This window comes from Elaeis guineensis, chromosome 6 (genome assembly GCF_000442705.2).
Source record: "Elaeis guineensis isolate ETL-2024a chromosome 6, EG11, whole genome shotgun sequence".
NCBI lineage: Eukaryota > Viridiplantae > Streptophyta > Magnoliopsida > Arecales > Arecaceae > Elaeis > Elaeis guineensis.
Window position 1 is genome coordinate 67,474,211 of NC_025998.2, and position 144,179 is coordinate 67,618,389.

General features: G+C 36.3%; 1 non-coding gene across 1 annotated transcript; it reads right to left on the reverse strand.

Annotated features, from left to right (window-relative positions):
* Positions 1–14,423: 14,423 nt before the first annotated feature.
* On the reverse strand, positions 14,424–14,529 carry LOC140858909 (small nucleolar RNA R71). Its single transcript, XR_012142313.1, has one exon. It is a non-coding gene; the product is annotated as a small nucleolar RNA R71 (small nucleolar RNA).
* Positions 14,530–144,179: the final 129,650 nt, after the last annotated feature.

Here is a 144,179-nt window from a genome sequence, read left to right on the forward strand (position 1 = left end):
TTTGATTGTAATCATCAAGGGGTTCCTAAGACTTTTGTGTTTCGATAGACTAGTTTAAATGTTAAATTTTATTTTTAATAGTTGAATATATATAAAAATTTTGAAATTGATATTTTACTGCATCATTAAAATCTAACAGTGGTATAAGAGCCACCCTTGATTGATTCAATCAAATTTTATGTTATTTTTGTGATGTGGATTAGATCCAGTTCAAACTATGTTAAAGTCAGAATTTTTGATTGATGTTTAGCTAATGTTTATGATATATTTTTGTTCATGATAAAGTGTTATCAATCCATGATCAAATTTTGAATATGAAATTTTATGGTTTTTAGACTTGTGCGACAAGTTTAGATTAGATTCCATAATCTATTTTTTGATGGAATTAAAATTCAATGCATGTGATGCACGGAGCCTTGGAATGCTATATATGGATGTACATTGCTAAGACTTAGGTTTTTTATATTTGATGCATTTATCTAAGATTCAAGGGCTGACTACCATGTTATTGGGCGCTCACCATTGTGGGTCAGCCATTTTGGTTGTTGTCCGAGGTATGTGGGGAGCCGAAAAATTTGATCATAGAAAGGATGCATCAGACATGGATTAGAATTTTTGCTGATGGATTTGTTTAACTATAGTTTATTATTCTAATGTGATTAGAGTTAATGATTATAGATTAAATCAAATTCATGGTTTCGATTTGATTAAAAATTATATTTGAATTTAGGTTAATCAAAATTGTTATTTACCTAATTAGATTAGGGTTTGAGTCATGGTTGACCAAATCTATGTTGACCTAATCAGATTATGGTTAATCTAAGAATTGATCAACTCAACTCAAATGAATGATAAATGATTGACTTAAAGTTAATATTTGGATCAAGAGTTGAATCCGAATCAAAAACCTTAAGATGGGTCCTATGCCCATATATTTAAACATTTTTATTGACATGTGTATGAATGATATCACCATAAAAATAACATGAGTAGTCTAAATTACTATGTTTTATAATTGTTATAAAATATATGTTGATTGGTTATGGACTATGAAACATCCATGTGATGGATGTATGTATGAATGCTTCCTTATTGGTTGATTATATAAATACATCTGTAAGAGTTGCAATAGAGGCTGGATATCTCTGATGCATTATATTATTAGTTGAACCTTTTCTTTCTATATTTCTAACTATTATTTGAGATTTTTACATATTGATATAAAATAATAAAAAAAAAATATTTGAGAATAGAAAAAAATTATTTCTTTCTATTTTTAAATAAAGATCAAACATTCATGGTAGTCTTCGTGGTGATGAAGACTAGACTACCATGCAATTGGAGAGTAGAGGTGCATTAAGATTGACCATGAGATGATTCAATCTATAATGCACCTTGGTTAGACCCATAGATTATCCTATGGCTTGAATGATTTTTTCAAAAGTCCATAACTATTTGTCTTCCTCTATATGTTCTTACTTGCTGGTAGTTAGAAATTAGAATTTACACAGCATATGATGTATATATATGTTTAGGATGTGCTTGAGACCTAAGTCCTTCATTCAAATTATATTAAGTCATAATGGTGAAGTGTTGAGAATACTACCCATGCCTTCCTTCATGCTAAGACTTTATTATGTCAAGAACCATAGTAGGCTTGTTGTGCTATCCACAAGGCTTGCTATCGGGGACTGATTTGATATTGTCTTGGTGCATAATGAAGCTATTGTACTTAGCTCATACTAGGTCAATAAAGTATGTCAAAAACTGTAGTGAGTTTATTGTGCTATCCATAAGACTTGCTATAGTGATTGGGATGATATTGACCTAATGATGCTTATGGCATATTCTGGTAATGCTGCTTTATTGTGCTATCCACAAGGATAGTATTATTCGGGTATGACATATAGGCTTGTAGGATGCAACTTAACTAAAATACTATAGTTTCTTATGCTATCCACAAGGCTATAAGTATTTTAGAGGTAAAAATTATGTTAAGAGTTGCATGAGATATAATTGATAAAGAGTTACCTATCCTTGAACTCATAGGAGCTTGTTGTGCTATCCACAAGACCTTTTATGAAGAATTGAGATCTCAACCCCACTAAGAAACTTTATGATAAGGTTCCTCGAATTTATACTTGAGGGCTATGAAATTTATTAGAAATAGTGGGGGACACAATTAGATAAAATCCTCATCTAACTTGTGCATGTCATCATGAGTAGTCTTCTTTTATATTCTAATATATAAATTTGTATCTTTACTATCATTGCATAGGATATTCTTTTAAATAGACCGAACTTCATGGAATGATTAAGGAAAAAAAGGTGAAGAATATTTTTACTAGGGTATCTAATTTATTATTATAGCAATAATAAATATTAGAATTAAATTGCAAGAGTTGTCTTGTAAATGTGAAGCAGGAGTAGGATGCAAAGTTGCATCTGTTAATAATTTATATAAGATACAAATTAATTATCATTAAGTATTTTCAGCTTTAAAATATTGGGTATATGATATCTTATATAGGTTCCTCTTATGCAAAGTATTGCTGAAACTATAAAGCTAAAGTATGGTTACTACTTGCCTTTTGGTACTCATGGATAGTCCATTCATACTGAGACTGTAGGAACCTATATAATCTTCTAGCAAAGTTTAGAAACTAGTAGATCATTATTATGTGCCTGAACATATCAGAGACATTATTTCAAATCTTTTGCCATTGAAGCATAGTTTTGAAATTAATGTTGAGAGTAAAAGTTACTCTCCTTTCGATAAATTTTAGGACTATGGTCTCATATTTCTGTCACTCAATGATGTTGTTCTTCATATTGATGAGAACAAGAAATAAATATGTGACGGTCACATATCTCAGGGCAAGCAAGGTATTAAGTCTTGAACATATGGATGTTCGAAGAGTAATAATATCTCGACCTAGAGATTGATACTTTCTATGTAATATTATGTGTTCTCTAAAATACTTCACAAATCTTATTATCTCATTTTGAAAAATATCTTAGAAATTACTGTATATGTTAGATATCGTCAAAATCTGTTACGAGCACTCTATATGAGATATAGAAAGGGCAAAAGCCAGGTTGCCCAACTTATGTGTAAAGTGTTAATATACTTAAGTTTTGTACTAAAATAGGTTAATATATATATATATTAGTTTATAGATTATCCTAAGAGTAGTATGTGATACTACTTCTATGACACAACTTGATAAAAGTGTTTTGACAGTAGATATGTCATCTTTTAGGTAAAAAAAATTTCTAAGAAGGAGACAGTGGGAGGATAATTAAACTTGAGAAGTTCAAGACCTATGATGAGCTATCCTATCATAATCTATGGAATGTCCACAAATTGATCCTCAATCAGATGTGCTTATTAATGAGGCACAACCATGATACACACCTCCTCATCGAAGGTCAATTCAAGTGTGTAATGTACCACTCAAATATGATTTGTCATTGAAATGATGATACACCATTCATCATTGAGAATGGTGTTTCTTAGACCTATTCAGAGATCGTCATGAGTAGAGACTCTGATAGTTGGCTTGAAACCATAATATCCAAAATTGACTCCCTACACATCAACCAAGTATGGACTATGGTTGAAGCATCTATGGGTATGACCCAATATGTTGCTAATAGGGATGTCAATCTGAATTTTTGTTATTGCCACATACCATCTAGAGAGTTTATCTCTAGTAGGAGGGCAAATGCATTTATAGATTCAAGTAGGTATTGAGTAGGTACTTATATTTTTAATAGGACAGTCAAAATGTTTGACTTTATCAAATATAGATGAACCATGTGTGTATACAAGAAGACTAGTAGGAGTCTCACTAACTTCTTGATTATGTATGTGGGTGACATACAGCATATTGGGAGGTAGTCCCAATATTACACTTAGTCAATAATATGCTTATCACAAATATTTTCATGGAAAAGACTTGGGTTAAGCATCCAATATTTCTTGGCATCTATAGGGATAGATGTAAGTAGATGTTAGGCTTGTACCAGTCTAGGTACATGCATTTTATGTTGAAGAGGTTCAACATGAATGGGTGTAAAGGAGTTTACTTATCCATACATTCAATGTACTAAGCCTGATATGAATTATGTTCTGTGCATAATCATTGATTTCAGGTAGATCCTTGATAGGATCTTTTGAAAATTGTGAAAAGCATTCTCAAAGTACTTGAGAAGTACTAAAGGAGCAATGAATTAGAAAAGTTTCAAATAGCATACTGTATTTATTTCAGTTAAATGTTGTTAGTAAAATTTGCTTAGAAAAGTTACCTGATGAAGTGTTCATCACTGTGTTGGGTGTGGTCCCACTAGGAACACATGCACATCCTATGCACTTTCACCTCATTCATGATATGATCATAAAATGAGTTAGTATTAAGAACATTATAATGGACTAGTTCATTAAGCCTTACACAGCAGCAATGTAGTCACCATCCTGATTGCATAGGCATTAGGTATAGGGGCGATTGGCTTTAGTGCAAGTGGGAGATTGAAAGAATAGTGCCCTATAAGCCAATCGTATAGGGATGAAAAATTTTTTTTTTTTATTTTTTTCCTACTCATTTGCATGATATTAGTTATTTTTTATTTATGAGATATTGTGTTTTATCATTTACTGCATCATATTTTTTTATGACTATGATAAATCTGATAGAATAGGGCAATGATTTTAGGGCTATGATGAGATCATGCTAGTGAGACCTAAAATCTTGATAACCTCAATTTAAAATATTTTTAGTTATTGGATCATCGAGTCAGAGATCGATGATACCGATAAGACTGGTACATCCTTTATATGCTCGATGAAGAGGGTGGTTGATCTCACAACCACTTGTGTGATGACACTAACACAAGGATATAGGTGCTCATTAGAGAATGAGTTTACAGAGCTAAACCATAGGAAGAACATCTGATGGAGCCTTACAGCATGTCAAGAGATGGTTCTTCAATGGGAGTGGTGCATGTGATCTTTTGATCTAAGATCACTATGGTACTTTATGTACATGGACTCTTACTTTGGTTTATTCTCTAACATACCACTTTGAGATACGTGTGAAATATTCTGAATATGGTAAAGTGTATATGGAGGTTGTAAGTGATCAAAAAAGAATCAGTCACTCCTTGTAGGAGGAGAGAACATCCTATGTGATCTCATAGGATGATGACTCTGAGAGTCTCTAGCCAGAGCAGAGATGAACAGTAAAAATAATTTTTACGGGTTCATCAATTGAGTCATCATCATCGGATCGAGATACATAAGGATAGGTATTTGAATTTGACATATTTTCATACCCATGGTATTTCTGGGATGTTGTGTTAAAAGATTTAATTACACGGTAACTCACCACAGAAAGATAATTTTGATATTTTTACTAAATTTTAAATCTTTTGGATAGTTATGATATATTACTAGATGTCAATATTGGCTTATGGACTTATCAAAATTAAAAAAGTTTAATTAAAAAATTAATTAGAAAGAGTCCTAGTTGATTGGGACTCTTGAGCTGACCTAATCCAATCGGATTAGGATTACATCGAGGGTCTTAGTCCACTGCTGGATAGATTTGGAATCCAATGGGTCACACACAATAGAGATTTGATCTTGGTCCAATCTATTTGAATTTACTGTAAATCCAATGGGTTAATTAAATTGCTAGCACATGAATTAACCCAAGTTCCCAATTGGGTTCAGTGCAAATGTGTTTGTGCAAACCTTTTGCTTTTTGCCTTGACCTAATGTGATTGGGTTTGAACCATCTAATTATTAGTTGATTTATCTGATTTATATGGAAGAGTTCCATATGAATCCACCACCTCTACGTCAAAACCACATGAGAAAATAAATGTGGCATCATTTATTTGGGCGTTATGAAGAGGAGTCTTTCTTCCTTACTCCTCATAATTTCCTTACAAGGTTCCATGCATTTTCCTTAATTCCTCATGATATATGATGGTGCTTGGGATATGAGGCATGGAAGAGGAGGAAGAGTCCTTCTCTTGGAAGGAATTTGAATGCCAAATAATAAGGGATGCCTTACATATATGCATTGGTATGAATGAGTCCTTAATGTCTTGGACTCTTAATTCTTCCTTTAAATTCATACGTTCTCTTTATCCCACACGCCATCTGATGAGCTTTGGGATATATGGATGTGGAAGAGGAAGTGGAGTCCTTCTCTTGGAAGGAACTCCATGCCAAAAAAATAAATTGGATGCCCCTTTTGTGCAATGAGTTTATGGAAGAGTCCTTAATGGTATGGATTCTTCATTTCGCGCATTCATTCCTTTTTCCACAGGCCATATGATGGCGTTATTTTTTTTTTTTAAGTAGAGGAAGAGTCATTCTACTAGTTAACCTCTTTAGTTTCCATGCCATCACATTGGATTCCATGAGAAAAAATTAAATGGTATGTGTAAAAATAAAGGGATGCCAAGAGTTGGCGTCCCATGGTGTCGCCCATCCTTTTCTATTTAAAGGGGGTGCTACACTTGGATTCTATGTGTTATTTTTGGCTGTAGATGGGTGTGATAATGAGAGAAAAAAATGAAAAAAAGTCTAAAAAAAGATATGGAAAAGGGAGAGAAAAATAGAAAGGAAGAGAAGAAGAAAAGGAAAGTATGAGATACTTATCCTAAAAATCAAACTGTTCATATGTTGAACATAAAATTTGATTTGTGTGTGGTGAGATCTTTTGAGGAAGGATTCCTAAGGAGGTCTTAGTAGAAGTCATGAAGGTATATAAGTGATGGTCCAATCAGTTCTTGCAAAGAACAATCGACAGCGCGCTTAGTAAGAAGGCTGCAGCACCATAACGAATTGGGAAGGGCGCTAATCAATCCTATGTAGATCATCGTTGGAGGGCTTCTGCTTTGGAGTCTCATGGAGGCCTCAAAATTATCAAATTATGATCTTCTCGTTAGTATATGACTTCTGGTTTCTTCCTGTTATGTATGTTTTTGATATTTGATTGTAATCATCAAGGGGTTCTTCGGGCTTTTGTGTTCCAATAGACTAGTTTAAATGTTAAACTTTATTTTCAATAGTTGGATGTATGTAAAAATTTTGAAATTCATATTCCGTTGCATCATCGAAACCCAACAAATTTATGCCAACTTATTGACATTATCCAATCCTCTTGGGCTCACAATTAAGAGTCCAATTAAACCTAAATGAATTTAGGTTAGGTTCAAGGCTATGGACTTGATCAAATTGAAGTCCCGAGAAGAATTAGATTTAACCATATGCTAGCATAGTTTAATTAAATCTAATAGAATTTCAATAAATCCTAACCCAATTAGAACTTCATAAGCTTAATTCATAAATTCGAAATTAAATCTCTTAATGTATGACCCTATAGATTTCATTCTATCTGGTAGTAAGATATATTATAATCTCTATCATAATATCATCAAAACTCTTTTCGATGGATTGGAACATTTTCAATTCTACCCTTCGAGGGTTATCGATCATCAAAATGACGTCCGATGAGTCTCACAATCCATCAGTGACACCTAGCGGTATGTAGTGGCAATCCAGTAGAATGAAAGTATGAATCCCTAGATATAGTTATCGTATGATTCAGTCCTTCTATCATGAGTCCTAACTTGATAGAGATCATAGAGAACTCATCAGACCCCATTGTCAGTCATATGCTAGATTGGCTCGACTCAAGTTTATTTGTGAATCCTGTAGAAACTCTTTTTTAGTATTCACACTTACTTTGGCCAAAGACTTTCTGAACTCAGTCTCATAAATTGCATAGGATTTCTTCTTTTTTATCAAAGTCGATAGATTCTATTTAGGTGTATCCTACTCTAAACAGTGAACCTGAACCTATTGTAGCCAACATTCACAGCAAGGATCCGAATGGCTAGAGACCAAGAAAATATGCATTCAAACCCAGAGCCTCGCTGCGAATAGCCAATGGCACCATAGGTCAAAGGACCACTCACACCACTGTAACATCAAGAAGACTACTAATGGGTGAGTAGATATCGATGTGGTTCTCGTATTAGTCATGTTTAGTGTAAGTTATTCTTTAACAATCACTCGCATCTCCATCCTATTGTCCCTACACTATAGACTCGAGACTCATCTGCACATAAAGGAGGTGAACCATGCACTAATCTCAAATGGATTGATCATTGTTCTCCGTGATGATCTTTTGGTCGAGAGTATTTAGAAATTAATCACTAATTAATGTATGTCTCAAATTCTTAACACTTTAAGAATATATAAAAATCATCTTTATTAATTTTTAAAATGAATCATAGACACATAAACATGATTAGAATAAAAAAAGCCCTTTATCAAAAATAAAAAAAATACAAGTATAAGTTTAAGCTCTGGAATTATATAATGTGTTAGCCAATAATTAGTTTCTAAGGCATAAATCTAACATACTTGTCATGTACTTAATGAAATTTCAAATTAATCTGTCGCAAAGACTCCATATGAGATATGGACTAGGCATAAGCCGATACTTTCTTACCTTAAAATTTGAGAGTGTTTATTTTATGTCAAGTATTTGCAGACCAATTAGCTTGGATCTCGATCCTATATATATTATTTTGTAAGATAACCTCAAAGAATCTATGGGATATAACTTTTACCTTGCTGAAGAACAAAAGTTGTTCAGCATTCCTTTTAGAAAAGGAGTACCTTGGTAAAGGAGTCTATGCCTCTAATGTGGAACTTGTGAAGTTCAATAAGTAGAAGAACCGATACAATCTAGTGAATCTATAAAATCATATTTGATTAGATCAAATTTGAAATCTGTTGTAGAAGCACTATTAAGGAGATCCGGTAGAGTACCACATCCATCGAAGAGATACTTCGATTTCTAATTTCAAGATATGATCCTATTGAACTTAATGAGAATAATAAAGATTTGATCACCTACATAGATGCCATGCAGAGGTTCGACTTCGATTAGTGGCTTAAAGCCATAAAGTCCAAAATTGAATCATGTTGGAAAACATAGGCGATTTAATGTATGTATTTCAAAATTTTTTGGAATAAATTATAGTGAAAGACAACTAGATTAATCTTATTAATCTAACATGCATATGATTTAATTATTAAATTAATCTACTCTAAGATTTATGGCATGATATGTTGCATATAAAATCAAAAATAATCACATGATAAAATTTACATGCATGGATATAAGCAATAGATCAAATCTACATCTATCTGAGTTCAAAACTCGATACCCGAGCATAGGTTAATGATTGCCGCTATTGAGAGATATGGTAAAGATGATCCTTGCTAGTTGGTCGCAGCCGCATATACATTCGACCTCTACGGAAAGTCCACTCGAAGCCCCAATTTGATCGGTCTTCTCGAGAGTGCTAGCTCGTGTGAAGACCATCTTCTGATTGATCTGGATCCTCTCTTCAAATCTCTAGACTTTTTTCAAAGATTGAAGATGGACTTTTAGAGGAGATGAAGAGATAGAAGAAGATGGAGAGGAGACTATCTTTTTTTTCTTTTTCTCTCTTCCCAAACGCATAGGAAGTAACCCTAGAAGACTAGGTTTTGTGCACACCCCAAGAGAGAGGACTCTCCTCTCTTTTTTTGATGCCAAGAACTCATGCCTAAGACCCCAAACATAAAGAGCACTCTCTCTTCTTTATTACACACATAAAATAAAAAATAAAACCCCTTTTATTGGTGTGTAATAAGATAGGGATGAAGATGTTGGGATGCATAGGGGCTTCATGTATGCATTTCAAAAATTTTTACAGCAAAAAATATTAGATTAAACTATTTAATCTATAAATACATGCATAAGATATGAACTTAAAATATCTACAAATAAATCTATTACATAAATTTATATGCATAAAAATCTGAATCTAAACTGACAAGCATGTGAACCAAAAATAGCATTTAGCAATAGATCTAATCTACTACTTCTAGGATCTCGAACCCAACACCTGAGCATGGGTTGTTAAACTCCATGATCAAGAATATAGATCTGAAAGTCCTCTTAGGTCACTCATAGCTGTATAAGCATCTGGCCTTTACAGATAGTCCACACGAAGCCCTCAGACCGATCAACCCTCCATAGGAGTGCTAGCTCGCACAGTCGGCTTCTGATGGCAGATTTGATTTGATCTCTTTCTTCGATCACCTTGAACTTTTTTGATGCTTAAGATAGATCAGAGGAGGATGCTAGATGGTAGAGAAAAATCTAATGAAGACTCTCTTCTCTTTGGTTTTTCCCTCACCTAGAAATCCTAGAACAGTTCTAGGTCTCTCACCCGAGAGGAGATCGGTCTCCTCCTTTGTTCATGCCAAGGAAGATAGAAGTCCATCCAAACCTAACACCCTAAAGAAGACTTTTGGCCCCTCTTTCTCTCTGATATCTCATAGTGAAAAACTCTCATCAGTTGGTGCACAAAATTGTAGTCTTTTTATTGTAGTCACACAAAACAGGTAAGATAGGATAAGAGCCCAGTTTGTTGCAATTTAAATTATTTTGAATTTTAATTTGATTCTAACTTTTTTTTACCTTTTTTTGACTTAAAGAGGGACTTACTAGAGAAATTTAGGTATAAAAAATAATCAGGAATACTTTCTTTTCTCGTACACAATCGGCGCCTTCAAAAGAAGCCAACATGTGAAAGGATATGGATAGGATTTTAGGTTGAAATTCAAACCATTTTGAATTCAATTCAAAACCAACCAAAACCTATCTCTAATGGGTGACAAAAGAAGGGTTAGCTTCTAATTTTCTCATACATAAACTAATTTTATGCAGTGAGAAAAAGCATGAGATCTTTTAGGTGGTCCAAGGGAGAGAGTCCCATTCATCTGAGACTCTAGGATTTAACCAATTGGATTTCTTTGAAATCTAATCTAATTAAATTCAAATAAAATATGATAAACCTAATCTAATTAAGCTCCTATAATTTTAATTAAATTTAATCAAATTAATAAATTAATTGAGCCATAGATCCATTCAAATCTAAATCATTTCTCTCTTACCGATTAGGTCATCTTATAACCTAATTAGACCTGACCTGATTGAATCCAATTCAATCAGACTAGATCCAAACTTTAATGCTCAATCAAATTGAGTTAATTAGTGATTTAATTACTAATTAATCTTCTATTAATGATAGAATTTATATCTAGTTGGACTATTCACCAGAGTCTTCGTCTAGTGGGATTCTTCAGTAGAGTCCCCATCGAGTGGGACTCTTCACCAGAGTCTCCATCCACTGGGACTCTTCAGATTAGCTATGTGATCCAAGAGAAACTTCTAATGTGTGTGACCCCATAGGTTTGACCTAATCCAGTAGCATAAGAATAGATTTCTGTACTAATCAGAGTAACCATCTAGCAATGGTACCTGACATCTGGATAGGTCGAATGTATGTAAAGCAATACTCAAGAACCTATTTAGATATAGTTATCGTATAATTTATCCCTTTGATCCTTGATACTAGGATGACTTAGAGTTTAAACTGTCAACTCTTAATAGTATATCCATAATGTGTCTCAACCTAATAAATCCTATGACTCCTCATAAGGATTGCCCTGGCCAAGATCTTATTAAATTAAAATACAAAGCATTCTCTCCAATCTCTTGGAGTGGTCAATTCTATCTTGACCCACACGCCGACTTCATAAGTACTTGACTTATCTAGAAATCTTACGATTCTGAATTAAAAATTCAGGTAGTCCGACACCAAAGCATAGTGAGTTATTTGCTAGTCATCATGGTGATCTTAGGTCGAAGGGACACTTATACCTATATCCCTTTGATAAACACTTAATTTAAGTCATTTAAAGCAGAAAATTATAGTTAATTTATTTTATTTATTAAGAATTTGATGCTTCTTTTTATGTTTTACAGAAAAGGTGATCGCCGATATAAAGAGTCCGATTCGTAGATCAAAAAGACTCAAGTTTGAAGAAAATTGGACTTAAAACAAAATTTAAATAAAAGAAGGATGCATATAGTATTATAGAAAATGAAGATACTATGCAAGAAATCCAAAGAGGATATAGAAGTCATTTTAAAGAAACAAAAGTTTCTTTTTGTAATCGACAAGGCATAGGCGTGCGGTCACGCAGGCGAGTAGGCACGCAGTCATGCAGGCGAGCAGGCACGTGGTCATGCAAGGCGCACAGTCATGCAGGCGCGCGGTCATGCAGGCGAGCGGGCGCGTGGGTGAGTGCGGAGGTGCGGATGAGCGGCAGTGTGGGTGCGAGGCAGCGGGCGTGAGGCAGTGCGGGTTCATGGGAACAGACGGGCGATGGATTGAAAATTAAAGGAAAAAAATATATACTGAAAAATACTTCAAGAGGAAAAATTTGTATTTTCTTTATCTGCTTATGATCTTTCCATCTCATCCATCCATCTTTTAGTTCTTAGTATTTTCTTTAGTCCCACATCAAAAAATCATGTAAAACTCCTCCCTCCTAACACCTATAAAAAGGTTTTTGTACTCCCATTGGAGGGGGAGCCCAAAAATTCTTCTAGAGCCTTGCATAGAGGAAGAAAAAGAGACTACTCCATGAGCAGCTAGGCTAGCAGTCTCGGTAGTGGAGAAAAAATTTTGTAACGACATAAAGTGGGTTTATTGTTCTAAACTTTCTTGTATTTCTTTATATGCAATAAAGATTATGCTTTTTATTTAAATCGTCATGAGTTCTTTATTTGCTCTCTTTCATATGCTTTTATTTATGCTTTCCTATTAGATTAATATTAGGAACAACTTTTATTTTTCGGAGACGCACCGTGATCTACGGGTATGGGGCGTGCCGAGGAAAGAAGAGTTGTTTACCTAGTACTTTTCAGAGATGCACCATGATCTACAGATACGGAGTGTGCCAAAAAAAAATAGGTATTTTTTTTAAGATTAATTGCATCTATTTAAATATAAGAAAAGAGATACAACTCTACTAGTACAAAATTAATTCAAAACTCCCGAGCTCTTTATTTTCTAATTACATCAATTTTAAGATAATTTATTTTCTAAATCAAAAACAACGCTTCTTTCTTTTATTTTGTAATCTCAACTTAGTCCAAGGTCCCTGAAGATACGATCTCGACTCATCCTACCTACATAGTGAGTAGAGTTATTTTTGGTGCTATCAACGACTACGCATCAAATTTTGGCACCGTTGCCAGGGATCTTGGCACGGTTGAATTAAAAAAAAAAATTACTGACATTTCATAACACTTAACTAAAATAGTGTAACCTCAAATATAAAAATTTCTAACTTGATTGGATACCTTATTTCTTTGCATTGCATCTTCATAATTAACTTTAAGGGTGCAACCCATTAACTAAGATAAGGTGAGGATTTGATCACCCTTCTTTGGCCCACAAATCACTCCCTTGCATTTGCATAACCTAGACCTTAATCTAAAATTAATTAGACATTGACCCCTAAGGATTTCGAGTTCATTAGGACAAGTGACCCTGAGAGTTGAACCAGGTTAGACTTGGTCAGCTAGCTGGTGTCTAGGCAAGTGGTTTGCGGGATGACTGGGCCCGAAGGAAGGTGATTTTTAATTGGTTCCGTTTACTAACCTGGCCAATTTAATTGGTGTCTAAGGAAAGCAACGGGGGGACTCCCACCAACCTTACACTTATCTGGCCAGTTGGTTGGTCAAGCTCCGACTTGGAGGGCTTGAAGGCTAACTACAATTAGGAGCTATCTAGAACTAGGATAACTTTAGGATAGAGAGTCCACTGCATGCTAACTTGATTGTAATTAAAATCTAACCACAACTAATTCTTCTATTAGTTTTAGGACTTCTTAGGATCTCTTCTTTAGAACTCTTTTCTCTCTTCTCCTCTCCTCTTAATAAAAAAAATAATAATAAAATAAAATAATTCTTAACAGACTAGGATGGTCCTACATAGACCTTTTAGTTGCATGTTAGGTTGACGATCACTAAAACCCGACTTGCAACCATTAGACGAAGAATTAGAAAAGACTCTTAGGACAATCCGAGTTAGAAACATGGCTGCACCTGGTGAGGCTAATCCTCTATGCTCATTGAGAGAATATTTCACTCCATCCTCGTATACCTACTATCCATGCATTTAAGCACCTCCAGTAGAAGCTACCCAATATGAAATTAAGTCTAGCATTATTCAAATATTGCCATCATTCTATGGACTTAGTAACGAGGACCCATACAAACACTTGGATGAATTTTTTGAAATTTGTTCCACAGTAAAAATCCAAAACTTCTCCGATGATGCCCTTAGGTTGAAACTGTTCTCTTTCTCACTTAAGGACAAAGCCAAGCATTGGTTAAACTTCTTAGACTCTATAATCATTTCAACTTGGGATCATCTTCAGAGAAAATTTCTCAAGAAATACTTTTCAATTGGAAAAATAAATCAAATTAGAAAAGCTATCACTAGTTTTTTTCAATTGGAGGGTGAACTTTTTCATGAGACATAGAAAAGGTTAAGGGACCTCATTCGTAAATGTCCACACCATGCTGTCCTTAAATGGCAACTTTGTCAGTGTTTTTATGATAGTTTATCAAAAAAACACCGACAAATGGTTGATACATCATGTGGTGGGACATTCATGCTAAAGAGTGAAGATAAAGCCTGGCAGCTCTTTGAAACACTTAGTGAGAATTCCCTACATCATATGTCTACCACCTCTAGAGAACAACCCATGCTCCAACAAAAAAGAAGTGGAATTTATCAAATTGGAAACGTCATGGATATCCATAGTAAGGTAGATGAACTATCCCAAAAATTAGACCGTCTTCTAAATACTGGACAATTTTCGATTCCACCTAACCCAATCCAAGAAGTTTGTGCATTGTGTGCAAATCCGAACCATTTTGTTAGTGAATGCCCAGCCGCACCTCAATTTTCTGAGTTTATGCACGAGCAGGTTCAGCAAGCTCAAGTCCAACAAGCTCGCAGACCAGGAAATGATCTTTAATCAAACACTTATAACCCTGGCTGGAGAAACCATCCAAATTTTTCCTGGAGACCACAATGAGTGGTTGACCCTACCGCACCTCTGTTGGGAATAGTGTCCCAAAGCCAATCGTCAGCCTGTTGACGGTTGTGCTAATTTTTGTATATGTACATGAATTATGAATTAATAAAAATTATTTTGATATTTTTCATCATAAAATATTTCATCTTCTAATGAACTCCTATGTTGTGGTGAAGTCCTTAGGACTATTTAGACTCGACAAAGGAGGATTTATCGTTTAGTCCTTAAATCTGTTCGCGATCAAATGATACGTTGTTACCAAGGACGACAACGTTTATCAAACATAGGTCGTTGTGTGCCATATAGGTTGGTTGTCCTCTTAACCAATGAGTGTAGAGACACTGATATAGCATACAGATGAGATGTAAGGGTACATCTGCACTGAACGTGACTGACTCCGGAGCTATTTCTGCTGTCAAGATTTGCTCCAATGGAATATGGGTATAAATGTCCCTCCGACCTGAGACCGCCACAGTGACTTGCAAGCAACTCACTGCACTTAGGCACTGGACTACCTGAATTTCTAATTCAGTGACGGAAGGCTGCTGGGTGTAGTCAAGTACTTGACTTGTCGGTGCGTGTGTCAAGATGGGATTGACCACTTCAGTTTAGGAGCCGTGTACAGTCGTGTTTCAATTTAGCAAAACCTTGGCCAAGGTAGTCCTTGTGAGGAGTCATGGGACTGTTTAAGTTGAGCACGATTCGGATGATCTAATCAGGGTTGACAGTTTAACCCTGAGTCGTTCTAAACACAGAGGTCAAAAGGATGAATTATACAGTAACCATATTTACGTAGGTTCTGAGTGTTGCGATTGCGACTATTCGACCTATCCAGTCGTTGGGTACCATTGCTAGATGGTCACTTTGATTAGTACAGGAATTGGTTCCTGTGCTACTGGCTTAGGTTTGAACCTGTGGGGTCACACACATTAGAGGTTCCTATCTGATTTGATGGCTAACGAAGAGTCTTAATACTCATGGACTATGAGTCCTACGTGTCTAAGACTCTGTGATCGAGAATCAGGATTCTTTGATCATGAGTCCCATACATTTTGGGTACCGGGGTCAAGAGTCCCATTGGTTTGAGACTCTTCGATCAGGGTTACATATCGATGAATTCTGATATCCGATTACCCATCGGATTTGAACTCAATATTTATGAGAGGTTTAATTAGTGATTTGATCACTAATTAACTCAATTTAATTGAGTAATTATTTTTTGGATCAAGTCCAATTGAATTGGATTCAGTTGGGTTTGACCCGATTAGGTTAAGAGTTGACCTAATCGTCGAGATGGTTTTGTCCCTGATTTGATCAGGGGTTGGGCTTAATCAATTCCTGATTTGATTAGGATTTTATTGAGCCTAATTAAGCCTAATTTAGTTGGGTTTAAATTAGTCTAATTGGGCCTAACTTATTTGGTTCAATTAGGTTGGTTTAAATAATGAAACCACCTTGACCCATTCTCCCTGTGCCATCTCACTTCCACTGCGCCCATTTGAATTCATGAAAAGGAAGTTCTCATAATTTTTTTCTCATGCAAAACCCTCCTCATACCCTACTTTAATGTGCCAAATGAGTGGATAAGGATGATTGGTTGGCCATTCAAATTCAAAACAAAGTTTGAATTTGAATGAGCAACCAATCTTAGACCTTATCCTCTTTTAACGCCCCATTTATTACACGAGAAAATATTTCTCATGAAATCACTCATGCACAAATTAAGCCACGCCTTCCTCTTCTCACGCCCTTAGTGGCTAGGAATAAATTGGTTTCCATTTGAATTCAAAATTTGATTTGAATTCAAATGTGCAATTACTCATCTTTATCCTCTCACGTGGATAAGACGTTTGACATTATTTTAAAAGGAGGAGAAGAGTGGGGCGTGTGCAAGAAAAATTTTGGAGAGAAAATCTGGGCATGAGGAATCCTTGTGTGCAAGGTGAAGGTCTATATCCTTCCGAGAGAAAAAGAAAGAAAAGAAAGAAAAAGTGTGCGCAGGATTTTAGTGAGTTCTTCAGGGTTTCAGCCTGGAGTTCGAGAAGTGAGAAGGTGAGCTATGAGTGTCATGAGCCCACCAAATTTCAGGAAGATCTTGAACATCCTCTCAAGTACGTCTGCTAATGATCCAGAGTATCTGAAGAATCGACAGACATCGATCGAAGGAGTTCGATCAGCATTGGCCGTCGAAAGGGCTCTACAACGAGCTAGCACTCGTAAGGAGTCGATCAGATCGGGAGCTTCGTGTGGACGATCCACAGAGGCCAGACATGCTATGTGACTGCATCGTGATGATTAGACTCTCCCGACGGTAATCAGATTGCGGCGATCTACTACCCGCACAAAGGTATTGTGTTCTGAACACATTACAGCAAAGTGTTTATTGTTCAAATTTGAATTTCAAATTTAAATGCATGCATGCTATATATCATATTTAGATCCTAGTGTAGGATAAATTTATATTAATTAATTAGATTAATTAATATTTTTCACTATAAAATAATAATTTTTAAAAAAATTAAAATTACCATTTTACCCCTGTACTAAATTTTCCCCACAAATGGTATCAGAGCAGGTTCTTAGATATAATATATATATTTGCATGCGTAGATTAAGTTGTAATCTAAAAGTTTAAAATTTAAAATTTGAAATTCAAAATTTGAAATTTGAATTTTGAAAGTTGTTCGAAATTCAAAATTCAAAAATTTGAAATTCAAAATTTGAAATTTGAATTTTAAAATTTGAAATTTGAAATTCAAAATTCAAAAATTTAAAATTCAAATTTTGAAATTTGAAATTTAAAATTTGGTTGAAATTTCAAATTTAAAATTCAAAATTTGAAATTCAAAATTTGAAATTCAAAAATTTGAAATTTGAAATTTGAAATTTGTTTGAAATTTGAAATTTAAATTTTGAAATTGATATATTTAGATATACTTGATCCAAGTAGCAAGTAATCGAATTGGGTTGGTTGCCATGGCTGTCCAATCATAGAAGAAAAGTAGGGTTTAAAGGCCCTCTCTTCCCATTCGATGGGGTCTCCTATGGCGGTAGGGGTGCCGATGCGATTATATCCCATGTAGATGAAGCAGTGAAAGGAATATTCATGATTTATTTTGATTGAGTTATTTTCTGTTATGTAATTAGCAATTGGATTGCTATTTATGAAATGAGTCAACATATTTGGTGAACAGAAAATAAAACCTTTCAAATTTGAAAATTATTTTCGAAATGTCAAACTCTGACCCATCAGCCCAAATACTTAATTAAAAGAATTAAGTGTTGTCTAGTAGGTCTAGAATTGTGAATTAAGACCTAAGACAATTGTATAAACTTGTGGGTCAATGGGTTAGATGGATTAGGTCCATAATTGGGTTAGACCTAAGGTTAGCTTAAAGAAATGGACTAAATTAGAGTAATTGGTTAAATCTAATCAAAAGTTGAATTAGATTAGGTCAAGGATACTCTAGACTCAACTCCAATAGTTGTAGTTGAATGGATCCATGTCTTTAACTAGATCAAGATGGACTTAATTCATGGCTACGCGGTGGAATCCAATTTACTAAGTTGATCAAATTAAAACTAATGAACCGATTGGTGTCTAAGATAAGTTTGGTAGTTTGACCAGTGGTTTTTAAGTGGGAGCTACTCGCAATGATTCGATCTCTAACGAGTTAATGGCATATCCCCACCACTGATCTCACTTACCTGGCCAACCTGGTGAATTAGGTTTTGATTAGATCACTTGGTGATTAGGGCTCACCCATGTCATTAGGTAAATCAGTATGACTAATTTAGGTACTCCTAATGCCGACTTTAATTAAATCCTTTTTAATCTGACTTGGTGAAGTCAGTGAGAGGATTGAAATTGGCTGGATATGATATTTTCTTCTCATCTATCCTTTAATAAAATCCTCAAAATTATTAGGTCTCTAAAATGATTAAGTTATAGTGATAACTAAGTCATAGCCTCCCATTAAGTGAGTGATAATCAGTCCATTAGTTTAATAATCATTGGAGGCCCAAAGGTCTAGTGCTTATTGACTAATAGAATTATCATTCATAATATGATAATTTGGTTTGAGTCTTTCTAATGGTGGTCAGGTTGGCCGGCCAAAGTCGGGTCTGATCATTTATTGGTTCGATTCACCAAATCAAGTCATGTTAATGGTTGGACCTAATCAGATCTTTTCAGTGGAGGCCAAAGCCTACTGATTATGTTCTAGGGCAAAATCAATTACTAGAAGTTGTTTAGAGAAACAACTGTTTATGAACCTACCCATAGATACACATGGGTTGACCAACCAAAGTTGGGCTTGTGTGTTGTCTGTGTGGATTCTAGTATCCACTAAGGAATTAAAGTAATTCCTCGAATTGGAGGTTGAGGCTACCAATTCGTAAAAATACTGGGAGAAACTTTAGACTAAAGTTCAAGTCTTTAGTATTAATAATTTATGTACTAATATAGGTTTGATTTTTCTTTATGCAGCTATAGCCACTACCCTGGCACTCCGGTCATTATTAGATAATGACAAGCTCATGGGACCTAATTTCGATAGCTGGTATCGAAAATTAAAAATCATTCTTGAGCATGAGCGGATCCTTTATGTAGTAACGGATCCGGCACCTGAGGAGCCAGCCCTGAGTACTAGAGGGATGGTCCGAGACACTTACCAGAAGTGGCTCAATGATCGCACCACCGTTCGGTGCATAATGCTAACGACAATAAATGATGAGTTCAGTCGTAGGTTCGAGAACGCCCAGCCACAGGAGATGCTTCAAATGTTGAACGACTCTTTTGGCACGCCTGACGATGTTGAAAGGCACAAAATTAGTTGTGCCATTTTCAATGCTCGGATGAGGGATGGAGCCTCAGTCACTGATCATGTACTGTACATGATCGAAATGATTGAGCGCCTAAGTAAACTGGGTTTTCTCCTGCACGAGCAGCTCGGTAAGGATGCGATCCTTAATTCTCTGCCCAAGTCCTTCCTTCCCTTCCTTACTCATTTTCGAATGACAAAGCCTGCAGTGAACTACCATGGCTTGTTGGGGTTGCTGCAGAACTTTGAGAAGGATCACCAGCTCCATAAGGAGTCGGTGAATGTTGTGGGAGGGTCTTCTTCTGGTCGTCGACCCTTTAAGAAAGGGAAGAAGAACAAGAAGAAGAAGAATAAGAAGGTGCAGCTGCATGCTGGGATGTCTGCACAGGGTCAGACCAAGAAGTGCAAGCTCAACCAGAGCCAAGCGGAGTGCTTCTTTTGCAAGAAGCAGGGGCACTGGAAGAAGAACTGTCCTCTATACATTGCCTCTCTGGACTTGAACAGGCTAAAGAAGAAGCAAGGTACTTATATGATAACACCTTGCAACTTTTCCATTTGTGATACTACTGCCTAGATATTGGATACTGGAAGTCCTTATCATATTTGCAATTCGATGCAGGATCTGCAAGTTAGTAAGCGATTTGATGAAGGCGAGAGGTTCCTGAATCTTGGAGATGGAAGCAAAGTTCCAGTTCTAGCATTAGGAATCATGAACCTTATAATCAATTCTCGAAATATAATTCTGAGTAAATGCCGTTATTGTCCAAGCTTTTTATTAAATATTATTTCTGTAGGCCTTTTGGCGATGTACGATTATCAATTTTTAATAAAAGGAAACGTTTGCAATATCATTTTGAATGGTATTACAATGTTTGTTGGACAACTTAATAATGGAATTTACTTTCTATCACAACCTGTTAATATGGTTCAAACCTCCGATAAACGTCCTAGAATAGATAATATGTTAGAAGTCACTTTTGGCACTGTAGGCTAGGTCATATCAATAAGAACAGGATAAACAGGTTGGCTCAAGAAGGAATTCTTGAAGTAGGTGATTGTGAATCACTTCCAACCTGTGAGTCCTATCTTCTTGGTAAAATGACCAAGTCATCTTTTATTGAAAAAGGTGAGCGAGCCAGTGAACTCTTGGGTCTGGTACATTCTGATGTATGTGGACCCATGAGCTCAAGTGCAAGAGGTAGATATTTCTACTTCATAACCTTCACAGATGACCTATCGAGGTATGGGTATGTCTATTTAATGAAGCATAAGTCGGAGTCGTTTGAAATGTTCAAACTATTCCGAAATGAGGTAGAAAAATAAACTAGAAAGTGTATTAAAACTCTTCGATTTGATCGAGGAGGTGAATATCTTTCCAATGAGTTTCTGACATATCTTGGGGAGAATGGGATTCTCTCTCAATGGACTCCTCCTGAAACACCACAGCATAATGGTGTATCTGAAAGGAGGAATCGGACCTTGTTGGACATGGTTCGATCCATGATGGGGTTTGCGGTCTGCCGATCTTCCTTTGGGGATATGCGCTCGAATCGGCTTGTTATCTTCTAAATAGGGTTCCGAGTAAGTCTGTAACCAAAACACCATATGAGATATGGATAGGACGTAAGCCAGTACTTTCGCACCTTAGGGTTTGGGGGTATCCGGCTTATGTTAAACGTTTAATTACGAACAAGCTTGGACCTAGGTCTGACAAGTGTAATTTTATAAGGTACCCAAAAGAGACCAAAGGATATTATTTCTACCTGGCTGATGAGTAAAAGGTGTTTGTCAGTCTTAAGGCAATCTTTTTAAAAAAAGAGTTCCTTGGTGAAGGGACTGTTGCCTCTAAGGTCGAACTTGACGAAGTTCGACAGGTGGAGAAACTGACACAAGTTGTTGAACCTGAACCGGATTTGATTAGATCAGATCCGGAGCCCATTGTTCAAGCACCCTTAAGGCGATCTGGTAGAGTACCACGTCAATCGGACAGATACTATGGTTTCTTGGTCCGGAACGACGATCCTATCGAACTTGATGAAAACGATGAGGATCCGATCACCTACATGGATGCAATGCAGAGACCCAACTCTGAGAAATGGCTAGAGGCCATGAAATCTGAAATGGAGTCCATGAAGGTCAACGATGTGTGGACATTGGTTGACCCACCTGAAGGAGTAAAACCCATAGGGTGTAAGTGGGTCTTCAAGAGGAAGAAGGGCGCAGACGGAAAGGTGGAAACCTATAAAGCCCATCTGGTTGCCAAGGGATATCATCAACATTATGGTATAGACTATGACGAGATATTTTCTCCTGTGGCAATGCTCAAATCCATTCGGATTATGCTTGCGATAGCTGCCTATCTGGACTATGAAATTTGGCAGATGGATGTGAAGACAGCTTTCCTAAATGGAGAGCTGGATGAAGAGGTGTATATGATACAACCTGAAGGATTCACATCCACTGATGAGTCTAAGGTGTGCAGACTACAGAGGTCCATTTATAGACTTAAGCAGGCATCCCGGAGTTGGAACATACATTTTGATAGGACGATCAAGACATATGGCTTCATTAAGAATGGAGAAGAGCCCTGCATTTATAAGTGGGCAATGGTCCAGTAGTGGTATTCTTGTATTGTATGTGGATGATATTCTCTTAATCGAGAATGATGTCCCTGCATTACAGGGAATAAAGATTTGGCTGTCATCACAGTTCTCCATGAAGGATTTGGGAGAAGCTTCCTACATCCTAGGGATGAGGATCTATAGGGATAGATCTAAAAGGTTGCTTGGTTTATCCTAGTCTACGTACATAGATACTATGCTGAAATGGTTTAGTATGGAGAATTTCAAGAAAGACTATCTACTGATAGGTCATGGAATTTCTCTCTCGAAGAGGGATTGTCCGACAACACCTCAAGAGAGAGAGCCTATGGGTAGGATTCCAAATGCTTCGGCAGTGGGATCTATCATGTACGCCATGACATGTACACGACTAGATGTGGCATACTCACTAGGGGTAGTGAGTAGATACCAATCTGATCCAGAGAAGAATCACTGGAAGGTTGTTAAAACCATCCTGAAGTATTTAAGAAATACTAAGGACCAGTGGCTTGTTTATGATGAATTGGACTTGAGACTTATAGGGTTTACAGACTCTAGTTTCTATTGGAGTATGATCCTGGCTCCTCCCACGGACCTTGGGTGCAGCGGAACCAGCAACGAACAAATCTGGAGACTTCTGGACCCGATCGAAGGCCCTTGACGAAATCAGCCTGGTTGCTGTCTTCTTCGTCAGCCTTTCGTTCCAGATGAAGAACTCCTCTAAGATCACTTCTAAAGAATTCAAGATCTGGTACTCAACTAGATCAGGCCTAGACCGAGATCTTCCAATTCATAGATCTCGAATCGGGGCATTTTAGATAGGGAAGAAGGTAGATAGAACCAGACCTTGTAGATCTATCCTACTGCCGCCTTTCCTATAGATCTATTGATGGAGATCTCACCTGCACCTCAAACGACCTCAGATCAACTCCAGATCTGAGAGGAACTTGTACCAACCTTGTAGCAAGAGATTTCAAGTTCTGAACCTGATGTTTGGGTGGCTGCAAGAGAGGGAGAGGCAATATGGTTGGCGGCACAAAGGGGGAGGGGCTCAAAACGCTAGCGCCTCCCCTGCTTTTCTTGCCTTCTATGGACCTGACGGTAAGAAACCCTAGGGTTTCTTGCTCCTGGGGTGTGGAGCATAGTTGAAGAGAGAGGGAGAAGAGAGAGAGAGACTTGAGAGAAAGAGTTTTCGTATTCCTTTTGGCTTAATCAAATCTATACAGTGCATGTATATATAAACACAGGGTCAAGTGACCCAAACCCAAAACTCCCTTGACCAACTCTATGGGAGATTAGGTTAACCCAAGACCATGTACACCCATGACTCGACCTAATCTCACCTATCCTGGACCCAGACCTGGTCCATAAAGAGTTGGTCCCTTGAGGCTCACATAACCTAGACCTCAAGAACCCGAAAGGCCCACAGCTTTTCAACCTAGGGCCCAACTAGCCCTAGAGCCTCCATGAAGCTCTCATGAATGATGGACCTTGGCCTTAGCCTTGGTCCCCTGGGCCTTGGGCACACCACCTGGATCACAACAATCTCCACCTTGGTGTCCCAAGGCCTCAACCAGCTCCACTCTGTCCATCAGCCGAATCAGCTCAACACATCTCTGAAAGCTGTCCCGTGGAAGTACCTTCGTAAGTGCTTCAGCTGGGTTCTCCTTGGTGTGTACCTTTACCAGCTCCACCTCGCCATCCTCCACAAGCTCCCTGATCCGATGATATCGAATGTCGATGTGCTTTGTCCTTGCATGATAGACTGAGTTCTGTGCTAATAGAAGTGCACTTTGGCTGTCACAGTGCACTCTAATGGCCTCCTGAGTAAGGCCCATCTCCGTCAACAAACCCTTCAGCCAAATTGCCTCCTTAGCTGCTTCTGTCAGCTCGATGTATTCCACCTCTGTAGTGGATAGGGCCGTGATAGGCTGCAGACTCGATCTCCAAGAAATAGGACCTCCATACAGGCTAAAGATGAAGCCTATCGTAGACCTCCGGGTATCCGTATCTCCATCGAAGTCTGCATCTACATAACCGCCAATCAGCCCTTGAGCCTCCCTGGACATGTCAGAGTATCCCACTGCACCTCCTCACTGTTCGTAGCAGATGCCAACTCCAACTGAACCCGCCAGATATCTGAATATCCACTTCAGAGCTCTCCAGTGCTCCCTGCCAAGCTACGCCATGAACCTGCTAATCTGACTCACTGCATGAGCGATGTCTGGCCTACAATAGACCATCGCATACATCAAGCTCCCAACTCCTGAAGCATAAGGAACCGTCTCCATCTCCTAAGCCTCCACCTCAGTCTGTGGTGCCATGGTCTTCAAGAGTCTGAAGTGACCAACAAGTGGCAGCTTTGCCGGCTTTGCTCCCTTCATCCCGAACCTCTCCAAGACCTTCTGTATGTAGCCCCCCTGAGATAGATGCAGCACCCTCCGAGCTCGGTCTCTGAAAATCTCCATGCCTAGGATCTTCCTTGCAGGGCCCAAATCCTTCATCTCAAACTCCCGAGATAAGGATGCCTTCAGATCCTGCACAACCTTCCTACTCTTGCATGCTATAAGCATGTCATCCACATACAAGAGTAAGAACACCCTAGAACCATCCTCAAGAGACTGAACATAAATATAGGGATCAAACTCGCACCTGGAAAGTCCAATACTGCGCACATAGGAGTCGAACCGCTTGTACCATTGCCTCGACAACTGCTTCAGTCCGTACAGTGACTTCTGCAACAAACAAACCTTTCCCTCTGATCCTGGATCCCTAAAATCGGGTGGCTGCTCCATGTAAATTCTCTCCTCCAAATGCCCATGGAGGAACACCATCTTGACATCCATCTGCTCCAGCTCTAAATCCTGAGCTGCTACAATGCTCAGCAACACTCTGATGGAAGTATGTCTGATGACGGGAGAGAAGACCTCGTTGAAGTCGATGCCTTCCTTCTGGGAGTATCCCTTGGCCACTAACCTCGCCTTGAATTTGATACCTCCCTGCTCTGAAGGCCCTTCCTTGCGATTGTAGATCCATTTGTAGCCAATGGGCCTCTTCCCCTGTGGCAAATGCACCAATCGCAACGTCTGGTTCTGGTGGAGAGACTGCATCTCCTCGGACATCGCCTGGACCCACCGCTCTCTATCCTAGCTCTCAATAGCCTCCTGATACGTATATGGGTCTCCATTCACTGTCCCCAAGGTATATGACAGCATCTCCTCGAAGCCATATCGGTCCGGTTGCCTGATGGTCCTCTTGGGCTTGTGTAGGACAACACCGATATCAGTCCTCGGTCCAGCTCGCTCCTGCTGGACCTCTCCACCTCGATCATCCATCTGAGTCCTCTCCACCTATGGAGACACCTTAGGTAGGTTCTCCACCTGAATGTCATGTCCTCCCGTAGTACCTGCAAGAGGCAAAATCAAAGAGGTAAGCTGTCCAGCAGCGCCCTACTGGACCTCCTCCCGCTCCTACTGCTCCTCCATGCCTGCTCGCTTCCATAGGACTGACTCCTCATCAAAAGTCACATCCCAACTAATGATGACCTTCTTTTCCAAGGGATCCCACAATCTGTATCCCTTAACTCCTAGCGCATAGCCTAGAAACACCATCTTGTGTGATCTGGCGTCTAGCTTGCTCCGCTCACCAGCTCCAATGTGCACATAGGCCGTGCACCCAAATACCTGTAGATGGCCCAACCCAATTGTCCTCCCAGACCACACCTCCTCTGGAAGCCTGCCATCCAACCTGGTGTGAGGTGATCGATTGACCAAGTAACCCGCTGCGTCAATTGTGTCAACCCAGAACGCCTTTGGAAGCCCTGTCTGCAGCCTCATGCATCGTGCCTTTTTCAGAAGTGTTCTGTTCATCCTCTCGGCCACCCCATTTTGCTGTGGAGTCCCCTTAACTGAGAAGTATCTCCTGATCCCACACTCCTCACAGTAATCCTGGAACTCTCTGCTGGTGTACTCCCCATCATTGTCTGACCTCAGACACTTCACGCTCCTCCCCTGTTCCTTCTCCACCTCAGCTCTCCAGATTTTGAACTTGGTGAAGACCTCAGACTTCTCTCTCATGAAGTAAATCCAGAGTTTCCTTGAGAAATCATCAATCAGGGTCATGAAGTATCTGGCCTCATTCCTAGCTGAAACTGGGGCTGGTCCCCACACATCCGTGTGTACTAACTCCAAAGGGTTTGCACTGCGGGTTGTACTAATGTTGAACTGAACTCTCCTCTACTTTTCCATCTGGCAAGGCTCACAGATCTCCCCTGTAGCACCATCCTCTAGATCAGAGATGAGTCCTCTCCTGCTCAACTCCCTCAGCCCCTTGTCACCCATGTGGCCTAGGCGGTAGTGCCATATACTGTAAGCCCCCTGTTGGTCCTGTGCTGCAGCTGCTGCATCAGACTCTCCGGTCACCACAGATCCCTCCATGCGATAGAGGTTATTGTCCAACCTCCTGCCTCTCATCACTACCGTAGCTCCATTGGAGATGTTCAGTACTCTAGCCCTACTGCTGAAGCTGTATCCACTGCACTCCAAGTAGCCTAGTGACACCAGATTCTTTTCCAGCTCTGGGACGTGCTTTACATTTGTCAATGTCCTCACAATCCCATCAAACATCCTCACCCTGACTGTCCCTATCCCAGCCACCTTGCAAGGATGATTGTCTCCTAGAGTCACTAATCCCTCATCTGTCTTGGTGTATGTCGCAAATCAAGATCTGTGTGGTGTGTAGTGATGTGAGCACGCAAAGTCTAGTGTCCACTCCTCTGTGTAATACCTATGACTATCTGATATCACAAGTAGATCATCCTCCACCTGCTACCCAGCAACTGCACTCACTGATTCTGAGCCACTTCTTTCTCCCTTCTTGCTCTTCCATAGTGGACATTCTCGCTTGAAGTGCCCGAACTCGTTGCACTTGAAGCATTTCATCTCTTTCTTTCCCTTCCTAGACTTGGACCACCCCCTGGACTTGCTTCTGCCTCTGCCTCTACCTGTCCTCTCCCCTACTGCCAAACCCTCTTAGGGAGCCCGATCTCTGGTCAACTTTTTCCTTTGCTCATTAGACCTCAGCACCGAGACCATGTCCTCATATTCCAGAGTGTCCTTGCCGTAGAGCAGTATAGTCACCAAAGAGTCATATGATCCTGGCAGCGAACACAAAAGCAACAGGGACTTGTCCTCCTCATCCAGCTTCACCCCGATATTCATCAACTCCGTGCACAACTGGTCGAACCTCTGAATGTGGCCAATCACATCAGATCCCTCCTGCATCCGAAGACTGTACAACCTCTTCTTCAGCATTAGCTTATTGCACATATTCTTCCCCATATACATGGTGTGCAACTTCGACCAAAGGCCCTTCGGGGTCTTTTCTTCCAGCACCGAATACAACGCCACATCTGCCAAACATCCTCTAATTACCGAGCATGCTTTCTTCTCCAATGATGCCCACTGTCTATCTATCATTCCCTCAGGCTTCTCATCCAAAGCCTGATCCAGATCTGCTTGCACCAGAAGATCCTCCACCCGGATTTTCCACATAGAAAAATTTTTCTTGCCATCAAACTTCTTAAAATCGACCTTCATATTGCTGCCCATGACTAGATCCAAGCCAAATAAGCAATATAAAATCAAGAAGTATAGAATATACCTTGATGGTACCTTGCTGAAAATTTTCAGCACTTGGGATCTTCAACTTCTCACGCTTGGAACCGCTTCCTCACCAATGTGGCTTTGATACCAATTATTGGAGCACAATCCCGGCTCCTCCCATAGACCTTGGGTGTAGCAGAACTAGCAACGAACAAATTTGGAGACTTTTGGACTCGATTGAAGGCCCTTGATGAAATCAGCCTGGTTGTTGTCTTCTTCGTCAGCCTTTCGTTCCAGATGAAGAATGCCTCTAAGATCACTTCTAAAAAATCCAAGATCTGGTACCTAACCAGATCAGGCCTAGACCGAGGTTTTTCAATTTGTAGATCTTGAATCAGGGTATTCTAGATAGGAAAGAAGATAGATAGAACCAAACCTTGCAGATCTGTCCTGCTGCAGCTTTTCCTATAGATCTATTGATGGAGATCTCACCCGTGCCTCAAACGACCTCAGATCAACTCCAGATCTGAGAAAAACTTGTACCAACCTCATAGCAAAAGATTCCAAGTCCTGGACCTGATGTTTGGGTGGCTGTAAGAGAGGGAGAGGCAATATGGTTGGCGGCACAAAGGGGGAGGGGCTCAAAACCCTAGCGCCTCCCCTGCTTTTCTTGCCTTCTATGGACCTGGCAGAAAGAAACCCTAGGGTTTCTTGCTCCTGGGGCATGGAGAATAGCTGAAGAGAGAGGGAGAAGAGAGAGAGAGACTTAGAAGAAAGGATTTTCATATTCCTTTTGGCTTAATCAAACCTATACAGTGCATGTATATATAAACACAGGGTCAAGTGACCCAAATCCAAAACTCCCTTGACCAACTCTATGGGAGATTAGGTTAACCCAAGCCCATGTACACCCATGACTTGACCTAATCTCACCTATCCTGGGCCCAGACCTGACCCATAAAGAGTTGGTCCCTTGAGACCCACATAACCTAGACCTCAGAACCCGAAAGGCCCACAGCCTTTCAACCTAGGGCCCAACTAGCCCTAGAGCCTCCATGAAGCCCTCATGAATGATGGACCTTGGCCTTAGCCTTGGTCCCCTGAGCCTTGGGCATACCACCTAGATCACAACAGTTTTCAGTCTGATCACGATGACAGCAAAAGTGTGTTGGGATTTATTTTTACCCTTTATGGTGGGGCTATCTACTGGAAGAGTTTCAAGCAGCACACAGTGACTGATTCAGTTTGCGAGGTGGAGTATGTTGCTGCATCAGATGCTGCCAAAGAAGCGGTGTGGCTAAGGAAGTTCATCATCGAGATCGGAGTAGCACCCTCCCTTGTTGGTCTAATTCTACTCTACTGTGACAGCTCTGGAGCCATTGCTCAGGCGAAGGAACTGAAGGCACACCAACAGATGAAGCATATTCTGCACCGCTACCATCTCATCCGAGAAATTATGGATCGAGGTGACGTCGACCTTCAGAAGATTGACAGGAAGGAGAACCTGGCTGACCCATTTACTAAAGCCATTGCGGTGAAGGAGTTCGACAACTACAAGTCGAAGATGGGTATTAGATACTGCACCGATTGGCTTTAGGCCAAGTGGGAGATTGTTGGGAATAGTGTCCCAAAGCCAATCGTCAGCCTGTTGATGGTTGTGCTCATTTTTGTATATGTACATGAATTATGAATTAATAAAAATTATTTTGACATTTTTCATCACAAAATATTTCATCTTCTAATGAACTCCTATGTTGTGATGAAGTCCTTAGGACTATTTAGACTCGACAAAGAAGGATTTGTCGTTAAGTCCTTAAATCTGTTTGTGATCAAATGATACGTTGTTATCAAGGACGACAACGTTTATCAAGCATAGGTCATTGTGTGCCATATAGATTGGTTGTCCTCTTAACCAATGAGTGTGGAGACACTAGTATGGCATACAGGTGAGATGTAAGGGTACATTTGCACTGAACGTGACTGACTCTGGAGCTATTTCTGCTGTCAAGATTTGCTCTGATGGAATATGGGTATAAATGTCCCTCCGATCTGAGACCGCCAAAATGACTTGCAAGCAACTCACTGCACTTAGGCATTGGACTACCTGAATTTCTAATTCAGTGACGGAAGGCTGCTGGGTGTAGTCAAGTACTTGACTTGTCGGTGCGTGTGTCAAGATGGGATTGACCACTCCAATTTAGGAGCTGTGTACAGTCGTATTTCAATTTAGCAAAATGTTGGCCAGGGTAGTCCTTGTGATCAGTCACAGGACTGTTTGAGTTGAGCACGATTCGGATGATCTAATCAGGGTTGACAGTTTAACCCTGAGTCGTCCTAAACACAGAGGTCAAAAGGATGAATTATACAGTAACCATATTCATGTAGATTCTGAGTATTGTGATTGCGACTATTCAACCTATCCGATCATCAGGTACCATTGCTAGATGGTCACTTTGATTAGTACAGAAATTGGTTCCTGTGCTACCGACTTAGGTTCGAACCTGTAGGGTTACACACATTAGAGGTTCCTATCTGATCTAATGGCTGATGAAGAGTCCTAATGCTCGTGGACTATGAGTCCTACATGTCTGGGACTCTATGATCAAGAATCAAGATTCTCTGATCATGAGTCCCACACATTTTGGGTACCGAGGTCAAGAGTACCCCTAGTTTGAGACTCTTCGATCAGGGTTACATATCGATGAATTCTGATGCCCGATTACCCATCGGATTTGGACTCAATATTTATGAGAGGTTTAATTAGTGATTTGATTACTAATTTACTCAATTTGATTGAGTAATTATTTTTTGGATCAAGTCCAATTGAATTGGATTCAGTTGGGTTTGACCCAATTAGGTTAAGAGTTGACCTAATCGTCGAGATGGTTTGGTCCCTGATTTGATCAGGGGTTGGGCTTAATCAATTTCTAATTTGATTAGGATTTTATTGAGCTTAATTATGCCTAATTTAGTTAGATTTAAATTAATCTAATTGGGTCTAACTTATTTGGTTCAATTAGGTTGGTTTAAATAAAGAAACCACCTTGACCCATTCTCCCTGTGCCACCTCACTTCCACTGCGTCCATTTGAATTCACGAGAAGGAAGTTCTCATGAATTTTTCTTCATGCAAAGCCCTCCTCACACCCTACTTTAATGCACCAAATGAGTGGATAAGGATGATTGGTTGGCCATTCAAATTCAAAACAAAGTTTGAATTTGAATGAGCAACCAATCTTAGCGCCTTGACCTTATCCTCTTTTAACGCTCCATTTATTACACGAGAAAATGTTTCTCATAAAATCACTCACACACAAATTAAGCCATGCCCTCCTCTTCTCACGTCCTTAGTGGATAAGAATAAATTAGTTTCCATTTGAATTCAAAATTTGATTTGAATTCAAATGTGCAATTACTCATCTTTATCCTCTCACGTGGATAAGACGTTTGACATTATTTTAAAAGGAGGAGAAGAGTGGGGCATGTGCAAGAAAAATTTTGGAGAGAAAATCTGGGTATGAGGAATCCTTGTGTGCAAGGTGAAGGTCTATATCCTTCCGAAAGAAAAAGAAAGAAAAGAAAGAAAAAGTGTGCGTAGGGTTTTAGTGAGTTCTTCAGGATTTCAGCCTGGAGTTCGGGAAGTGAGAAGGTGAGCTACGAGTGTCGTGAGCCCACCAAATTTTAGGGAGATCTTCAACATTGTGATGGCCCAGCCCATGTAAGAATCCAAGCCCACCAAAGCCCAAAATGAAAAAAAAAAGAAAGAAAACAGGGGAGAAGTCTTCATGGAGATCCGTCACTGTGTCCGTCCAATTGCTCGTCGAAAAAGCCTCGTCGGTGTCGGAGGTAAGCCTCCTCCCCTTCCTCTCTTCTCCCCTTTCCTTCCTGTGTCGGTGTGCACGCTCGTCGAAGACCGGAGTCACCAGATTTTGTTGTGGAAGAACCTCTATTTTTGCCTGTTTTTCTTCGATTTTTTCGACGCCGGTGGTCACCGCCGACCACCGGTTTGGCCCTCCTCTCGTCGTCGAGTCGCCCCCCTCCTGCCGATGGTCGCCCCACGCCGGCTGCGCCGTCGGTCGGAACACCAACGAGGGGACCTCACGGTCCCCTGTTTCGGCCCAAAGGAACCCATGGGAAGAAGAAAAGAAGAAGAAGAAGGAAAAGAAAAAGAAAAAGAAAAGAAGAGGAAGGAAAAGAAAAGAAAAAGAAAAGAAAAAGAAGAAAAAGAAAAGAAAAAGAAAAGAAAAAGAAAAAAAAGAAAAAATAAAATAATAATAATATAATAATAATAAATAAGATTTTCTCTGCTCTCTCTTCCGTGAAGAAAAAGAAAAAAAGAAAGAAAAGAAGAAAGAAAAAAATAAAATAAATTAATAAATAATGATATAAATAATAAAATGTGAGAAAGAGAGTTTCTCTCTCTTCCCTCTCTCTTCAACCCGAACTAGTATTTTTTCTCTCTAGAATTGGACTTTCTCTCTCTACTTTCTCTCTCTAGAATCCTCTCTCTAGATTATTTCTCTCTCATAAGATTTCTAAAATTTTGAGAAGAATGATGATGAATTTAAATGATTCTCATGATGGATTTTTGATCTGTGATCGTCGGATGGTACATCGATATCCACTTTGATCAGATCAGGTATTTTTAGATTTTATTTCTCATGATTTTATTGAATTGTCCACATGATAATCTTAACATGATTTGATCTAATCGATCGAATTTGTTGAATCATATTGTCTGAAGAATTCAAGATGAGTTTTCTCTATCTAAAATTTTCTTTCTCTAGAATTTTCTCTCTCTAAAATTTTCTCTCTCTTTATTGATTCTCTCTCTAAAAAGGTTAGTGAATGAAGAAATTTTTTTTAATAATTCTGATCTGATTCTAATGAAGAATCCTGATCCATGATTGTCAGACAGCATACTAGCACCCACCTTGATCAGACAATGAATCTTTTAGATTTGATCATCCATGATCCCGATCTAGCAATGACTTGATTTGATCATGTTGATTTCATCACTCGAGATATTGGATCAATTGTAATGTTGGATTGTGTCATCTGATTAATTCGAATTGTACCTCATGAATTCTCTCTCCTCTAATTGTCTCTCTCTACTTGATTTTATGAAATCGATGAAGAAACTTCGGTCCTATTACTTCGAATTCGATTTGATCTGATAGTCAAACTTTGGATTGTTTAGATCCTAATTAGATTTTGATTAGATAAAATTAGATAATCGGACCCAATCTAAATCGTTGAAATATGATATTCGTATTCTTTCTAATTATTGAAATTGATTCTATATAGGATTGTGGATGTTTGATCATGGGATATAGCGATATGATCTACGAACAGAATTTTTGAAAGAAAAATTTACAGAATTATGTGGATTTATTGAAATGCGTTCGAGGTAAGTAATATTTCACTTTTTCTAGATTTATCGATAAATTATAATATATTTTTCTAACATGATTTGTGAAACGATGCATGAATTGGATGAATGATATTTTGTTATGAAAATATTTTATTTGAAATGTTATGATGAAGCATGATTGAACATATTGATTTCATAATGTACTATATGAATTGATTTCGATACTACATATTTATATATTTTATTATCAAAATTAGAATATGAAATATGATTTATGAAGAATTATGATATAAGAAACATGATGAATTGACAACCTGACTATGTAAAGGACCCTGCCAATGGGGATATATACGTTGGCAATTGATTTGTCCTGATGGTTCATGTCGCCAGAGAGACCAGCGACAAACCGCTAGAGAGACCAGCAGTTTCGAAGGACTTTGCTGCCAGATGATTCGTAGCTCACCGCAAGAAGATACGCGGTGTTATGACCCTGCCACAGAAAAAATATGGTCATAGCTCATGGTTGACGAAAATAATTTAAGAACGAAAGAAATTGAAATCTGAAAAGAAACTTGAATTTTCGAAAAAGAAATAAATTTGGCATGAATCATGTTGCATAATTGAAATTGATTTCGAATTGATGAACTATATATGCTTATTTTTTATAAATGATTATTTACTTAAATACCTGATGAAATCTGTTAAAAAGTGATCATTGCTTACTGGGCTGTCTAGCTTATTACATCCTATTTTACTATTTTTACAGATGTTGAGGAATTAAGATGATACAAGATATGAATGGAAGAGTGATCAGAAGCAGAATCTCTATACTTTTATTTTCGATTGAAAGTCTTATTGAATTTGGTGTAAGGCCTATGAATCATTGTTGAATTTATTAAGATATTAAAGAAGAAATTTAGATCGTTATATTTTGAATTTAAGTTGTTGACTAATTATTCTGCTGTTATTTTAGGATAGTATGATAAGATGCGTTGCATACTTATGGGAAGAGTTTTCTATGAGTATGCGACGGTTGCCATAACCCTCGATTCAAAATCTCGGGTCGAGGGCGTGACAATTAAAGTGGTATCAGAGTATAAGTGGATAAATTATGAAACATAGAATCAGATATAGAATGGGTGTAAGTGGATTGACACCAGGGATATTATAGTGTAGATCTTTGATGATTGTAGTGGGAGAAATATTTATAAATTTTGATTAAATATTATGATTATGTATGAAAGGATCACAAGAGATTATATAACATATAAAATTTGAAATATGATGGATGATCTATTGATCATGATAAGATTAGTTAGATTTGGATCGAAAGTAATCACAAAAGGATTGACATAAAATTTTATTGTGCATTATGGTTATTAATTTGATCATTGGTTATTCAAGTGAATCGTAAGTTCAAATTCGATGTGAGAATAATACTATGATATTACTTCTAGTTGAGAAGTTGACTATTATTGGCAAGATAAAGATTTGACGATAAAATATTATTCCAGGATGGATTAAGAAAAATCTTTTATGATGCTTGATTGGAATATTTATCGAAAGTAAACTTGGTATGTGGATTATATATACAGTGGCATATTAGGATGAATGCATATTTGAGGATATTGCAAAGAAACCTATTTCTTATTGATGAAATCGATTATGAGGTTGTAGAATATTCATCGTACTGGAATCTTGAATCATCATCCTTAGATCTAGATAATTAATCTTATTATGTCTCTTGGAGAGTACATGATGTGTATGAAATTTCAATTTAAAGATTTTGTATCTAAGTTGATCAAAAGATTTTTTGATATTATTGTTGAAGTTGTTAATAAAAAATTGATATCTTTAGATTAAGATAAAAGATCTCATTTATATTTATTTCAGATTAAGGAATCCATGTGAATTTATAATTTAGAAATTTTGGATTTAGAAATTGATAGGAGTTCCTTTGTTTTTGTTAATGAGGTTCCTAATTGAATCTACTATTAAATGGATATTTGATTTTGAAAGCTTGTATGATTGTTATGAAAGGATATTTGATAGATATTGAAGATCCTGATGATAGAAATTTAAAAAAAAAATAATGATTTGAAATTCTTATATATTCTGATTATATCTAAATTTGGTGGAGCATCGAAGGATTTTTTTTTCATTGATTTGACTTATAATGATTTTTGGTTTGAAAATTATCGAATTGAATTGATATGAGAATTAAGATTTGATTCATATTGATTATAGTAAATCTATATGATGGTTCAAATATGATATTGGATTCAAGGGTTAATCAAGATTATTGTACACCAGTAAAAGTATGAATGAGAATCGAAAGTTAATCTTTGACTTCAATTGTAATTTAAAATTTTAGATCTTTTCTATTGATAAGATAAAGAAATAATTTGATCAAACTTTTTTTTGATGAACCTAAGAAATTTTGATTGTTAGATCAGAGTGCGCAGTGGAAGCATGGTAATTTGGATTACTTTGAGTAAGTCAGGAATGTTGACCCTTTGAGTTAAAGAATTATGATAGATGATATGGTTTGATACAAAATTTTTTTTTTTTTTGATATTAGAAAGAATAATATTTTAAAATTTTAAATTATTTTAGATATTCTAGTATGATTTTTAAAAGTAGTGCTTCCACCCATTATGCTAAAAAAAAATATTTAGCATCCTAATTTTAGGATGAGTGGACCTTTGATTTTTGATTTTAGATTTGGAATATCCTAAAATTTAATTTTATAATTCTCTATTTATCAGGAAGAATTTGAGATCATTTATCGAATGATGATTTTGATCTTAGATTATTATACTCAAATATTTATCTCCAGGATATAATGAAATTTAAAGTTAGAACTCTTTTGATCATTATTATTTCTCTGATTGAATGGAAAAGATTGAGGTTATCTATTGATATTGACGATTGTTCTACAAAAGATAGATTGGAGTTATTTATAATTTAATTTGATAATAAATTGATTAATTAAGAGTAGTGAATGTTTAGATAAAGCAAATTGATATACTTACTTAGAATAGAGATATTGATTTTGATTATAAGAAAAATATAGTTTTGATTTAGATCAATTTTTGAGTTATTGAATGACTTAATGATAAAATTTGCTTCAAGAATTAGAATATTTAAGAGTTTGAGAGTTTGAGTAAGAAAATTTTGATGACTAGAAATAGTGATATTAATTCAATCAACAATGGTGATATTGATCTTTATGAAATGACTTAACGATGAAGTTATATCGAGAATTAAAATATCAAAAGTTTGAGAATGAGATTGAAATGATAAATCTTCAACCTTTGAAAGTACGAATAAGAGAAAATATTTTTGAATTTTGATTGATTGGGATATCATCAAATGATTCACATAAGTATGTTTTTCCTAGCTTATGATGGGTTGAAATTAAGAGTGGTTAATATTTTAAAAAAATATATATAAATAAATAAATGAATGATGATGAATGAAGTTCTTATGCAAGAATAGAGACATTGACCTTCTTCTATTCATTCACAAGAGATAGATTTGATTTTAATTTGAGTCGTGAGATATTGAACATTAATTTTTACAGAAAATGAGATCATAATTTCAAAATCTTGAAATATTAAAAATTTTTGAGATGTTGATCTTGATAAATAAGAAAATAAATGGTTCCGTTTCAGATAGATATTTGATGTACCGACTTTTTTTTATGAAATGATTTAAGAATGAATTTACATCAAGAATTAAAATATTAAAATATTTGTGGATGAGATTCAAGTAAGAAACTATGAAGACTCAAGCAAGAAAAATTTTGAGGATAAAATTTCTTTTAGAGGGAAAGAATGTGATGGCCCAGCCCATGTAAGAATCCCAGCCCACCAAAGCCCAAAATGAAAAAAAAAAAAGAAAGAAAACAGGGGAGAAGACTCTCGAAGGGAGTCTTCTTCCTCCTCTCGCCGGCTCCCAATCGGAGTCGGAAAGAACTCCCTCCGACCCTATTTAAGGAGGAGAACCCTCCTCTCTCCCTCTCATCGAGAAATCTTGGAGCAAAATGGTGGCAATTGCTAGAAAATCCTCACGGAGACCCGTCACTGTGTCTGTCCAATTGCTCGCCGGAAAAGTCTCACCGGTGTTGGAGGTAAGCCTCCTCCCCTTCCTCTCTTCTCCCCTTTCCTTTTCATGCCGGTGTGCATGCTCATCGGTGACCGGAGTCGTTGGATTTTGTTGCAGAAGAACCTCTGTTTTTGCCCATTTTTCTTCAATTTTTTCGACGCCGGTGGTCACTGCCAACCACCGGTTTGGCCCTCCTCTCATCATCGAGTCGCCCCCCTCCTGCCGACGATCGCCCCATGCTGGCAGCACTGTCGGTCAGAACTCCAATGAGGGGACCTCACGGTCCCCTATTTCGGCCCAAAGGAACCCACGGGAAGAAGAAAAGAAGAAGAAGAAGAAAGAAAAGAAAAAGAAAAAGAAAAGAAGAAGAAGGAAAAGAAAAGAAAAAGAAAAGAAAAAGAAGAAAAAGAAAAGAAAAAGAAAAAAAAGAAGAAAAATAAAATAATAATAATAAAATAATAATAAATAAGATGTTCTCTCCTCTCTCTTCCGTGAAGAAAAAGAAAAAAAGAAAGAAAAGAAGAAAGAAAAAAAATAAAATAAATTAATAAATGAATCAATAATAAAATGTGAGAAAGAGAGTTTCTCTCTCTTCCCTCTCTCTTCAACCTGAACTAGTATTTTCTCTCTCTAAAATTGGACTTTCTCTCACTACTTTCTCTCTCTAGAATCCTCCCTCTATATTATTTCTCTCTCCTAAGATTTTTAGAATTTTGAGAAGAATGATGATGAATTTAAATGATTCTCGTGATGGATTTTTGATCTGTGATCGTCGGACGGTACACCGACATCCACTTTGATCAGATCAGGTATTTTTAGATTTTATTTCTCATGATTTTATTGAATTGTCCACATGATAATCTTAACATGATTTGATCTGATCGATCGAATTTGTTGAATCATATTGTTTGAAGAATTCAAGATGAGTTTTCTCTCTATAGAATTTTCTCTCTCTAAAATATTCTCTCTCTTTATTGATTCTCTCTCTAAAAAGGTTAGTGAATGAAATTTTTTTTTAATAATTTTGATCTGATTCTAATGAGGAACCTTGATCCATGATTGTCAAACAGCATATTGGCACCCACCTTGATCAGACCATGAATCTTTAGATTTGATCATCCATGATCCTGATCTAGCCATGACTTGATTTGATCATGTTGATTTCATCACTCGAGATATTGGACCAATCGTAATGTTGGATTGTGTCATCTGATTAATTCGAATTGTACCTCATGAATTTTCTCTCCTCTAATTGTCTCTCTCTACTTGATTTTATGAAATTAATAAAAAAATCTCGGTCCTATCACTTCGAATCTAATTTGATCTGATAGTCAAACTTTGGATCGTTTAGGTTCTAATTAGATTTTGATTAGATAAAATTAGATGATCGGACCCAATCTAAACCATTGAAATATGGTATTCATATTCTTTCTAATTATTAAAATTGATTCTGTATAGGATTGTGGATGTTTGATCATGGGATATCGCGATATGATCTACGAACAGAATTTTTAGAAGAAAAATTTATAGAATTATGTGGGTTTATTGGAATGCGTTCGAGGTAAGTAATGTTTCACTTTTTCTAGATTTATTGATAAATTATAATATATTTTTCTGACATGATTTATGAAACGATGCATGAATTGGATGAATGATATTTTGTTATGAAAATATCTTATTTGAAATGTTATGATGAAGCATGATTGAACATATTGATTCCATAATGTATTATATTGATTGATTTCGATACTACATGTTTATATATTTTATTATCGAAATTAGAATATGAAATATGATTTATGAAGAATTATGATATAAGAAACATGATGAATTGACAACCTGACTATGTAAAGGACCCTGCCAATGGGGGCATATACGTTGGCAATTGATTTATCCTGAGGGTTCATGTCGCCAGAGAGACCAGCGACAAACCGCCAGAGAGACCAGCAGTTCCGAAGGACTTTGCTGCCTGATGATTCGCAGCTCACCGCAAGAAGATACGCGATGTTATGACCCTGCCACAGGAAAAATATAGTCATAGCTCATAGTTGACGAAAAGATTTTAAGAACGAAAGAAATTGAAATCTGGAAAGAAACTTGAATTTTTGAAAAGGAAATGAATTTGGCATGAATCATGTTGCATAATTGAAATTGATTTCGAATTGATGAACTATATATGTTTATTTTCTATAAATGATTATTTACTTAAATACCTGATGAAATCTATTGAAAAGTGATCATTGCTTACTGGGCTGTCTAGCTCATTACCTCCTATTTTACTGTTTTTACAGATGTTGAGGAATTAAGATGATACAAGATATGAATGGAAGAGTGATCAGAAGCAGAATCTCTATACTTTTATTTTTGATTGAAAGTCTTATTGAATTTGGTGTAAGGCCTATGAATCATTGTTGAATTTATTAAGATATTAAAGAAGAAATTTAGATCGTTATGTTTTGAATTTAAATTGTTGACTAATTATTCCGCTGTTGTTTTAGGATAGTATGATAAGATGCCTTGCATACTTATGGGAAGAGTTTTCTATGAGTATACGGCAGTTTCCATGACCCTCGATTCAAAATCTTAGGTCGGGGGCGTGACAAACATCCTCTCAAGCATATCTGCTAACGATCCAGAGCATCCAAAGAATCGACAGGCATCAATCAAAGGAGTTCGATCAGCATTGGCCGTCGAAAGGGCTCTACAATGAGCTAGCACTCGTAAGGAGTCGATCAGACCGAAAGCTTCGTATGGATGATCCACAGAGGCTAGACACACTGTGTGGCTACATTGCAATGATCAGACTCTCCCGACGGTGATCAGATTGCGGTGATCTACTACCCGCACAAAGGTATTATGTTCTGAACATTACAGTAAAGTGTTTATTGTTCAAATTCAAATTTTAAATTTAAATGCATGCATGCTATATATCATATTTAGATCCTAGTGTAGGGTAAATTCATGTTAATTAATTAGATTAATTAATATTTTTCTACTGTAAAATCATAATTTTAAAAAAGTTTTAAAATTACCATTTTACCCCTGCACTGAATTTTCCCCACAACCTCGACCTCAATATCAGGACCCAACATATAGGCATGAACCATACCATCAATTTCAAAATGCTTCTTAACCATCTACTGCTTTTGAGAAAAAAGTTCTGAAAGCACTAGAACGATTAGAAGTCAACACTCAGATCCTTAACTCCCACACACAATCCATTGCTAAGCTAGAGACCAAAATAGGTCAACTAGCGACTGTATTTAGTAAGAGAGAAAGAGGAAAATTATCTAGCCAACCTGAAAGCAACCCAAGAAGGCAATTTGTGATTGAGAGCTCTAATACCCCAGAAGCTTTTTCTGAACATGCCAAATCAATCATGACTCTGAGAAGTGAGAAGGTCATTGAACACACTAGTAAAACCAATGAGACCGACCCTAAACCTCTAACCGAAGCCAAATCACCCAAGAACAAGGAGGACCTTAAAATAGAGAATGAACCAACTGCACCGGAATCATCTTACTTGCCTAAAGCCCCATTTTCGGATGCCTTGAAAGCCCCTATTCCTGCAGATAAGAAGGGAGGAAGACTTGACGAGATATTGGAATTGTTTAAGCAAGTCCAAATTAATCTTCTCCTTCTAGATGCAATCAAACAGATCCCTACTTATGCCAAATTTTTGAAGGATTTGTGCACCCAAAAACATAAATCTAGATCACAAATCCTAAAGAAAGTATGCCTCACTGAACAGGCTAGTTCTATCTTCCAGCATGCCACTCCTCCAAAGCTTAAGGACCCAGGAGCCCCCATCATTTCCTGTGTTATAGGAGATTATCACTTTGAAAAAACTCTTCTGGACTTAGGGGCAAGTGTGAATCTTCTACCTAGTTCGGTGTATGAACTTTTTGGATTCAGAGAACTAAAATCCACATCAGTCACACTGCAGTTAGCCAACAGATCAATTAAGGAACCACGTGGAATGCTTGAGGATGTCTTGGTCAAGGTAGATGAGTTTTACTTTTCAGTTGATTTTTTAGTTCTTGACATGGAACTAAGTGGCAACCCAAGATAAATTCTCATTATCTTAGGACGACCCTTCCTAGCTACAGCAAATGCATGCATTAATTGTAGGACAGGAGTCATGGACGTATCGTTTGGGAATAAGAAATTGAGATTGAATGTGTTTGATGCTTCACAAGGACCATTAATGGATAGTTGCTTCGAAGTAGATACACTAGAAGATATTATAGAAGATGCAACACCCACAATTCTAGCACCAGACCCCTTAGATACTTGCTTGGCTCACTTTGGAGAGTATGACTTTGAGGGATATATGAAAGAAGTTAACACCTTGTTGGATACACCACACGATAAAATCACTCCTCCATGGATAATCAAGTATGAGCCATTGCCCACATTAGCTAGTACACCAATAGTCCCATCTTTAGAATCACCACCTACAAACCCCTTCCTGCTACGCTCAAGTATGTATTTCTAGGACCCAATGACACCCTCCCGGCAATCATTGCATCAGACTTGTCCCCTAATCAGGAAGCACAATTGGTTGGTATTCTGAAGGAACACAAAGAGGCTATCGGTTGGTCCATTACTGATTTAAAAAGAATTGACCCCTCCATTTGCATGCACCATATTCATTTTGAGGCAAATGTCAAACCCCATCGAGATATGCAGAGGAGATTGAACCCAAACATGCATGAAGTAGTAAAGAAAGAGGTGGTAAAGTGGTTAGATGCTGGAATCATCTACCCCATATCCGATAGTAAATGGGTCAGTCCCACTCAAGTAGTACCTAAGAAATCAGGTAATACTGTGGTTGAGAACAAAGAAGGTGAACTGCTTCCCACTCGCATATCATCTGGATGGCGGGTATGCATAGATTATAGAAAACTAAATGCCGTTACTAGGAAGGACCATTTTTCATTGCCCTTCATCGACCAAATCTTAGAACGGTTAGCAGGACAAAGTTTCTTCTATTTTCTTGATGGTTATTCAGGGTACAATCAAGTACCTGTATTTTTGGATGACCAAGAAAAGACTACCTTCACCTGCCCCTATGGCACCTTCGCTTTTTGGTGTATGCCATTCGGGCTCTGCAATGCACCCGCTACATTTCAATGGTGCATACTGGCCATTTTTTCAGATATGGTGGATAAATGTCTTGAAGGTTTTATGGATGATTTTTCTGTGTTTGAAACCACCTTTGAGGATTGTCTCCATAATCTTTCCAAAGTTCTTAAACGGTGTATGGAGACAAATCTCGTCCTAAGTTGGGAAAAGAGCCATTTCATGGTGCGGAAAGAAATTGTATTAGGACATATTATTTCTGAAAGAGGGATCGAGGTAGATAAAGCCAAAGTTGAGGTCATTTTAAAACTACCACCGCCTACTTCGGTCCGACAAATACGATCCTTCTTAGGTCATACCAGATTTTATAGATGCTTCATCAAAGACTTTAGCAAGATTTCAAGACCCCTGTGCAATCTGTTGGCCAAGGACACACCATTTGTCTTGGACGAAGACTGTTTGAAAGCATTCAACACATTACGAACAGCCCTGACAACAGCATCCATAATAAAACCCCCTGACTGGTCTATTCCATTTGAGATTATGTGTGATGCCTCTGACTTTGCAATAGGTGCCGTCTTAGGTAAAAAAATCAATAAGGAGCCACATGTGATCTATTATGCTAGCAAGACTCTTTCTGATGCCCAATTAAACTACACCACAACAGAAAAAGAGCTACTAGCAGTAGTGTTCGCCCTTGAAAAATTTCGCTCATATTTGTTAGGGTCTAAGGTTCTAGTTTACTCTGATCATGCGGCTCTGAAACATCTCCTCTCAAAGAAAGATACTAAACCGCATTTGATCAGATGGATCCTTCTTTTACAAGAATTTGATCTAGAAATCTGAGATAAGAAGGGTTCCGAGAATGTGGTAGCTGATCACATCTCCTGGATCTTAGTTGAACATACGATAGGCATAGATGAGGTCAAAGAGAAATTTTTTGACGAACAACTTTTCGCAATCTCCTCTAGCCATCCTCCATGGTTTGCCCATTTTGTCAATTATTTGTCAACAGGACAAGTACCTTCTCACGGGACAAAACAAGAAAAGGATTGATTTTTCTCGTAAATTAAACATTATTTCTGGGAGGAACCTGAACTATTCAAATACTGTCCTGATCAAGTTATTCGCCGTTGTGTCCCCGAGAGTGAATTCTAAAGTATTCTCACTTTTTGTCATTCTTCGGCATGTGGGGGACATTTTAGTGGAATAAAAACTACAGCAAAAGTACTGCAGAGTGGATTTTATTGGCCAACACTTTTCAAGGATGCACATGACTTTGGCCGAAGTTGTCTGCAATGTCAGCAAACAGGAAATTTATCCAAGAAGGATATGATGCCGCTGACCCCCATTTTAGTAGTAGAAATCTTTGATATTTGGGGGATTGATTTCATGGGACCTTTTCCAGCCTCGTTTGGATTCAAATATATTCTGGTGGTAGTTGATTACGTGTCAAAATGGGTGGAGGCAATAGCTACATGGACTAATGATAATAAAGTTGTAATTAGTTTTATCCAACGAAACATCATTAGTCTGTTTGGCTTCCCAAGGGTGATCATTAGTGATGGGGGGACTCATTTTACGAATAAATATTTTAAAGTACTTATGAAAAAATATAATATTACACATAAAGTGGCTACACCATATCACCCCCAAACTAATGGTCAGGTAGAGGTGTCAAATAGGAAGATTAAACATATCTTAGAAAAGACGGTTAGGCCCGATAGAAAAGATTGGTCTCTTCGCTTAGATGATGCATTATGGACTTACCGTACAACTTTTAAAACCCCTATCGGTATGTCACCCTATCGATTAGTTTATGGCAAAGTTTGCCATCTGCCGATTGAATTAGAACATCGAGCACTCTGGGCCATACGAATGTTTAATTTTAACATGAAGAATGCAGGTTTTAATCGAAGGTTGCAAATCAATGAACTGGAAGAACTTCGCAACGATGCATACGAGAGTTTATGAATTTACAAGGCTCAAACCAAAGTATTTCATGACAAATATATCTCTAGAAAATTGTTTGAGCTAAATCAAAAGGTATGGCTTTTCAATTCCATGTTACGCTTTTTTCCCGATAAACTTCGATCCCGATGGGATGGACCTTTCATTGTCACACAAATATTCCCACATGGAGCAATTGAAATTCATGACCCCCAGAATGGCAATACATTTAAGGTAAACAGCCAACGTCTGAAGCCATATGTAGATGAAATTGCACATAAAGAATGAATCGACACCATCTATCTGTGTGATACACTTTATAATGAATAATAAACTTGACGTCTGGCTGAAGACGTAAAACTTAGCGCTTGTTGGGAGGCAACCCAACGATTTTATTTTTATTTTTTATTTTTTTAGTTTTATGTATCCAAATTTTATTTTGATTAAGAGTCAATTAGGTATCCTAATCAATGAATGATTAACGATCAAGATAATTTTAGAAATACTGAGGAATAAATTATTAAGAAAACCCAATGAATGGTAGGGTTTAGACTATATCAAATTTTAGGAGTAATTCTACAACCCTCTTCTTACTGATCTCAATAAAGAATCTACTTCATGAGAGATTGGGTGGAAAGGTCGAGGTATGCAAAAATTCTCCTCAAAATTTATTTAAAAAAATATATATATATTGGTTTCGTACTAAGTAACTGGGCCCCTTCGCCTAAGTAAGTGTTGTGGTTAGCATAAAAAGGTAGGCAATGTTAAAAAAAATAGTGGATAATAAAGAGACTAAATTGTAAGAAGATAATAAACCTCTCTCACATTAAGTTAGAGGATTTAAAGAGTAAAGTGGAGAGTTGGTAAAAGAAAAGCTCTTAAAATTTCTTTAGTTAATGCTCAGCCACTAATTGGGTCAAATTGATAATCCAATGAAGTATCTCTTTAATGGTCTGACCAAATATCATCTATCTTTTGGGATGCCTAACCTAACTTTATATTCAAGACCGAGTCGGTACACAATGCTGATATATCTATCTTACTCGAGGACGAGCAAAATTCAAGTTGGAGGGTGTGATAACATTTAATTTAAGTCATTTAAAGCAAAAAATTATTTTATTTTATTTATTAAAAATTTATGCTTCTTTTTATGTTTTACAGGAAAGGTGATCATCAATATAAAGAGTCTGATTTGTAGATCAAAAAGACTCAAGTTTAAAGAAAATTGGACTTAAAACAAAATTTAAATAAAAGAAGGATGCATATGGTATTATAGAAAATAAAGATACTATGCAAGGAATCCAAAGAAGATACAGAAGTCACTTTAAAGAAACAAAAGTTTCTTTTTGTAATTGGCAAGGCGCAGGCGCGCAGTCACGCAGGCGAGCAGGCGGGCGGTCATGCAAGGCGCACGATCATGCAAGGCGTGCGGTCATGCAGGCGTGCGGTCACGCAAGTGAGCGGGCGCACAGGCGAGCGTGGAGGCGTAGACGAGTGGCAGCGTGGGCGTGAGGCAGTGGGTGCGAGGCAGCGCGGGTTCGTGGGAACAGACGGGCGATGGATTGAAAATTAAAAAAAAAAAATAATACTTGGAAATACTTCAAGAAGAAAAATTTATATTTTCTTTATCTGCTTATGATCTTTCTATCTCATCCATCTATCTTTTAGTCCTTAGTATTTTCTTTAGTCCCACATCAGAAAACTATGTAAAACTCCTCCCTTCTAACACCTATAAAAAGGTTTTTGTACTCCCATTGGAGGGGGAGCTCAAAAATTCTTCTAGAGCCTTGCATAGAGGAAGAGAAAGGGACTACTCCATGAGCAGTTAGGCTAGCAGTCTCGAGAGTGGAGAAGAAATTTTGTAACGACATAGAGTGGATTTATTGTTCTAAACTTTCTTGTATTTCTTTATATGCAATAAAGATTATGCTTTTTATTTAAATCGTCATGAGTTCTTTATTTGTTCTCTTTCATATGCTTTTATTTATGCTTTTCTGTTAGATTAATATTAGGAACAACTTTTACTTTCTGGAGATGCACTGTGATCTACGGGTACGGGACGTGCCGAAGAAAGAAGAGTTGTTTACCTAGTACTTTCCAGAGATGCACCGTGATCTACGGGTATGGGGTGTACCGAGGAAAGATAGGTATTTTTTCTAAGATTAATCGTATCTATTTAAATATAAAAAAAGAGATACAACTCTACTAGTATAAAATTAATTCAAAACTCTCGAGCTCTTTATTTTTTAATTACATCAATTTTAAGATAATTTATTTTCTAAATCAAAAACAACGCTTCTTTCTTTTATTTTGTAATCTCAACTTAGCCCAAGGTCTCTGAGGATACGATCTCGACTCATCCTACCTACGTAATGAGTAGAGTTATTTTTGGTGCTATCAATAACTACGCATCACCCTTCAGAGTGACTCTTGATAGTAAAATACTCTGAAGTTGGTCATGTTCAGTAAAATATACTCCTATATTTCACCTGCACGTCATACCAGCATCTCCAACTCCTTGGTTAAGAAGACAACCAACCTATATGACACACAATGATCTACACTTGATATATCTATCATCTTAGTAATAGCATATCATTTGGTCATGAACTCATTTAAGGACTAAATGATAAATTCTCTTTTATCGATTTAAAATAATCCTAAGGACTTTCATCATAACACAGAAGTTCGATATAGAAGATGTACAAGCTTATGATAAAAATTATCAAATAAATATTTTATTAATTAATTCATATACAATTACACCAAATAGCATAGCCATCAATAGACTGACGATTGGCTTTGGGATGGATTTTCCAACAACTCTCACTTGTACTAAAGTCAATCAGTATAGTATCGTATATGCATCTTCATTTTATGATCTTCAAACTCCTTTACCACAATGGCTTTAGTTAATGGGTCAGCCAGATTCTTCTTTCTGTCGATCGTTTGAAGGTTGACACCACCTCGATCTATGATTTCTTAGACAAGATGGTAGCGACGTAGAATATACTTTGCCCACTGATGTGCCTTCTGTTGGAAAATATGTTCCAAAGCCAATCGTTAGACGATTGTGCTTATCTTGTAAATTGTATATGAATTTTTATTAATAAAAATTATTTGATATTTTTATTACAAATTGACCATCTTTGAACTCTTGTGTTATAATGAAGTCCTTAGGACTATATATATCAACAAAGGAAGATTTATCATTAAGTCCTTAAAATTATTCGCGACCAAATAATATGCTATTACTAGGACGATAGTGATATCAAGTGTAGGTCGTTGTGTGCCATATGAGTTGGTTGTCCTCCTAAATAAGGAGTATAGAAATACTGTTATGGCATACAAATGAAATATAGGAGTACATTCACATCGAACGTGACCATATGTCGAGCACTGTGCTATCAAGAGTAGCTTATGAAGGGTATAGGTATAAGCGTCCCTTTGACCTGGGACCATGACGGTGACTTATAAGCAACTCACTGTACTTTAGTATTGATCTATCTGAGTTTCTAACTTAATGATGGAAGGATACTAGATACAGTTAAGTACTTATCAAGTCGGTGTGTGAGTCAAGATGGAATTAACTCCTCTGAATTGGTAGGAGACATGCATCAGTGTATTTCAATTTAGCAAAATCTTGGCCAGGATAATCATTGAGATAGATTTGAAAGGATAAAATACAATGTGATTGACTTAATTAGGGTTGACAATTAAATCCTAAGTCATCTTGAGCATTTAGATCAAAGGGATGAATTATATGGTAACCATACGCCTGTAGGTTCTAGAAGGTAACTTTGTGGTAACTTTGTAACACTTCAACCCATCTGGTCGTGGGGTCATCATTGCTAGATGGTTTCATCGATTGATATAGAAAGTTGTTCCTATGCTACTGACTTAGGTTTGAATCTATGGGATCACACATATTAAAAGATTTAATCAGATCTGATGGTTGAAGAGTGTAATTAGATTGTGAATGTGGTGAAGAGTCCTACTTGGACTAAGACTCTGTGGGAGAGTCTCACTAGGACTAAGACTGGGACTCTACCATTTATAGAGAATTAATTAGTAATTAGATTACTAATTGACTCAATTTGATTGAGTAAAGAGTTTTGAAACAAGTCTAATTGAATTAGATTCAGTTCGACTCAGATTGGGATTGATATGATCAAACCTGATTACAAGAGAAATTTAATCCTGATTCGATCAGGATTTAGATTTGACTAATTCCTAATTGGGTTAGAAATTTGATGAGATATTTAAATTTTTAATTGGATTAGATTTATTTCTATCAGTAGTTTCAATCCAAATTTAATTTGGATTAGAATTGAATTAGAAATGAAGAGTCCAAGTCAGACTAGGACTCCATCTTTATCTTTCGTGCCACATCTGGATTCATGTCAATTTCTTCATGCCTAATTGGATTTAGGTTGTAATTTTTGGCATCATGAGAGAGGATCCAATATATATGGTTGGCTATAGCTGATGAGTCATAATATTATCTTTTGCCTCATTCAAATACGATCCGAATTAGAGATAAGATGCAGACTAGGAAAATTTTTTTTCATATATAGTATATTGTTGGAGCTATATTTTTTTTTTCTTATTTTTCTTGAGGAATTCTTTGGCATGTGAGACTTTAGATTTCTTCTCCATATCTTATTAATTTTTTTGGAATTTTTGGGGATGCCAAAAAGAGGTTTTGGTGTTGATTCATGGCATCCTTTCTTGGAAAATCCTAATTCCTAGTCTATAAAAAGGGGACCCCTCTCTTGGACGTCCCATGATCAATTCTTTTATAGATTTTTTATTTTCAGAGCCTCTTCTCCTCCTCCTCTCTTCTTTCTCTAGATCCTCTATCACTTTGGAGTATCCAAGGTGCTTGTAGAAGAAGAAAGAGATCAGCTGTCGAAGTTGTTTGCAGACTAGTATCTCTGAGCCCCTGATCGATGCCAGTCTTCATGTAAATTTTGCTATAAAGGCCAGATGACTTTGTGTGACTGTGAGTGATCTGAGGTACACCCTCTTCAATTATTGGATTAAAAGAGATCAAGATAAAAATTTATTTGGTAACGATCTCTAACTTATTTTGATTCTTATAGTAGATCTAATAGTTAGATCTAGAATTTCAGCATCGATGAGATCGATGTGATTTTTATTTTCAGATCTAAAGTATATATTTTTTATATCAAAAATTTTGATATGGTAGTCTAAGATTAGATCTTATATATATAATTAAAATAAAATTATTTAATCTATTATTTTTACTGTATAAATTTTTTTTAATTGTATGTACTGCACTACTGTAAATTTTTTTCAACTGGTATCAGAGCCAGGTTGTTTTGATATGAATTAATATGACTTTAGATCTAATTTTTTATTATTAGATCTGATTATTTATGATTAATATTAGATTTAAATTAGTTTATTTTTAAATCTAATTATTATTTATTTAGATTAGATATTCTGAGTAGTAAAGTAGTCGGATTGAATAATCTCCAGGCCATCCAGTCATAGGAGATAGTAGGGTTTCATGACCCTCTCCTCTCATTCAATGAGGTGCTCTTCATGGTATGTAGGGGTGCCACTGTGAGTTTTCATGAAGAAGAAAGTGAAAAGAGAAAACTTACTTTCTTGCAAAATCCTAAATCTTGAAACTTTAGGTGTTGTTGTATGTGATGCAAGTTGCGAAGATAGTTAATTATATCTAATCTTGTTTAGTCAAAATTATTTTGATCTAAAATCATAAAAAAATTAGATTTGATCTAAAATATTTTATGACTTGATGTAAAAAGTTTACATAAAAAATTATTTTTGAAACCTTAACCATGTTGATGCAAAATTTAATTGAGAGTTAAGTATCAAGCTAATTGGATCTAGAATTATGATTTAGATCTAATGGCATTGGATAAAACATGGGGCATGGGTTAGCTCAAATTAGGTCCTTCTCTTTAATTGGGTTAAATTTAAGGTTAGAATCAAAGAATTGATTGATCATATAGAGAAATTGATTAAGTCTAATCAAATATTAAATTAGATTAATCAAAATTTTTCTAGTACAATAGTTGTAGATGGTCAAGTCCATATCTTTGATTAGACCAAATGGACCTTGATTCTGGCTCAGTGGTTAAACTTGAATCATTAGGTTGGTTAAATCAAAACTAGTTAATCAATTGGTGTCTAAGGTAAGTTTGGTATTTTGACCGATGGTTTTTAATTTGGAGCGGTTTACCTAGCCATTTCGATGGTGTTTAAGGCAAGCTTAGTAGACCCTCCTACTGATCTCACTTACCTAGCCAATTTGGTGAACTAGATTATGATTAGATCACTAAGTGATTCGAATTAGCCCATGTCATTAAGGTTGATCAGTGTGACTGATCTAGGTGCCAGTTCAATCAACATGACCTAACCCGATTCAGTGACTTGGTAAAAAGTCAGTGGGAGGATTATGGTCTACTGATTGATCTTTTTTTTTTTCTCTCTTCTCTAAATTAATTAAATCTTCTAAATTATTAGATCCTTAAAATAAGCTGATAATAGTGATAACTAGATCATAGCCTTACATTAAGGTGAGTGATAATGGGTATATTATTTTTGATTGACATTATAGGCGCCATCCGTCTGATGTTCTCTCTGAATGATGAAATTATCATTCATCATATGATGATTCTGATGAACTATCTGATGATGGTTGGGTTGATCGAGCCATCCTCAAGCCTGATCACTCATTAGGTAGAATCACTAAGTATGTTCATGTTAATGGTTTGACCTAATCGAAACTTTGAATGGAGGCCCATCGCCTACTGAAAAAAATCTGGGGCTAAATTAAATACTAGAAGTTATTTGGAGAAATAATTAGTTGAGAACCTACCCATAGATGCATATGGGTTGATTGAGCCATCCTTGGGCCTATATATAGTCTGTGTAAATTCTAGTATCCACTAAAAAATTAATGTAATTTCTCGAATTGAAGGTAGAGACTACCAATTTGTATAAAATAGTGGAAGGACTTTTAAACTAAAGTCCAAGTCTTTAGAATTAATAAATTCATATACTAATTATGCTTTGTTCTTTCTTTGCGTGCATAGATATGGCCTTAAACTTGTCACTCCGATCACTGTTGGATAGTGAGAAGCTTATCGGACTGAATTTTGATAATTGGTATTGAAAATTAAATATTGTCTTGGAGCACACGTGGATCCTTTATGTGATAATGGATCTGATACCTGAGGAGCTTGCTCCTAACGCCTGAGGAGCGATTCGATACACTTATTTGAAGTGGCTCAACGATCGTATCGTGGTTCGTTGCATCATGCGGGCCTCCATGAATGATGAGTTTAGTCGAAAGTTTGAAGAAGCTCAGCCAGAAGAAATGCTTCAAGTGTTGAGGGGTTCTGTTGGTACCCTGATGATGTTGAGTGGTACAAGAGTTGTTGCACCATTTTCAATACTCGGATGAGGGAAGGTGTATCTATTACCGATCATGTATTGTACATGATCGAGCAGATTAAAAAGTTGAGCAAACTTGGCTTCCCTTTGCATGAACAGCAGGAGAAAGATATGATTGTGAACTCTCTTCCCAAGTCCTACCTACTGTTCCTCAGTCATTTCAGAATAACGAAGCCTGTAGTTAACTATCATGATCTATTGAGGTTGCTACAGACATTTGAGAAAGATCATCAGCACCATAAGGAGATAGAGAATCTAGTGGGAGGATCTTCTTCGGATAGTCATCGTCCCTTTAAGAAAGGGAAGAAGAAGAAAAATAAGAAGGTGCCTGGTGCTAGGAGTCAGTCTCAGAAACTCAAGTTCAAGGCTAATCAAAGTCAGACAGAGTGCTTCTTTTGCAAGAAGCAAGGTCACTGGAAGAGGAATTATCCACAATATATCGCTTCCCTTGATCCGAACAAACCAAAAAGAAGAAGCAATCAGTTGCTGGACAAGAGACTTATGTGATAACACCTTGTAACTTCTCTCTTATAGATACAATGACCTGGATATTGGATGCTAGAACCCCTATTCATCTTTGTAATTTGTTGTAGGGTCTTCAGGTCACTAGGAGATTTGGAGAAGGCGAGAGATTCCTGAATGTTGGAGATGGAAGATCAGTTTTAGTTCTAGCTATAGGAATCATCAAGCTTGTATTCAAGTCTCAATATATTATTCTTAATGAGTGTCATTATTGTTCTAATTTTTTTTAAAATATTATTTCTGTAGGTCTTTTGATCAATTTAAATTTTGAAATATCAATAAAGAAAAACTTTTGTGATGTCATTTTGAATGGTGTTACAATTTTACGTGGACAGTTGAACAATTGTAGCTATATTATATCTAAGCCTAATGTAATGTACTTTTTAAATAAACATCCTAGAATAGATGATGTCATAGATGCCTACCTTTGGCAATGTAGGCTAGGTCATATCAATAAGAACAGGATGAACAGGTTGTTGGCTCAAGAAGGAATTCTTGATAAACACGATTATGAATCATTACCTATCTGTGAGTCTTGTTTACTTAGAAAGATGATCAAGTCACCTTTTACTGAAAAAATAGAATGAGCCAGTGATGTGCTAGGTCTAATACAAACCAATGTATGTGGACCTATGGCACATATACCAGAGGAGGTTATAGCTACTTCATCACGTTCATAGATGACCTATCTAGGTATGGGTACATCTACTTGATGAAAGACAAGTCTGAATCATTTGAAATGTTCAAATGGCTCCATAATGAAGTAGAGAAACAAACTAAAAAAAATATTAAAATTCTTCTATCTGATCGAGGAGGTAAATATCTTTTCAGTGAATTTCTGACATATCTAGGAGAGAATGAGATTCTCTCCCAATAGACCCTTCCAGGGATACCACAGCATAATGGCATCTCAGAAAGGAGGAATCGAATTTTGTGGGACATGGTTCGGTCTATGATGAGGTTTGCAACTTTGTCGATCTCTTTTTGGAGATATGCACTTGAAACATCATATCTTGTATTCAATAATATTTCAAGCAAGTCAGTTAGTAAGACACTGTATGAGATATGGTCAGGATGTAGGCCGAACCTCTCCTACTTTAGGGTCTGGGGTTGTCCAGCTTATGTTAAACGATTACAAACTAACAAGCTCAGTCCTAAGTTTGATAAGTATAATTTTGTAGGGTACCCCAAGAAAATGAGAGGATATTACTTTTACCTACCTGCTGAACAAAAGATGTTTGTCAGTAGTAAGGCACATTTTTTGAAAAAAAATTCTTGAATGAAGAAATAAGTACCTCTAAAATCGAGCTTGATGAAGTTCGACAGGTAGAAGAACCGACAACAATGATTGAATTTAAACAAAATTTGATGAGATCAATCCTGAAGTTTAATGAACAAACATCCTTAAGGCGATCTGGTAGAGTACCACGTCAATCGGATAGATACTTAGGTTTCTTGATCTGAGATGGAGATCTTGTCGAACTCGATGAGAATGATGAGGATCCGATCACCTACATGCATGCAATGCAGAGATCTGACTCTGATAAATGGCTTAAAGCCATGAGATCCAAAATAGAGTCCATGAAGGTCAATGATGTATGGACATTAGTTGACCAACCTGAAGGGATAAAGCCCACAGGGTGTAAGTAGGTCTTTAAGAGGAAGAGGGGTGCAGACGATAAGGTGGAGACCTATAAAGCTTGTTTGGTTGCCAAAGATTATTGTCAGTATTATGGTATTAATTATGATAAGATGTTTTCTCCTATGGTAATGCTCAAATCCATTTGGATCATGCTTGCGATAGCAGCATATCTCGACTATGAAGTCTGGCAAATAGATGTGAAGACAGTTTTTCTAAATAGAGAGCTGAACGAAGAGATGTATATGATACAACTTGAAGGGTTCATATCCACAGATGAGTCCAAGGTGTGCAAGCTTTAGAGATCCATTTATGGATTGGAGCAAGTATCTTAGAGTTGGAACATACGTTTTGATAAGGTGATCAGAACGTATGGTTTCGTTAGGAATGGAGAGGAATCCTGCATATATAAATGGACAAATGGTTCAATAATTATAGTTCTTGTGTTGTATGTAGATGACATTCTCTTAATCGACAATGATGTCCTTGCATTACAGGGAATAAAAGCGTAGCTGTCATCATAATTCTTCATGAAGGATCTGGGAGAAGCAGCCTACATCCTAAGGATGAAGATCTATAGGAATAGATCTAAAAGACTGCTCGGACTCTCCCAATCCATGTACATAGATACTATGCTGAAACGATTCAGTATGGAGAATTTCAAGAAAGGCTATCTTTCAATAGGCCAAGAAATTTCTCTTTCGAAAGGAAATTGTCCGACAACTCTTCCAAAGAGAAAGCGTATGAATAGAGTTCCATATGCTTCGGCAGTGGATTCTATTATGTACACCATGACATGTATGAGATCAGACGTGGCATACTCATTAGGGGTTGTGAGTAGATACCAGTCTGATCTAAGAAAAACTACTGAAAGGTCGTAAAGATCATTCTTAAGTATTTAAGAAATACTAAGGACCAGTGGCTTGTATATGGTGAAACTAACTTGAAACTTGTGGGGTTCACCGACTCAGCTTTCAATCAGACCATGACGATAGTAAGAGTATGTCAGATTATATTTTTACCCTAAATGATGGAGCAATCTACTAAAAAAGTTTCAAGCAGAATACTGTGACAAACTCTATTTGCAAAGCAGAGTATATCGTGACATCCGATGCTGTGAAGGAAGCTGTATGGTTGCAGAAGTTCATCGATGAGCTTAGAGTGGCACCCTCCGTTGATGACCCTATCTTGTTATACTGCGATAATATTGGAGTCATTGCTCAAGCCAAGGAGTCAAGATCCCATTAGCGCACCAAACATATTCTGCACCATTATCATCTTATCCAGGAGATTGTGGATCGAGGTGACGTCGACCTTCAAAAGATTGATAGAAAGAAGAACCTGATCGATCTATTTACTAAAGCTCTCGAAATCAAGGAGTTTGATGATCACAAATCAAAGATGGGTATATAATACTGTACCGATTGACTTTAGTCTAAGTAGGAGTTATTGGAAAATATTTCTCAAAACCAATCGTTAGACGATTATGCTCATCTTGTAAACTATATATGAATTTTTATTAATAAAAATTATTTAATATTTTCATTATAAATTGACCATCTTTAAACTCTTATGTTATAATGAAGTCCTTAGGACTATATATATTAATCGACAAAGGAGGATTTGTCATTAAGTCCTTAAAATTGTTCGCGACCAAATGATATGCTATTACTAGGATGATAGTGATATTAAGTGTAGGTCGTTGTGTGCCATATGAGATAGTTATTCTCTTAACCAAGGAGTGTGGAGACACTGTTATGGCATGCAAATAGAATGTAGGAGTATATTCGCATCGAATATGACCATATACCGAGCACTTTGCTGTCAAGAGTAGCTTGTGAAGGATATGGGCATAAGTGTCCCACCGACCTGAGACCATCACGGTGATTTGTAAGCAACTCACTATACTTTAGTATCAGACTATCTGAATTTTTAACTTAGTGATAGAAGGATACTAGGTGCAGTCAAGTACTTATTAAGTCAGTGTGTGAGTCAATATTTAATTGACTCCTCTGAATTGGTAGGAGATATGCATCAGTGTATTTCAATTTAGCAAAATTTTGGCTAGAGTAATCCAAGAGATGGATTTGAAAGGTTAAAATATAATGTGATCAACTTAATTAGAGTTGACAGTTAAATCTTAAGTCACCTTGAGTATTTGGGTCAAAGAGATGAATTATACAGTAATCATATGCCAATAGGTTCTAGAAGGTTGCTTAGCAACACTTCTATCCATCCGATTGTCGGATCATCATTGCTAGATGGTTACATCGATTGATGTAGAAAGTTATTTCTATGCTACTGGCTTAGGTTCGAACTTATGGGGTCACACGCATTAGAAAATTTGATCGGATCTGATGGCTAAAGAGTCCAATTGGATTGTAAATCTGGTAAAGAGTCCTACTTGGACTAGGACTCTGTGGGAGAATCCCACTAAGACTGAGACTGGGACTCTACCATTTATAAAAAATTAATTAGTAATTAGATTACTAATTAACTCAATTTGATTGAGTAAAGAGCTTTGGAACAAGTCTAATTGAATTAGATTCAGTTCGACTCAGATTAGGATTGATATGATCAAACTCGATTACAAGAAAAATTTGATCCTGATTCGATTAGGGTTTTGACCTTGGCTAATTTCTAATTGAGGTAAGAATTTGATGAGATATTTAGATTTCTAATTGGATTAGGTTCATTTCTATCAGTGATTTCAATCCAAATTTGATTTGGATTAAAATTGAATTAGAAATGAACAGTCCAAGTCAAACTAGGACTCTATCCCTATCTTTTGTGCCACATCTGGATCCATACCAATTTCTCCATGCCTAATTGGATTTGGGTTGTGATTTTTGGCATCATGAGAGAGGATCTAATAAGAATGGTTGGTTATAGCTGATGAGTAATAATATTATCTCTTGCCTAATTCGAATGCGATTCGAATTAGAGATAAGATATAGACTAGGAAAGGATTTTTTGTATATGGTATATTATTGGGGTCATATTTTTTTTATTTTTCTTGAAGAATCCTTTGGGGTGTGGAACTCTAAATTTTTTCTCCATATTTTAATAATTTTTTTGGAATTTTTGAGGATGCCAAAAAGGGGTTTGGCATTGATTCATGGCATCCTTTCTTGAAAAGTCATAATTCCTAGTCTATAAAAAGGGGACCCTTCTCTTGGACATCCCATGATCAATTCTCTTGTAGATTTTTTATTTCCAAAGTCTCTTCTCCTCCTCCTCTCTTCTTTCTTCAAATCTTATATCACTTTGGAGTATCCAAGGTGCTTGTAGAAGAAGGAAGAGGTCAATTGTCGAAGTTATTCACAGACTAGCATCTTCGATCCCCTAATCTGTGCCAGTCTTCGCATGGATTTTTCTATAGAGGCCAGATGACTTCGTGTGGTTGCGAGTGATCTAAAGAATATCCTCTCTAATCATTGGATCAGAGGAGATCAAGATCAAAATTTATTTAGTAACGATCTCTTACTTATTTTGATTCCTATGATAGATCTAATGTTAGATCTAGAATTTCAGCATCGATGAGATCGATGTGATTTTTTATTTTTAGATCTAAAGCACATATTTTTTATATCAAAGATCCTGATGTGGTAGTCTAAGATTTGATCTTATACATATGATTAGTATTAAATTATTTAATCTATTATTTTTACAATATATATTTTTTTAATTGTATGTACTGTACTACCATAAATTTTCTTCACCTTCAGCTCCTTTGCCTGAGTTATAGCTCCAGTACTATCGCAATAAAGTAGAACTAGAGTATCGATGGAGGGTGCCACTCCGAGCTCGATGATGAACTTTCTCAACCACATAGGTTTCTTTACAGCATCAAATGCCGCGATGTATTCTGCCTTGCATATTGAATCGGTATGGTGTGCTGCTTGAAACTTTTTCAATAGATAGCTCTACTATTTAGGATAAAAATGTATCCCGACATGCTTTTGCTATCGTCACGATTTGACTAAAAATTGAAATCAATATATCCCATGAGTTTCATGTCAGATTCTCCATAAATGAGCCACTGGTCCTTAGTATTTCTCAAAACTTAAGGATGATTTTTGCAACCTTCCAATGGTTCTCACCTGGATCTGATTGGTATCTGCTCGCTACTCCTAGTGAGTATGTTGATTCGGTCTCGTACATATCATGGCGTATATTATAGTACCCACTGTTGAGGCATATAGAATTCTTCTCATATGCTCTCTCTCTCTTGAGGGATTGTTGGACAATCCTTCTTCGAGAGAGAAATTCCATGGCCTATCGGAAGATAACCTTTCTTAAAATTTTTCATACTAAATCATTTCAGCATGGTATCTATATACATAGATTGAGAGAGTCTGAGTAACCTCTTAGATCTATCCCTATAGATCTTCATCCCTAGGATGTAGGCTAACTTTTCTAGATCTTTTATGGAGAATTGTGACGACAGCCACACTTTTATTTTATGTAATGTAGAGACATAATTTTCGATTAAGAGGATGTCGTCTACATACAAAATAAGAAATATAATTACTGAACCATTAGCACACTTATATATATAGGATTTCTCTCCATTCTTAATGAAGCCATACATTCTGATCACCTTATCAAAATGTATGTTCCAACTCCGAGATGCTTACTTCAATTCATAAATGGATCTTTGAAGCTTGCACACCTTGGACTCATTTGTGGATGTGAACCCATCAGCTTGTATCATATACACCTCTTCATTCAGCTCTCTATTTAGGAAAGCTATCTTTACATCCATTTGCTAGACTTCATAGTCCAGGTATGCTGCTATTACAAGCATGATCCGAATGGATTTAAGCATTGCCACAGGAGAGAACATCTCGTCATAGTCAACATCATAATGTTGATAATACCCCTTAGCAATGAGACGGGCTTTATAGGTCTCTACCTTTCTGTCTGCGCTCCTTTTCCTTTTGAAGACCCACTTACACCCTATAATTTTTACTCCTTTAGGTGGATCAACCAATGTCCACATATTGTTGATCTTCATGGATTCCATTTCGGATTTCATGGCTTCTAGTCATTTTTCAAAGTCGGACCTCTACATTGCATCCATATAGGTGACTGAATCCTCATTGTTCTCATCGAGCTCAACAAGATCTCTATCTCGGACCAAGAAACCTAAGTATCTATCTAGCTGATACGATACTCTATCGGATCGCCTTAAGGATATTTGTATATTGGGCTCCAAATTTGATCTTATCAAATCCAATTCAGATTCAATCACTGGTTTCGATTCTTCTACCTGTCAAACTTCGTCAAGGTCGACTTTAGAGGCACTTATTCCTTCACTAAGGAACTCTTTTTTCAAAAAGTATGTCTTACTGCTGATAAATACCTTTTGTTCAGCAGGAAGGTAAAAGTAATATCTTCTCATTTTCTTGTGGTACCCTACAAATTACACTTATCAGACCTAGGTTCGAGCTTGTCGATTTGTAATCATTTGACATAAACCGGATACCTCCAAACCTTAAGGTAAGTGAGGTTTAGCCTACACCCTGACCATATCTCATATGGTGTTTTACTAACTAACTTGCTCGGAATATTATTGAGCAACAAACAGGCTGTCTCAAGTGCATATCTCTAAAATGAGATCGACAGATTTGTGAACCCCATCATGGATCGAATCATATCTAACAAGATTTGATTCTTTCTTTCTGATATACCATTGTGCTATGGTGTCCTTGGATGAGTCTATTGTGAGACAATCCCATTCTCTCTAAGATATGTTAGAAATTTATTAGAAAGGTATTCACCCCCTTAGTCAGATTGAAAAGAATTAATACTTTTTTTAGTTTGTTTCTCTACTTCATTACAAAATCATTTGAACATTTTAAATGATTCGAACTTGTATTTCATTAAGTAGACATATCCATACTTAGATAAGTCGTCTATGAATGTAATGAAATAGATACTCTCCTCTGACACTAATGTTAATAGGTCCACAAACATCACTATGTATTAGATTTAGAACTTTACTAGCTCGTTCATCTATTTTAGTAAAAGATGACTTAGTCATCTTTCTAAGAAGATAAGACTCACAAGTTGGCAATGATTCACAATTATTGATATTGAAGGTACTCTCTTGTGCTAACCTATTTATCCTGCTTTTGTTAATATGACCGAGTCTGCAATGTCAAAGGTAGGCATCTGTGATATTATCTAACTTTGGACATTTGGAATGTACATTACACTAATAGGTTGTGATAAATTATAGATGCCATTTCTTAATTATCCTCATATTATTGTAACATCATTCATAATGATATCACAATAATCATTCTTTATTGATAAATGACAATCACTTAAAATGATACTATTAGATTTGAAAATAAGCTCGATGACTCCTAAAGTTCAGATTAGAACTTGACTTCCATCTCCCACACTTAGGAATCTCTCGTCATTCTTAAATTTTCTACTAACTTGAAGTCTTTGCAATGAATTGCATATGTGAACTAGACTTCTAGTATCTAATATCCGGTAGTAGTGTCACATATAGAAAAATTACAAGATGTTATCGTTTAAGGACCTTGATCAGCAACTAATTACTCGTTTCTCTTTAGTCTATTTGGGTCATAGTCTACTTAACTCGATTTAGCCCTAAACTTTTTAGCTAGATTTGGCTCCAGACCAATATTCAACTTCTGATACTGGCTATCCAAGTTGGATCCAATAAGCTCATCATTGTCAAATAGTGAGTGGAGCAGTAAATTATTAGTCATTTCTGAAAAGAAAGAAAAATACAGACCTAATTAGTATATGAATTAATTAAGCCTAAAAATATAAATTTTAGTCTAAAGATTCTCCCACTATTTTATGTGAATTGGTAGACTCTACTTTTAATTTGAAGAATTATCTTAATTCTTTAGCGGATACTAAAATTCGCACAGATTGCATACAGGTCCGAGTATGGCTCAACCAACCCAAATGTATCATGGGTAGGTTCTTAATCAATTGTTTCTTCAAATAATTTTTAGTAATTAATTTTGCTTCAAATTTCATTTCAATAGGCGATGGACCTACACTGAAAGTCCTGGTTAGATCCAACCATTAATATGAACCTACTCAATGATTCTAACTGATGAATAATCTGGCTTGAATATGACTCGACCAACCCAATCATTCATCAGATAGTACAATAGAGTCATCATATGATGAATATGAAGGAAAAATGGGTAGTTCAAAGCATGTATTTTTAAAATTTTACAGTAAAATAATAAAAAAATAAATATTTTAATCTTTTAAATATACCTTAGATCAGATCTAAACTATCATTAAGGATATATGACATAAAAAATTTACATATAAAATTTGATAAAATTGGAAAACTGTATTGATCACATCAATGCCCTGAATCTGATCTAACTTTTAGATTATGTCGGTAGAGTTCAGAACTCATCACCTTTTCATAGGTCGATGATCTCTACTACTAGTAAGCATGGTACAAAGCTCTCACTAATACTGAGCAGCTGCACAGATCATCCAATCTCTATAGATCATCCACTCGAAGCTCTAATCAGATCTTCCTTCGCGGGAGTGCTAGCTTATGTCGAAGGCTCTGGATGGCTGATCCAAGCTCCTTTCTTCAAATCTCTTAAACTCCTTCAAATAAGAAGATAAAGCTTTATGAGAAGGTAGTGGTGTGGAAGATTGGACAAGACTCACTCTTATATTTTTTTCTCATAAAACCTAGAGATGAAACCATAGAACCCACAGCTCACGCTTGAGAGGAAGAACACTTCCTCTGTTTCTCACGCACGAAATTCCAACCCACTCTCAACTTTTTATGTCCCCTCTCTCAAGTTTCTCATACCAAAAATCATTTTTAATCTCACACAAAACTGATCATCTTTTAAGGTTGGCATCCCATGGAAGATAAGACATCAGTCGACCTACAAGTCATAAATCCTTCCATTGACTTCATCAAGTCATAAAAAGGATTAGAGACTGGTTGGTCCAATCGACAAGTAGTAAATCCTCCCACTGACTTTACCAAGTCATGAAAAAGACTAAAGACAAGTCGGTCTAGAGACTTAGAGATCTAATCAACCTAATGGCTCGAGCTCAACTATTGAGCCTCAATCAAGGTCCATTTGGTTCAATCAAAGATATGGACTCAATCTTTTACAACTATTATGTTTGATCTAGAGTATCCTTAATCTAATCTAAATCAACTATTGGTTAGATTTGATCAATTACTCTTTTTAGTCTATTAAGTCTTTGATTCTTATCTTTGGTCTAACCCAATTAAAAGGACCTGATTTGAGCTATCCCATGCCCCATATTTTATGCAATGTCATTAGATTTTTAATCATAATTCTAGATCTAAAATATATTTCTTAATTCTTAATTAAGTATAGCATTAAGTATAGCATTAACATGGGTTAAAGATATTAATTGAAATCATTTCAATTTTATAAAATAATTTTACATCATTTTATATAAAATTTTTTATTCTGAAAACTAGATCCACTTACCCCTCAACTGAGTTGACTTACTTCAGTAAATAGACTAGTCTGATACTTAATCGACTAACTGATCATGAATAGTAATCATTACTATTCAGCTTGAGACAATTGGATCGGATTAGTTAGCACTGAGTCGACTAAACTAGGGGACTGGATTGATTCAGTTCAAAATCGAGTCAGCTCAGTTAGCATGCTAATAGGTAACACAGTTTCAGTCCTAAAAATTCTCATATAAATTGAAATAAAATCAATCATAATAAACTTTAGATCATATCTAAATATTTTATAATTTTAAATTTTATTTTTTATGATTAAAATAATTTTAATCATATAGATTAGATGTTCTACTTTTTATACAACTCAAACTTTGTATCACATACAACAATTCCTAGAATTTCAACATCTAGAATTTTGCAGAAAAGTAAGTTCTTTTCTTCACATTCTTTTTCATGGGATTAAATCATATGGTATCCCTACACGTCATAAGAGCATCTTATCGAATAGAAAGAGAGGGCTTTTAAACCCTTTTTATTTTTATGATCGAACAACCTGGTGATCAATCTAATCTAAGTACTTGCTAATCGAATCATCTAATATACTCACATATCATATATGCAAAAATTTAGATCTAATCTAAATTATATCAGATCTGATTTTTATATTAGATCATATCTAAAATCAGATCATAACATATCTCATGCATTACTAAATTTAGATTTCAAATTTACATGCATATATGTTCATATCATAACGAACCTTCACTCTGATACAAGTTGAAGAGAAGCGTGGTGGATTAGTGCATGTATTTTTAAAATTTTATAGCAAAACATATATAGGTTAAATAATTTAATCTATAATGTATGCATAGATCAAATCTAAAACTACCATACAGGATCTATGATATGAATTAATATGCATGTATCTAAATCTAAAATCTAAAATTCAGCAAATATAGATCACATCTATATCAAATTAGATCATATCTAAATTATATTTAGATCATATCTAAATATGAATTGAGTTTAAAACTTAATATCTAAGTGTGGATAGCAGATCACCGTATCTAAAATTTATGATAGTTGATTCTTCACAAAGCTCAGCAGTCGCACATGCATGTGGCCTCTACGAGTATCCATATGAAGCCATTGTACTGCTTGGTCTTCCTGAGAGTGTTAGCTCTCGAAGACACCATACTCTTGGCTGATCCAAAAGGACATGAAGAAAATGAAGAACAAGAAGATCCTCTCCTTTTCTTTCTAGATTCATGCATCAGATCTCTACGATAGAGATCAAAAGAAGAACCCTTTCTTCTCAATTCTCCCATACAAAAAGAGAACCTTTCTCTCTTCCTTTCACAGCTTCAAGAAAAAAAAATTCTCTAATTTTTTATAATAAAAATCAGATCTAATTTGATTTCTTATATAAAAAATTATATAAAATTTTAAATCCTAGAAGAATCTAAAGGAGAGATCGAAAAGAAGAACCGTTCTTCTCCTTTCTTCTCTCTTTTTCTCCTTGATCTAGAGCCCAAGGAAGCCCCAAACATCCAATCAAATTTTTTTGATATTTTTTCTCTAAATTTTTATGTTAAAACTTAGATCTAAACTAATTTTTATACTAAAAAAATAAAAATAAAATCTATGAAAAGAACTTCTTCTCTAAGGCTGCGCACTAGAAGGAAGATCTTTCTTCTTCCTTCTCTTCCTCTCATTGGGAAGAATTTTTTTCTTCAAGTTTTTACTATAAAATCAGCAAAGTACCCTCTCTTTTATGCCTAAGAACTAAAAAATAAAAGCCTCATAAGATCCTATCCAAAGAGACAAAAAATTGGGGCTAAGGCATGTGGAATTTGCGGCGTCCAACTCTTGGATGCCCCCTCCTTTCTTTTTGGTGACAAGAAGAGGGGGAGAGGCATCTTATTTCTTATGGAAGAGAGTGGGGTGCGGCACTTTTCTTGGGTGTGGGTTCCTCATAGTAAAAAGGGATGTGTGGCATGGAGAATTTATGCACATGGGTGGTTTAGAAGTTGGTTAAGTCCTATTCTAAATAGGACTCATGAATCTTGTTCTAACTCTAACTAATCCTTAGATCCAATCCTAACTAACTTAGAAACTAGTTATAACAAATTAATTAATTAGGTTCTAGTTCAGTTATAAAATTAATTAGGCCTCAATCCAATTAGAGAATTAGTTAGATTAAGACCCCATCAATCCAGAGATTGATTCTTGGATATAAGATTATATCATAATCAATAGGACTTGATCCAATCAAGCCTATTATCCAATAGAGTTTGATCTAATCAAATTCAAATCAAATTAAATCTTTTTTATCCTTAAGATCAATTGGAATAAGCTTTGTTATCTATTAGGGATGCATCCAATCAATCCAAAGCCAACTTAATTGAATCCAATTCAATTAGATCTGATCCAACCCCATTGCTCAATCAAATTGAGCCAATAACAATCATATTATTAATTAATTATTTTTTTAATTTATCAATTATTAGTAAATAATTTATTATAATATTTATATAAGATTAATCATTAACGATATTGATAATTAAACTTTTTAACGATTTATAATCATCGATCAGCTATTTGATCAGACATATACTTCGGTGTGTGTGACCCCATAGATTTAAACTTAAGTCGATAGCACAAGAATAATTCTTATACCAATTAATATAACCATCTAGCAATGGGACCTGATGTCCAGATAGGCTGAATGTATGTCCAACAATATTCTAGAACCTACATGGATATAGTTACTATATAATTCATCCCTTTGACTCTCGATGCTCAAAGATGACTTAGGGTTAAACTGTCAACCCAAGATGAGTGGTCTATATTCTATCTCAACCTCAAAAATTCTGTGACTCCTCACTAGGACTGCTTTGATCAAAATTTTATTGAATTAAAATACAGTGATGTATCATCTTCAATTTTATTTAGAGCAATTAATCCCATCTTGACTCGCACTCAGACTTCATAAGTACTTGACTATGCCCAAAAATTTTTCATCATCAAATTAAAAATTTAGATAGTCCAGCATCAAAGCATAGTGAGTTGCTTGTAAGTCACTGAGGCAGTCTCAAGTTAAAGTGACACTTGTACCCATATCCTGTCAAAGCAACCCTTAACAGCAGATTGATCTGGAGGTGATCATGCTCAGTGAAATGTGCTCCTACATATCACTTCTATGCCATATTTGTGTCACCATATGCCTTGGTTAAGAGGACAATCAACTAATATGGTATAGAACAACCTACACTTGATACAATTATTATCCTTCTAACAATTATATCATTTGATCACGAGCAGGATTTAAGAACCACACAATAAATCCTTCTTTATTATTTTGGAAGTAGCTCTAAGGATTTTATTGTTAGATTTGTACTGTAGAAGTCAATTGTTAGCTTACACATTATGTAATTCCAGGACTTAAATTTATACTTGTAATTTTTTATTATCAATAAAGGGCTTTTTCATTCCAATCATATTCATGTGTCTATGATTTATCTTAGAAATTAACAAAGATAATTTTTGTATATTCTTAAAGTGTTAAGAATTTGAGACATACGTTAAGTAGTAGTTAATTTCTAAATGCTTCCGATCAAAGAAACATCATGGAGGACAGTGATCAATCTATTTAAGATCGATACATAGTTCACCTCCCTTATGGATAGAAGAGTCTTAGATCTATCGTGTAGGGACACTGAGGTGAGGGTATGGATGGTTGTTAGAGAATAACTTACACTGAGCGTGACCAATACGAGAACCACATGGATGTCTACTCACTCATCAGTGGTCTTCTCAATACTGCATTGGTGTGAGTGGTCCTTTGACTTATGGTGTCATTGGCTATTCGCAGTGAGACTACTAAGTTTGACTGCACGTTCTCTTGATCCCTAGCCATTTGGATCTTTGCTGTATATATTGGCTTCAGTAAGTTCAGATTCACTGTTTGGAGTAGGATGCACCTAGATGAAATCTATCAATCTTGATAGAAAAGGAGAAGTCCTATGCGATTTGTGAGACTGAGTTCAGAAAGTCTTTGGCTAAAGTGAGTGTGAATACTAGAAAAGAGTTTTCATGAAATTCATAAATAAACTCGAGTCGAGCCAATCTAGTATATGACTGACAATGAGGTCTGATGGGTTCTCCATGACCTCTGTCAAGTCGAGACTCACGATAGAAGGATTAAATCATATGATAACTGCATCTAAGGGTTCATACTATCATTCTACTAGGTTGCCACTACATACTGGTAGGTATCACTGATGGATTGTGAGACTCATCGGGTGTCGTCTTGATGATCGATGATCCTCGAAGGATAGAATTGAAAATATTTCAATCTATCAAAAAAAGTTTCTATGATATTATGATGGAGATCACAATAAATCTCACTACCAAATAGAATAGAACTTATGAGATCACATATTAAGAGATTTAATCTTAAATTTGTTAATTCAGCTTATGAAGTTCTAATTGGGTTTGGGTTTATTGAAATCCTATTGGGTTTAAGAGAACCATACTAGCACATGGTTGAACCTAATTCTTCTCAAAACTTCGATTTGATCAAATCCATAGCCTTGAATCTAACCTAAATCTATTTAGATTTAATTAGACTCTTAATTGTGAGCCTAAGAAGATTGAATTATGTCAATGAGTTGGCATATATTATCTCCTTATTATCTCTACATTATCTCCTGATTATCTCTAAGTGGTATGTAGAATAAATGAGAAGAATGGGTGGCACCTACCTTTATTTTTGGCAGGACCATGGGGCGCCAATCCCATGGATAATGCATGAGGAGCCCACCCCCTTATGTGGCATGATACGGAGGATAGAGAGAGAGGGGCCATGCCAAGAAACTATAAGGGGGGCCAAGTGTTGGCGCATCTACCTATTTTTTCATAACATGAGGCGTCCAATCAGATTGGGATGCCCCATGTACATGCCAAAGGAGAATGAAAACATGCTAATTAAGTCTAGTTTTATTAAAAAAAATCAGATTAAAAAGATAAAGTTTCTTATGAGATAAGAATGTACCTTTTTAAGTTAATTGGATTCCTCTTTTGAGTCAACATAGAGTCTATTTAAGAGAAGGTCTCTTAGAGTTTCTAGTTAATAGTATTTTGTGAAATCAAAATTCTCTCCCTCTCCCTTCTCCATGCCTCCTCTCCTCTTTTTTTTTCTCTTCCATGCCTAAGGCTTGGGCATCCTGCTATTCTACACACCAAGGTGGAGGCGTTCTTCTTCAAGAGCAAAGAACGAGGAGAAGAAGAAGGTTGCAGATCAAGAAGTTGATCTCGTAGTCTAAGTGTTGATCTAAGTTCTAAGATTGAGATTCTACTTGAAAAAGAAGAATCTACTATGAGAAGATCAGTTCAAGATTGATTTTGATGGATATCTATAGAGGTCGGATACATGTACGGCTCGAGAACCTATGAATCCATGATCATCGGTTGCAGTGAATTTCTACCCGCACTAAGGTATTGAGATTTGATCTCATACTTGCTTTTAATTTAAGATCATATGTATATTATTTTTCCTAGGCTTGGGTAGGATTAGATCTAATCTTGTGCATGTGGGGTTAAGGGATTTAACCTGATCATTTTTCTACTGCAATCAAAAAGAATTTTTGAAATCTACATATACTGCCTACTCGATATTCTAATAGTAGTATCAGAGCCACAAGTTTTTAAAGACATATGTGATCTGATTTTTAGATTAGATCTAAAAGTTTTAGCAATTTAAAATCGATCTTGTGCTGATATAAGGTTGTCCTGGTATAGGATTTATCCCTTATATTGCAAAGGTTGTCCTAGCACAAGATTGGTCGATTTTGAAAATTATTTTTGAAGCAAGTAAATCAATCTTTTAGATCTAAAAATTTACAGATATAATATGTCTAATTTTATGTTAAGATTTGAAATTATAATGATTAAAAGTTCATATCAAACTGATATAAGGTTACCCTGGTATAGAGTTTACCCCTTAAATTGAAAAGGTTATCCTAGTTTGATGCGAACTAATTTTTGAAAAGGTATTTTCAAAATATTTTAGTCATTATTTTAGATCTAATTTTATATGTATTTGATATGTGTAATTTTAATTTTAGATCTAAAATTTGATGTATATATGATGCATGTTTAATTTAAATCTAAAACTACATATATATGATATATGACATTAGGTTTAGATCTGAAACAATTTCAAGATCATAAGTCACTAATTGCATACAATGACACATAATATAAAAATTATTTTTAGATCTAAAATTATGTTATTGCATGTGGGTATGGGTTGAACAAATTAGGTCGAATGATTAAACTACAATTACGGTCTAAATGATTAGATCAGGCTAGAATTTATTTTTGATTTTGAGTAATTGATTGAACCTAATTGATGGTTAATTGGGATTAGATCAAAGGGTCTCAAAATTGAGTTTAGTTACAGTTGATCGTATCAATTCATATTTTGATGTAAGTTGATTGACTCAAGATCAAATTTGGCTCAGTAATTTGGATCCATTTCAATAGGTTAATCTGATCGATTGTAATCAACCAATTTGATATCTAAGGCAAGTATTTAGATGGTGATTATTTAATTGGTTCCATTATCTGACCTGATCTATTTTGATTGGTGTCTAAGAAAAGCAGCGGAGGGATCCCCATACATCTTAACTTATCTAGCCATCTTGGGAGATTCAGTTTCGTATTAGGTTACTTGTTGACTTGAGTTCATCCATATCGACTAGGTTGGTTAGACATGTCGATGTGCTGACCTGAATTTGATCAATCGGATGTTAGATCTGCTGATTTAGAAGAGACCAAAACTTAAATCTCCTTATTAAATATTAAGTCTAGAGGTCTTCCATCATTGTAAAGATGTGGGTGTCTTTCTGGCGTTGATCATTCTCGACTGGTTATAGTGGTTCGGTTGCATCGAAAAAGTACAACCACTCTATTAACATTTGATGTCCCGACGTAGAGATGGGGTTGGATCCAATAACTATTAGGTGAGGATTCTAGTGATGGCTTTGCATCCGTTGGTGAATGATGGGTTTGACTTAACTAAAAAATATGTCAATAGCTGTTAGGTGAGGCCACAGGACTTAGAGACCAAGCCCACTGTATCTTGCTTAGTGAAGCAATGGATAAAGTATTGTCTACTCATTCGTCTGTACTCATCAATAACTATTAGGTGAGGTATGTATAGATTAATGGGACCACAATACCCACTTAAAATCGATTGCATATATGTTTCCATTTCTCCATCCAAGGAGTATGGGAGATTCAAAGAAATAGTGAGAGCCTTAGTTTATTTTTAAAGTTCTTAGAACAAACATTCTTATAAGTATAAATATCTAACTAGAAACTATTCTCTTTGTAGATAACCATGTTGAGTTCCAACTCCTTAGCTCGTATCCTCGATACCAATAGGTTGATCTATACAAAATATAAAGACTGACTCTAGAATCTGAGAATCGTTATCAACTTCAAAAAGCTTACCCATATATCATTAACTAAGAAGTGCCTATGTTACCTGCTCGTCCATCCCTTGATCAATGAGCCACACTTGAGAAATGAATGGATGAAGATAATAAGGCTAAGTGTTACATATTAGCATCCATGTCCAATGATCTTCAACGACAGTATGAAGATATGAGGATTGTCAGAGAGATGCTGACTCACCTAAAAGAGTTGTATAACGAGCAGAGTCACACAGCTTGTTTTGAGGTCTCTCGAAGATTTTTCAGAGTGAAGATGCATGATGGGCAGTCTATCAATGATCATTATTTGATAATAATCAAAGACATAGAGGAGCTTCAGAAGCTCGATATAAACATGGATAAAAAATTACAAGAGGATTTGATCCTTCAATCTCTTTCTGAATCATATGGGTAGTTCATCATGAACTACCATATGAATACAATCGATAGTACTTTGTCTGAGTTATTGAATATGTTGGTAATAGCAGAGGGTACCTTGAAGAGTTCAAGGGATACAGTTCTGGCTGTGGAGAGGGCATCCTCCAAAAAAAAGTCTTTTTTAAGAAGAAGAAAAAGCCAGCGAAGAAGTAGAAGAACGAGGTCAAGTCCAAAAAGCAGATTCTGAAGAAGGCCGACAACAAGAGAAAATATTTCCATTGCAATATCGAAGGTCACTGGAGAAGGAACTGTCCGGCCTACTTGGTGACTATCAAGAGCAGAAAGAAGGATGGGCCTTTTGAAGGTACGTCTGAATTGCTCATTATTGAAACTAATCTAATGGTTTCTTCTTCTAGTTGGATTCTTGATTCTGGTTCAAGTACTCATTTATGCACTTCTATACAGGGTCTTGAAGAAGTAAGAGAGCTGAGGGAGGGCGAGATTACTCTTCGAGTCGGTAATGGAGCAAGAGTTGCTGCTGTGGCCATCGAAACCTACCCTCTGCGACTATCATTAAAACTTAGTTTATTTTTAAAAGACTGCTATTATGTACCTTGTTGGGTATAAAATAACCCCAGCCGAAGTTTGTAAGAGGCTGACCCTCCCAGGACTCTTTCGACTTCCGACCTTGTGCGGCATCTTTCTGAACTCCTCCGACTGTCCGAGCTTCCATAATACCATCCGGACTCCCCCAGCGGTCGACCTTCCATAGTGTCCTCCAGATTCCTCCAACGGACGAACTCCTATCATGCCATCCGAACTTCTCCAATAATGAGCTCCTCCATTCATCTACCGGACTGCTCCAAATGCTCTCCAGGCTTCACTACCAATCAATTTTCTAAAGTGATTGACTACTCTCCGAATCTCTTTTAGACTTCTTCCAGTCACGATCGACTTTACTCCGAACTTCTTCCAGACTTCGTCAACGATCGAGCTTCTCCAGTAGCAGGACTTCTACAGTAACCAGACTCCATCCAAGTTTCTACGGTGGTCGACCGCCTTTCGAATTTCATCCGAGCTCCTATAAGAACCGGACTCCATCCGAACTCCTACAACGGATGGACTCCACCAGCTGGATTTCTACTCCGAACTTCTACTGCAAGCAGGCTTCATCCGAGCTTCTACAGTAAGCGGCCTCCTTCCGAACTCCTACAAGAACCGAACTCCATCCGAACTTCTACAATAGAATTTAATTCCAGACTCCTCCAGCGGTCGACCTTCCATAGTGTCCTCAAGACTCCTCCAGCGGACGAACTTCCATAACGCCTTCCGAACTCCACTATCGATCGACCTTCAGCTGGATTCTCCATGAAATCGGACCTCTCCAACGGACAGTCTTTAGACGAGCTTCTACATCAGACAAATTCCAGACGGACTTCTCTAGCAATCAGACTCCTGCCGGACTTCTCTAACAGAAAGTTTCCATCCGAGCTTCTACAGTAGATGACTTCGGTCTACAGCATCAGTGCCTAAGACATCCAACAACAGCCCATCAGCAACCTTGAAAACATTCAGGTTTCTCTCAGATTATTGAGACAGAGAGCTATTCCGCTTCACCAGATGTCCTAACCGAGCTTCAGCCGTTCAGCTCGAACTCTCTGGCAAGTCGCGACAACTGACACCACTACTCTCCGTAACAAACTCCACATGGTCCCACCACTCTCTGGCAAGTCGCGACAACAGACACCACTCCACTCTCCGTAACAAACTCCACGTGGTCCCGAATGGCCCACTGACACCATCACTCTCCGTAACAAACTCCGTGTGGCCTTGAACGGCCCACTACCAGGTAGTTACGGATGTCGCTGTCAAGCGATTACTCTCTCCCATCTATAAAAGAGACCCCCCAGATACGTTCTTCTCTAAGCTCTAAACTCTATCTCGAAACTCTGTGAAAATTTCATTCGAGTACTTCATTTCTGTTGAGGCAGAGTACTGACTTGAGCGTCAGAGGATCTTGTCGGAGCACCCCCAACTCCAGTTTAGACTTTTCTTGTAGGTCCCAACGGCGGCCACGATCCCCTCAACTCCAGCTTCTCTGACATTGGTGGAATTCTGCACCAACAGAATTGGTGCTAGAGGAAGGAACCTGTGTCTTCGCAGGACTCTTGTTCTTAAAGGAGTACTCAACAAGACTGTCTTCGGTCATCTTCTTCGATATCTTCTTCCTCTTCTCCTGCCAGATCCCCACCTGATGCCTCTCCGAAAGGCATCCACCAGGCGATCTACAGCCTCCGTGGCCAGATCTCAGTGAGATCCGCAAGCTCCGACCTCGTCTCCAATTTTTCAGGCTCCTCCTCCGGCAACAACAGTTGGCATGGAGCAGTTCGACCTACTGGTTTAGCAGGTCAGGGGCCTCATCGAAGCGGTGCAGGCCATGCAGCAGCAGCAGCAGCCGCAGCCGTAGGCATCTGTGCGGCTGGAAAGAGCATCGTCGGAGTTTCAAAATCTGACGATCGGGTGGGCCACTTGGGCCAGCCACCCTGTCTTCCCCGTAAAGGGGAAGCAGAGGGCGGAGAGCCCTCTGTCTGATCACGATTCCACTCCCGAAGGATCCCTACCTCCGTTCTGCCAGAAGACCCTCGAGACTCGCAGTCGAGAGGATCTCTTGGATCAAAGGTTTCAGGAGATGAACCGATGGATCGAAGAGCTCCACCATGCTCCCCTTGCTTACGGTGAGGATATCTGTACTGATCCTCCTTTCTCTCAAATGATTATGCAGGAATCGATCCCGCCAAACTTCAAGCTCCCCCAATTTGAGAGCTATGATGGGACCTCGGATCCGGTTGACCACCTGAAGGCTTTTCAGATAATGATGCTGCTCTATGGCACACCATACGCCATCCTGTGCCGAGCCTTCCCATCTACTTTAAAGGGAGCAGCAAGAAACTGGTACTCGACACTGAAGTCGGGTACTATCTTCTCCTTTAATCAGATGAGCCACCGGTTTGCGGCTCATTTCATCAGCAACCGACATTCTCGGAGAGTCCATCCGAACTTATGTCAACCGTTTTAACAGCGCCGCATTGGAGGTCCGAAACTTGGACCAATCAGTTGCAATGGCCACCCTAAAGAGCGGTTTTCAAAAGAACGATCTTCTATTTTTCCTGAAAAAGAAGTATCCCAGGGACTTCGTTGATTTGCTGGCTCGGACTGAAGGATATGCCCGAGCAGAAGAAGCCTTCAAGCTGAAGGATGAGGAGGTCGTGAAGGAGCGGCAGGTGGGTGACTCTACCAAGTCCACAGCTAAAAAAGGGCCGAGTGAAGCTCGGCCACATTCTCGAACTCGCCCCGGACATAAGCGTGTTCGAACTCCTCCCCGAGCTCATAGGCAGAGGAGCTCGGACTGTAGAGTTCGACGGGGCTCTCTCCCAAGAAGATTCCACAGCTACGCCCCTCTCAATGCTCCAAAAGCTCAAGTACTGATGGAGGTCAGAGAGCAGCTGCCAAGGTCGGAAAGAATGTGCACACACCCTGGGAAGTACAATCCTAACAAGTTCTGCTTCTATCATCGTGACCACGGCCACGACACGGAGGAGTGTATTCAGCTCCGAGACGAGATTGAGGAGCTCATCAGATGAGGTCGGCTTGATAGATTCATTCGACGCTGGCCTGAAAGTAGGGAAGATCAATCGAGGGCCCTACCACAGCCAGAGCCGCCAAGGAGGGAGGAACAGCTTGAAGATCGGCCTCCAATCGGGATCATCAACATTATCTCTGGAGGACCCCAGCGGGAAGCAGCCAGTGGATCGGCCGGACCACCCAAGCGGCAGAGGACTGAAAAATCTATAACCTTTACTGAAGAAGACACTCGGGAGATTCAATTCCTCCATAATGATGCGGTTGTAGTTTCTTTAAATATTGCTGACTATGATGTACGCCGTATTCTTGTTGATAGTGGAAGCTCGGCTGATATTTTATTTTACGATGCATTCTCAAAAATATCCATTTCGGATGGTCGATTAGGGCCGATAAGCTCCCCGTTGGTAGGATTCACTGGCGATGCTGTGTTAGTGGAAGGAGTAATAACTTTGACTGTAGTTGCAGGTCGATACCTGAAACAATCAAGAGTGCAAGTAGATTTTCTGGTAGTAAGGGCGCTATCTGCCTACAACGCAATGCTCGGCCGACCCAGCCTCAACACCCTCCAAGCTGTGGTATCGACCTACCATTTGAAGTTGAAATTTCCTGCTAGCCAAGGGGTCGAAGAGGTCAGAGGAGATCAAGTCCTGGCAAGACACTGCTGTAATATAGCCTTACAAAGAAATGGCCAGTCTGATCCCTATCCGGTTGATGGATTAGACACCCGCGACGACCTTGCTGAAGAACGGGGTGAGCCAATTGAAGATCTTATCTCAATTCTTTTGAATGATGGGAATGAGGAGCACATGGTGAAGATCGGCTCCAACCTGAAAAAAGAGGTACGGACACAGCTCATCAATTTTCTACAAGAGAATGCGGATGTTTTCGCTTGGGTTTCGACGGACATGCCAGGGATTGATGTGGAAGTCATGGAACACCGCCTGGTTGTTGATCCCAAACATCGATCGACGAAGGAAAAAATCTGAAGTCATGCATCGGAAAGGCAGATGGCAATAGCTGAGAAAGTTGATAAACTCCTAAAAGTCGGGTTTATTAGAGAAGTCAACTATCCGAACTAGGTCTCCAATGTGGTCCTAGTCAAGAAGGTGAACGACAAGTGGAGGATGTGTATAGACTTCAAAAAGCTGAACAAAGCCTACCCGAAGGACAGTTACCCTCTACCCAGAATTGACCAATTAGTGGATGCAACCTCGGGCCATGAGCTTCTTACTTTCATGGATGCATTTTTCGGCTACAATCAAATCAAGATGGCATCGGAGGATGAAGAAAAAACTACTTTTATTACTAACCATGGTCTTTATTGTTACAGGGTAATGCCTTTTGGCCTCAAAAATGCAGGGGCGACCTATCAACGGCTGGTGAACAAGATCTTCAAAGAGCAGATCGGCCGCAACATGGAGGTCTACGTGGACGACATGCTTGTAAAAAGTAAATCCACAATAAACCATGTCGCCGACCTTGAGGAGACCTTCAGCGCCCTCCAAAAATATAAGATGAAGCTGAACCCGGCCAAGTGCGCTTTTGGAGTAACCTCAAGAAAATTCTTGGGCTTCATGGTATTGGGGCACGAGATCGAAGCAAATCCGAAAAAGATTCGTGCCATCCAGGAAATGACTGCTTCGAAGTTAATAAAAAAAGTTCAATGCCCTACTGGGAGAGTAGCAGCTCTGAATCGCTTCATCTCAAGATCGGCCGAATGATGCCTGCCTTTCTTTCAGACTCTCAAGCAGTCGAGGAACTTCTGTTGGACCACTGAATATCAGCAAGCATTCGAAGAATTGAAGAACTACCTCGGCTCACCTCCATTACTGGCAAAGCCCGAACCTAGAGAAGAGTTGTTCCTGTACCTGGCGGTCTCTCCTGTGGCTCTCGCAGCAGTTCTGGTTAAGGAAGAAGCAAAAATTCAACGGCCAATCTACTACATAAGTCGAGTATTGAGAGACAGTGAAATATACTAAGTTAGAGAAACTAACTTACGTCTTATTGATTGCAGCTCGAAGGCTCACCGACCAGCCGATTAAGGTGGTTCTGCATCGAGCGGATGCTTCTAGAAGGATAGCGAAATGGGCAGTCGAGCTCACGAAATTCGACATCAACTATTGACCTTGGCCGGTGATAAAAGCTTAGATATTAGCAGACTTCATAGTGGAATGCACTATCCCGGAAGAAGTCGAACTCGAACGAGGAGAAGCTGACAACCCCAGGCTCCAGCCGAACTCCCCTGAGGAAATTACGGATCTCCCAGATGGTTTTTGGGTCCTTTATATGGATGGTTCCTCCAACATGTCTGGCACGGGCGTGGGCCTGATCTTGGTCAATCCGGAAGGAATCATCATGGAGTATGCACTGCGCTTCGAATTTTCTGCAACAAATAACGGAGCAGAATATGAGGCTCTCTGGTTGCAGGACTGTGAAGATTGCCAAAGAACTAGAAGTAAATCAGCTCCAAGTCTACAGTGACTCCCAATTGGTGGTGGAACAAAAATGAAACCAAGTTTGGTTTTAAAAATATAAAACCAAGTTTGGCCAAAAAAACTACAGAGATGACATTCATCAAAAAGGAAGGACAAAAATGAAACTCATCTAACATGACACTATAGGACTCGAAAACAACCTACATAGTTTCTAATGCTAAAACTGGAACAAGGCTTTTATCTCCAATGTTCAAGAACTGTTTGCCTTCTTTAAATCTCTTACTGACCTATAGTCCCTACAATGAATTACAAATATTAATCAAACTTTTGATATCCAATATTCTGGTAGTAGTATCACAAGTAGAGAAATTATAAAGAGTTATCATATAAGTACCTTACGAAGCAACTGATTGCTTGTTTCTCTTATCTTTAGGCCTGTTTGGGTCAAGAAAAGCTATATAAGTCAGATAATTCCTTTTCCAATGACCCAACTTCTTACAAAAAAAACATTCTACCTAGTTTTTGTTGACTTTTGATTTTTTACTCTACTTTGGCTTGGGATCGTCGGCATGTTTCTTCTGCATCTTCTTTTTCTTTTCTCTCTTAGAGGATCGACGATTTGCAGATGAACCTCCCACTATATGCATCGGCTCCTTTTAGAGCTGATGGTCTTTCTCAAACATTTGCAGCAATCCTAGCAAACCATAGTAGTTCACTACAGGCTTGGTCATTCTATAATGACTCAAGAAGGATAGATAGAATTTTGGTAGCTAATTAAAGATATCATCCTTGCCTAACTGTTCATATTACAAAAAGTCAAATTTGCTCAAGTGTTCAATCTACTTGATCATGTACAATACATAATCAGTGACTGATGCTTCCTTTTACATACGGATATTGAACACTACACAGAAGATTTTTTGTCTCTCCACATCCTCTGGTGTGTTGAAAAACTCATTCAATATTTGAATCATATCTTCTAACTGCACATCCTTGAACTTATGACTAAGTTTATCATTCATAGCTACCCTTATAATGTAATGCACCATCGTACAATCACTGAGCTACTTCAAGTAAGTATCTCTCATAGCACGGGATGCATTCACAGTAAGTTCTTTAGGTGCTGGATCTGTAAGCACGTACAAGATCCTCTTGTTCTCCAGGATGATCTTCAATTTTTGATACCAGCTATCGAAGTTAGGTTTGATAAGCTTGTCGCTGTCCAACAGTAAACGAAGCGATAGTATGTTGGCCATAGTTGAAAAGAAAAAACATAAATCTATTAATATATGAATTATTTTTAATCCTAAAGATATGAATTTAGTCTAAAAGTTTTTTCACTATTTTATACGAATTGATAGCCTCTACCTCCAATTTGAAGAATTATATTAATTTTATAGTGGGTAATAGAATCCACACAGACTGCATTCAGGCTTGAGTGTGGCTCGACCAATCCTAGTGCATCCATAGGTAGGTTCATAATCAATTATTTCTCTAAATAACTTCTAACAATTAAGTTTTGCCCCAAACTTCTCTTCAATAGGTGTGTGACACCTCCATTGAAAATCTTGGTTAGGTCCAACCATTAACATGACTACACCAAGTACATTCAATAAATAAATATCCAGATCCAAGTGTGGCTCGGCCAATCTGAGCATTGATCTGAAGGGCACAACATGATGGTCATATAATGAATGATAATTTCAATATCTAATAGACACCAGGTGTGTGGCACCTCCAATGCCTATTTGAAATATTAGACTCATTATCACACACCTCAATGGGAGGCTATGAACAAGTTATCTCCATAACTGTATCATTTTAAGAACCTAATAATTTAAAAAATTTAATTTTATTAATTTGAGAATAAGAGAAAAAATTGACTTGTAAGTTGTAAATCCTTCCACTGACTTCACCAAGTCATGTAGAGGATTAGACACAAGTTGGTCTAAAAACATATAAATCAGTCAACTGATTTACCTTAATGGCATGGATTAGCACGAATCAACTAGTGACCTAATCAAACCATAATCTATCATGTTGGCTAGATAAGTGAGATCAGTGAGAGGGATATGCCATTAACTCACCATAGATGCCATCTAGATGAGTAGCTCTTAATTAATAACTACTTGATCAAAACTGTCAAACTTATCTTAGACACCAACTGATTGATTAGTTTTAATTTGATCTATCAGAAGATTCAGACTCAACCATTGAGCCATGATCATAGTCCATTTATTAAGATAAAAAATATGGACTTGATCAAGTTTCAACTATTGAGATTGATCTAGAAAAATTTTGATCTAATCTAATTCAACTCTTGATTAGATTTAATCAATTTTTTAATTTAGTCTATATTTATTTTCAACCCTAGATCTAATCCAATAGAAGGATCTGATTCATACTAATCGATTATCCATCAATTTATTTGGTATCTTAGTAATCTTCAATTCTCAAATCTATGTTGTTTAAATTTAATTTTAAATTATATGAAATGTGTGTTTCAGTTTGCAGAACTATTCTACTAGATTTTTAAGTGAAGCATACTATATCTTTTATAACATGAAAATAAATTTTTATATCAATGTTTAACAATTAAATATGTATAGCTATGATCTAAACTTCATATATATATCACATGCATCATGACTGCTTTTAGACCACTACAGATTACATCTAATGCAATATACTTTTCATATTTTAAAATAATTTTATATCTAAATTTATTTTATTATAATGAGTCATAAAATACTTTAGATCTAATCTAAATATATTTATGATCAAAATAATTCATAAAAATTTATTCATTTTTTTTTTTATGAAATCGGATCATAATGATACCCCTACACGTCATAAGAGAACTTGTCAAATGGGCAAGAGAGAGAGATTAATCCCTTCTATCTCTTATGATCGGATGGTCTGGTGATCTCAACAATCTGAGTATTAGGCTACTAAGATCTAAAATTTTATTTTAAACATGATTACATCAACATGCAATTTGATAAAATAATTTATATCATGAACATGATCTTGATCTCATCAACCATGTTCTTCATCTAATCTAATTAGATTTGATACATCATATACATCATATCAGATCTGAAATATATCTTATACTGATTATAAAATATTAAATTTATATCTAAAATCTTATAGAAAATTAATTAGATGTACATATGAACACATAAAGATTAATTTTCTGGTTAGATTTATTTTGATATTGTGTAAACTTTTATTAAAAATCAGATCTGAAAATCTATCAAAACAGATTCAATTCAGATATGAAATAAGTCTAACTTTATAACTGAAATAATAATATTAAAATTTTATAAAAATAAATTTTAAATAAATTTTAAATCAGGTTGTTATTCTAATAAAATTTAGTAATAAAAAAATTCTATTATAACAAATTTATAATAACCTTAACCAACTATTGATTAGGTTCTTGTAATCTAACCAAAATTAGATCACAAATTTTATTTAAATAGATCTAAATTAGATTTGATATCTAACATAAAATTTAATTACATATAATATATAATTAAACTAAAAATAATCAATTATGTATCCATATATCAAAGCCTGGCTCTGATACAAGTTGAAGGGAAAGAAAGCTTGTTTCTATCAAAAACAAAATAGATTGTCAGGATTGCATTTAATTATTTTCTAAAAAAAATTAATAGAGATTAAATCTTTATCTAATATGTAGAAAAATAGAGTTCAAATCTCTAAAGAATTTGAATCCAAGCCTTTACATAGGTCTGAAACTACAAATCCTCTACTTTGCGTGCATGCCAAGCTTCGTAGAAAAATGAGATGAAGTCTCGGATTGAAGCACCTTCATAAGGCACCAAAGGAAAGGGAGAGAGGCTCAGGTGTGATACCCCCACACTAGCATAGGGGATGCCCAAACAAGCTCCTTGCCAAGGAGGATGGGATGCCCAATGGGAGGTGATGCCAAGGAGAAGTGGACACCCACTGGACCTTCATGGCTCCTCTCTCTCTCTCTTTCTCTCCTTAGCACACAATCCAATTTTTATGCCATGATAGTTATAGGTCTCTTCTATTTATAGATGATTTTTTATGACCCATAAGAGTAGGATTCTTAATTCAAACAGACTTTGAATTAATCCATATCTTATCAAAGAAGGAGTCCTAAGGGAGAAAGGATTGGCGCCTACATGCACCCATGCCCACACCCCATGTAGGGTGGCAACAATGAACACCCCACCTAGTATTGGTCGGCCATGAAGGAGAGAGAGTTTTAGTAAAAGTGGACTCTAAGGATCTAATCCAAAAATAGATCAATTTGAATCCAATTCATATATGATTCAAAATAATTTCAAATAGGTTGTCGATCCCAAACTATTTAGAATTTAGGATCAAATCTAACTTGGATTTATGAATCCAATTAAGTCTAATTAAATTAGATCTAATCTAAAATTAATTAGCACTTAAATTTAATATCTTATAGACTCTTTTGGATCAAAGATCAAATCTTGTTCATCCCTGGAATTGAATCTGAACCTTATGTCTAGTGCTAGTTGGACATAGTCAACTGTTTAATCTCGTATAACCCATAACTTAATTTTTAATTAAGTTAATCTATTTATTCAATCAAGTCATATACTTCTAAATGGTATATATAGACTTAAGTCAATTCTTTTCTACGTCACTTGACTTTTGTGCGTGACTCCATAGATTTGAATGCTAAATCAGTAGCACAAAAAATTATATCTTATACTAATTGAAGTTACCATCTATCAATAGTTTCTAACATCTGGATAGGTCGAATTATTGCAAGACAATATTCAAGAACCTATACATATGGTTATCACATAATTCATCTCTTTGATCCTAAATGCTCTAAGATGGTCTAGGGTTAAGCTGTCAATCCTGAATGATCATCCACATTGTATTCCAACCTTTTAAATTCATCATATGGATTATCCTGGTCAAGATTTTATTAAACTGAAATACAGAGATGCATCAGCTTCTATAATCTAGAGGGGTCAATTTTATTTTGATCCACACACAAACTTTACATGTACTTGACTGTACTCAGTAGTCTTCCATCACTACATTAGAAATGCAGATAGTCTGGCACCAAAGCTTAGTGAGTTACTTGTAAGTCACTATAGTGATCCTAGATCTAAGGGACACTTATGCCCATATGCTTCGCGAGCTGCTCTTAACGGCAGAATGCTCAGCAAGTGAGTCATTTGTTCAGTGATGATGTATTCCTACATCTCACCTGTATGTCATACCAGTATCTCCACACTCTTTGGTTAAGATGACAACCAACCTAGATGGCATACAATGATCTTCACTTGATAAACATCATTATCCTTTAATGACGTATCATTTGATCGTGAACATGTTTAAAAACTATACAATAAATCCTCCTTTATTGATTACTTCATAGTTCTAAGGACTTCATCACAACACAAGAGTTCTAGTAAGAAAGATGTAACTTTGTGATAAAAGATGCCAGAATAATTTTTATTCAATGATTAATAATTTATATATATATTACAAAATGAACACAATCATCCATATGATTGGTTTTAGGACATATTTCTCAACATTTATCTTTTGGGTACCCTACAAACAAGCACTTTTCAAATCTAGATCCAAGCTTTTTTATCTTTAAATATTTGACATAAGCTGGACATCTCCAAATCCTAAGGTGTGAGAGTACCGACTTATGCCCTATCCATATCTCATATGATATTTTATTGACAGATTTGCTTGGAACCATGTTTAGTATATAGCAAGTTGTGTCAAGAGTGTATCCTCAAATGAAGATTGGTAGAGTCGCAAAGTCCATCATAGATCGAACCATATCTAATAGTGTGCGATTCCTTCTTTCCAAGATCCCATTATATTGTGGTGTCCCTGAAGGAGTCCATTGTGAGAGGATCCTATTCTTTTTTAGATATGTCAGAAAATTACTAGTGAGGTATTCTCTTCCTCAGTCTGATCGAAGAGTTTTAATACTTTTTTTAGTTTATTTTTCTTTCCTATAGAATCATTTGAATATTTTAAATGATTCCAACTTATATTTCATAAGGTAGACGTATCCATACATCGATAGATCATCAGTGAAAGTAATGAAATAATTATATCTATCTCTAGCGCTTGTGTTCATGAATCCACATACATCGCTATGTACTAGACTCAGAACATCACCAGTTCATTCATTTTTTTTAAAAAAAGATAATTTTATCATCTTACCAAGAAGACAGGATTCACAAACTGGTAATAATTCACAATCATTAATGTCGAGGATTCTCTCTTCAGTTAACTTGTCTATCCTATTCTTGTTCACATGATCTAGCTGATAATGTCAAAGGTTGGCATCATTGACACTATCTATTTTAAGATATTTATTAGGTGTGTACATTATACCAATAGACTCTAATATAAGGTATATGCTATATTTTAATTATCCATGCATAATTGTAGTACCATTCAAAATGATATCACAAAATTCATCCTTTATTAAAAAGTTGAAACCAATTTTGGCCAAAAAGCCTACAGAGATGATATTCATCAAAAAGAAAGGACAATAGTAACAATCATCTAACATGACAATCTTAGACTCAAAAACAAACTGAATAATTTGTAAAGTTAGAACTGGAGCAAAGCTTTCATCTCCAATATTTAGGAACCGTTCGTCATTTCTGAACTTCTTACGATCTGAAATTCCTACAATGAATTATAAATATTAATTAGACTTTTAATATCTAATACCTAGATCATAGTATCACATATAAATAAATTACAAGGAGTTATCATATAAATCTTTGTCCAGCAACCGATTGCTTGTTTCTTTTTTTTGGCCTATTAGGGTCAAGAGAGGCTACATACTGAGGATAATTTCTCTTTTGATGATCCAGCTTCTTGCAAAAGAAGTACTTTATCTGACTTTTATCCACCTTAGACTTCTTGCTCTGACTAGGCTAAGGAGCCTTAGCACGGTTCTTCTGCATCTTTTTTTTTCTTTCCTCTCTTAGAGGACCAATGATCTGTAGAAGACCCACCAACCACATTAACCATATTCTTATGGAGTTGGTTGTCCTTCTCAATAGTCTGCTATAATCCCAACAAACCATGGTAGTTCACTATAGGCTTAGTCATTCTATAATGACTTAGGAATGGTAGATAGGATTTGAGAAGTGAGTTGAGAATAGCATTCTTGCCTAACTATTTATATAACGAAAAGTCAAGTTTGCTAAGACATTCGATCTATTCGATCATGTACAATACATGATCAGTGGCTGATGCCCCTGCTTGTATATGGGCATTAAAGACAGCACAGGAGGTTTTATGTCTCTCGACATCCTTAGAGGTGCCAAAGGACTCGTTCCACCTTTGAAGTATTTTCTCAGGCTGTGCATCCTCAAACTTATGACTGAACTCATCGTTTAAGATAGTCCTCATGATGCAATGCATAGTTGTGCAGTCATTGAGCTACTTCTAGTAAGTGTCTCTCACCGCACCATGTGCATTGGCAGTAGGTTTTTAGATGCAAAATCCATAATCACAGATAGGATCCTCTCATGCTCCAGAATAATCTTCAACTTATGATACTATCTATTGAAGTTGGGTCTGATAAGCTTGTCACTATCCAACAGCGAGCGAAGCCATAATGTGTTAGCCATTGCTTGAAAAGAAAATCAAAACCATATTAGTATATGAATTATTTAATTCTAAAGACTTGAACTTTAGTCTAAAGGTTCTTCCACTATTTTATATGATTGGTAGACTCTACCTCCAATTTTAAAAAATCTGATTCTTTAGTGGGTACTAAAATCCACACAGCCTGCATATAGGCCCGAGTGTAGCTCAGCCAACCCATGTGCATCCATGGATAGGTTCTTAACCAATTATTTTTTGAAATAATTTCTAGTAATTATGTTATCCCAAGCATCTCTTTAGCAAGCATAGGGCACCTCCATTGAAAATCCTGGTTAGATCCAATAATTAGCATAAACTTACCCAGTGTATCTTACTAATGAATGATTAGGCCCGAGCGTGGCTCGACCAACCTGACCATCTATCAGAAAGTCATAACTGAGTCATCATATTATGAATAATAGTTCCAATTACCAGATAAACACCAGGTGTATGGCACCTCCAATGATTATCTAGACTATTGGATCCATTATCATCCATATTAATGGGAGACTATGAACTTGTTATCCCCATAACATTGTCATTTTAAAGATCTAATAATCTAAAGGATTTATTAAATGGTTTAGAATCAAGAAAAGAGGTTAACCAATATTTTGAAAATCCTCTCACTGACTTCTTTAAGTCATCAAAAAGGACTAGAAATAAGTTGGTTTAAGAGATCTTGAATTAGTCATACTGATTAACTTTAATGGCATAGGTCAACTCGAATCATTCAGCAACCTAATTAAAAATATAATCCATCAAGTTGGCCAAATAAGTAAGATCGATGGAAGGATAGCCAATGCTTGGCTTAGACACTATATAGGCCAGGTAAATATACCCCCAATTAAAAACCACCGATTGAACTGCCAAACTTACCTTAGATACCAATTGATCAATTAGTTTCGATTTGGTCAATTAAAGGACTTGGGCTCTACCACTAAGCCGCAATTAGGTCTATTTGGTTTAATCAAAAATATGGACTTGATCCAGCTACAACTATTGAGGTTGATCTAAAGAAATTCTGATCTAATCTAATTTAACTCTTGATTAGATTTAATCTATTTCTCAATTTAGTTTATATTCGATTCTAACCATAGGTCAAACCCAATTAAATAATCTAATTCGAGCTAACCCATAGCCCCATGATTTATAGAGTGTCTTAAGATCTTCAATTTTTAAATCTAAATCTTTTAATCTTAATTCTCTATTAAGTGTATGAAATCATGTATTGAAATAATTTCAATTATAAAACTGTTTTACAAAAGTTTTCATGCAAAGCATATGTCATAAAACTTCAGATTATGAAACCAAAATTTTGGCTGAATATTTTGCATAAATTAGCAAAAATAAATCATAAATTATTTTAGATCTAATCTAAATTTATTTATAATTAAAATAATTTTAAAGATTCTTTTCACTATTCTTCCTTATGAGATGTAATCACAGTGGCACCCTTACACACCATAAGAGAACCCATCGATTGGATAAGAGAGGGACTTTAATCCTTGCTTCCTCTTATGATAGGATGGCCATGATAATAAACTCAATCCGAGTACTTGGCTACTAATAAAAAATCTATACTACATATCATATATACATAATATATGTGCAGAATAGAATAGTTATAAAATTCTGATCTAATCTAATTAGATCATGACACTACATCACAAATAAGTTTCAGATCTGAATATAAACTTATATATCATATGAATCATTAATTTCAAATCTTAAATAGCATAGAAATATATTCAAAAACTTATATGAATGCATAAAAAATTTTTGGTTTAGATGATAATAAAAAATATGTAGAGATTTTGTTCAAAAATAGATCTGAAAATTCATCTAAATAGATTCAGATCTGAACCTGATTCAAATATTAATTTTATAATAGAGAAGCATTCATAACAACATATCAAAAATAGATTTAAATCAAGGCATAAGCAAGTTGTTTATTTGAACAAAAATCTATAGAAAAAAATTTATTAAAACAAATTTCTAACAGACTATAATCAGGGGCTGATTTCGATCTAATAATCTAGTCAAAATTAGATCAAAAAAAAATAAAAAAATCTACATCAAAATCAAGTTTGATCTCATTAAAAATTTTAATCAAAACCAGATTAGAAAAAATTAAAAGAAATCTAAAAAGATTAAACTATGCAATCAAGACTTCAACCTAGCTCTAATACCAATTGAAGGAAGAATCCAATCTACATCAGATGACCAGGAAGAAGGAGAATAGATTTCAAATTAAAATTTTTCATAACTTTTATGAAATATATCTTGATGTGCAGTAGAAAGATGATAAAGATTGTTGGATTCCAAAAATTAGTTATTTTGCGAGATCCAGATGCGTGGATCCTCTACTTCACATGCACGCCAAGCATCATAGAAGAGAGGGATGAAGATTTGTAGATCTTCTTCAGAAGGAAAAAAGGGGAGAGCTTTGAGATCAGATCTCAATGGCTTGGAAGGACTGCCACCACAAGGAAGAAGAGGACACCCAAAGAGAGCTCACTCCTAGGGGATGCACATGCCCACACTAAAGGACCCTTCACGCCTTGATTTTTCTTCTTCTTTATTCCTTCTCCATACCCCTTCTTAAATAGATAAGAAGTCCTAGACCGAATCAAAGACCTTCATAGAAGAGGACTAGAGGTTTGAATCAAATCCAAAATTTTCTTTTTCTATGAGGAATCCAAATGAAGAAAGGAGGGGCACCAACTTTCACCTCTCTCTCCCTTTCACGCATGTCCAAGGGTGGGGCATGAAAATTAGCACCTCTCCTCCATCTTAGGTGGCAAATCAAGAGAGAGAATCCCAAGGTTTTAAGGCATAGTATTCTAAATCTAATTTAGTTCAGATTTAGGTTCAATTCGAATCTAATTTGAATCCGATTCGAATCAAATTCAAAAAGACTGTTGATCCTAATCTAATTAGGATTCTGATCCAAGTCTAACTTAGTTAATTAATACAATTAGTCTTAAATTAAATTAAGCCCAATTAGATTAGATCTAATCTAAAATGATTAGAACTTGAATCCAATCTCTCAAAATTTTTTGGATCACAGATTTGGTCAAATTCATCCCCAAAATTAAACCCGCACCTTATGCCCAGTGCTAGCTAGACATAATCAATGTTTAATTCCATATGATCTATAACATAATTCTTAGTTAAGTAAATCTATATATTCAATGAAGTCTCATACTTTCAAATTGAACATATAGATATTAGGTCAATTCTTTTCCTACATTGTTTGACTTTGTGCGTGACTTTATAGGTTTGAATACTACGTTGATAGTATAAGAACTATTTTCTGTACTAATCAAAGTGACCATCTAGCAATGATATCTGATGTCTAGACAGGTCAAATAATTACAAAGAAACATTCAAAAATCTAGGCATATGGTTACCGCATAATTCATTCTTTGACCCTCAATGCTTAGGATGACCTAGGATTAAACTGTTTAACCCTGAATAAGTTATCCATATTATATTTTAACCTTTCAAATTCTATGACAAATCACAAGGATTACCCTAGCCAAGGTTTTAATCAATTGAAATGCGGTGATGCATTAACTTCTATAATTCGAAGGGGTCAATCCTATCTTGACTCACACACAGACTTCGCATGTACTTGACTATGCCAAGTGGCCTTTCATCACTATATTAAAAATATAGATAGTCTGACACAAAAATACAGTGAGTTGCTTGTAAGTCACCTTGGTGATCTCAGGTCAGAGGGATACTTATGCCCATATCCTTCATGAGTTGCCCTTGATAGCAGAGTACTCCATAGGTAAGTCACAGTTCAGTGACGATATACTCCTGTATCTCACCTATAATGCCATATCAGTATCTTCACACTCCTTAATTATAAGGACAACCAACCCATATGATATTCAATGACCTATATTCGATAAACATTATTATCCTAATTAATAACGTATCATTTGATCATGAATATTTTTAAGAACTATTCAATAAATTCTTCTTTATCGATTATTTTATAGTTTTAAGGACTTTATCATATCAATAAGACTTCCATAAAATAAAAATATAAAAATATGATGATTTATCAAAATAATTTTTATTCATTAATAATTCATATACAAAAATATAATTATTTATAATAATACAATTGGCTTTAAAATATATTTTCCAATATGTTCATCATAGAAGAGGGCTATATGTTCGAAAAAATAGTGAAAGACATAATTAGATAAATAATCTTATTTAATTATGTGTGTCATTATGAGTTATCTATTTATGTAATGTTTATTATTTATGTAGATTAGATTCTACATGACATCTTCATTATCATTGCATAGAATTTTAGATTCCAACAAATTGATCGATTCTAATTATATAGACTAGTTGAGGAATTTAAAAGTCATGCTCACTCAGGAAAAGATCTCCTATATCCTCGATGCCCCTGACCCTGAGCTGGTAGAAAAAAAATGCTACAGAGGATGATGTAGCCACATACAAGATGTGATAGAATGATAGCCTTACTGTCAAATGCATCATACTGGTCTCTATGAGTAATGAGTTACAGAGGCAGCATGAAGGCATGGATACTCAATCCATACTACTCAATCTAAAAGAGCTATATAGTGAACATAGTAAAATTACTAAATATAAGATATCTAAGCAACTACTCTATGCCAAGATGACTGAAAGTACATCCCTACAAGACCATGTTCTTATGGTAATTAACTTGATCACTCAATTAGATCAATTAAGTTTTGTGATGGATGGAGAATTGAGTCATATGAACAAACTGAATACCTCTTTGCTTAAATTGTTAAATATGCTCAAGACAGTAAAGAGCCATATAAAGAAAGAAAAGGCTCAACTTTTTCTTATAAATGGGATCTCTAAGAAGAAGACAGGCAAAAAAGGTTCAAAAAAAAGATGGATCCCTAAAGGTGGCATCATGAAGAGGAAGAAGGGGAAAAAAGCCTCTGGACAAGGTATCTATTTTCACTGCGGCAAGACAAGTTACTAGAAGAGAAATTGTAAGACTTTTCTTGCAACTGTAAAGACTAGTGCAAGTGTTGCATCAAAAGATATGCATGAGATACATACTATTCTATCATTAAGTTCTTCAATATCAAACTCTTGAATATTAGATACAGTATACAGGACTCATGTTTGCAAGTCATTGCAGGGGCTATAGAAAATTAGAATTTTGAAGAAAGATGACTTCAAGCTCTATGGTGTTGGAGGAGAGTCCATCCAAGCTGAAGCTGTAGGGACATATCTATTGAAGTTATCTTTCGAAAAGATCTTGGAGTTAGAAAGTTATTATTATATGCCTAAGATCGTTAGAAATATAATTTTTATACCATTGTTATTATAATATGTATTTAAAATTAATGAAAAGGGCAATAGTTGCTCTATATCTTTTTCGAATGAGCATTTTTGTGATAGTATTATTGATAATGGTCTCCTAATTCTATCTCTTAATGACATTATCTTTCATATTGATGAAAATAAAAAGTGAAAGAGAAAAAAGGTTAATAATACCTTTCTTTGGTATTATCGGCTTGGTCATATAAGTAGACAAGAATTAATAAGTTATATAAAGAATAGTTCTTTGATCCTTATGATTATGAATTATTAAGAACTTGTAAATCTTGTCTTATGAAAAAAATGATCAAGATTCCATTCACTGGACATGAAGAAGGGACAAGTGAGTTATGAAGACTTATGCAAACTGATGTATGTAGTCCTATGACAACTCAGATCAGAGGTGAATACTCTTATTTCATTACTTTTATTGATGATTTATTAAAATTTCGATATGTGTATCTTATAAAATATAAATTTGAAGTTTTTGATAAATTTAAAAAGTATCAAAGTATAGTCGAGAAGCAAACTGAAAAGTATATTAAAATTTTTTGATCAAATCGAGGAGGTGAATACCTTTCTAGTGAGTTCTTAGATCATCTTAAAGAAAAAGAGATTCTCTCTGAATGGACCCCTTTTTATATGTCATAGTTAAATGATGTAGCTAAAAGGAGAAATCACACTTTATTGGATATGGTGTAGTCTATGATGTGCTTTACAGACTTATCTATTTCTTTCGGAGATATATTCTGGAGACCGCAGTATATATTTTGAATAGAGTACCTTCAAAATTTGTGTTTAGTACTCCATATGAGATATGGAGAGATAAGAAGCCTAATCTTAAGTATCTTAAGATTTGAGGCTGTCCGGCTTATGTCAAAAGAAGTTTTAGATATAAGCTATGTTCTAGGGTAGATAAATATTTATTTGTAAGATATCCTAAAGAAATTATGAGATACTTCTTCTACACCCTACTGAGCAAAAAAATTTTGTTAGTAGACATGCCACTTTTATGAAAAAAGAGTTTATCCTAGAAGGGGGCAGTAGAAGAAAAATTGAACTTGATGAAGTTCAAGACCTACAAATAGGAACATAAGATATTCCTCAACCAAATGTATCCATTGATGAGGTACAACCACTACACACATCTCCTCTCCGAAGGTTAGATAGAGTGTGAAATGCACCTTTGAGTTATGGGTTCATTATTGAGAATAATGAAGCCCACATCATTGAGAATGATGATCCTTTGACCTATTTGAAAGTTGTCAGGAGTAGAAACTTAGATAAATGGCTAGAAGCCATTAAATTTGAAATAGACTTTATGTACGCCAATCAAGTATAGACTTTGGTTGATGTCCCTGAGGGTGTTACCCTATAGGTTACAAGTGGATCTATAAGAAAAAGATTGGAGCAGATGGTCAAGTTGAAACCTACAAAGCTAGACTGGTGGCTAAAGGTTTTAAGCAAAAGTAAAGTGTTGATTATGATGAAATATTTTCACCTATTTTCATGCTCAAATCTATTTGGATTATGCTTGCTATAGCATAATACCATGATCATAAAATTTGATAAATGGATATGAAGACCGTCTTCCTTTATGATTATCTTGAGGAATAGGTTTACATGTCTCAGTCAAAAGAATTTATCTCAAATGAGAGAGCAAATCAAGTATGCAAGCTTAAAAAATCTATTTATAGATTAAAGCACGCCTCGAGGAGTTGGAACATCTATTTTGATATCATAGTTAAAGAGTTTGGCTTCATCAAAAATATGGATAAATCTTGTGTGTATAAGAAGATAAGTGGAGTGCTATTATCTTCATAGTATTATATGTAGATGACATACTTTTTATTGAGAATGATATCTCAATATTATAATTGATCAAGTTAAGGCTATTAAGCAAGTTTTCTATGAAGGACTTGGAAGAAGCATCCTATATACTCGGTATAAAGATCTATAGAGATAGTGATGAAAAAAGTGCAGGGTTTCATGCATGAATTTCAAAATATTTTTGAAATATAACGTAGCAGAATATGTAAATTAAATAATTTAATCTACAAATGTATGTAATCAGATTACTAAACACTACAACTAAGACCTATAACATGTCATATTGCATTTATAAGTCAGAAAATAAAAGCTTTGGTATTGATCAAATCAATATCCTAGATCTAAAACAGTTTTAGATCTAAAACCTAGATCACATCTAGGTAAGAGAAGAGATCAAATCTCTTACCTTCGCATGGGGCACGAACTCTGTGGTTGATTTTTTTGTTTCTTTTGGAGCCGCACACGCATCCGGCCTCTACAAAAGATCCACACGAGGCTGCAACAAAATCGGAGGTTCGTCGAACGAAGATCCGTTCGAAGTGCTAGCTTCTTGCGGATCCCTCCGAATGGTTAATCTAAAAATATTCTTTGGATCTCTTGGATATCTCAAGAGATGAAGAATATGAGAAGGAATGAGGGAGAATTCAAACCCTTGAACCTCCCTAAAATCAAAAATAATATATAATAGAAAAGGTCCTAAGAGAAGATAGATCTTCTCTTTCAAGACATCAATGATTGATGTCCTGAGAACATCTCTATGCTAGGACATGAGGAGACCTTCTTCTCTATATATTTTTCAAACTTCTAGATCTTATGTTATCTGATTTTTTTCATAGAAAAATCTTATGATTGATGGAGAAGAAGGGTTCTAAAAGAAACCTTAAGAGATGACCTTTTTTTCTTCTTCTTCTCTCATCAGGACATGATCAGATCATGTCCAAAATTAGATCACCATGCCCCAACTCATTGGAGCATTGATCCATCATGCCATCCCTCTTTTTCTCTCATATTTTTATCACATAAAAATCATAAAAATAAAGAAAAAATAAACTAAAAGAAAAATAATAAGAGAAGACAATCTTCTCTCTTACCTTTTGTCTCAACAAGACATCAACTTTTGATGTCTTGATAGAAAACTCTCCTCCAAAGAAACTGATGCCTCAAAAACACCCATGCCATCCTCTTTCTTCTCTGCCTTTTCTATGGAAAAATTACAAATTTCTGACTCCCACCTCCTATCATATAGGAGGCACCACTAGATAAGGTAGACTAGGTCAAATGACCTAGTCAAACAAAGAAACCATGGGGCGTCCAAGAGGCACCACTAGATAAGGTAGACTAGGTCAAATGACCTAGTCAAACAAGGAAACCATGGGGCGTCCAACTCTTGGATGCCCCTTCCCTTATTATCTACATGGAGATCAGGAAACCACGCACAAAAGAGGTGACAAAAAGAAAAGGTAGGCATCGAGATAGTTGGCGCAAGAGAGGGGAGAGGAGTTTTTGTCAAGAGAGACTTTTTCAAAGGAAATAAACCCAAACTACTTTCCATAATGAACCAAATCAAATCTGATTCAAATCTTTAGAATAAGTGGTGTAAGATTACATTCCTTAGACATGGATATCATAAAAAAAATATCTAAAAATAAATATGTGGGCATGGGCTTTCTTAGGTGGCGCAAGGGAGAAGATGGAATCCTAGTCTAACTAGGATTCTCATGTAGACTAGGTCAAACTCTTTGAACCCAATCCAGATTAATTACAACCTAATTAAAGATGATCCTAGTCTAACTAGGAGCTTAATTAAATCAGATTAAATTATATTTAATTCTGATTTAAATCTTAATTTCATTAGAAATTAGGTACATACAAGTCCTAGTAGAACAGGAACTTGTTCTCCCTTGCAACTGGCTTATCCAATAAATCAATTAGACTTAATCCAATTAAGTCTAAACCAATTCTAATTGAATCAAATTCAATTAGACTTGATCTCAGCATAATTGCTCAATCAGATTGAGCCAATTAGCAATCCAATTGCTAATTGATCCTCCTGTAACACTTGCATTAGGTCAAACATCAATTACATTGATCGTTTAACCTTAGAACGATTCTCAATCATCGATTAATCATCTAATTAGGTTACAACCTCTTATGTGTGTGACCCTATAGGTTCTAACCTAAACTGGTAGCATAGAAATTAATTTCTGTATTAGTCAAAGTAACCATCTAGCAATAGTTTCCGACGTCCAGATAGATCGAATGTATGCAAAGCAACATTCTAAGAATCCTGACCCATGATTATCGTATAATTCATCTCTCTGACCAATAATGCTCAAGATGACTTCGAGTATACTGTCAATACTCCTCACGAGGATTATCCAAGCTTAGGTTTTGCTAAATTAAAACACAGCGAGACATTCTCTTTCTGAAGTTAATCAGGAGTGGTCAATCCCATCTTGACTTATACACCGACTTCATAAGTACTTGATTGTATCCAAAAACTTTTCAAACCTATATTAAAAATACAGGCAGTCCAGCACCAAAGTACAGTGAGTTGCTTGCAAGTCACTATGGTAATCTCAGGTCGGAGGGATACTTATACCCATTGGCCTTAGCTAGCTACTCTTGATAGTAGAGTGTTACATTGATCACGTTCAGTACAGATGTACTCCTACATCTCATCTGGATGCTATACCAGTGTCTCCACACTATTTGGTTATGAGGACAACCAACGCATATGGCATACAGTGACCTACACTTGATAAGTTATCGTCCTTGTTAATAACTTATCATTTGATCGTGAATAATTTAAGAACTATCTGATAAATCTTTCTTTATCGATTAATTATAGTTCTAAAGACTTCATCATAATTTAGGAGTTCATTTAAGGAAGATAGGACTTTTATGATGAACCTGCCAAATAATTATTGTTATTAAATAATTCATATATTAATTTCAATTGTCTACCACTTAGATGATTGGCTTTAGGACATATTTCTCAATAGATAGATCTAAAAAGATGCTAGATTTGTCACAGTCTAGGTACATTGATCTTGTACTAAAAAGGTTCAGCATAGATGGGAGTAAAAGAGGTTATTTACCCATGAGTCAAGGCATACATCTTTTTAAGAAAATATCTCCTAAGACACCTGAAGAAAGAAATAGAATGAGTTCTATTCCCTATGCTTCAGTAGTAGGATCTATTATATATGCCATGCTATGTACCAGGCCTGATGTTGCTTATGCCTTTGGCATAGCTTGTAGATTTCAAGCTGATCCAGATGAGGATTATTAGAAAGCAGTAAAAAATATTCTTAAGTACTTGAGAAGGACTAAAGATATTTTTTTGATATATGATGAATCTGATCTAAAACTAGAAGAATATTCTGATTTTAATTTTCAAATAGATCTAGATGATAGTAAATCTATTTCAGGATATGTTTTTACTCTAAATGATGGAACAGTGAGTTAGAAAGATTTCAAGCAGCAGACTATAGCTGACTTAACTACTGAGGCAGAATACATAGCTGTAAGTGAAGCTGCCCAGAAAGTTGTCTGGATGAAGAAGTTCATCATTAAATTGGATATTGTTTCTACGATTAAGAATTCAATACTACTTTACTATGATAATATTGGAGCCGTTGCTCAAGTAAAAGAATCGAGGTCTCATCATAAATCTAAGCACATTCTAAAGCACTTCCATCTTGTTTGTGAGATTATCGAGAGACAAAATGTAGTCATTAAATGAGTAGATACAAAGAGCAATATGACAGATCCATTCATTAAAGCTCTACTATAGTAGCAGTTCGATCGTCATCTTGATTATATGGGGTTAAAGTTTAAAGATGATTGGCTTTAGTACAAATAGGAGATTGAAAGAATAATGCCCTACAAGCCAATTAAACTTTATATTTTGATAGATTTTTTAAAATCTTCCTAACTCATGTACTTGATATTTTATGGATAAATAAAAGATATTTATATTTCATCATATACTACATCTTATATTTATTAAGAGTATGATGAACATTATAGATTAGGATAATAGTTTAAGGGCTATAATGAGATCATGCCAATGAGATATAAAATCTTAAAATTCTAATTTAAAATATTTTCAATCATTGGACCATTGAGTCAGTGATCAATATTTTTGATAAGATTGACACATCCTATATATGCTTAATAGAGAGGATGATTGATCTCACAATCACTTATATGAGACACTAAGACAAGGATATAGATGCTCATTAGGAATGAGTTCATTGAATTGATCTATTTTGAGAACATCTTATAGAGTCTTACTTACCCGTCAGAAGATATTTCTCTTAGTAGGAGTTGTGCAAGCAATCTTTTAACTTAAGACTTGAAGGGAAAATCTTTTGACCTAAGTTCTCATTCAAATTCAAACCTCTTGAACTCAAATTTTAAACCAACCTCATCCAAATCCAAAGAGAATCAGAAAGTGGGAATCAATCCTCTTTTGGGTGTGAGAAATATTCATACAAAAATATTTCTTGCATGAAGAAAAGAAGGGTGCAGAGATAGGGTGGTGCAAGAGCTTTGGTTCGAATTCATTTGAACTTGAATTTTGTCCAATTAGGTTCTCAACTAAACTAAATTAGGTTGGATCTATTCAAATCATTGAACCTAATCTAATTAGGTAATAAATTATCCCAATTATATTCTAATCAAATTAAAAATTAATCAAATTCAAGTTCTAATCAAATCAGAAATTGAACACCCTGAGCGATTAGGTCATCTTATAATCTAATCAAATCAAACCTAATTGAATCTAATTCAATTAGACTTGATCTAAATCTCAATGCTCAATTAAATTAAGATAATTAGTAATCTAATCACTAATTAATTCTCTTATAATTCATCAACTATTAGTAAATTAATTTATTATAACTTTTACGCAAGGTTAATCATTAATTGAATTGACAGTTATACATTAGAATGATTCTCAATCGTCAATCAGCCACGTGATCAGTTAGAAATTTTTTTTTTAAGTATGACCCTATAGGTTCAAACCTAAGCCAGTGGCACAGAAATAATTTTTCAATACCAATCAAAATGACCATCTAGTAGTGGTACCCGACGTCCGGATAGGTCGAAAGATTGCTAAGCAATATTCAAGAACTCATTGGCATATCGTTATCGTATAATTCATCACTTTGACCCTAATGCTCAAAGTAACCTAGAGTTTAACTATCAACCCAAGAAAGGTCATCAATATTGTATTTTAACTTTTCAAATCCATCACATGGATTACCCCAATCGAGGTTTTAATGAATTGAAATACAGCGATGCATTAACTCCTACTTATTCAGAGGGGTCAATTCCATCTTAACTCACACACTGATTTCACAAGTACTTGACAGTATTCATAAATCTTTTATCACTAAATTAAAAATTCAGATAGTCTGACACCAAAGCACAATGAGTTACTTGCAAGTCACCGTGATGATCTCAGATCGGAGTAACACTCATACTCATATTTTTCACGAGCTATTCTTGATAGCAGAGTGCTCCACAGTTAGTCACATTCGGTGAGATATACACCTACATCTCTTTTCATACCATGTTAGTGTCTCCACACTCCTTGGTTAAGAAGACAACTAACACCCATGGCACATAATGACCTATACTTGATATAGCTATCATCCTAATAATAGCATATCATTTGGTCGTGAACAAAATTTAAGGACTAAACCATATATCCTCCTATATCGATTCAAATAGTTCTAAGGACTTCATCACAATATAGGAGTTCAAAAAAGATATATAAAGTGATAAAAAAATCAAATAACCTTTATTATTTAATAATTTATATACAATTACAACAATCAGCTCAACCGTTAATAGGCTAACGATTAGCTTTGAGATACAATTCTCAATAACTCCCGCTTAGAATAAAGCCAATCAGTATAGTATCATATACCCATCTTTGATTTATAATCTTCGAACTCTTTGACGTTGAGGACTTTAAATGAGTCAGTCAAGTTCTCCTTTTCATCGATCTTCTGAAGCTCGACATCACCTCAATCCACAATCTCTCAGACCAGGTGGTAGCAGCACAGAATGTGCTTGGTGTATTGATGTGACTTTGGTTCCTTTGCTTAAGCAATGGTGCCAGTGCTATCACGATACAGCAAGATAGGGTCATTGAGGGAGGGTGCCACTCTGAGCTTGTCGATGAACTTCTGTAACCACACCGCTTCCTTCGCAACATTGGATGCCGTGATATATTCTGCCTCACAAATAGAGTCGGCCATGGTGTGTTGCTTGAAATTTTTCCAGCAGACTGCTCCATCACTCAGGATATATATGTATCCCAACACACTCTTGCTATTGTCATGTTCTGACTAAAAATTAAAATCTGTAAACCACACAAGTTTTAAGTCAGATTCTCTATAGACAAACCACTGGTCCTTAGTATTTTTTAAATACTTAAGGATGGTCTTTACAACCTTCCAGAGGTTCTTATCTGGATCGGACTAGTATCTCTTCTCACTATCCCTAGTGAGTATATCACGTTCGATCTTGTACATGTCATGACATATATAATGGATCCCACTAGCGAAGTATATAGAATTCTACTCACACACTCTCTCTCTTTAGGAGTTGTCAGATAATCTCTTTTCGAGAGAAAAATTTCATGGCCTGTCGGAAGATAGCCTTTTTTTAAATTTTCATGCTGAACTACTTCAGTACAGTATCAATGTACGTGGATTGAGATAACCCAAGTAACTTCTTAGATCTATCTACATATATCTTCATCCCAAGGATGTAAGATGCTTCTCTCAAGTCATTCACAGAGAATTGTGATGACAGCCAAACCTTTATTCTTTATAATACAGGATATCATTTTTGATTAAGAGAATGTCATCCACATACAAAATAAGGAATACTATCATAAAATTATTAATTCACTTGTATGCAGGGTTTTCTCCATTCTTAATGAAGCCATACATTCTAATCACTTTATGAAAATACATATTCTAACTCCGAAATACCTACTTCAGTCCATAAACTTTGAAGCTTGCACACCTTAGACTTATCTATGGAAATGAAACCTTCAGATTGTATCATATACACCTCTTCTTTTAGTTCTCCATTTAGGAAGACTGTTTTCACATCCATTTGTTAGATTTTATAGTCTAGATGTGCTGCTATTGCAAGCAATGATATGAATGAACTTGAGCATTGCCACAGAAGAAAATACCTCGTCATAGTCAATACCATAATACTGATAATAATCTTTGGTAACCAGATGGACTTTATAGATCTCCACCTTTTCATCTGCGCCTCTCTTCCTTTTAAAGATCCATTTACACCCTATGGGTTTTATTCCTTTAGATGAGTTAATCAATGCCCATACATCATTGACCTTCATGGATTCTATTTTGGGTTTCATGGCTTCTAGCCACATATCGAAGTCAGATCTCTACATTGTATCCATGTAGATGATCGGATCCTCATTGTTCTCATCGAGTTCAATAGGATCATCCATTCCGAATTAAGAAACTATAGTATCTATCTGACTGACAGGGTACTCTATCAGATCTCCTCAAAGATATCTTTATAATAGATTTCAGATTTGATCTAATCAAATCCAATTCTATAAGTTTACTAGATTATGCCGGTTCTTCTATCGATCGAACTTCATCAAGTTCAATCTTAAAGGCATTATTTTCTTCTCCAAGAATTTTTTTTTTCAAAAAAACTATCCTATTACTGATGAACACCTTTTGTTCATTAGCAAGAAAGAAGTAATACCTCTTAGTCTCTTTTGGGTACCCTATAAAATTATATTTGTCAGACCTAGATCCAACCTTGTTAGTTTTTATATATTTGACATAAGCCAGACACTCCCAAATCCTAAGATGAGAGAGTACTAGCTTACGCCCTATCCACATCTCATGTAGTGTTTGACTTACGAACTTGTTTAAAATTTTATTAAGTATATAATAAGTCGACTCAAGTGCATATCCCCAAAAAGAGATCGACAAACTTGCAAAGTTCATCATGGATCGAACCATGTCTAACAAGATTTGATTCCTCCTTTCTGACATACCATTATACTATGGTGTTTTAGGAGGGATCCACTAGAGAGAATCCCATTCTCTTGTATGTCAGAAATTCATTGGAGAGATATTCTCCTCTTCAGTTAAATCGAAGAGTTTTAATACTCTTCTCAGTTTATTTCTCTACCTTGTTATGAAACTATTTAAACATTTCAAATGATTCAGACTTATGTGTTATTAAATAGACATGTCCATACCTCGATAGATCATCTATAAATGTAATGAAGTAGTAATATCCACCTCTGACACTCATGTTCATGAGTCCACATACATCAATATGTATTAGACTCAGAACTTCACTGGCTTATTTATTTTTTTAGTAAAAAATAACTTGATCATTTTTCTAAGAAGACAGAACTCACAAGTTGGAAGTGATTCACAATTACTGACTTCGAGAATTTTTTCTTGAGTCAATCTATTTTTTCTATTTTTGTTAACATGACCTAACCTACAGTGCCAAAAATAGACATTAGAGATATCATCAATTCTAGAATGTTTGTCGGTCATGTACATTACACTAACAAATTATGATAATATATAAATTTTATTGTTCAGTTATCTATTCATTATATTAACACCATTCACAATAATATTAAAATTTTTTTTATTGAAATCTCATAATCGTTCATAGCCAAAAGGCCTACAAAAATAATATTTAATAAAAATAAAAGACAAAAATGATATTCACTGAGAATAATTACATTGGACTTAAATACAAGCTTAACAATCCCTAATGCTACAACTAGAACAGATCTTCTATCTCCAACATTAAAGAATCTTTTGCCTTCTTCAAATCTTCTACTAACCTGTAGACCTTGCAACAAATTGCATATATTAAAAGGGCCTTCGATATCTAATACCTAGGTAGTAGAATCACAAATAGAGAAATTTCAAGATGTTATCATATAATTACTTTGTCCAGCAACAGCTTGCTTCTTTCTCGGCCTGTTCGGATTTAGGGAAGTAATGTACTGAGGATAGTTTTTCTTTTAGTGCCCCTGCTTCTTATAGTAGAAGCATTCTGTCTAACTCTGGTCGGATTTGGATTTCTTGGTCTGACAAAGCTTGGATGCCCCAGCACTTTGCACCTTCTTTTTATTCTTTTTGTTCTTCTTCTCCTTTTTAAAGGATCGATGCTCAGAAGAAGACCCTCCCATCACATTCACCAACTCTTTTTGGAGTTGGTGATCCTTCTCAAAGTTCTACAGCAATCCCAGTAAATTGTGATAGATGACTGTAGGCTTTATCATTCTATAATAACTAAGAAATGAAGGAACCAGATCTAAGATTTTAGGGTTAGATCTTGAAACTTTTTCAAGATCAGACAGCGAAAGACTAAAATAAATTAAAATTTATTTTTTAAAATTAAAAAATTTCTAGATCTAAGATTTTATTACATAACATTAAATGAGAAATTAAAATATATAGAGCATGAACTACATATTGATCATATCAATATGTTTCTATACTACATCTAATGTATGTATTAAATAATAGATCAGATCTATTACCTTGCAAGTTAGATGTTCTAATCTTGCTAATCCGGGCTTGAGGATGATGTTGCAAACCGCACACGCATTCGATCTCTAGGAGTCATCCACACGAGCTCACGAATCTTGACCAAAAATCCTGCTTCAGGAAACTAGCACAGTATGCTAGTACTGCGCTGATCCTTCTTCGATGGTTGATCAGGTGCCTCCTTCTTCTTGATTTGGGCTCTTCCAAAGATGAGAAGTAAGAGGAGGAGTTTTAGATCTGAGACACTCTTAGAAAACTCAAGATGGAGGAAGGGAAGAGATGAAACTAACAACCCTAGAAGAAGATCCTCTTCTTCTTCTCTTTACTCTCTCCTAGACACCCTGTCTTGTGTCTATTATGTCTCTATGACCCAAAGGTCTTTCTCTTTGATTTTTAGATGCCCTAAAGTCTCTCAAATCTCTATAATCTTCAAAAATTTCATGAAGAAACTCATTTTATAGAGAAAGATATGATAGAATCCTTGTCTAGGTCAAATACCTAGTCAAGGCTTATCCATGGCAAGATAAGGGGCGCCCAACTCTTGGGTGCCTCCTCCTTATTTTTATGCATGGACTACCAGCAAAGGATATACAATGTGTGCCCTAATATCTATAAAAATCTCAAAAAAAATTTGAATAAATTCGGTGCAAAAAGGAAAGAGTTTTGAATTTCTAAAATTCTATCTCATAGAATTTGAAATCCAAACTTATTCCTACTTTGATTTGATCCACAACCACTTTTTATGTATGAAAGAAGAGAAAAAATCTTTTGGACATGGTAAAGACCTGGGAGAGGGCTTTTGTTGCACAAAATAAGTGGGGATTGGCGTGGAATAAGAGAGAGGGCATGGGGGGGGGCTTATGTGGCGCAAGGTGGAATCCTAGTCTTACTAGGATTCTATCTTATGACTTGTTTTAATTTGGTTTCTCAAATCAAATCAAATCAAAATTAGATCAACTCAATTAAAATAGGTCTTAACCCAATTAAAAACCTAATTTAATCAGATTAAATTAGATTTAAATCTAATTTAATTTTCTAATCAAATTAGAAATTAGGTTGACCCAAGTCCTAATTGAACTAGGACTAGTTTTTTTCTTGCACTTGGTTTATCCAATAAATCAATTGAACTTGATTCAATCAAGCCCAAACCTAATCTAATTAAATCATATTCAATTAGACTTTATCTCAGTCCATTGGCTTAATAAATTAAGCCAATTAGCAATCAAATTGCTAATCGATCCTCCTGTAACACTTGTACTAGGTTAAATATCAATCGTATTGATCATTTAACCCTAGAACGATTCTTAATCGTTGATCAACCATCCGATCAGATCATGAACTCTAATGTGTGTGATCTCATAGGTCCAAATCTAAGTTGGTAGCATAAAAATAAATTTTTATACCAATCAAAGTGACCATCTAGCAATGGTACCCGACGATCGAATAGGTCGAATGTGTAGAACAACATCCTTAGAATCCATGTGGATATAGTTTCCATATAATTCATCTCCTTGATCAAAATCATCATAGGATACCTCAAAGTTCAACTGTCAACTTTGATCAGATTGTCCACATTGTATTTCAAAATATCAAATCCATCTGATGGATTATCCTGACCAAGATTTTGCTAAATTGAAATACAGTGACTCATTCTTCTCCAACTCTTAGAGTGGTCAATCACATCTCAATCACACTCTAACTTCGTAAGTACTTGACTAATCCAAAAGTCTTCCATCACTAAATTAAAAATTCAGTTAGTCCAATACCAAAGCACAGTGAGTTGCTTGCAAGTCACTGAGGTGATCTCAAGTCTAAGGGACACTTATACCTATATCCCATTAGAGATATTCTCAACAGCAGAATGCTCTAGAGTTGGTCACGTTCAATGATGATGTACCCTTATATCTCACCTGTATGCCATACCAGTATCTCCACACTCTTTGGTTAAGAGGACAACCAACCCATATGGCTTACAGCGACCTATGCTCGATAGAAGCTGTGGTCCTTATTAACAGCCTATCATTTGGTCGTGAATAGTTTTAAGGACTAATCGATAAATCCTCTCTTTATTGAATCTAAATAGTCCCAAGGACTTCATCATAACAATGGAGTTCATTAAAAGATGAAAGCTTATGATGAAAATGCTAAATATATTTTATTTATTAACAAATCAATTACCATACTTGGTTGCTCAACTGTCAACAGCTTGACAATTGGCTTTTGGGACATATTTCCCAACAAGAAATGGGAGGTAGGATTTTGATAGAGCATTCAAAATTGCATCCTTCCCCAACTGCTTATGTAGGAGAAAATCGAGCTTGCTCAGGTGCTCAATCAACTCGATCATATACAATACATGATCGGTGACTGAAGCCCCTTCCCTCATTTGAGTGTTGAAGATAGCACAACTCATCTTGTGCCTCTCAACATTGTTGAGCATGCCAAAAGACTCATACAATATTTGAAGTATGTCTAGTGGCTGAGTATTCTCAAATCTATGACTGAACTCATCATTCATAGCTGCCAGCATTATACAACACACCATGGTTCGATTGTTGAGCCACTTTTGGTAAGTGTATCAGACTATAGTATGGGCGTTCGGGGTTGGCTCCTCAGATGCCGGATCTGTCAGTATGTATAAGATCCATTCATGCTTCAGGATGATTTTGAGTTTTCGATACCAACTGTCGAAATTAGATTCTATTAATTTATCACTATCTAATAGTGATCAGAGCGACAAAGTGGTGACCATAACTATAAAAAAAAATCAAAATCTAATTAGTATATGAATTGATTAAGCCTAAAGATATAAACTTTAATCTAAAGGTTCTTTCACTATTTTATTCGAATTGATAGTCTCTACCTTCAATTTAAGGAATTACTCTAATTCCTTAGTGGGTACTAGAATCTTCATAGACTGCACATGGATCCGAGTGTGTCTCGAGCAACCCCTATGCACCCATAGGTAGATTTTTAATCAATTATTTCATCAAATAATTTTTAGTAGTTAATTTTACCCTAGGCACCTCTTCAACAGGCATGTAGGGCCTCCATTGAAAGTCTTGGTTAGGTCCAACCATTAACATGTCAAAATTTGGTGCATCTGACAAATGAATGATCAGGCTCGAGTGTGACTCGACCAATTTGACCATTGTTAGAAAGACACATCTAAATCAACATATTATTAATGATAACTCTGACAGCTAGATGAGCATCAGGCATATGGTACCTCCAATGATCATTTCAATTGTTGGACCCATCATTATCTAACTTAATAAGAGGCTATGATCTAGTTATCACCATAACTATTTTATTTTAAGGATCTAATACTTTTAGAGGATTCAGTTAGATGCATTGAGCGAAGAGAAAAGGCTGATCAACTAATCATAATCCTCCCACTGACTTCACCAAGTCATATGAAAGAAGACTAGATACAAGTTGGTCCAGCTGACTAATCACAAATCCTCTCACTGACTTCACCAAGTCATGAAGAGGACTATAGACAAGTCGAACTGGGGGCACCTAAATCAGTTATACTGATTTCCTAGCTAGCATGGGTCAACCCAAATTATTGAGTGATCTGATCAAAATATGATTCACTATGTTGGCCAAGTAAGTAAGATCGATGGGAGAGATATGCTACTAACTTACCATAGACTCAATCTATATGAGTGGCTCCTAATTAATAACCACCAATCAAGACTGTCATACTTACCTTAGATACCAATTGGTTAATCAGTTTCAATTCGATCAGCTTATAGACTTAGATTCGACCATGGAGCTATGATCGAGGTCTATCTTGGTCTAATCAAAGATATGGACTCTGACCAACTACAACTATTAAGAATTGATCAAGAAAAGAATTAACCCAATCAAAGTTAACCATTAATTAGATTTGATCAATTACTAATATAGTCTATTATCAATGATTTCTAACCTTAGGTCTAATCTAGTTAAATGGACCTGACTCAAGCTATCCCATAAACCCATGATTTATAAAAATTAGGCCTTAGATCTTTGATTCTTAAATATAGATCACTTAATTCTTAATTAAGTTTTTGGTTGACATAGATTGGGGTTCGGTAATTGAAAATAGTTTCAAATTTTATAAATATTTTTAAAAATTATCATACGATCAACTGAAAATTAATTTTAGATCTAATATATAATATATCAAATCTAAAATAAAATTTTTAAGTCTCTTTTGTTATTCATCTTCATTGAAATTAATCATACAGCACCCCTACAAGCTATAGAAGAACTCCATCGAATGGAAGGAGAGGGCTATAAAATCTTACTTTCTCCTATGATCGAATGGCTATGACGATCTATTTAATTTGATTACTATACTACTCAGAATTAAGATTAATTATTTAGATCTAATCTAAATAATTAAAATCAGATTATATGCATAATATACGTGTCATAAGAAATGCGGCTCTAATACCATTTGAAGAAAAAATCGATAGTTCAAAGTATGCAATTTCACAAATTTTTTAGCGAAAGACTATAGATTAAACATTTTGAATCTATTAGCATGCCCTAGATTTGATATAGAAACTATCAAACAAGGATCATATGATATGAATAAATGTAACATCTGAATCTATATGCGATTGACCATATCAATCATGTAAGCCGATCAAATCTGAAACATACAAATTAATCAACAGTAGATCTTATCTACAGAGATTAGATTCTTTACAAGAGTACGGATCGATGATCACCACTGCTGATGGATGTGGTAACGGATTCTTTCTGATGCTGAGAAGCCACACAGGACATCCAGCCTCTACAGGATATTCACTTGAAACTTTGATCAAATCATCCTTCCCCAGGAGTGTTAGCTCACGCGAAAGGTACTGGATGGCTGATATGTGCGGCTTCCTTTAGATCATCCGAACTCTGTCAGATCAGAGGATAGAACAATAGAAGGAAGTGATGGTGTAGGAAGAATAAAACAAGACTCTCTTGGTTTTTCTTCTCATAAAAAACTAGAGCTGAAACTCTAGAACCCCACCCTAGAACACACGCCTAAAGAGGAAGCAATTTTCCTCTTTCTGTCACATAGAGTGACCCGCCCCCTCTTTCTTTCACACCCCCTCACACTTAGAAACTATTTCCATTATAAAAGCCTCTCTATTTGTCACACAAAAATGGAGAGGATTTTAGGTTGGCATGGAGATGGGATAGGATAGGACAAACACTTGGTAGTTTAGTTTAAATTCAAACCTATTTGAATTCAAAACCCAACTAATCCTATTCTATCCCTAGAGGGCATAGAAGAGAGGTGAGAAACATCAGATCAGCATAGAAAAACAACACAAAAAAATATTTTCTCACATGGGAATGGAGGTCGGCAATTTTGGGAAGAGTCCAACAAGATTTAGACTCTAAGTTCTCATTCAAATTCAAACCTTTTGATCTCAAATTTTAAATCAACCTCATCCAAATCCAAAGGGGATCAAAAAGTGGGCATCAATCCTCTTTTGGGCAGGAGAAATATTCATGCAAAAATATTTCTCATGTGAAGAAAAGAAGGGTGCAGATATAAGGTGGCGCAAGGGCTTTGGTTCGAATTCATTTGAACTTGAATTTTGTCCAATTAGGCTCTCAACCAAACTAAATTAGGTTTGATCCATTCAGATCATTAAATATAATCTAATTAGATAATAAATTATCTTAATTAAATTTTAATCAAATTAAAAATTAATCAAATTCAAGTTTCGATAAACTTAGGAATCGAACATCCTTAGTGATTAGGTCATCTTATAATCTAATTAGATCAAATTTAATTGAATCTAATTCAATTAAACTTGATCCAAACCTCAATGTTCAATCAAATTAAGCTAATTAATAATCTAATAACTAATCAATCTTTCTATAATTTACAAACTATTAGTGAATTAATTTATTATAACTTTTGCATAAGGTTAATCATCAACCAAATTGATAGTTGTTGCTCTTTGAATTGATTTTGATGATTACAAAATATTTGAGGAGGTTACTAATGATTTTGGCTTAGAAAAAAATTTATTATATTTCAAGGGCAAAATCATAATTTTACCAAGTTCTAAATCAAAAATCTCAAAAGCAAGAACAGAAGATTTGTGATCTATTGGAGGCAATTTCATATTTTTGGATGTATATTTTGAGAGAAAATCAAGTTTAAAAAAAAAGATCGACCCCTAGGGTCGATCCCTATCAAAAGGGCTTAATGGCATGCTATTTTTGGCTGGCACACCAAAAGAAGATGACCCTATGAGTCGACCTCTGTTGCTGTGCAAGCCAAAGATACAGAACAATGACTTTCTATTCTGCACCACAGAGGTCGACCCTATGAGTTGACCCCTGTGCAGAGGTCGATCTTATGAGCTGACCCTTACGACGAAAAATCTCCATAATGACTAATTTTTTAGCTCATTTTCGCCATATTTAATACTCATTTAATACACTCCAATAGCTCTAATCCTGCCCAGATCACTTTGTAGCATCCATTGAAAATATAAAAGGGACTTGAAGGAGGGAAAATGATAGATTTTTCAAGCATTCATTTCAGCTTTAAGCAAAAAGCTCTCTTTAAGCAAAAGAAGCATTCATTTCAAGTTCACCAACCCCTCTAGAGCTCATTCAAATTTTCAACAACCTTGAAAAAAAATCAGAAAAGCTTATTCCTTGTTGTGTAAAGTATATTTAAAATTTTATTTGCTCATTAAAAGAGCCAAACTTATATTTTTATGTGATTAACTTTTATACTCTATTTTTATCTTGATCCTTTATTTTGGAAGGATTCCAAAACTTGAAAAAGTTGATCCAAACCTTGAATCAGATTGTATTGGATTGGTTTGTATTCGAGAAATAAGTATTCTAGCTTGAGATAGCTAGAGTCAGAGGTACTGACATTGTATTTTTGATTAAATATATTTTAGTGAATTTAAATTCCTAAGCAGAAGCTTGAAAAGTGGATGTAGGTGCAAGATTGGCATCAAACCACTATAAATCTTAATTGTTTATGTTGTGGTCACTTGCTCTCTTTCTAAATTTCTTTATTTTCTTGCACTCTTGCATCTCATCTCTACACCTTGCTTAAATCACTTACTACATATAACTTACTTATTATTACTTAATCCTTGTAGTTCTAAATTAATTTTAAAATTTCAAAAACCCAATTCACCCCCTCCTCTTGGGTTGCATAGCTAGACAACAAGTGATTTTAGAGCTCGGTGCTCTAATCTTACTTTGATTTAACCATCAAAGAGCTAAAAATCTATGACAACTTAAGTTGATGCTTCACTAACCGAGGGGCAGTCCACAAACCGACCTTCACTTTTCAATGGGTCAAACTACACCTATTGGAAAGCTCGGATAAAAATTTTTATTCAAGCACTTGACTATGATATGTGGAGTATCATAGTTAATGGACCACACACACCCACTAAGATAATTGATGGTGTAGAATCAATCAAATCCGAAAGAGAATAGGATGAGGTTGATAAGAAAATGGCTCAACTTAATGCTAAAGTCATGAATATTTTATATTGTACTTTAGATGCTAATGAGTTTAATCGTATTTCAACATGCATGTCGGCTAAAGAAATATGGGATAGGTTAGAAGTAACACATGAAGGCACTAATCAAGTTAAGGAATCAAAAATTAACATGCTTGTGCATAAATATGAACTCTTTAAAATGGAGTATGATGAATCAATAATTGAACTCATTTTATGGATATTATTAATGGTCTAAAAAATCTTGGTAAGTCTTATACTAACAGCGATCTTATGAGAAAGATTCTTAGGTCTTTATCAAGAACTTGGGAGGCTAAATTGACCGCAATCTAAGAAACCAAAGATCTGAATATCTTACCCTTGGAGGAGCTTCTAAGATCGCTAATGATGCACGAGCTAAGCATGAAACAACATCAAGAAGAAGATGTCAAGAAGAAGAGGACAATCGCCTTCAAATCTACTGCTCAACTCGATGAAGAATCTGATGAAATAGAAAATGAAGAGCAAGATGAAGAATTAGCCCTCATCACTAGAAAAATTAAGAGATTTTTGAAGAGAAAAAAATAATGAATGAGGAAGAGGCCACCTACAAAAGAGAAACATAGCAAGGAGAAGGATAAGGAGCAGTTTCTTATTTGTTATGAATGTAAGAAGTCGGGGCACTTTAGGTCTGAATGTCCACAACTTAAGAAGGGCCCCAAGAAGTATAAGAAAAAGGTTATGGTGGCTACATGGAGTGACAGTGATGAGTCAAGCTCCGAAAAAGAAGATTCATATGAGCAAGTCAACTTGTACCTTATGGAATATAAAAATGAGGTAAACACTAAATCCCTGATGATTTTACTTTTGAAGAACTTCAAGAAGCATTTTATGATCTAGTTGATGATCTAAAGAAGTTAGGGGTAAAGAATAAAGAATTGAAATCAAAGAATCAATTTTTACTAAAAGAAAATGAGATTATTTCAAATAAAAAATTGATCTTGATACAAAAAAATCTGAACATGAAAAATAAAATTGCTAAGTTAAAACCTATGGTAGAAAAGTTTACTCTTAGTTCAACTAAACTTCAAATGATACTTAACAATCAAAAGACCGTTTATAATAAAGTCGATCTTGGCTACAACCCTTTAAAGAAATAAATTTTTTTAAAAAATATCTATATAAACTCATCAAGTAACAAGTTTTCAAATATTACTTGCTTTAATTGTGGTAAAGTAGGACACAAATCCTGTACATATTTCTCTAGCAAATCTGAAAATTTGAATGTGAGAAAAATATGGGTTCCAAAAGGAACCATTGTGACTAACCAAAGAGGATCCAAGAAAACTTGGGTACCTAAAGTTAAAACTTGATTTTTGTATGTAGATGTATCTTGTATCTCAAGAAATGAATCAAAAATGGTATCTTGATAGCGAGTACTCAAGACACATGATCAGTGATGAATCCTAATTCATTACACTTGACGTAAAAGATGGAGGAATGGTCACCTTTGGAGATAATAGCAAAAAAAAGATCATTGATATAGGTAACATTGGTATTATTCCCTCCAAGTATATTGAAAATATTTTATTAGTAGATGGTTTGAAATATAATCTATTAAGCATTAGTCAATTCTGTGACAAAAGATACAAAGTTATTTTTGAATCTTTATTATGCATAGTGACTAGTCCCAATGATGAAGGTATTAAATTTGTTGGGCATAGATATGATAATGTTTATATGGTAGATTTAAATGATCTTTCTAAGATAAACATGCAATGCCTAGTAGCTTTGAATGCCAAAATTAATGAGACTAGTTAGCTTTGGCACCGTAGGCTTGCACATATTAGCATGCATTCACTTTTAAAACTTTTTAAAAAGAAATTAGTTATTGGTTTACCTAATTTAAATTTTGAAAAAGATAGAAATTTGTGATGCATGCCAACTAGGTAAACAAACAAAAGTTTCATTCAAATCTAAAAATATTGTTTCAACTTCTAGGCCGTTAGAATTATTACACATGAATTTATTTAGACTCACTAGAACTACTAGTTTAGATGGAAAACGATATGACTTTATAATTATTGATGATTTTTCTTATTTTACATGAATTTTTTTTTGGCACATAAGGATGAAACTTTTCATGTGTTCTCAAAATTTTATCGAAGAGTTACTAATAAAAAAGATTTTTTAATTTAAAATATTCGAAATGATCATGGAATCAAATTTGAAAATCAAAATTTTGAAAAGTTTTATGATGAAAAAAGCATTGACCATAATTTTTCAGCACCTAGGACACTCCAACAAAATGGGGTAGTAGAAAGAAAAAATAGAACCCTTGAAGAAATAGCCCGTACAATGCTATGTGAAAGTAACCTCCCAAGATACTTTTGGGTGGAAGTAATTAATACGACATGTTACATTTTAAACCGTGCTTTAATTAGATCAATTCTAAAGAAAATATCCTATGAGCTTTGGAAAGGAAGAAAACCAAACAATGTATTTTTTTATATTTTTGATTGCCGATGTTTTATTTTGAACAATGGTAAAGAGAGATTAGAAAAATTTGATGCAAAATCCGATGAAGCTATTTTTTTTGGTTACTCCTCTTTTAGCAAAGCTTTTAGAGTTTTCAATAAAAAAACTTTAGTAGTAGAGGAGTCAATACATATTATTTTTGATGAGATTAATGATCTTTCTTTATGGAATAGTGAAGGTATTGATGATGCAGATCCTCTTATAGAAGAGATGAAGGAGCTCATCCTAAAAGATTCAACAATCCAAAATGAAGAAGAATATGAAAATAAATAAGAGGATGAAGGTGAAAAACAACAAGAACAACCTCAAGGTACAAATGATCTACCCAAAGAATAGAGATATGATCACAATCACCTCAAAGAACTAATCATTGGTGATCCTACACATAGAGTAAGAACTCGTTCTTCACTTAGAGATGCATATAATCATTTTGTATTTGTTTTTCATTTTGAACCTAAAACTATAGATGTAGCTGAAAAAGATTATAATTGGATAAATGCAATGTAGGAAGAATTTAATCAATTCAAAAGAAATAATGTATGGACTTTAGTATCAAGACCTAAAAAATATCTAGTAATTAGCATAAAATGGGTATATAGGAATAAATTAGATGAACATGAAAATGTAATTAAGAATAAAGCAAGATTGGTTGCAAAGGGTTATAATCAAGAAGAGGGAATTGATTTTGATGAGACCTTTGTACCTGTTGCTAGATTAGAAGCAATTAGACTTTTACTTGCATATGCATGCTTTATGAATTTTAAGTTATTCCAAATAGATGTCAAAAGTATTTTTCTAAATGGTTATATTGCTGAAGAAGTATATGTAGAACAACCCTCCGATTTTAAAAATCATGTTTTTTCTAATCATGTTTTCAAATTAAACAAAGCTTTATATGGTTTAAAACAAGCACCTAGAGCTTGGTATGAAAGGTTAAGTAAATTCTTGCTTAATAATATTTTTTAAAAGGAAATATAGATACAACCATTTTCATTAAAAGAAATCATGATGATATCTTAGTTGTACAAATATATGTTGATGATATTATATTTGGGTCTACTAATGAAACTCTTTGTCAAGATTTTGCTAAGCTCATGTAGGGGGAGTTCGAGATGAGCATGATGGGAGAACATACATTCTTTCTCAGACTCTAAATCAAACAAATAAAGGAAGAGATCTCCATCACCCAAAGTAAGTACACAAGAGAACTACTCAAAAGATTTAGAATGGAGAGCTCCAAAGCAATTAGTACCCCGATGAGCCCATCATGTAAGCTTGCAAGGATGGAGGTAAAAATGTAGACTCAAAACTTTATAAAGGCATGATTGGTTCCTTATTATATTTAACTGCTAGTAGATCAGATATTATGTTTAGTGTTTGTCTATGTGCTCGCTTTCAATCAAATCCAAAAAAACCATATTTAAATATAGTTAATTTTTTTTTTAAATATTTAAAAAGTATACAAACTTTAAGATTATGGTATTCTAAGGACTCATCAATTGACTTAATAGGATATTCAGATACCGATTTTGTTGGATGTAGATTAGATAGAAAAAGTACTAGTAAAACTTGTCAATTTTTAGGAGTTAACTTAATCTTTTAGTTTAGTAAGAAGCAAAATTCGATGGCACTATCTACAGTCGAGGCCGAATACATTGCAGTCGGAAGTTACTGTGCTCAAATCTTATGGATTAAGCAATAACTTGAGGACTTTGGCATCAAACTCAATGAAACTCTCATAAGATATGATAACACTAGTGCTATTAATCTAACTAAAAATCTAATTCAGTACTCTAAATCAAAGCATATTGAAATTAGACACCATTTCATAAAAGAACATGTCCAAAATCATGATATAATTCTTGATTATGTATATACTGAAAAATAATTGGCTAACATCTTTACCAAGGCCTTATGTGAAGATAGATTTTATAAAATTAGAAGAGAACTAGGAATCATTGATCCATCAACTTAAGTATCTTTCTGATTTCAAGTTATTTTTGCCAAAAATATATTAAACCAAATTTTAAGCTCAACTCTCATCTTTCCTTTTCTAAAAGCTCAAAACTATCCTTTATATGATCAATCTCTTAAATAGATACACTTCCCTCAAGTTTTAATTTTTTTCAAAATTTTTCCATCATTTTTTTTAATTTTTCTAGCCATGAGTTGACCCTAGGGTCGATCCTAGGGTAAACTTGTAATTTTCATTAAAACTCATCGGATGCTCTATTTTATTGGAAAATCTCCTTTTATAATTGAGCCATCCCTTTGCCTTTCATCTTCCTCATCCCACTGAATAAAAATCTCCTCCCTCTCCACTCTCTCAACCGCAAAAATCTCTTAAAACCCTCCTCCCATCAAATTTTTCTCGTTCAAATCACCCTCTTAGAAACTAAATCCCTTTTCCTTCTCTTCCTCGTTTGGGCGGATTAAGCTTACCCTAGCTTCAAACCCTCATCTCCAAATCAACGGTCCATCTCCCTAAAAATTTTTGTTTTTTCCTCTAAAATCCTTTCCACTCTATCTCTCATTAGGTCTCCTAAGCTGTTTGTAAGTCTCTGTTGTCCGCAATGGCTCTGAAATTGAAGCTACTGTAGAGAAGAAAGTCTGTTCATGGGTTAGAAGAGGATGTGCGCAGAAAAAGAATGGCAGTCGAGTCCTCTCCTGCTCCAACCTCAGTTTCAGGTCCTGCTCCAGCTTCTTCACAGTCCCCACTCAGTCCAAGTAAGGTACCTCTCTTCAATCAAGAAGTGGAACCCAAAAAGAACATAGATTTTAAGTTTTTTGAAAAAGAAGGATTCTCTATTGGATCAAAAATTAAAAGTCAAAGATGAAAGTTTTACTATCTTTTGAAGGAAAATACTTATGTTGATTTGGTAAGAGAATTCTATTTGAATTTAAGTTACTGCAATAGAATAATAAAATCTTTAGTAAAAGGTGTTAACATTGTTTTTGATCCATTACATTTGGGACAAATCTTGCACTTGCCTTGTGAAGGTTATACTCATATGGAGCTCCCAATCAAAGAAGAAGGAATAAGTGTTATTTTAAGAAGAACATTTACTAAAAACTTAAATAAATTAGAAGCAATGATTCTTTCAGTAGAGATGAGACTTTTGCATCACATGATTACCAAACTTTTTACCCCTAGAAGTGGTAGGCATGACCTCTTATCTGGTAGGGATATTTGCATCATATATCATGTGATCATCGAGACCCCCTTGAACCTTCCTGCTTTGATGTTTGAGGCCATGAGAGAGACCTTGAATAGGTCTAAGGCTCACTTGCCTTATGGTATGGCACTCACCCTGATCTTTAGGAGGTTCGGAGTCTATTTTGAGGGGGAGACAGTCACTAGATTATCACATTCTGACACCATCAACTGCCACACACTGCATCGTATGGGCTTTTCAAAGACTGATGGTGGTTGGTCGAAGGGTGTTGAGGAGAAAGCAGAGGAAGAGGGACCGTCTTCACCTCCTCGTGATTATAGGGCATCTCCTGATATTCAGTTCGTGTCTGATCACGAGGTTGGTCCCTCAGAGTTAGTGAGGAGGCATATTTCTGTACTACAGTCTGGGAGTAGAGTAGATCCTTCAGAGGTCAGACTTGCGGACAATCAGATTGAGTTGATGTCCCAGCATGTTGCTTCCATTTTATCTCAATAGTTTGCCACCTCAGGTTTTACTCAGAGGATGACATCTCAGACTATTTCAGACCAGACCTTGATCCCTCATATCTCTACTATCTTTCAGATGCTTACAGCTCAGTCCGCATGACTTGAGGAGCTTGAAGGATGTGTTCTGAGACTGACGGACAGAGTTCTAGATTTGCAGAAGTAGGTATTAGCCTTAGCCCATAACTAACCACAAGAAGACATCATAGAGGTCTCCCACCTGTCTGCAGAGGCAGCTAGTTTTCAAGACATTTTGCAGAGGGGCTTTGATTTTTTGAGGAGAGAGATCAGGAGCTCCAGTGAGACTGTCTCTACTCAGATTGGTGCCTTGATGCAGTCCATGACGAGAGCTTTAGAACAATTGGACACCATCAGACTTTTTCTCCTAGCACAGTCCATAGCTTCCCAGGCTCCATAGACTTCACGCCTTTCTACTCGTGCCGGTACTTCTATCCATGGTCGAGGCAGACGTGAGCGAGGACGTGCCCATGGCTTTGACCCTGAGAGTCCTTATCATATCTCTGACTCTTCTGATTCTGATGCCTCTAGCCATGACATCTATTAGATCTAGCATAGTTAGTCTTTTACGTCTAGGATCTAGCTTATAGCCTTTGTATTGATTGGCTGATTGACTCATGGATAGTTGTATTTTTGGTTATCTATGACTTTTGTATGGCCTATGTATTTTGACTTGACTTGTATGTATTGTGACGCATATGTCACATTTTGGATATATATATATATATGCTTTTATCTCATATGAATGTCTTTGGATTGATTTTTTTTATGAATGGCCTCAATTAAAATATCTTAATTCTGTGATATAAAAAATACCTCATATATGTGCGATGTAATATTATGATTAGCAATATCTTCTATATGAGCAAATTGAAATATCTTTTATGATTGCTATAGTGAGGAGGAGTCTCTTTCATTTTTCTTTAAAAAGGGAGAGTAATGATCTTAATTGATGTTGTCAAAATGGGAGAGTAGAAAAATAAAATCGAGCAATAAGCAAAATTGTCAAAGCAAATTTATCAAAAGAAAATAATCTTATAAGCTATCTTAAAACTAATCTTCAAACTACTCATGATGCTTTTTATTCAAATTATTGGCTATAATGTTTAAGTGATGCATCTTCATAAATTTAAAATTCTTAATCAATACTTTATATATATTATGCTATATTTTGTTTTTGCTCAAATATTTTGTCATCATCAAAAAGGAGAGATTGTTGCTCCTTGAATTGATTTTGATGATTATAAAATATTTGAGGGGGTTATTAATGATTTTGGCTTGAAAAAAGATTTATTGTATTTCAGGGGTAAAATCATAATTTTATCAAGTTTTGATTTAAAAGCCTCAAGAGCAAGAACAGAAGATTTGTAATCTATTAGAGGTAATTTCATATTTTTTGGATGTGTATTTTAAGAGAAAATCAAGTTTAAAAAAAGGATCGACCCATAGGGTCGATCCTTGTCAAAAGGGCTGAATGGCATGCTATTTTTGGCTGGCACCCCCAAAGGAGACAATCCTATGAGTCGACCTCTGTTGCTGTGCAAGCCAAAGATATAGAATAGAGATTTTTTGTTCTACACCACAGAGGTCGACCCTATGAGTCGACCCCCGTATAGAGGTCGACCCTATGAGTCGACCCCTACGACGAAAAATCTTTGTAACGGCTAGTTTGTCAGCTCATTTTGGCCATATTTAATACTCATTTAATGCACTCCAACGGCTCTAATCCTGCCCAGATCACTCTCTAGCATCCATTAAAGATATAAAAGGGACTTGAAGGAAAGAAAAGGATAGGTTTTTCAAACATTCATTTCAGCTTTAAGCAAAAAGCTCTCTTTAAGCAAAAGAAGCATTCATTTCAAGTTTTACCAACCCCTCAAGAGCTCATTCAAGCCTTCAACAATCTTGAGAAAAATCAAAAAAGCTTCTTTCTTATTGTGTAAAATATATTTAAAATTTTATTTTCTCATTAAAGGAGCTAAACTTGTATTTTCATGTGATTAACTCTTATACTCTATTTTTGTCTTGATCTTTTATTTTGGAAGGGTTCCAAAACTTAAAAAGGTTGATCCGAACCTTGAATCGAATTGTATTGGATTGGCTTGTACCTGAGAAATAAGTGTTCTAGCTTAGGGTAGCTAGAGTCAGAGGTACCGATGTTGTATTCTTGATTGAATACGTTTTAGTGGATTTAAATTCTCAAGTAGGAGCTTGGGGAGTAGATGTAGGTGTAAAGTTGGCATCGAACCACTATAAATCTTGATTGTTTGCATTGTACTCACTTGCTCTCTTTCTAAATTTTTTTTATTTTTTTGCACTCTTGCATCTCATCTCTACACCTTGCTTAAATCACTTACTACATATAACTTGCTTATTATTACTTAATCCTTGTTGTTTTAAATTAACTTTAAAATTTTAAAAATCCAATTCACCCCCCCCCTCTTGGGTTGCATAGCTGGGCAACAATAGTTATACCTTGAAATAATTTTCAATTATCGATCAGTCAAATGATAAGTCTGAAATATCTTTTTGAGTGTGATCCCATAGGTTCGAATCTAAGCCGGTAGCATAGGAATAATTTTTCAGTACCAATCAAAATAACCATCTAGCAATGGTATCCGATATTCGGATAGGTTGAAAGATTGCTAAGCAACATTCAAAAATTTATTGGCATATGGTTATCGTATAATTCATCACTTTGTTCCTAATGCTCAAGGTGACCTAAGATTTAACTATCAATCTAGAAAAGATCATCAATATTTATTTCAACACTTTTAATCTATCACATTGATTACCTTGGTTAAAGTTTTACTGAATTGAAATACAGTAATGCATTAACTCCTACTTATTTGAAGGGATCAATTCCATCTTGACTTATGCACTGACTTTGCAAGTACTTGACTCTATCTAAAAATTTTTTATTACTTAATTAAAAATTTAAATAGTCCAATATCAAAGCATAGTGAGTTGCTTACAAGTCACCGTAGTGTTCTCAGATCGGAGGGACACTCATACCCATATCCTTCACGAGTTACTCTTGATAGTAGAGTGCTTCGCAGTTGGTCACATTTAGTGAGATGTATACCTACATCTCACTTGCATGTCATGTTAGTATCTCCATACTCCTTGGTTAAGAGGACAATCAACATCCATGGTACACAACGACCTACACTTGATATAGCTATCATCCTAATAATAACATATCATTTAGTTATGAACTAGGTTTAAGGACGAAACGATATATCCTCCTATATCGATTCAAGTAGTCCTAAAAACTTCATCACAATACAAAAATTTAAAAAAGATGTACAAAATGATGAAAAAAATAAATAATTTTTATTATTTAATAGTTCATATACAATTACAATAATGAGCCTAACTGTCAACGAGCTGACGATTGACTTTGGGACATAATTCTCAATATGAGACTACCATAGAACCTTGTATGCATGAATCTATATTTTAGTTCATACTCATTCATGACTTAGTCAGATACGGGGTATTTTGAATATAGTGAATTATATATGAATGTTGTAAGTAGGTCAACATAGAATCGATCACTCCTGATAAGAGGAGATCACATCCTACATGCTCCAATCAAATGTTGATTCAAGGAGACTTTGATGAAAGTAGAATAAAAATTAAATTTTTTTTAATATTTTATTAATTATATCATCATTATAAAATTTAAAAAAATATGAATATAAAATTAGATTTGATAAGATTTTATGTCCATAGTCATATTCGGGATGCAGTATGATCATGAGATTCAATTGCACAGTAACTTACCACTGAAGGATATTTTTGATATTTTTATTAAACTTTTATATCTTCTAAGTAGATATGATATACTGCTAGATGTCAATCTTATCTTGTAAGTTTGATCAAATTAAAGAATTTAATTCAATCATCAATTAAAAAATATTATAATTATTAAAATTAGGTTAGCATGATTGGATATAAATCAGTTAGAAGTGATTCTAATCAAATTAGGTCAACTTGTATTCGGATCTACTATTGGCTATAATATGTGGAACCCAATGGACCACACATAAAGAGAATTGATCAATTATCAAATTGAATTAGATTATGTTTGTAGGATGAACATGCTAGCATGTGTTTCAAACCCTAGCTCCTAATTTCGAATCAGATTCAAAATTGGTTCTTGATTTGGGCTAATTAAGCCTAATTGGACTTATAATTTAAATGAGTTTGGTTTGGATTGACCCATGGTTGTTTGAGCCAAGGGAATTAGTGCCTAAGATAAGCTTCTCCATGCACCATAGATTCTCTCTCTTGGTGCGTGGAGGATTTCTTCCTAGCACCTAATTTTTTTGCACCACATGAGTTATGGCATGCTCTCTAGGCCTTATCCTTTTGTTTCCACACTAATCACTTTTTGGGTGTGGACCTCTGGTTGGCTATGAGGGTTTTGGAAGATTGGATATGGATGAAATCAAGTTAGACTTGATCCCTTGGTGCCACTTGGACTTAGAGTCCAAGTGGTTATGGAGTCTCACCATTTCTTATGTCTATCACCTTTCCATGCCAAATCTGAAGTGGGCACCTCATTTATTGGCCATTGGATGGCCATCTGGTGGATTCCATCCTTGGATGGAGTGGGCATTCGGAAAAAAGCTTCGTGATACTCCAAAAAATATCAAGAATTATTTCTTTGAAGAGTCCTTTTGTGTGAAGCATCTCTTCATTTAATTTCCGATGCTTGCCACTTGTCCTGAATATTTAGATGGGTATGAGATAAGGAGGAAGGGTGTGAGATGTTGAGAATGGACATGTGATATCCCTTGGAAAGGGTGTGAGTTGTTTTGGAATGCATCCGCACGCCACCTACAAATAGGTGGCGCGCCTGGGGTTCTAATCCAACGAAAAATCATTCCAATCTCTTCTTTCTTACATTCCCTCAAACTTTTGTCCCAATAATCCTCTTCCTTTCCTTGTCAAGACAAAGTCCTATTAAGGACAAAAGATCTGATTTAGGACAAGGGTCTAGGAATAAAATTAGGGAAGACAAGGAGAAAAGAAAGGAAGAAAAGGAAAAGGCTAGGAGGAGAGAAAGAAAGGCCAAGTTCTAGGTGTTGGGAAATATGTCCCAAAAGCCAATCGTCAAACTGTTGATGGTTGAGCAATCAAGTATTGTAATTGATTTGTTAATAAATAAAATATATTTTTGATATTTTCATCATAAGCCTTCATCTTCTAATGAACTCCGTTGTTATGATGAAGTTCTTAGGACTATTTAAGTTCGATAAAGAGAGGATTTATCGATTAGTCCTTAAAATTGTTCACGACCAAATGATAGGCTATTAATAAGGACGACAGCTTCTATCGAGCATAAGTCGCTGTAGGCCATATGGGTTGGTTGTTCTCTTAACCAAGGAGTGTAGAGACACTGGTATGGCATACAGGTGAGATGTAAGGGTACATTATCATTGAACGTGATCAACTCCAGAGTATTCTGCTGTCGAGAATGTCTCTGATGGGATATAGGTATAAGTGTCCCTTAGACCTGAGATCACCTCAGTGCTTGCAAGCAACTTACTGTGCTTTGGTACTGGACTAACTGAATTTTTAATTCAGTAACGGAAGGCTTCTGGGCATAGTCAAGTACTTGCGAAGTTAGAGTGTGATCGAGATGGGATTTACCACTCCAAGAGTTGGAGAAGATTAGTCATTGTATTTCAATTTAGCAAAACCTTGGCCAGGGTAATCCATCAGATGGATTTGATATTTTAAAATACAATGTGGACAACCTGATCAGAGTTGATAGTGGAACTCTAAGGTGTCCTATGATCATTTTGGTCAAGGAAAGAATTATATGAAAACTATATCTATATGGGTTCTAAAGATGTTGTTCTACACATTCGACCTATCCGATCATCAGGTACCATTGCTAGATGGTCACTTCGATTGGTATAAAAATTTATTCCTGTGCTACCGACTTAAGTTCGGACCTATGAGGTCACATACATTAGAGTTCATGATCCGATCGGATGGTTGATCAATGATTAAGAATCGTTCTAGGGTTAAATGATCAATACGATTGATATTTAACCTAGTGCAAGTGTTGCAGGAGGATCGATTAGCAATTCGATTGCTAATTGACTTAATTTGATTAAGCCAATGGGTTGAGATTAAATCTAATTAAATATAATTTAATTAAATTTAGTTTTGACTTGATTGGATCAAGTCCAACTGGTTTATTGGATAAAAGCCAAGTGCAAAAAAAAAATTAGTCCTAGTTCAATTAGGACTTGGGTCAACCTAATTTTTAATTTAAAAAAAAAATTAAATCAGATTTAAATCTAATTTAATATGATTAAATTAGGTTCTTAATTGGGTTAAGACCTATTTTAATTGAGTTGATCTAATTTTGGTTTGATTTGGTTTGAGAAACCAAATTAAAACAAGTCATAAGATAGAATCCTAGTAAGACTAGGATTCCACCTTATGCCACATAAGCCTCCCCACGCCCTCTCTCTTATTCCATGCCAATCCCCTCTTATTTTGTGTGACAAAAGCCCTCTCCCAGGTCTTTCCCATGTTCAAAAGGTTTTCTCTCTTCTTTCGTACATGGAAAGTGGTTGTGGATCAAATCAAAGTAGGAATAAGTTTGAATTTCAAATTCTATAAGATAAAGTTTTAGAAATCCAAAACTCTTTCCTTTTTGCATCGAATTTATCCAATTTTTTTTTAGAATTTTTGTGACTTTTAGGGTACATATTGTGCACCCTTTTTTGATAGTCCATGTACAAAAATAAGGAGGAGGTGCCCAAGAGTTGGGTGCCCCTTATCTTGCCATGTTTGGATAAGCCTTGACTAGGTATTTGATCTAGACAAGGACTCTATCATATCTCTCTCTATAAAATGAGTTTATTTATAAAATTTTCATGAACATAGAGATTTGAGAGATCTTTGAGGCATCCAAAAATTAGAGAAAAAGATCTTTGGGTCGTGGAGATATAATAGACACAAGATAGGGTGTCTAGGAGAGAGTAAAGAGAAGAAAAAGAGGGTCTTCTTCTAGGGTTGTTAGTTTCATCTCTTTCCTTCCTCCATCTTGAGTTTTCTAAAAGTATTTCAGATCTAAAACTCCTCCTCATACTTCTCATCTTTGGAAGTATCCAAATCAAGAAGAAGGAGGCACCTGATCAACCATCGAAGAAGGATCAGTGCAGTACTAGCATACTGTGCTGATTTTTTGGAGCAGGACTTCTGATCGAGATTCGTGGGCTCGTATGGACGACTCCTAGAGGTTGGACATGTGTGCAGCTTGCAATATCATCCTCAAGTCCAGATCAATAAGGTTAGAATATCTAACTTGTAAGATAATAGATCTGATCTATTATTTAATACATACATTAGATGTAGTATAGAAATATGTTGATATGATCAACATGTAGTTCATGCTCTATATATTTTAATTTTTAATTTAATGCTATGTAATAATCATGTAATAAAATTTTAAATTTAGAGATTTTTTAATTTTAAAAAATAAATTTTGATTTATTTTAGTCTTCCACTATCTGATCTTGAAAAAGTTTCAAGATCTAACCCTGAAACCCTAGATCTGGTTCCTTCAATTAGTATCAGAGCCTAGGTTATTTGTTACATAATAATTTATACATACTTAGATTATTTTTTAGATTAGATATAATTTATAATCTGATTATTAAATTTAAAATTAAAATTTTAGATCAATCACGAACTGCAAGGTTGTCCTACTGTAAGGTTTACCCCTTACAGTGCAAAGGTTATCCTAGTTCGTGTACATCTATCTTTAATCATAAATTTGTTAGATATGATCTACATTAAATTTATGATTTATTAGATTTAAAAGATATTTAAATCTGAAACAAAATCTCTTTGTTAATAATTTTTGTGCAAAGAAATTGTTTAAAGTTGAAATTATTTCAATTACATGAACCTGTTTAGATTAGATCTAAAGTAGTTTCATGTTTATTTAACTTGCATCTTGATTATGAATCAAACATGCAATATGGTTGGTAGAACCATATTATAAAATTATTTTACAAATATAAAAATTATCTTTGAAAAGTCGAACCCAACCCTCAGTCCAAAACTTAATTAAAAATTAAGAAGTTGTTTGATTAGGTTCTAGGATTATAAATTGAAGAACCTAAGACACAAACCATAACACATTGGGTTAATAGGTTAGTGAAAATTAGGTCCATTAATTGGGTTAGACCTATGGTTAGATTAAAGATGGACTTAATTAGAGAATTGACTAAATCTAATCAATTGTTGTCTTAGATTAGGTCAAGGATTTCTCTAGATCAATTACAATAGTTGTAGTTGGTCAAGTCCATATCTTTAACGAGAACCAAATGGACTTGATTCTTGGCTAAGCGATCTAGCACAAACTGTTAAGTTGATCTAATCGAAACTAATTAAACTAATTGGTGTCTAAGGTAAACCAGACCGGTTGTTTTTAATTGAGAGCCTGCTTATCTGGCCATTTTTTATGGTGTCTAAGGCAAGCTTTGGCCGACCCTCCCACTGATCGAACTTACCTGGCCTCTTGGTGAAATTACATTTTGATCGGATCACTTGACTATTCGAGCTGACCTATGTCAGCTAGGTAAATCAGTATGACTGATTTAGGTGCTCCTAGACTAGTCCTTTAATGGTCTCCCTTAAGCTGACTTGGTGAAGCCAGTGGGAGGATCATGATAAGCTGGTTCATCTGACCTCATCCTCTAAATCATTTAAATCTTCTAAAATTATTAGGTCCTTAAAATGATAAAGTTATGGAGATAACTGAGTCATAGCCTCTCATTAAGGTGTTTGATAATGAGTCCATTAACTCAATAATCATTGCAGACCCAAAGGCCTGGTGTTTGTTGACTAATGGAATTATCACTCATCATATGACGACTTGGAAGTGTCTCTCTAATGGTGGTTAGGTGATCCAACCAAATTTGGGCTTAATCATTCGTTGGTTAGATGCACCAACTATGGTCATGTTAATGGTTGGACCTAATCGGATCTTACAGTGGAGGCCAAAGCCTACTGATTAAGTTTCTGGAGCAAAATTAAAATTACTAGAAATTATTTAGAAAAATAATTGATTATGAACCTACCCTTAGATGTACATGGATTGGCCAACCAAAGTTAGGCTTGTGTGCAGTCTAAGTGGATTCTAATACCCACTAAGGAATTAGGATAATTTCTCGAATTGGAGGTAGAGGCTACCAATTCAAATAAAATAGTGAGAAAAACTTTTTGATTAAAGTTCAAATCTTTAGGTTTAATGAATCAATTACTAATTAGGTTATGATTTTTCTTTGAGCAGATATGGCCACTTTCCTATCGCTCCGATCATTGTTGGATAATGATAAGTTGGTGGGATCCAACTTCGGTAGCTGGTACTGAAAGTTGAAGATAGTCCTAGAGCATGAACGGATCCTATATGTGATAATAGATCTTGTACCTAAGAAGCCAGCTGTCAATGCACGTGAAACAATCAGAGACACTTACCAGAAGTGGCTCAGTGATCGGACCATGGTGCACTGTATCATGCTGGCTGCCATGAGCGATGAGTTCAGTCATAGATTCGAGACGGCTCAGCCAAAGGACATGCTTCAAGTGTTGGAGGATACCTTTAGCACACTCGATGATGTAGAGAGGTACAAGACTAGTTGTGCCATCTTCAACGTCAAAATGCGGGATGGTGCCTCTGTCACTGATCATGTATTGTATATGATCGAGCTGATGGAATGATTGAGCAAGCTTGGCTTTCCCTTGCATGAGTAGCTTGGGAAAGATGCAATACTAAACTTACTGCCCAAGTCTTATCTCCCATTCCTCACTCATTATAGAATGACAAAACCTGAATTGAACTACCACGGGTTACTGGGGTTCCTTCAGAACTTTGAGAAGGATCACCAACTCCATAAGGAGTCGGTGAACTTAGTGGGAGGTTCATCTTCTGATTCTTAACCCTTTAAAAAAGGAAAGAGGAATAAGAAGAAGAAAGTGAAGAAGGTGCAAGTTCAGGCTGAGACATTAGTGCAGGGCCAGACCAAAAAGATCAAGCCCGATAAGAGTCTATTCTACTGGCAAGCACCCTAAATTAGATAGTGTGTCAGATATCTACTTATGGCACTGTAGGCTAGGTCATATAAACAAGAACAAAATAAATAGGTTGACGCAAGAGAGAATCCTCGAAGTTAGTGATTGTGAATCACTTCCAACCTGTGAATCTTGTCTTCTTGATAAAATGACCAAGTCACCTTTTACTAAAAAAAGTAAAAGAGCTACTAAGCTCTTGGGCCTAGTACATACTGATGTATGCGGGCCCATGAGCACAAGTGCTAGAGGTAGATATTTCTACTTCATCACTTTCACGGATGATCTATCTAGATATGGATATGTCTATCAGATGAAACATAAGTCGGATTTATTTGAAATGTTCAAATGATTCCAAAGTGAAGTAGAAAAATAAATTAGAAAGAGCATTAAAACTCTTCGATCTGATCGAGGAAGGGAATATCTTTCTAGTGAGTTTCTCATATATCTAAGAAAAAATAGGATTCTCTCCTAATGGACTCCTCCAGGAACACCACAGCATAATGGTGTGTCTGAAAGGAGAAATCAGACTCTGTTAGACATGGTCCGATCCATGATGGGTTTTGCTAGCTTGTCGATATCCTTCTGGAGATATGCACTCGAATCGACCTGTTATCTATTAAATAGGGTTCCAAGTAAGTCTGTAATTAAGACTCCATATGAGATATGGACAGAGTGTAAGCCAGCACTTTCACACCTTAGGGTCTGGTGGTGCCCAGCCTATGTCAAACGATTAGTCACAGGCAAACTTGGACCTAGGTCTGACAAATGCACATTCATTGGGTACCCCAAAAAGACCAAAGGATTTTTTCTACCATGCTGATGAACAAAAGGTGTTCATCTGCCTTAAGGCAATCTTTTTAGAAAAGAAGTTCTTTGGTGAAGGAACCGTTGCCTCTAAAGTTGAACTTGATGAAGTTCAATAGATAGAAGGACCAACACCAATAGCTGAAACTGAGTCGAATTTGATTAGATTAGATCCGGAGCCTAATGTACCTGCACCATTAAGACGATCTGATAGGGTACCGCATCAGCCAGACAGATACTACAGTTTCTTGATCTGGAATGGTGATCCCATCGAACTCGATGAGAACAATGAGGATCCGATTACCTATATGGATATAATGCAGAGACCTGATTTCGAGAAATGGCTTGAAGCCATAAAATTCGAAATGGAATCCATGAAGGTCAATGATGTATGGATATTGGTTGACCCACCTGAAAGGGTTAAATCCATTGGGTGTAAATGGATGTTCAAAAGGAAAAGAGGCACAGATGAAAAGGTGGAGACCTATAAAGCCCGTCTGGTTGTCAAGGGGTATCATCAATATTATGGTATTGACTATGATAAGATGTTTTTCCTTATGGCAATGCTCAAATCCATTCGGATAATACTTGCAATAGCTGTCAATCTAGATTATGAGATCTGGCAAATAGATGTAAAGATAGTTTTTCTGAATGGAGAGCTGACCGAAGAGGTATGTATGATACAACCTGAGGGGTTTACATCCACAAATGAGTCCAAGGTGTGCAAGCTTCAGAGATCCATTTATGGATTGAAGCAAGCTTCTCAGAGTTGGAATATGCATTTTGATAAGGTGATCAAAATGTATGGCTTCGTCAAGAATGGAGAAGAGCCCTGCATCTATAAATGGGCAAATGGTTCAGTTGTGGTATTCTTTATTTTGTACATGGATGATATTCTCTTAATCGGGAATGACATCTTCACACTACAGGAAATAAAAGTTTGGTTATCATCACAGTTCTCCATGAAAGACTTAGGTGAAGCATCCTACATCCAAGGGATGAAGATCTATAGGGATAGATCTAAAAAGATGATTGGGTTATCCCAGTCTACGTATATAGATACTATGCTGAAGAGGTTCAGCATGGAGAATTTCAAGAAGGGCTATCTACCGATAGGCCATAAAATTTCTCTCTCTAAGAAGGATTGTCCGACAACTCCTGAAGAGAGAGCGTATGAGTAGAGTCCCATATACTTCGACTGTGGGATCTATCATGTACGCCATGACATGTACAAGACCAGATGTGGCATACTCACTAGGAGTAGTGAGTAGATATCAATCTGATCTTGGAGAAAATCACTGAAAAGTGGTTAAAGCCATCCTTAAGTATTTGAGAAATACTAAGGACCAATGGTTGGTTTATGGCGAGTCAGATCTGAAAATTATGGGGTTCACAGACTCCAGCTTTCAATCTGACCATGATGATAACAGAAGCATGTCGGGTTATATCTTTACTCTGCATAGTGGAGCCATCTGCTGGAAGAGTTTCAAGTAGCATACTATGGCGACTCTATTTGTGAAGCAGAGTATATCGCAGTATCGGATGCCGCGAAGGAAGCTATGTAGCTGAGGAAATTCATCATCGAGCTCAGAGTAGCACTCTCCCTCGATGGTCCGGTCCTACCCTACTACGACAGCACTGATGCCATAGCTCAGGCAAAGGAACCCAAAGCACACCAGCGGATGAAGCATATTTTGCACCGCTTCCACCTGGTCCGAGAGATTGTGGATCGAAGTGACGTTGACCTTCAGAAGATCGATGGAAAGGAGAACCTGACCGACCCCTTCACTAAAGCCCTGACGATAAAGGAGTTTGACAAGTCGAAGATGGGTATTAGATACTATGCCGAGTGGCTTTAAGACAAATGAGAGTTGTTAAAAAATATGTTCCAAAAACCAATCGTCAAGCTGTTGACGGTTGAGCAACCAAGTATTGTAATTGATTTGTTAATAAATAAAATATATTTTTGGTATTTTCATCATATGCTTTCATCTTCTAATGAACTCCATTGTTATGATGAAGTCCTTATTTAAGTTCGATAAAGAGAGGATTTATCGATTAGTCCTTAAAACTATTCATGATCAAATGATAGGCTGTTAATAAGGACGACAGTTTCTATTGACCATAAATCACTGTAGGCCATATGGGTTGGTTGTCCTCTTAACCAAAGAGTGTGGAGACACTAGTATGGCATACAGGTGAGATGTAAGGGTATATCGTCATGGAACGTGACCAACTTCAGAGCATTCTACTGTCGAGAATGTCTCTGATGGGATATAGGTATAAGTGTCCCTTAGATCTAAGATCACCTCAGTGACTTGCAAGCAACTCACTGTGCTTTGGTACTGGACTAACTGAATTTCTAATTTAGTGATGGAAGGCTTCTGGGCATAGTCAAGTACTTGTAAAGTCAGAGTGTTATCCAGATGGGATTGACCACTCCAAGAGTTGGAGAAGAATGAGTCATTGTATTTCAATTTAGCAAAACCATGGCCAAGATAATCCATCAGATGGATTTGATATTTTGAAATACAATGTGGACAATCTGATCAGAGTTGACAATGGAACTTTGAGGTGTCCTATGATTATTTTGGTCAAGGGGATGAATTATATGAAAACTATATCTGCATGGGTTCTATGGATGTTGTTCTACACATTCGACCTATCCGGTCGTCGGGTACCATTACTAGATGGTTACTTTGATTGGTACAAAAATTTATTTTTATACTACCGACTTAGGTTCGGACCTATAAGATCACACACATTAGAGTTCATGATCCGATCGGATGGTTGATCAACGATTAAGAATCATTCTAGGGTTAAATGATCAATACGATTGACATTTAACCTAGTGCAAGTATTGCAGGAGGATCGATTAACAATTCGATTGCTAATTGGCTTAATTTGATTAAGCCAATGGGCTGAGATTAAGTCTAATTGAATATGATTTAATTAGATATGGTTTGGGCTTGATTGAATCAAGTCCAATTGATTTATTGGATAAGCCAAGTGCAAGAAAAAAACTAGTCCTAGTTCAATTAGGACTTGGGTCAACCTAATTTCTAATTTGATTAGAAAATTAAATCAGATTTAAATATAATTTAATCTAATTAAATTAGGTTCTTAATTAGATTAAGACCTATTTTAATTAGGTTGATCTAATTTTGGTTTGATTTGATTTGAGAAACCAAATTAAAATAAGTCATAAGATAGAATCCTAGTAAGACTAGGATTCCACCTTGCGCCACATAAGCCCCCCCCACGCCCTCTCTCTTATTCCATGCCAATCCTCTCTTATTTTGTGTGACAAAAGCCCTCTCCTAGGTCTTTTCCATGTTCAAAAGGTTTCCTCTCTTCTTTCATACATGGAAAGTGGTTGTATATCAAATCAAAGTAGGAATAAGTTTGAATTTCAAATTCTATGAGATAGAGTTTTAGAAATCCAAAACTCTTTCCTTTTTGCACCAAATTTATCCAGATTCTTTTTAAAATTTTTGTGACTTTTAGGACACATATTGTGCACCCTTTGCTGGTGGTCCATGCATGAAAATAAGGAGAAGGCACCCAAGAGTTGGGTGCCTCTTATCTTGCCATGTTTGGATAAGGCTTGACTACGTATTTGACCTAGACAAGGGCTCTATCATATCTTTCTTTATAAAATAAGTTTCTTCATGAAATTTTCAATGAATATAGAGATTTGAGAGTCCTTTGGGATATCCAAAAATCAGAGAGAAAGACCTTTGGGTCATGGAGATATAATCAACACAAGATAGGGTGTCTAGGAGAGAGTAAAGAGAAGAAGAAGAGGGTCTTCTTCTAGGGTTGTTAGTTTCATCTCTTCCCTTCTCCATCTTAAGTTTTCTGAGAGTGTCTTAGATCTAAAACTCCTTCTCTTACTTTTCATCTTTGGAAGAGTCCAAATCAAGAAGAATGAGGCACCTGATCAACCATCGAAGAAGGATCAGCGCAGTACTAGCATACTGTGCTGATTTTTTGGAGCAGGACTTCTGATTGAGATTCGTGGGCTCGTGTGGATGACTCTTAGAGGTCGGACACATGTGCAGCTTGCAACATCATTCTCAAGTCCAGATCAGTAAAGTTAGAACATCTAACTTGTAAGGTAATAGATCTGATCTAATACATACATTAGATGTAGTATAGAAATATGTTGATATGATCAACATGTAGTTCATGCTCTATATATTTTAATTTTTGATTTAATACTATGTAATAAGCATGTAATAGAATCTTAGATCTAGAGATTTTTTAGTTTTAGAAAATAAATTTTGATTTATTTTAGTCTTTTGCTGCCTGATCTTGAAAAAGTTTCAAGATCTAACCCTGAAATCCTAGATCTGGTTCTTTCACTAGGGTAGTGTTGGGCTGCTCGAAGAGAATTCTTTGAGAAAGAATTCAGCAAGAGGAGCCAAGTTTGAGGAGCAAGAGTTTTGAATCAACTTCTGTGTGGATCAATGTTGGAGGGCGAACATTTAGGCACCTAATAAAAACTCTATCAGAATTTTGGATATAGCGTGACAGGTATTATTCTATACCTACTATAGTGTTATGCAAATATAAACATATGATTGTTTATCATGAAGGGGTTCTTGGGATTAGGGTTTGATTGTTTGGAGTTTCATTATGTAAATATTGAACCCTATAATGGGATGACCCTTATGTCAACCCTTGGGCTAGGAGACGACCCTAGGATCGACCCTTACTGTGCCATGGGTGAAATGGAGAGCTCTCTATTTCTCCACATGGGGTGACCCCTATGATAGGGGGGTGACCCTAGTGTTGACCCCTATATCCTGATAGACATAATAGCTAGTTTTTCAGTCCAAAAAAGATTCATTTAATGCTCTAAATGGTTAGTAATGGTTCTTCAATATTCAATGAGGCTATAAAAGCTTTCAAAAAGAGGAAATGTTAAGAATGAAGGAAAAACTTCTTCCAAAGAATTTGAAGCATTTAGTGCAAGAAGCATTCATTTCAACTCCAACCACCTTTCCTAAAGATTTTCATTACTCTCTTTTAGTTTAGGGGTACATTCAAAGGCTTTTTCATCCTTTTATAAAGTGCTTTTATTATTTATATTGTGCTCATTAAGGAGCTTTAATTGTTTCTTACTGTATCTCTCTTATTCTTTTGCGAACAAGTTTTGGGTGTGCCAAAACTTAAAAAAATATTGATTTATATTTGAAATGGAGTTTATTGGGTTTGCTCATGCCTGGAGAAACAAGTGACTAGCTTGAAGAAAGTTAGGATATTTAGTCAGTGGAATCTGATATTGTAATCATTTAAGAATGATTAGTGGATTGGAGATTCTCAAGTAGGAGCTTGGGAAGTGAATATAGGTGTTGGGTTTAGCACCAAGCCACTATAAACTCTTCATATTTATGATGGTATGATCTCTTATCTTGTATACATGCTTGCTTGCTTTGTTATCTTGCATACTTATACACTTGCCACTGTTAGATGTATGTTCTAGAAGCCAATATGGCTGACACATTGTAATAACTCTAGAACATAATGATCAATAAAAGGATAAATTTATTTTTCATTCAAGTGTGATGTATCCTTGAATCATTTATGGAATTAACTTTCGATACATATTCTCAAGGTGTTAAAAATTAGAGATATGTATTTAATTCATAAATGCTCCCGATCATAGGATCATCATGAGGATGGTGATCAATCAGGATAGATCAATGCATAGATCATTTTCTTCAGGGTAAATGGGTCTCTAGTCTATAGTGTAGAGATACTGGATGATGAGTGCAGATAGTTGTTAGATAACAACTAGTACTAAGCATGACCATACGAGAGATCACTTAGATTTCTATTCAATCGTCAGTGATTGTCTCGATGCTATAGTTATATAATGATCTTTTGATCTGAGATGGTACTACTACTAACAGTGAGACTGCTAAAGTTTGACTGACACATAAATATGGATCTCAATGAGTCCTTGTAGTGATGGATGTTGGCGATAATTAGTCCACCATAAGAGTAGGGTGCGCATCAAGATAGGATCTATTGACTTTGATAGAAAGAAGTAGTCCTATAAAATTTGATAGGCTAAATTTGAGAATCTATGACCACAGTAGTGTGATTGATGGAAAAGAGTGTCTGTAGAAGTCACAATTGGATTTGAGCTGATCGAATCTATCATATGACTGATGTTGAGATTTGATGATTTATCCATAACCTGCCATCTAATCGGGACTCACGATTGAGGGACTGAATCACACATTAATTACATCTAAAGGTTCATTTTAGTTCTATTGAGTTGCCATTACATACTGCTAGGTATCACTGATAGATTGTGATAGCTCACTAGAATTTATTTTGGATCGATAATCTTTGATGAGTTAGAGTAGAATTGTTCTAACCCATTGAAAGAGTTTCAATGATACTTTGATAGAGATCATTGTATATCTCACTACCAGATGAATTAAACCCATGGAGTCACATAACAAAAAGATTAGATCTAACATTAGCAATTGAGCTTATGAAGTATCAATTGGGTTTAGAAAAATCTGATTGGGTTCAAGATAACCTTGCTAGCATATGATTGGATCCAATTTCCTCTTTATATTTGGATTTCTTATTTGATAAGATAATTCAAACTTAATTATCTGCTAATAACCTATATGAATTAGATTCATTAGACTTCAATTGTTGGATGTCTAAGATTTTAGATCATATGAATTAAGGATGCATGTCTTTAATTAATATTCCTTGATAATTATTTTTGGGTGCCACCTTGATTTGATCAAGTTGGGAGTGTCCCATGATTAGAGGGCTTATGGATCCCATATGGGGCATCCCTTTGGTGTACTTTGGGGTATGTTTATGTGGGTGCAAGGTGTTGAGTTTTGATCATGCAGTGGAAAGTAATTTTCAAAAAATTTAAAATAAGCAAATTAATAGCTTTATCAAAAAAAAACTATCGAGCCGAACCCAAAATTCTAGAATCACTTTGTCGATCACGATCAAAGCAAATTCAAGAATACAAAGAGATAAAAAATTATACTTTAACCAATATGAAAAAGTGGCATGTTGGTATTTTTCATAAGACTCTAAGGTAGAAGTCCTCTAATAGTGATCCACATGAAAGTTGGCCAAAGTCCTTCCCAACCGGTGCACTGCTGCAGCCTTATCTTCTCAAGAACACTACCGACTTCGAACTTGTGTCACGATTGCACCAAAGCTCAGTTACTTTCGATCTCACCACCAGAATGACACCAAGAAGATATTCTTCAGAAAGCATACAACCTAAGATTTAATTTTTAGCTTTAACATATGAAAAAATCAAATCCTAGGGCACTCAAGCAACACTTGCTGAAAATCTCACTACCCTTGTAGTAATTTTTGCCACTCAAAATTTTCTCTTTTTTTCCTCAAAATTTTTTTAGAATTTTTTTTTTATGTTTAACACATCTTCTTTTTAGTTTTAATCAAAAATCATCATCAGAAGCCATATGGGGCATCTCCTATAAATAGGGGACCAGGAGACGTCACATGGGATGAAAGGGCACCAACCTTTAGTGCTCCAACTTCCCAAGCACCAAATAAATTCATTGAGTGAATTTTTTGATGATCTAGTTACTTAGAGTAGAAGAACTCTTAGTATTCTATATGTCATAAAAAATTTAATAAATTTTAGTATCAAAACATAAGATTTTTGGTCAGAAATTTAAGGTAACGTATAGAAAATTAAGAGTCCTCATTAAGAAGGACTCTTTCCTTCACATGCCTAATATAAAGGGGGCGGCATTTATTTTTGCCATGGGTGCTTGTGGGCACAGAAGACTCCTTCTCTACTTAAAACTCTTTCAAGTTGGATAAGGATCTAATCCAAATTGACCCAATCCCATTAGGTCAAAGCCAACTAGTCTAGGTTAGCTCAAACACTTTGATCTAAACCAATTTGGGAACCTGAGTTAATACAATGTACTAGTATATCAAATTAACCCATAAAATTTATATTAAACTCTAATTAGATCAAACCAAGGCCAAATTTCAAAGTGTGTGATCTATTGGATTCCAAATCTAGCCAGTAGTGGATCAAGACTTTCGACGTAATCCTAATCCAATGAGATTAGGTCACCCGAAGAGTCCCAATCAACTTGGACTCTTTCAAATTGATTTCAGAATCAAATTCTTTCAATTCTAATAAGTCCACAAGTTAAAATTAATGTCTAGCAATGTGTCATGACTATCCGAAAGATTTAAAATTTTGATAAAATATTTTCAAAATACCCTTCAGTGGTAAGTTCCTATGTAATTCAATCTTTTAGTCAAACAATATCTCAGATGAACTGTGGGTATGAAAATATGTCAAATCTAATCACTTATCTTTATGTATCTCGATCTAAAGGTGATGATTTAGTTGATGATATAGTAGAAATTTTTTTTTAATTATCATCCTGCTTTGGCCAAAGACTTCTAGAATCATCATCCTATGACATCACATAGGATGTTCGCTCTCCTTATTAGGAGTGACTGATCCCTTATTGATCACTCACAACTACCATATATACTTCACCATATTTAGAACACTCCACACAAGAATCAAAGAACCAAGCTAGGTAGTGAACTAAAATATGAATCTATGTATATAAGGTACCATGGTGACCTCAGGTCCAAGGATCACTTACATAACTCCCACTAGAGAATCATTAGTTGATATGTAAATAAAACTCCATCTAATATTCTCTCATAGGTCAATTCAGTGAACTCATTCTCTAATGAGCACCCATATCCTTGTATTAGTGTCACTACATAAATGGTTGTGAGATCAACCATCCTCATTTCTGAGCATACATAGGACATGCCAGTCTTACCGGTATCATTGATCTTTGACTCAATGTACTAATGATTAGAAATATTTTAAATCAGGGCTATCGAGTATTTAGATCTCACTGGCGTGATCTCATCACGGTCCTAAAATCATTGCCCAAATCTATGAAGTTCATTATAAAATAAATATCAATTATATGAATTTGAAAGATAAATTATAAAATACATCCTATCGTATCCCATATGTGATTGGCTTGTGGGCATAATTCTTTCAATCTCCCACTTGCACTAAAGCTAATCGCCCCTATACTTGATGCTTATGCTTTCAAGATGGCGGTCAAACTACTGTATTGACAAGGTCTTAGTGAATGGATCTGCTATATTATTCTTGGTGTCAACTTGCTCTATCATCACATCATGTCTTTCGACAATCTTCTGAATGAGGTGGAACCATCTTAGGATGTGCTTGGATTTATGATGAGATCTTGGTTCTTTAGCATGAGCAACTGTTCTAGTATTGTCACAATAAAGAGGCACTGGTTGTTCAATTCTTAAAACTACATCTAACTCTGTGATGAATTTCTTCATCCAGACGGCCTTCTTAACAGCCTCACTTGCAGCAATAAACTCAGCCTCAGTGATTGAATCACCAACAGTTTGCTGTTTAAAATTTTTCTAACTTACTACACCACCATATAGAGTGAACACATATCCAGATATCGATTTGCTATCATCCGATTAGATTAGAAACTAGAATCGGTATAACCTTCCAGTTTTAAATCAGATCTATCATATATCAGAAAAACATCTCTAGTCCTTCTCAAGTACTTGAGTATATTTTTCATAACTTTTTAATGATCCTCTCCGTGATCCGCCTGAAATCTGCTTACAATGCCCAAGGCATAAGCAATATCAGATCTGGTACATAATATAGCATACATTATTGATCCTACAGTCGAAGCATAAGAAATAGAAATCATTCTATTTCTCTCTTCAGGTATCTTAGGAGATATCTTCTTAGAGAGTTGTATGCCATGATCTATAGGCAAGTAACCTCTTTTACTTCCCTCCATGTTGAACCTCTTCAATACAAGGTCAATGTACCTAGACTGGGATAAGCCTAGCATCCTATTCGATCTATCCCTATAGATCTTAATACCAAGTATATAGGAAACTTTTGTGATAACCAAGTTTTGACAGATTGCAATATCAGGATATCATTCCTAATGAGCAGTATGTCATCCACATACAAGACCAAGAAGATAATAGCACTTCCACTAGTCTTCTTGTATACACAAAATTTATCCACATTTTTGATAAAGTCAAACGATTTGACTGTCTCATCAAAATAGATGTTTCAGCTCCTCGATGCATGTTTCAATCCATCTATAGATCTATTCAGCTTGCATATCTGATTTACTCTCTCACTTGAGACAAATCTCTCTAGCTGAGTCATATAGACTTCTTCCTCAAGATTTTTATTTAGGAAGGCAGTCTTGACATCCATCTGTCAGATTTCATAGTCATGGTATGCTGTAATAGCAAGCATTATCCAAATAGACTTGAGCATGGCTACTGACGAAAAGGTTTCTTCATAATCATTACCTTATTTTTGTCTGAAATCTTTTACCACAAACCTGGTCTTATAGGTCTCTACCTGGCCATCTGCTCCAATCTTCTTTTTAAAGACCCATTTGCAGTCTATTGGGGTCACACCCTCAGGTGCATCAACCATGTCCATACTTGGTTCGCATACATGGAGTCCATTTTGGATTTTATGGTATTTAGCCACTTGTCAGAGTCACTACTCATGATAGCTTCCGAATAGGTCGTAGGATCATCATTCTCAATGATGTGGGTTGTGTTGTCATTCTCAATGATAAATCCATATCTGAGTGGTACACTATACACTCTACATAACCTTCAAAGAGGAGGTATATGTAGTGGTTGTGCCTCAACAATGGGCACATCTGGTTGAGAACTATTTGTTGAATCCTGGATGGGTAGTAGGTTTTGAACTTTCTTAAGTTCAATAGACCTCCTACTACCTTCTTCTTGGATAAACTCTTTCTCTAAGAAAATGATATGTCTACCAATAAACACCTTTTGTTAAGTAGGATTGTAGAAGTAGTATCCTATACTCTACTTAGGATAACCTACAAATTTGTATTTTTCTGATCTAGCATCTAGTTTATGTCCATCAATATTTTTCACATAAATCGGACAACCCCAAATCTTAAGATGCTTAAGATTGGGTCTTTTATCTTTCCATATTTCATATGGAGTGCTAGAAATAGATTTCGAAGGCACTTTATTTAAAATATATGCTGCAGCCTCAAAGGCATATCTTCAAAAGGATAACTGAAGATCCGTGAAATATATCATGGACCGCACTATACCTAATAAGGTACGGTTCCTCCTTTGCATAATTCTATTTAATTATGGAGTATAAGGAGGTATCTATTGAGAGAGTATTCTATTTTATTTCAAATAATCGAAGAACTCACAGTATAAATATTCTCCTCCTCGATTCGATTGAAGAATTTTAATACATTTACTAGTTTGTTTCTCGACTATTCTTTGATACTTTTTAAATTTATCAAAGACTTCAGATTTGTATTTAATTAAATACACATATCCAAACTTTGACCTATCATTAGTAAACATGATGAAGTAAGAGTATCCACCTCTGGCTTGAGTTGATATTGGACCACATACATCAGTATGTACAAGGTCCAAAATATTACCTACCCTATCTCCATGTCCAGTAAATAGAGTCTTGATCATTTTTTCTATGAGGCAAGATTCATAAGTTTCATATAATTTATAATCATAAGGATCAAAAAAATTATCTTTGTATAACTTGTTAATCCTTGACTCATTTATATAGCCAAGTCAGTAGTGCCAGAGGTATATGACATTCACATCCTCTCTCTTTTTTTTCTTCATATTATCAATATGAAGCACATTATCATTAACTGAAAGAAATATAAGACCATTATCAATAAAAGCACTTTCATAATATTTATTAAAAAAATATATAGAACAACTATTGTTCTTTGCAATTATTTCAAAATCTTGTTCAAATAATAATGGTATAAGAAAGAATATTTCTAACAATATTTGAAATATAATAATAGATCTTCAGTTCTAAAATTTTGTCTGAAGGTAACTTCAAAATCTTGATTCCTATGGCTTTAGCCTGAATAGACTCTCCACTAGTGTCGAACAGCTCGAAGTCACCTTTATTCAGATTTTTTATTTTTCGTAGACCCTGCAATGATTTACAAAGGTGTGAGCTACAGAAGATATCCAATATCTAAAAATCTGAAAATAAAATATTTAATGATAAATTAGCTTGTATCATATATAAACCTTTAGCAATACTTGTCGATTTCATGGTTGCAAGGTACTCCTTGTAATTTTTCTTTCAATGGCCCTCCTTGCCATAGTGATAACAAGTATCTTTGGTAGAAATCTTCTTCGCCTTCTTCTAGGGGATGCTAGCCTTAAAGTTCATCTTTTTCTTAGAACCCTTCTTTGCCTTCTTCTTGCTGATCTTATCAACATGAAGGACCTGAGCCTTTTCACCTTTGAAATGGTTCTCTACTGTTTTTAACATATTCAACAGCTCAGGCAAGCTAATGTTCAGTTTATTCATATAATAATTAATGACAAACTGAGAAAAAGAGTCAGGAAGAGACTATAGGATCAAATTCTGGCTCAATTCACCATTCATGACAAAATCCAGCTATCCCAGATGAGTGATCAAATCAATCATCTTTAAGACATGCATTTGTATGAAAAAACTTTCAGTCATGCAGGCACGGAACAACTGCTTTGATATCTCATATCGAGCAGTTTGACTTTGTTTCCCATATAGCTCCTTAAGATTAAGGAGAATAGAGGGAACATCCATGTCCTCATGCTGCCTTTGGAGCTTATTGCTTATGAAGACAAGCATGATACATTTGACAGTCATACTGTCATCTTTTTACATCTTGTATACGGTCCTATTCTCCTTGGAAGCATCTTCCGCAAGAGAATCTGGAGCAGGTGTATTCAAAATGTAGGAGACTTTCTCCTGAGTGAGAATAATTCTCAAGTTTTTTAACCAGTCAACTTGTTTACATCTAGGATACCTCTAAGTGAAAGTGAGGATGCCATGTGTGTAGTTAATCTACAACAACAAGAACATAATATAAGCGAATAACTCATGATGACATGTACAACTAGACTACGATTTTTATCTAATTATATTTTCTACTATTTTATCGAACTTCAGAGCCCTCAAGTATGAAAATCGAGAAACATTCTAATATTTCTTAATGGGGCTGAGATCTCTATTCCTCACAAATATCTTGTGGGTAGCACAACAAGTATTCATGAGTTCAAGAGTAGGTAACTCTTTACCAATTGTACCTTTATAATTTTCAATATCATTCACTCTGACCTCTAGATCATATATAGTCTTGTAGATAACTCAACAAACTATAGTGTTCTAGTTAAGTTGATCCTTCAATCCCATATGGTCATACTTAAACAATGCTGCCCTTGTGGATAGCACAACAGAGCAACACCATTCAAATATGCCATAAACATTAATATGTACTTAATCAATATCATGTTAATTTTTATAGTAAGCCTTATGGATAGCACAACAAGCTCACTAAGATCTTGATATATTCTATCGATCAAGTTTGAAGGAAGGCCCTTGTAATGTATACACCACTAATCAATCTAAGTCCGAAAATCAACAAGACCAAATTGGCCAAGTAAGTAGGTGAGAGGATCTCCGTAGCTTTTTTTAGACACCAATAGAGTTGGCCAGGTCAGCATACGGTCCTAATTAAAAAACCACCTTACACACTTTTCTCGACACCAATTGATCTTAAGAATTCAACTTTTGATTAAAAACTGAATCCCAACATTACAACTTAATATAATTTGATGAGAGATTTTAAACTGGTCTCAGCACATCCTAACTACAATCACATAAAATGTACACTACAAATTATGCAACTTGACATGCTGGTTTCTAACATCTGGTAGCAGCACATAGCAAGAAGAAACTCTAAAAAAGAGAAGAAGAAGATCAAAAAAAAAGATCAAGTGTTAATCGCGATCCAGGCTTCATTCAGATTCAGCAGGCTAAATTTTGGAGAATCAAAATTTAGATCAAAAAAAACTATTTCAAATTGATTTCGAGTGGATACTCATAGAGATCGGATACTTGTGCGGCTAACAGAGAGTCTCATCTCTTTCAGATCTAGATTTGAAGAAAGAGATTGTGAAATAGGTATGTGACTTGATCACAATCTAAATTTCAGCATATATCAATTTCAACATATAAAATAGAACATATGGTTTTATATTTTTATACATATAAAATTTAGATTAAAATTATTTTAATCTTATTCTTTACTATAGTATTTTAAAAATTAAATTTTAAAAATACATATGCATGCATCAAACCCTAAAATCCAACAGTAGTATCAGAGCCACGGATTTTCATATGCTGAATTTTAATATACATATTTTTGAAAAGATTTTAAAATTATTTTTTTCTTAATACATGAGATGTATGAATGGATTTTCAAATTTAAAATTTAATTTTAGATTTAATTTTAGAGTATATAGTTGATATGTTGATGCATGCATAGATCTAAAAATTGATTTAGAAAGAGTTCTAATTCATGTGAAATAGATACATACATGAATCTGAATTTTTTTATGATCTGAATTTTGATTCATATGTGTTGGTGCAAAAATCTGTTTGCGCCGGAGAAGCTGGAGTCGGGGAAGTCGCGGTCGCCGCCGGGACCTGCAAAGGAAGTCTAAACCGGAGGTGGGGTTGCTCCGGCAAGACCCTCCGACGCTCAAGTCAGTTCTCTGCCTCAACAAGAATGGAGTGCTCGAACGGAGAATTTAGCAGAGTTTTGAGATAAGAAATGAGCTTATAGAATAACGTATCTGGGTCCCCCTTTAATAGGCGGAGGAAGCAACGGATCGATGGCGACGTTTGTAACCGTCTGGCAGTGGACTGCCCAGGGTCAGGCGGAGTTTGCTGCGAAGCGTAGTGGAATGGACCCGTGGCTATCGCTGGGGCGTGCCACGTGGAGTCTGCCGCACGAAGTGGGGCGGCGTTTGTCATCGTGACTTGCCAGTGGATGGGAGAATCGCGCAGTATCCGTTGCAGGAGGTGGAGCAGGATCGTGGCCGTTTATCGTGGCTGGTCAGGTAGTAATGGAGCCGCGTGGGATCCGTCATAGGGAGTGGAGCAGTGCTGCGATCGTTACTGCGGCCTGTCAGGGAGTGGTGGGGCTGCGCGGAATCCGCCGCAGGAAATGTAGCAGAATCATGGCCGCGATTGCGGCCTGGGAGTGCTGATCTGTCGGCTGAAGTTCGGTAGTGGTCAAAGTCCGGCCACCGTAGAGGTCCGGACGAAGACCGTCTGCAGCCGTTGGAATCGAGGACGGAGCCCGGCTCTCACAGAGTTCGGGCAAAGTCTTCCCGCAATCAAGGTTAAAGGCGAAGTCCGGCTCCCGTCGGAGTTCGGTCAAGGCTTACCAGCAGTTCATGTTGAGGACGGAGCTCGGCTCCCGTGGGAGTCCGGGCGGAGTCTGCTCGCTGCTGAAGTTATCGGCGGAGTCCGGCTCTCGTAGGAGTCCGTCCGGCTCCCGTAGGAGTCCGGTCGCAGTCTGCCTTGCAGCCATTGGAGTCGAGGACGAAGCTCGACTCCCGTAGAAGTCCGGGAGAAGTTTTCCTGCAGTCAAGGTTAAAGGCAAAGTCCGGCTCCCGTAGGAGTCCGGTCAAGGCTTACCAGCAGTTGACGTTGAGGACAGAGCCCGGCTCCCGTGGGAGTCCGGGCGGAGTCTGCTCGCTGCTGAAGTTATCGGCGGAGTCCGGCTCCCATAGGAGTCCGTCCGGCTCCCGTAGGTGTCCGGTCGCAGTCTGCCTTGCAGCCGTTGGAGTCGAGGACGAAGCTCGGCTCCCGTAGGAGTCCGGGCGAAGTTTTCCTGCAGTCAAGGTTAAAGGCGAAGTCCGGCTCCCGTAGGAGTCCGGTCAAGGCTTACCAGCAGTTGACGTTGAGGACGGAGCCCGGCTCCCGTAGGAGTCCGGGCGGAGCTGTCCTGTAGTCGATGTCGGCGGCGGAGCCCGGCTCCCGTAGGAGTCCGGGCAGAGTCTGCTTGTGGCTGAAGTTGTTGGTGTCGAGGATGAAGCCCAGCTCCCATAAGAGCCCGGGCTAAGTCTCCCTGCAATTAAAGCCAGAGGGGAGGTCCGGCTCCCGTAGGAGTCCGGACGAGGCCTACCAGCGGTTGAAGCTGAGGACGGAGCCCGGCTCCCGTGGGAGTCCGGGCGGAGCTGTCCTGTAGTCGATGTCAGCGGTGGAGCCCGGCTCCCGTAGGAGTCCGGGCGGAGTTGTCCTGTAGTCGATGTCGGCGGCGGAGCCCGGCTCCCTTAGGAGTCCGGGCGGAGTCTGCTTGCGGCTGAAGTTGTTGGCGTCGAGGATGAAGGAGCCCGGCTCCCGTAGGAGCCCGGGCTAAGTTGCCATGTAGTCGATTCCACTGAGGACTTCGGCTGTGGATATTTTATACCCAACACCAGTCCTCCTACTTTCGAGTTTGAATTTCAAACGAAGGAAGTACACAGAGAGAGAGATGGACACATCCGAAACCGTCCCTTCGAATCCCGCGCACTGCCGCCTCCGGATATTTTGGCATTAAATGTGTGCGTGCCGGAGTCTTTTCGAATTGGAGCGGTACGAGGGGACGCTTCGAAATTCCCGCAGGTACACTGGCCTAGGTACGGCGCAATTATGATCCTGCCAACCGTCAGCCGCTTTTAGCCGTCTGTCAGGGGGAGTGGGACACGTGTCGAATGCGGACTGGCTCGGGGGATTTGCGATCATTATGGCGCCGGATCCCAGGGTCTATTTAAACCCGTCCTTCCTCCTTTAGGTGTCCTACTCCATTCCTGAGTTTTCGCTGGTGTCTGTCTTCTCTTCGAGAGCCCTGCTTTAGTGAGCGTCTTCTCGAGCCGTAGGCGCCTCCCGTTTTTCATCCCTCAGGTCCCTCAGAGTAATATAGGTTAGTGCCAACCTTCCTCTCACCGCCTAGGGGCTTCTTTTCTCATCATTACTTTTGTGCATCCCTCCGAGTTAGTCTTCGGCCTTTCGTTCCCCTTTCGGTCCGTCTTTTTAGGGTCCTTTAGATCCCTCCTTCGAAACTACTCAAAATGTCCTCTGGCTCTTCTGCTCCCGGTAGTTCCGAGAGTTCTTCTGCTTCAAACCCCCAGGTCCCTGTCTCTGTGGACGAACCCGCGTCCGGGGCTGGGCCTCGCCCGATTTTCGCACCGGGCGCAATTCCATGTTCCTCGACTTCGGAGGAACTCCTTCTGATAAGGGTTTAGTATGGGGTTCCTCCGGAGTACGACCTGGAGCTACTTGGCCCCTCTGACCGGGCCAGCACTCCTCCTCCCGGTCGTTTTTGTTTGTATCAGGAAGCGTTCCGTGCCGGACTCCGGCTTCCGCTTCCTGCCTTTGTCGCTGCCTTCTTCCGCTTCTTGGACATCTCTCTCGCTTCCGTGGCCCCGAATTCTTTTAGGTTTTTGATAGGGTTTCTCTTCCTCTGCCACGTAGTCGAGGTTCAGCCGTCTCTTTCCTTGTTTAGGCATTTTTATACCTTCAAACGCCATCCTTCGGCGAAGGACTGGTGGTACTTCTCCCTCCAGTTTGGTAAGAAGGGGTTGCTGAAAGGCGCCCCTTCTTCGATTCACAATTGGAAGGGGAAATACCTCTTCGTCCACTGCCCGACCCTGGAACTGGGCCTGCCCCCTTGGGGTTCTCTGAGGGATTCCGTCCGTCGGGCTCCCAGCCTGGGGGAGGACGACCTCCAGGCTGCCTAGAAGCTTCTAACTTATCCCGCTCCTTCCCTTCCTAATCTTCTGAGGGAGCAGCTTCTTTTCGACATCGGCCTGAGCCCCCAGGATCCAGCGAGTATTCATCTTATCTTTTCTTTTCTTGCCGTCCTCTTCTTCTTCTCTTTACTTCTTTTTCCTTCCCACTCTCTTCTTTTTCTTTCTCTTCTCTTTTCTTTTCTTTTTCTTTTTTTTTTTTTTTGACTCTTGATTGATCGGTGTTGCTTCTTTTTCCCCTTTTTCTTCTTTCTTCTCTTTCTTTTCTTTCTTTTTTTTTTTTTTTTTTTAGCAATGGACGCCGAAGCAACGCGGATGCTCGCCAGGGGCATGAGAGCTCAAAAGAGAAAGGGCGCGGCGGCCTCCGGATCGGCGAAGAGGGCCAGGGCGGAGGAGACGAGCTTGGCTGCGCCCGTCCAGGCAGCCCCGGCCATCGACATTCCTTCAGATGCCGAGCCAGTGGCTCCCCGGGGCTCCTCGAGGAGCCCGCCGACTGGGGCCCCCGCTCCGGGGGTTCGCTCCACGGAGGCGCCCGCCGTGGGGAGGAGGAGGAAATCGGTGGCTCGCAAGGCGAGTAGCCACCGAGCTGCTGTAGACGAGTCCGTCTGCTCCGAGGAGGGATCGGAGAATCCCTTCAACGATAGGGACTTGATCAGGCGGTTGATCGACGGCTGCATCCTGTCCGA